Source organism: Carassius carassius, chromosome 32 (assembly GCF_963082965.1).
Source record: "Carassius carassius chromosome 32, fCarCar2.1, whole genome shotgun sequence".
Lineage (NCBI taxonomy): Eukaryota > Metazoa > Chordata > Actinopteri > Cypriniformes > Cyprinidae > Carassius > Carassius carassius.
In genome coordinates this window covers 21,275,058-21,419,236 of record NC_081786.1, presented here as the reverse complement: position 1 = coordinate 21,419,236, position 144,179 = coordinate 21,275,058, and the positions used below count along the sequence as shown (strand labels likewise).

Genomic DNA, 144,179 nt, shown 5'->3' with positions numbered 1-144,179 from the left:
ATGAACAAAGGCCTTCTAGGTTTGCAACGACATGAGGGTGAGTAATTAGTGAGGGAATTTTCATTTTTGAGTGAACTAACCCTTTAAAAGTGGTCTATGTGACTTATGCTGTATTGTATAATCACTTAAATTTCTGTTGCTTTCTTCAGAAAGTTAACATGATTTCAGATTTATTTATTTATTTGTAGTTTTTTAGAAGCATGAACGCTTATTTGCATGGTTTGGAACATCTCTGTTCAACTTGTTAATGATGTATACAATTATTCACAAACATGAGGAGTAAAAATGTTAAATGAAATTTACATTTGGCTTAAAACTGCAAAAAAATCACCACTGGATAGCTGACAAATGTATTAATTAAATTTATGTGAATGTCTAAGGGAAAATGTATGTTTTAAGTCATCTTTCTTAATTTCTTTCTTTTTTTGTTTTACTTTTTTAATATATTTTTGCTGTTCATTTCGATAATCTTGTGGTGTGTCGAATTAATTAAAAAGTACAAATATTCCATGTTGTCTTACAATTAGTATTATACTGCATAAATAGCAACTGCATAAATATTATATAAAAACTGCACATGCAATAACAAAACATACTTTTTATTTAAATAAAAACAGACATTTTTAATTGTGTAGATTGTCATATTGTCAGATGCTGTTTGAAATTTCATGCCAGCTCACTTATTATTATTTATGCTTTTTTCAGACCTGTTGTTTTAAGTATTCTGCTTTTATTTATTTTTTTCTACTTAGTTAACTGGGATACTGTGTGGCGAGCCAATACAACCTCAAAGTTCACTGTCAACACACAAATGAACCGTAATGTGGGTCTCCTGCGACTCTTCCCAGGGATCACTGCTGATACAGTAAGGCCATGTGATAACGTCTGCCTTTATTTGCCACATATTATCGACAAATCTCTTCATCCCATGTGTTCATTATCATATATACTCTCCCATCAGGTGAGGGCCTTCTTGCAGCCTCCTATGGACGGGATCGTACTGGAGACGTACGGCAGCGGTAACGCTCCTGACAACCGTGCTGACCTTCTGGATGAGATCCGTAAAGCCACACAGAGAGGAGTCATCATGATCAACTGCACCCAGTGCCTCAGGGGCTCGGTCACAACCTCATACGCCACTGGCCAGGTATGGGTGTTTGCTTGAGAAAGGCCTCATGTGGGCGTATTCCAGGAGTGTGTAATCCTTTAATATTCCCTCTCAGGCTCTGAGTGATGCCGGTTTGGTCGCTGGGTGTGATATGACCCCGGAAGCTGCTCTTTCAAAACTCTCTTATGTGCTGGCCAAACAAAACCTCAGTATAGAAGAGAAGAAAAAGGTATGCAAAAATGTCTATTAAAATCATACCGAAACCACATTTGACATATGAGAGGAAAAAACGTAAAATCGAATTCACACGTTTTTAAAGATATGTTTAAAAGTTGTCATGCAGTGTAACCAATTAAATGTAAACAAGTAAACACATTTAATTAATTAATTAATTAATGGGAGAGTCACACCAATTGACAGATTACAATCTGAACTAATTTGGCCTTGTCATAGAAAGGTCAATATTTTTAGATCCTGATATTTTATATTGTTGTTTTTGCATGTTGGTTATAGCACATGATCTTTTTTCAAATATTAATAAGCAGTAAGGCAGTTTTGTTGTTAATAATACTACTACTACTAATTAGATTCTCCCAACTTCTTAATAAGCTTTTCTTTTGAAGACCTGCAAGACAGCTGTACTTGTTTTAAATGAAAACTGTTATTTTTATTTATTTTTTTAATATAAGATGCTGAGCCGAAATCTGCGTGGTGAGATGATAGCTGACCTGGGCGGAGCAAAGCTTTCTCTCAGTGACAGTCGATTTATTCAGGTCATCGCCAAGTCCCTCAGCATTAGCTGTAAAGAGGTAATGTAACCTGCACTTTCCCATTTTCTAACAGTGCTTTGCATTTCAATCACTCAGGTGCAGGGGTGTGCGATATTGACAAAATCATACAATTTTTGGGGGGGGGGTTGTTAATAATAATTTGATGATGTTTTGCTGAGTGTGTTTTTGTGCTGGTAACTTGGCTGTTTCGGCCTGTCGTGGACATCTGATTCCTAAAAATATTTAGAAATATTCTTTATATTCTGTGCAGTTATAAGCAGTAGTGACATAAATTAACTTTTACATTTAAATTGATCTCCAGGGACATTTTTACTTTATAATGGGATTTATTTTCGTATCTAGATGTATGTATGGTCTTACATTCATTCTATGTCAAATTCTTTTATTTATTCAAGAAAGATGTGTAATTTTGATACACTGTAAATAAAGTGTAAACAGTAATGATGATTTGTGCATATTGTGCACTGTAACCACATTAGCATAATGTTAGTAATTAGGGTGGTGAAACTATGGTGAATGTTTGCAGATGATTCATGATTTATTCATAGTGAATTCCCATCCTAAGAGTTTGTATAGCTCTGCATGGTAGAATCATAATAAGAAGCAGAGGTTGTGATCACCTGTAATATTAATGTATAATATTGATGTTGACAGGAGCTTGAAGCCATACGAGATGCACTTACGCCCACTCTGGTGTGTGTTGCTTCTAAGATCGGAGACATTGAGGCTTTAGATGCCATTAGAGAAATGGTAAGACACTGATACCTGTTCAAATCATCCTCAGAACTTAGACATCATAGTTCATTTGCAGGTATTATTTAGAAAATATTGTTTTATTTTCAAAGTCTGAAACACCTAATATGCTGCTGCTGATACGTTAAACCATGCTTTTATAGGTTATGCAGGTTTAAGTCTGAATATATTAAAAGTGATCTAGAGCATTCACACAAGGTTTGCACTACCAAATGTAGTCCAGCGAAACACGATACAGACGATGACTAATGTCTTCTATATAGGGTACTGACTTGAGCATGGCAGATTATGATGGTCGCACTCCCCTCCACATCGCTGCGTGTGAGGGCCATCTGAAAGTGGTGGAGTATCTGCTGGGTAAAGGGGCCACCGTCTATGCCAGGGATCGCTTTGGAGATACACCTCTTCGCAATGCTGTGCGCTTCAGGTAAGACTGATTTTAGTGGCCAAATGCTTTTTGAGACCAGCAGAAGTAATTACCATAAGTCTTCAAGATGAACTAGACTGGTGGTTTATAAGTGACACAAAAATTCTGTTTTCGCAGGGTTGTAGACAGCAAAAAATAAATAAACTTTCTTAAATGCAACTTAGCATATCATTATTCATGTTTAGGATAGCATTTGCTTACCTTCCATTCCAGAACAGTATGAATTACTTTCTTCCTTCAAACACAATTGATGAACTCCAAGGTAAAGTCAGTTAAGATGTATGTGACTGTATATGAAACCTTTCTACGTCTGTAGGCATAAGGAGGTTGTGAAACTGCTCAGGAAGACTGGAGCTCATTTTTCCCGGGAGGAAATGGAAGATGCTGGAACAGAGTTGTGCAGGTCTCATTTACATTCATACATTTCTTCTCAGTCCTTCTTTTTCTTTTTCTTATTTCTGTTCTGGACTTGTGGGCACAGAAATTTGATTGCACAAGTGTTAATTATTATTATTATTATTATTATTATTATTATACACTTAGAGTGGTTTTCCAAATGATGAATTAATATATAGTTCAACAAAATCTTTATTATTATTATTATTTTTGTATATAATTTAAAAATGATGAACAGTTCTGTGTATTGAACACATACCAGAACTGTGTTGGTGATTACCCATTTAGAGCTTCTGCTGTGTGTCTTACAGTCTTGCGGCGAGTGGCGACTTAGAAGGATTGGAGATTTGGCAGTTAGCTGGGGTTGATATGACCATGTGCAGTTATGATGGACAGACGCCCATTGAAGTTGTGAGTTTGTAGGGATGTGAATGAAATAAATAATTTTACCAAACATTTAATGAATGAACTTGCAAGACATTTTGATGCAGTGTTCCATTGGCTACAAATATTTATGTTGTTCTCTTCAGGCAAGAGCCTCTGGATGTGAGGAGGCTGTTGAGTTTTTAAGACGGGCTACTCTGTACCAGACACAGGTAAGGAACATAAAGTAACTAACACACACACACACACACACACACAATACTTTCATTTATAAGGATGTTATATTATGATATTATCTTTTAATTGATGCTAAGACCACAAATTCAAAACCATTTGAATTTTTGGAATTGAATGGTTTATTTTAAAGGTGCTGTTTTGGACTCTACTAAAGCATAAAAATACAACAATCTGTTTGCAGACATTTCAGAAACATGCTAAGTTAACATATTTATTTATCTGAAAAACTATGCTACAGTCATTTATTCTCCTTTGAAAACCCTTTCCAATATTTTGCATTTGGGCTGCAATACCTAGTTCAACCACTCGGTGTCAATCCTACATACAGCACCTTTAGATGGTGCTGTGGTATGTCATGAATTTTTGAAAAATTGCATGTATTCCATCAAAGCTGCATGCATAAAGAATATGCTGTTTGAAATATTAATTTGTTTATAAAGCAAGTGCATTACTTAAGTTATGAACTGTAAAGCATTGTATATGCCTACCTTTCCACAGACTGATACATTTTAAGTATCAGATTAATAAATTATATTTATCAGGTAGACTAATAAATATTACATATTAAGTATTCTGAACATAAACATGAAGGGATTTTAGAATAACTAAGCTTTTTTTTATATAATTGATCTGTTTGCTGATAATCTTAACTTTTCAGCATCAGACAGATGAGGGTAATGAGGTAAAAACAGTTTAAGTCATTTCATTCATCAAAATAAAAAAATAAATACATCTGTCATTTCATTTCATGTGGAACAAATCTCTCTATGTATACACACACACACACACACACTCAGTATATACTGATTTAAAAATGTGCATGCTTCAGAGTGATGTAGAAGTGCTTGTCTCATTGGAAAGGTTGAGAGTCAATCTTTCACAGAAAAACAATACAGGTTTTGGCATACAGAAATGAATAGCTTGAAAAGCATCTTTCATTACCTTTAGTGAGTAAGTGGTCTTGTATTGTAAAACATTCATTGCTGTGATGAAGACTCGTAAGTGCATGTGCTCATGTTTAGTCTTTGTGGCATGATTGGTGTGTAAGTGACGTTGCCAAAGATCAACAGTCAAGTTAACAAAAAATCCCTGGTCTTTTTCTTGCAGCCAGTATTTGAGGAGGATGAGGTAAATTGTGTATTAAGCTGGATAGCATTCAGCACACAGGTGCAGTCGTAGTTTACACTGAGCTGTTCTGTGCTGTGATTGGACCATGTTAGACCATTTTTATGTTCATAAATTAGCAAAAACGTAACTTGATTGGGCATAAGCTGATGCATTAATATTTCACATGTGGAGACATTGGTCTGGACAGAACAGAGAATACTGTTGAGAACTGCTTTAATGTGTTCTTAAAAAGAAAGTTGTTAAACTGTTAAATACTGTGACTGCAATCTGCACTTTGCAAATTTATTTTATTTTTTCCACATTTAAAGTGTGAATGTGTGCTTATATTACATTAATCTCTGTCTGCTCTCTAGAATGGCGAGTGTTTCAAGTTTACCGCTTGTCCAAGATCCTGAGGAGGCCGTCCTGCTAGCTGTCACTTCCAGTTTTTACCTGACCTATTGCAGATTTTCCTTACTTGGACAAACATCTTCTTAAAACATAAAAAGCACAAGCCATACCTTTTAAGCCCGTCCCTCTAAAACAGTAAACAATCAGTTCTGAATGTATCGTGATGATGAACAATCATAACACAATCATGCACACTATTTATGTACAAGCACATTATTCAGTATTATTCATTATTCATGTACAAGCATGTATTACAGTACAAGGCACTGTAAATGCTGATGTCAAACAAATATGTCAAACAATATGATATGCTCTTATTTGAATATGATATATTTATTGTTTAGATTTAGAATGAATTTAGACATTTGAAGCTGTCAGGACTACTGGCTTTTGTCTTCATTCAGTGTTCTTAATGTGTTCACATGTATCAGATTCAATATCACCTAAATCAGAAAAATCAGTGAGGAGGAAGGATACATAATGTATTATACAGAGAAGCAAAACAAAACAAGTTTGATGGTTCAAAAATGATATATGTTAAACAAAAAAAAAACAGTTGCCCTCCTGAGTAACTGTCAAAAACAATGCGTTTATAATCCAAAATTTAGTGGATCATCAGTGTTTTCTTGTTTAATTTTGTTTGTCTGTATTTCAGTGTTTCGCATCCATACGTATTCATGGTTGAATTTGAGATCACCTCCAAAAAATTTTTTTAATTTTTTTTTTTTTTTTTTTATTGTTACGTTTTTAATTGTTGTAGCAATAAAAATATGAAAGCATATGTTTATGATGTTGAATCATGCAAATCAACAGATGCCTGTACTGTCTTCCTGGAGTGTCACTGTGACATTAAAAGGCAATAAATATGTTTTGTTGCAAAAATGTAAAGTACATTTCTTGACCCTTCTGTTTATCATAGAATCCAGGTAAACAAGCAAATAAATAAAAATATAAAATGTTTTCCACAAAATTATTTATCTATTTTCAATATTGATGAATAAATGTTTCGTGAGTACTAAATCAGCATTCAAATGATTTCTAATTATAATTATGCTTTTCAGATTTGCAATTACAGGAATAAATTACGTTTTCAAAATATGTTAAAATAGAAAACGGTTATATTAATTGTATTATTATTTTACAATTTTTCTGTTTTTACTGCATTCGAATTTAGCATGTAAGTAGTAGAAATTAACATTAAAGTAATACGAACAGTAATGAATTATTAATATACGGTATGTTTATAGACTGAAAATAAATTAATAATTGATGTAAAAATTTAACCTAATGCTTTACTAATTAACAATTGTAACAAGTTACGTTATATTAATGTAACAGAGTTTTGAAGAATGGCCACAGATGACTGTCTAAAGTGCTAAAGAAAGACCACTGATCAAATGACTAACAATCAAAGGTGATTTATTTTGTGAATGACGTGTCAAACAACACACTGTTAAGCAAAAACAACATAATTTGCTGTCTCTCTCTGCCTCATTCATACCCATAGCAACATTGTTTGGTAAATGATACTTTGTCATTTAAACACATTGTTTGTTTTCCTATGGCACCTTTACACTTAAATGATCACGAGAATATATTTGGGATCATCTGAGGGGATGCTGCTTTGAACAGTTGGGCCTTGTGTGTGTGTGTGTGTGTGTGTGTGTGTGTGTTGGGCTGCTTTGGCTCCTGCTGTTCTATTGATTCACTGAACAAGGCCCGGGCAGCACCCTCCTCAATGTCGTTATTCACTGGGAGGATGTCATGAGGCTTGGGAGGGATTTCTTTTTAAAAATGGCGAGATTAAAGCAATCTTTTCAACAAGCTATAAGCAGCCGCATGGCTCTATTAGCTCATCTGTTCACCTAACAATGGTGGCCCAATGTAACAGCACTTTGGGGCCACATGAATATTTATGCGCTTTTAGGATAAGCCACGCGTTTTTAATTAGGACATGGAGGTCGTGCAAATCTGGCCACTCTCTGTGTTTAAACAGGGAAAATCCCCCAGCGTGTCCCTCGATAACCCCCTCTAACATGGTGCACATCCAGTCTGAATTCTGCATCTTCACAACATTTGCTCATCCCACCTCCTGCTCTCTAAAAAGCGTAATCATCTGCACTTTGCCTTTCACTTGAGGGGACGTCCCGCTGCTCAGGCAGACGGCCCCTAAAATGGACTAAAATCCCCCTGACTCCCCTTCCTCTTTTAGAGAAAACCTTAGGTCCACCCATCTCTCAGTCTACAAACAATATGTCCATTTGAAAAGAGCTATATATATATATATTAACTAAATTCAACTAAAGATAATACTGGTTCTGTTTGAAGCTTTCATAAATATCAGATATGTGTTGCCTGCAAATTGCCTGACATTATCACTAAACTTGACAGAACATGTTCTTCACATGAAAATTTTTTAAGAGTATTTGTTCATATGACATACCTCACAAGAAAATGTTAGTGGAAATATAAGTGCAGACAGGATCAGATGCTTTAGTGATTCCATCCATCCATCCATCCATCCATCCAATCGATCTATCGATCTATTTACATTTTAATTGTAATATGTGAAAAGGAAACCTGGCTTTAACCAATGGAATCCAATACAGATTTCTGTTCTGGAAAGTATGCAAATTAGCCCCAAATCTGGTTGAAAATTGGTGCAATTGTCTAATTTCCACATTTATTTATTTTTTCACATTTAAACAAGATCAGAAACGTGCTGTGATTAATCAACTGGAGAAACTATTGTGTTATCTATTATATTAGTATTCTTCGATAATTTTTTCCCTTTTTTTTCTTTTTTTACTATCATATAATATAGTAGACCTGAGTTACATTTAATCTTCTACATATACTGTAAATAATTCTGGGTTCAAAAGATTTTAAATAGTAGCCATTAACATTGCGTTTTAATGTACTTTATGGCGTAAATATCAAAATAAAATGTGAGGTGAAGCCTGAAGACATGCTCTGGAGGGCGCTGTTGATCGCAGGAGGGCAGTTTGTCATCCTCGAGGGAGAGCCTTCCGGTCACATGAACGATTATGTGGCCTTTGTAAGTGCAGTGTGTGCATGATAGAATCATATATTTGTCATATTTTTTTATTTAAAAACACATAGAATATAACATTTTATCCAGCACTGTGTAAAAATACATATGTTTATTAACACAAAACTGCTGAACTACAATCTAATTCTGGCTTCCATATTTAACTGTTTAATTTGTCAAATCTGTTGTTCAGAATGACGTAAACACAGGCAGAACAAACACGTAACTTGCTTGTACATCACTCGTCAAACAAGTCAGTACACGTTCAGTCGGCCCATAAAAGGTGTTCCAATGAAGGGTGACACAACTGAAATGATTAGAACCTGAGGAAAAATACTATGAAGCACAATAAATGACATGTAAAATTATTGAAACAAGATGTGAATTGAGTAATGGACAAGAAAATATGCCTCAGGGTTGGTTGCCTCTGTTTTTATCTGTACAGAGGCAATCGTGTCACCAAAGTGGATTCTAAAAGCTTTAAAGCATTCGCCTCACCAAACCTGCCAATGCTGAAGTCGATGCAGAGAGTAGTCCCAGGATTTCTTCCTTATGCATTGTTGCTATCAGAAATCTATGACGTTACTGATGCTTGAAAAAAAAAATACAAATAATAAAATCATATATATATATATATATATATATATATATATAGAGAGAGAGAGAGAGAGAGAGAGAGAGAGAGAGTCCTGTAGTGTGAAACAATGTGAATTTATTCCATATAAACTCTCAACACACTGGATAAAGTATAAAGCCCATTTCTTTCACCGTAGAACAGAAAAAAACTTCATAAAGTCATAATCATGTTTTTAAAAAATCTAATTATTAGAAAAAGTATAAGAAATTAAGTAAAATTATAAGATGAAAATTCAAAAGTCATGGGATAAAAAGTCAAGATTTTGAGATACGAAGTCATGATTATGGCATAAAAATCACTTTTTGAGATACTAAGTCGTAATTATGGGATAAAAAGTCTAAATTGTTAGATACAAAGTCATAATTCTGGCATAGATTCTAATCTTATGAGAAACAAAGTCATAAATATGACATAAAAATCAAAAACATTTGAGATGCTTAGTCATAATTATGGCGTAAAATGACAAAATTATGGCTTAAAATGTAAAAATTATGAGATATTTAGTTATAGCTATGGGATAAAAAGTCACAATTTTGAGATATTAAGTCATGGCAGAGAAATTCAAAATGATGCGATACAAATTCATAATTATGGCATAAAAAGTTAAACCTACGAGAAACTAGGTCATAATTATGACAAAAAAAAATCACATTTTTTTAGATACTAAGTCATAATTATGGCTTAAAATGTAAAAATTATGAAAGCTAAGTTATAATTATAGCACAAAATGTCAAAATTAGGAGACATGTCATGTCATGGCATAAAAATTCAAAATGAGATGCAAAGTCATAAATATGGCATAAAAATCAAAAGCGTGATATAGGAAGTCATAATTAGGACATCAAATGTCCTAACACTTTTAACACATTATTAATTTCTTAACACTCATAATAATGGCATATAAAGTCACTCAAGACGATGAGATACTAAGGCATAATTATGGCATAAAAAGTCAAAAGCATGAGATAACTGTGAGTATACTTACTATAATAAAATAATGTGATATGGCATAAAATGTAAAAAAAACAATGACATACTAAGTATGACATTACAAGTCATATTTTTGAGATATTAAGTCAATTATAATGATAAGGAATTATAGAAAGTCATAGTTATGATATAAAATTTCAAAAAGAAAACTGTTGTCATAATCATGATTTTTCTAATAGATATAACTTAGTACAGAATCTCTTAATTTAGACTTTTTCCATAAAAAAGTTATTCTATACTATGATAACTCTACATGAATTAGTATGACATATCATTTTACAGGATTCTGTTCCCACTGTTTGTGATTCCTTCGATTCATAGCCAAAACCCTCAAAAGAGTTGTTGTCAACCAGATATCATTGTTTCTTCCACAGAACAACAAACTGGACGCTAACCAGTCAGGTTTCATTCAAGCCATTACACAGAGTGCAGTACAATCAGTCACTGAAACCCTGCGGATTGAAAAAGATGATTCCAAATCATCAGTTCTTATTCCACATTTTAAGTCTCTTTGGATAAAAGCGTCTGCAAAATGACTAAATGTATTTATATAGATATAAATTTAGATGAAAATGTATTTAATCTTTTTAAAAAAAATTTTTTTTTTTTTGTGATAAAATTAGCATTTCTTACTCTTTAGTTAACAGAGACACTGTGTGGGGAACCAACACAACTGCCATATTCACACAAATGAACCATGAACCACATGTCTTGAGTTTAATTCACATGCAGACATTAAGATTTTTGAGCATTTCACAAATTGTGGATTATTTGGTCAGATGCTGTTATTTGGTCTGTATGCATTGAGACAGAGTTATGAAGCATATCTAATTCTTTACAAAAACGCAAGGAGTTGGCATTAGGGTTTACGCCACCTCTATTAAGCTCAGCATGGGGGAAGGAGCAGGTACTTACTACCTCAATCTGGCTCTTGTGCCATGCGGTGCCTCATATTTTTTTATCTTCTTTAATGACCTCGGATTTTATTGCAGCTCCTTCACAAAAGCTTCCGTTTTATTTTATTTATTTATTATTATTTTTGATGCCTCTTTGCATTCATTCATAGTCTCAACCTTAATATTCAGAATCAGATTAAACTGCAGTGGAAATAAGGAGAAATCAATGGACATTTATTTGTATTATATACTCTTTATAGTTGTTGCAATAGTCTAAAATGAAAATTTTTAGTTGTTTACCAGTTAATAGACATTATTAGCAGCTGACCAAAGTTTCACTAATCATTCACAGCTGCCTATTATGTTATGTTATGTTATGTTATGTTATGTTATGTTATGTTATGTTATGTTATGTTATGTTATATATGCAGCTTCTGGAGTTTAGTAAACTATTATTGGTGTAATCTTGTTGGCTAGCTATCAAGTAGATATATCCTCGATTTGATCTTAAACCACACTGTCTTTGCCTACAATGTCTCTGAAATGTCCTTGAGCGTGCTGATGTTTGGTAGCAGCTCCAGATGTGCCGTAGCAGGCGTGTGGTCCACCAGGGCTTTAATTTAATCTTCAGCGTCGTTAATTCTTTTCTCTGTGGGACTATTGGGCCACACACACCCTCAAGTATAACAATGTGGCGACGCGATGGGCTGGTCATCCCAATGGGACACTTCACAAGAAAGTGTAAAATTAAAACATTAAAAAGCTTGTGGTGTCAGTTAATGAAAGGATCCCACAAAGCCAAGCTGTGCTTCTCCACAAATCAGCATGAAATCACAATAGACCCTCCTTGTTTTTGTGGGTCAATGACAAATGAGAGTGGCCATGAAAAAATGGAAAGCTTTTCTATGACATTTAAGAGATCTATTGAAATTGATTCACAGTGTTAAGGTTTTCCATGGATAATATTTTAAAAACACTGTTTAAAACTAAATCTTAGAAATGTAGAAGTGCATTTATTTAGGTTTCATAAGGATTTGAAACATGTAATGTGGTATAATCAATCAATAAAAAGTAATACCATTTTTCTTCGAATATATGAAAATCATCATATCATTATTCTTAATGAACAAATATTGTAACATTATATTTTTGGGTCGCACTATAAAATATGGTATTTTACCTAAACTAACTTGGTTTTTGCAGTAACAGAAATAAAGCACAACATGCCCGCCTATGCAATGACTGTGTACGCCTTTGTCAAAGATGCTTACACGCGAGATAATTCTTCAAACTTCCTTACAGCACAAACTGTCAGTCAGGTCGGAATCATCTGCCATTCAGCCACTTCCTCCAAACAAATATCCAAATACCTGTTTCAGACGAGTTTTAAGACCATTTCTGAGAATTTTCTTTTTTTAAGGACACATCACACATTCCTTAAAGCAAAGCCCTAAAGCTTGTTGGTAAAAAGGTGTATTTAAATAAGCATATATTCAGGACTGAGACTGAGAAAGAAGCCTATTATTCTCACCAAGACTGCATTTCATTAATAAAAATAGAGTTTTATATATATATATATATATATATATATATATATATATATATATATATATATATATATATATATATATATATATATATATATATATATATATATATATATATGTGTGTGTGTGTATGTGTGTGTGTGTGTGTCTTCTATTTTAATATGTTTTAAAATGTAATTTATCACTGCTGGCAAAGCTGAATTCTGAGCAGCCATTACTCCAGTCTTCAGAAATTATTCTAATATGCTGATTTGGTACTTAAAGTGATAGTACACTCAAAATCTAAGTCATTATTTACTCACCCTCAAGTTGTTCCAAACCTGTAGGAATTGTCTTTCTTCTTTTGAACAGAAAAAAAGATATTTTGAAGAATACAGGTAACCAAACAGTTTCCGCTCCCCACTGATTTCCATTTGAAAACCATTGGGGACCAACAACTGTATAGTGACTTGCATTCTCCAAAACATCTTTTTGTGTGTGTTTTGTGTTTTGTGTAGACAGGCCTATAAGGCTGGATGGTTTAGTGTGGCATTCGAATTCTTGTTTAAATGTATATGTAACTGAATGCATTGCTGTAACTGCCTGTTTTGTTGTTGTTTTTGCCTAGCTTCTGCGCGGGTGTGGAGCTGTGTGTGGGCATGTTGTATAACAGGTCTTTTATCATGTAACTCATTTCTTCCCTTTACTCAGACTGACATCACTAAGGTGCTTCAAGTCATCTAAAGTGTACGCCCTTTATGCAATTAACATTTTAGTTTTGTTCGCTAGAGCAGTTTATAGCATCCATGCCAATCTTTCCATGTAGAGCTTTATTTAAACATTGCCTATAGGTCCGTTACAGTCTAAAGTGAATCATTTTCGTCTTTTTTTAGTCTTGTCCTTTTCCTCAATTTATGGACATATTTGTGAAGGTGTAGTAATATGAGAAATCAAAGTCTCAACTCATTCAGTAAACAGCGTTTATCTCACTGCCGATCTCCCTGTAATTCTGAGAACCTGCTGAAGCCTTCGAGATTTTTATGCTCCATCTCAATTGATGATTGGCCGACCCACTATGAAAAAAAAATATTTATTTATTTTTTCCCCTAAGTGCTTGCCCTGGGCCTTAGGCAATTTGTGACATGAAGATATTAGCCTTTAAAATCACACCGCTGTTACAGGCTTTAAAACACTAATTCATCAACTTCACCGATACTTTTCAAGACAAAAAAAAAAAAAACCTTCTAATAATTCAGCATATAAAACTGCATTCTAAATGTGATTAATATCAACAATAACTTAAATACATATCTCCTACGATAAGCATGCTTTAATTAAAATTTCATTATGACATTTATTTAGGGAGCAAATTGTCCAATAGTCCAAAATGTCAGGGTGATACACCTATCCTGATAAAATACAATAAAAAGGTAACACTTTAGTATATGGACCAATTCTCACTATTTACTAGTTGTTCATTAGCATGCCTATTATAAACATATTGGCTGTTTATTAGTATTTATGAAGCACATATTCTGCATGACTGTATTCTACATGCCTAAACATAACAACCAATTTACTAACTATTAATAATCAGCAAATTAAGAGTTTATTGAGGGAAAAGATGAAGTAAATGGTTTGTTAATAGCGAAATTTGGACCTTAAAATAAAGTGTGATCAAATTAAAAAATAAAATCATTAAAATTATGGTAGTTTAGGTAGTTATTGGGCAGTTTGGCATTTGTATTACCATTATTATATTAGGAAAGAAATTCATACACTAAAATTTCTAATAAAATCCATATGAAACAAGCATATGAACATGACTTAAACCATATCAAACCAATGTGCAAAGATTACACATTCTAAACTGGATTTATTTTTTACTTTTATCATTTATTCAAAGCATTCCTGTTACAATGCACAATCCAAACTAGGATCATTTTGTGCAATAAAATCAAATAAATAAATAAATTGCTGAATACTTCACCCACTGAAGGGCTGTGTTAAGTGCAACTAGCCAGTATGTTAGCCAGATAACACAATACAAAATCTGGGCCTATATGGCAATTAACACACTAATAAAAATTTTAAAAATGTGAATCTTAATGATCTTTCTTAAAGAGCAAATTATGCCACAACACAGGAAACTAGGACATAATCTCCCCTTTTTACTCAGATCCTCTATGGACCATCAACAGTCTCTAAACGTCTTATTATTCTCTTTCTGTGGTGCAACACATGATCAGATCTACACGTGGTGTCATCCTCATTAAGAGAGTTTAAGGGGGTGTCTACAAATTAGCATAGTGTCGAGAAGACAGAATGATTAGAAAAGCTTAATTAGTTTAATCACTTGGAGACGTTGTTTAAATGCATATATGTTAGCCTGCATTTGCATTAAAATCCATTAAATATTTTATTTACAAGAAATAAAAAGTATTAAAAAATAAATAAATAAATAAATAAAATCTGGTTGTGGTCCAGTTCTCAAAATGTGCATTCTCCTGCTAGAGTTGTGTTTATGGAGTCGTCAATGAAACGCCGGAGTCCCACGTCTTTTCTGTTTGCGTTACAAGTCCAAACATGTTGCCCCCTTTTAAAAACAAAGACAGGTTCAACTGACCTGGGAGCAGCTTTCGGTCTCACTCTGAGTCATTAGAGCCTGATGGAAAACGCTTTCCTTTAAATATACAGTGACACAGGGTGACATTTCCTGGCGGGATTTCTGAACATACAAGATCCTGTTTGGATCTGTTATTACTTTTTTAAAATAAAGATGTCAAAATTATAGGACAAAAAAAAGGGGGGAACAAGAGAAAAGAAAGGTGTGTTCTCTAAACCAGCCCTACCTGATTCAAGTTTCATGTCTGGCAGATACTCTGACTAGTGAAGAGAAACAGAACAAACTGGAAGGGTGACTGCCACCAGATTTGTCAGAGGTCGGTTGGGTAGGGCCAAACTCAGGTCTGAAGTACCTGACATAGATAAGTGAACAACTACACCCAGATACTACATAAGACTGCTGCATTATATTAGTACAAGTCATACTACTAAGATTAATAAGACTCCTAAGAAGGTTTAATTTGTGGTCTTTGTAAATACATTTTCAAATTAGTTTTCTAAGCGAGAAGACTTTCATCTGGTGGACAATAAAACAAAATCCCTTAGACTTACATTGAAAGAGGGACCTAAAAACCTTGTTGCATTCTACTGAAAAAGCTATAAGGCTTTAATCAAGCCTGTACAACCAATGACAGCAAGTTTCCTAAAATTCAGACAAGACCTACAATATAATAAATTTAAAGTCCCGCTTCAATATTAATTGCCGGCTGCACCTCTGCTCCACACCCTTATCATGTTGCTTGAATTGAAATGACACTTAAATACAATTAAATCGAGTTTACAATGATTTTTTAGGTGTCTCTGCATGTCTAGACTTCTGCCGCTGATGTGCGATGGGCAGTGATTTATTAAACCTGAGCCGTGATCTGCTTTAGCAATGATTATTAGTGATAAAACTGATAAAGCAGAAGTTGGCTTCTTTAAGTATACAAAAAAAGAAGAAGTTATATATATATATATATATATATATATATATATATAAGTGTGTGTGTGTGTGTGTGTGTGTTTTTCTTTTTTTATTATATAAAATATACAATAAATCTAAAGAAAGAAAGAAAGAAAGAAAGAAAGAAAGAAAGCTGTTAATATCAAAAATAATTAAATAAATAAGTAATTTTAACTCATGTATCACCATCGGATATGAACCAGTCAAAATTAATGTCTTATTGCATGTATATTTTTATTTATTTTTTAGATGAGGGGAATGTAAAGAAATTAAAAACATAGGATGTGATCATCTTTATTTTGTGCTGCTTTCTGTCTCTACAAATTAATATTATTTATAAACTACATTAAACATTGACTAACAAAATGCTTAATTTTATCTTATTACAGCTAATTATATATATATAAGCTATAATAGCTAAGTATAACATAATATATAATAATAAGTAACATTTTGTATGAAGTATGGTATGGTATTTGTAATAAAGTGTTTTTGTCTTTGAGAAAAAAAATATGTTTGATTAATTTTAAAGGTTTGAGTCAAATCAAAAATACTAATGGTTTACTAATTAAATAGCAAATACTAAAACTAATACATTTGGCTGTAAAAAATTATAATTATTAAGTTGGTCCATTTTTTTTCTTCCAAATTGGATCAGGGTGATCCTATCCATTCTTGCCTTTAATAAGCCTTGCTTGGCTCTGGAGACTAGATTATTATGGTAACCCAAAAAGAGAAATTCGCCCTAAATTATACCCTATATATATATACCCTAAATTCACCCAGCATCAACTTTTGCATGAACAAACAGCACTCACAATCTCTGAACCATTTAAAAATCTAGCTAGTTTTACACAGATTCAATTAAACAGATGCCAGTGGACCACAGACGACTCATAAGAATTAATATAATTTATTTGTTTTTCTGTATGTCACTTTTCTTTGTGTACAGGTGTAATGATGTTGTGGAGGTGCTGAAGAAGACTGGGGCTCACCTCTTCCATGATGAGCTGCAGGACACTCTCACACACACAAACACACACACATTTAATCTCACCCCGCTTCATCGGCAGTGTTTACTCAGGTCTGACCAGTCATTCAGGGACTTTCATGAACTTTTAAAATGCTCTCAAACAACATTACATTGAGACAGCAAAGATATTCCTGGAATCTGGACCTAATCATGGCAAAAGGTGTCTTGTTGACTATCAAACCTTCAGTCAGTCAGCTGTGTGTCTCCAATCTGTAATGCAAAGCAAATGACGGCCAAGTGACAACTTAATAAAGAGCAAGAATTCTTAAATTCTTCCAAACAATTTGCTGTTTATAACTGACAGGTGACTTCAGCTGGTTCAACTGTCATTTCATTTATGAAGTGGCATGAGTAAAGTTACAGACATCAGACCATGTTTAATTCTAAATGTAAACGTGTCTTCTGTGTTGGCAAAGCAAATGCCAAATGTGTATGTTCAGATACAATATGTAAAAAATGTTGTCATCCAATCATTTTCATTTTTCTAGGCAAAAGGCTATAGACAATACGAGGTTGTGGACTTCCTGAAAGCTGCTTAGTATGTATTTATCTAAATTAGAAAATTTAAAAATCTGACTTTTGTTTTTATATAAAGCAAATTCTATACCTAAAGTTTAAACCTAAAAGAAAATGAATTGTCCTTTTATACACACACAACATCAAGCTATTATTATTATTTATATATTTATTTATTATTATTATTATCATCAAGCAGTTTTATTGACAGAGAGGCTGTGGCATTGAGAAGCAACGATCAGAAGGTGAGGAATATACAAAAGTAAAGATTTTAGCTCTCTTAGCAAATGGTAGGAGCGAAGGAGCCATGGAGAACGGGAGCGGTGGAGTGAAGGAGCATCTAAGGGTGCGTAAACACAGGTAAGCAGCAAGGTACAACATTAGACATAATTTGGTAATGCCTAGGTAGCTGGCTCGCTGCCTTATGAGGCAATGACTTTGCAGGCAGTGTTGACCACAAAATGCAACTTTCAGACGGCATCTTTAATTTTTGTTACTTTTTTTTTTTTATCTCAAATGTCATGGAATGGAATGCACAGGATTGTGGGATAAAGGCAATGAAGGATACATCTATGCTGCCTTCAAAATTCAATCAGAAGCAGGTACCTCCGGAGACAGGAAGTGAAGCAGAATTTTTATTAGGACGTGCCATGATGCCTTCCTGCCTTCGAATGCTGCTTCCAAAGGCAGCATTTTAGAGCTTTTGGAAGCAGCCCCTGACTGAGGAGACCGGGACTCCCTGCTAGTGCTGACAGTAAAGTCTTTCCTTACTATTGAAAAAGTTTGTTTCACAGTGGTTTAAATTGCTTTTTCCCCTTAAAATGTCAAATAAATTGGAAATAACTATCAAAAACGATGTGCCAATAAACCAAAAATGACATTAATTTAGTGAAATGTCATTGTTTTAAATATGCTTCATTGCTAGTATGTAAATTAAAACGGTCAAACACAAAATGATATAGAGAAATCCTGCTTCTAATTTCAACATTATTTGGATATATTAAAGTTAGATAATGCTTAGATAATGCACAAAGACCAAAATATTTAATGGCTAAATATTACACTATAGCATTATTATACTTATAGCATTTGCAGGCTTAAGTTTGATTTTGTGTTAAGCACAAAGACAAATATAAATATTCATAAGTAGTGACTTACAAACAGTTTGTCAATTGCCATTGTATAATCAAAATCCAATAATGAAGAAAAACTATAAATGATGACTCAGATCTCTAAATGACTCCATTTGGTTAAAATCTTCCATCCTTTGATCACAAGAATGTTTAAATATCAGCCTACAAAACACTGTGGAATGCTACTGATGATTCAAATGTAATCATGGAATTTAAGTTTTCTGCCACTTGGTTTGATATTTCATATTTAATACACTGAAATTCAAGTGTCCAAATAAGCTTTGGGTCCACTTTATGTTTACAAGACCATGCTGATGATAAAGACTGAGGATATATGGACTAAACTAACTTATAAGAGAACAACCAGGTAAATCGGACGTGTAAGACGCGGCGCTGATTACTCTTTCTGCCCAGGAACCCAGAAAAGCCTGTCGGACCTGAAGAGTTGTCATTCCAGTCTGAATGAAAAGCCCAGTGTGAATTTTACACGCACCTCAGGTATAAAAAGACTTACAGCACACACAACTTGTGTCTATCGACGAGCTGAGGCCGTTCCAGAAGAACTGTTTGCGCTTTAGAATCAGCCTTGTATCGTCTTGGAACGCTTATGTTGGATGGGTGACGTGAAGCAGGTGCTCCAAGAGATATTTGTTTATCGAAACATTGCTTTTTAAAGAGGAAATACCTTTCCGAAGTTATGGCGCAAGCGTTAAGATGTCGTTAAGCGTCGCGTTACCATGAAGAGCGTTTCTTTTTTAACGTTAAGCGTAGTTCAACTCCTAGAAACACATGTCAAGAGTTTCCGTTCCACTCCGTCATGATGTTTTTTGTTCGCAAGGAACGCGTCCTGTGTGGACAGCCCCACATCTGAAGAGGAGGTCCTGGACAGCTTCAGATGTGGATGCCGTCGGGTCTCTTCTGGTCTCTCTGGTGCAGTGGTTCTTAACAGTTCAACAGTATTATCTCAAAATTGTGAAATGTTTAGGACCACTAGATCAGGGAGACACTGGCATCGTCTTAGAGCAAAGATGACATGATAATGTGCTTTGAGACGATTCATTAGATCTGTAAATGTTTAACAACTTTTCAAATGTTTCAACAGGTGTGTAAACTTCAACACTGGAGATGGGATTATGCGACATTATGACGTCATTTACCCCAGTTTAAATTGTTATAAAGAGTAAAATATTTTCAAGTATTGGTTGTTTCTGACGCTGAAGACATGCTGTGTTTTAAAACCCGATCTCATGAAAGTGCGTATCAATAGCACGAGTTTTTGTATCGATTTGGCGTAGGCTACTATTTATACACAGAAATTGACTTTGGCGTGCATATGATAGGCAATGGGCAGGATAAGGTTTGTGGGGTAGATGCGGATCATATTCACACCACAAATTGCACGCCATATGCATCATATGCACGCCAAAGTTAGTTTCTGCGTATCAATGGCACGATTTTCTGTTTGTATTTGGCGTGCAATGTATACGCATTTTCATTTATAATTCAAAGTGTAGCGTATGCTTTTGACATCAGTCTCCTTAGCGTAAAGCTTGGACTTTCATTTTGAATATATAATTTGACGTGTTGACGGTTATTTGACGTGGCCACCAATGTGACAGTCTACTTCAGATTTTCACATTTTATTCAATATGTTAGCCTACTTGCTGTTTGTAACTTATAACTGTAACTGTTTGTAACTTAACTTATATGTATGTTAGTCCTAATTATAGTCTATTACAGCGTCTTTAAGTTTTTCAGCATTTTTATTAATTTATCTGTTTATTATTATTATTATTATTATTATTATATTATTATTATTGTTGTTATATATATATATATATATATATATATATATATATATATATATATATATATATATATAAAACATAATTTGTATGAGCCCCTCTGACACATTAAAGACATAAAAAAAACACTTTGATGTCTTTATCTCTTGTGCCCTCTTGTGTTCCCCTGTGTAAATTTTAATACTACCACTGATTTGTAATCAGCTGCTTAACATGTATTTTAATTTTGCCTGTTCATTGTCAACATATATCAGCTTTATGCTCCATCAAAACCGTCTCCTTATCTAAAGGGTAACAGGACACCCACACAGCAAACTGACCGGTAGCTGCAGTGGGTCGTCAGTGGTGTGCTGTCCGTGGTGCTGAAGCTCGTAAGTCTCATGGGGACCATTGACGGTCTTTGCTTGGACATGATTAAATTGCCCGAATCTTAAGATCTAACACTTTGTCTTAAGGTTTGACAACGGCACGACTAAGTAACGAGAGCGAACAAACGCAGATGAGCACAAACTGTCATGCAAATCAATAGTCACAATTATCGCGTCTAAACAGTTCCATCAGTTCATTAAGCAGGGAAACGACCGACCTGTGACCCTGCTTTTAATTAGAGTCCGATGACACCATATAGAGAGGCTCCAAGCTGTGCATCAAACACCCACTGTACACATATCAAACTGTTTGTGGACAAATCGATTGTGCATGTGTCTTGTAATCAAGAGGGGCAAAATAGAGGGGACTGGAGAAACATCTCATGAATTGCAAATTAAAGTGGATCCCATAAAGATTAACTCATGGCACATTCAGGGCAAATAAATGACATTTTATCAAAGAGCATCCGTGTTTACATAACCGAATTTAATATAGCTTACAGTACATTCGTTTTAATAATAAAAAGACTAAACTATTACATTTTATTTGATCATGATGCAGATTATAGAACTGCTGTTGTTGAGTCATTAAATACAAACAAACAAGGTATTTTGAGTCATGTCCCTGCTGAAAAAAAACAACAAAAACAAACAAACAAACAAAAAAAAAAAAAAAAAAACAACAACAACTGAAACCAGCCTAGGATCACTGTGTAAAGATTTTTAGCGTGGTTTTGACCACTTAGGACACTAGCTGACTAAAGCCATTGACCAGCTTAAACCAGCTATGCCCAATTTAAAACTGGCTAAGACCAGCCAACCAGCATAGGCTGGTTTTAGCATTTTTAGTTGTTTATTTTTTATTTTATTTTATTTTATTTATTTTCTCCCCCAGCAGGGTTTCTGTAATCTTAGTTTTATCTTCCTCTGGTGCCCCTAGCGTCCAGTTGAACATCATATATATATATATATATATATATATATATATATATATATATATATATATATATATATATATATATATATATATATATACATATATAATGTGTGTATACACCTATTTTTTCAGCATATATTAGGCTAATAGGACATAGAGTATTAATTATGTCATGCGGCTCGTACTGTAGGTTTGTACTTTTGTCGCGAATTTTTGTATCCTTTTAATGCCAGATGAAAGTACGCACTTTGACTAAAACTTGCAATTTTCTATATACACGTGCAGTTTTCTAGATTCCCCAACCTTTTTGTTTGTGCCTTAATGGCTCCCCCCACAATTCACTCCAAAAACTCGCTACAGTCGAACGCTTCAGTGCAACCATATTTTGCTGTCCCTTGTTATTGATAAATAATTCATGAGCGCTCAATCCAATCAGTTATTCTGTTTATCCGACTCCTCTCAGGCGCTAGTCGCTTTCTTTCTTCTTGATCTCAGAGGCGCGTCCTAAATAGCGGCAATATTCGCTAAACGCTCAATATTCGCACCCCACTGGCATAGCTCAGTATTTTGAGTCAGGGTGGAAGATATTTCAGCGGTCTTAACGAGGAGCCCGGAGCGATTCGCGTACATGCGCAAGGGCAGCAGATGTCGAGCAGCGCTCCCGTGAGACCCGATCTGCGGAATTTCATCATCGTGTCGGGATGACCCTGTGCTATCCTGGAGAGGAGAGCGAGAGAAAGGCTTGTGTACGTGGTAAATCACCTTTACAATGGATTGTAATCATGAGGCCCTGAAGGACTAATGCATGAGCGACCCCCTTCCCCATCCAAACTAATCTGAAACACTGCTGGCTATCAATACAACTTACGACTTTGTATATTGGGCCAAGCTGATGAGCCAGTATCACTTCCAATTCACAATCAGACTTGACAACAGTCAACTGCCTAATTCCCTTTAATCGCACCGACAAAACCCAGCTCCTTCAAAAGACAGTCCACAGGAACGAGTATATTATTGCAATAATGCGTGCCTGCTTATCTACAGCATGCTCCTCTGTATGCTCGAGATAAGAGTTTTTATTAAGAGGGCAGCAGTAATGTCCTGTGTTCGGCTTTCAAAGCCCAGCAAATAAGCGACTTTATCTTGCGTATTAAGCTTCGTATTTAAACTGCTCAATAACAGACCGGTTTTGCATTCAGCTTCTCAGAAAGCACGCACCAGGGAGCCCTTTCGGTGGATCCGCTTTGGTGTTGGAGGATCTGGCGTTCAAAAATAATGGCAAGTTTTGAAACTAGCCTTTCATCGCCACTCAGCACGCTATAAAAGACATTTTATGTCGGAAATATATAATAAATAAATAAATGTTACTGTTTCAAAAGTTTCTCGAAACGAAAAACAAATAGGGCCAAGCATTCTACTTTTTGACAGTTGTCACTTTGAAAGCCACATATCGTATCTTTCCAGTAAACAATGGTTTAAAACAATGAATAAAATAATTATATGAAATATCTTTGTTTATCTATTAAAATATGAGGAGATTATATTGTTTAATTCAAAGACCTTGTGTTCTATTAAAACACCCTTACACTAAAAAATGTTGGGTTAAATATGGACAAACCCAGCGATTGGATGCCCACCCACAGGGTTTGTCCATATTTTACCCAGTGCTAGCAATTTATCCAGCAATTTATTTATTTATTTATTATTATTATTATTATTTTGTTGTTGTTGTTGTTGTTGTTGTTTTTAGTGTAGATATCACATGTGGGTTCTCAAATAAGATAAGAATCAGATTTAAACGAACAAATCACTTAAAAAAAAAAAGATTGCTGAAGATAACTTCCTCAAAGCCATCATTAAACACTGGTTCCTTGGCTGTGAATGGGTGCCGATAAAATGAGAGTCCGATCAGATAAAAACATCACAATAATCCAATCTAATCTAATTCAATTCATCAAATGATATCTTGTGAAGCAAAAAACAAAAACAAAATGTGTTATAGTTTGGAATATTTTCTCTTGTAAATTGTGATTATCTCTCTGCGTATTTCTCCCTTGATTCAGACGAGACAACAATTTTATGGACAGAAAAGTCATATTTAGCTGAAACAATGGTTTTATGATAAAAACGTCTTGATGGATTTGTTTCTTACAAGCACCCAGCTTTTCACTTGATGGACTGGAGTCGTGCTGATAATCAGCTTTTTATACTCTCATTCTGACGGCACCCATTTACTGCAGAGGATACACTGATTGAACTACACTGCCATTGAACTACAGCTTTGAAAAGTAACTATGGCTTATAAAAAAATTAATTAATTAATTAATAAAAAATAATAAAAATAAGCAATGATAATTCAAGCACCCTTGTCTGCACTGAATCAAGTTCAAGTCAAATTGAGCGTTATTGTCTTTCCACTACATGTATAGACATACAGTGGGACGAAATATTGTGCCTCACAGGACCACGGTGCTACATAAATACATAAATACAACAATGAAGTGAAACAGTATAAACCTATACACAACTAACCTACTGGCAGATTTTGACTATAACTATACTATATATACGTAAATGTTTACCTATACATAAACTAAAAAATACAAACTATGTGAATGCTCCACATAAATACAATACCTATACTATCAGATTTTGACTATAAATATACTATATATATATATATATACACAACAGCTCATCAATAAACTAAACTTGCTGGGCCTAAATATCTCCCTCTGTAATTGGATCCTGGACCTCCCAACTGGAAGATCTCAGCCAGTGTCGGCCACAACACCTAGAGCACTACCACACTTAGCACAGGTGCTCCACAAGGCTGTGTGGTTAGCCCGCTGCTCTTCATGCTGCTGACCCACAACTGCACTGCCAAGTTCGGCTCCAACCACATCATCAAGTTTGCAGATGACACAACTGTGGTAGGACTCATCAGCAACAGCGAAGAAATGCACTACAGAGAGGAAGTGGCACAGCTGGCTGAATGGTGTGCCACTGACAACCTGTCCCTCATTGTGAGTAAGACAAAGTAGGACAAGATGGACTTCAGGAAAAACTCCACCCTCCACTGACCATCGACAGCTCGACTGTGGAGAAAGTCAGCAGCACTAAATTTCTGGGGGTGCACATCTCACCTGGACCACCATCACCATGTCACTCTCCAAAAATGCACAGCAGCGCCTACACTTTCTCCGCCGGCTGAAAAAAGTCTCCTTCCACCCATCCTCACTGCTTTCTACAGGGGCACTAGATCATGAGTGCCCCTCTCTCTTCCATCCTGTACATTTTCCTTACATGATGCTCCAGCAAACCCAACAGGATTGTGAAGGACCCCTCCCATCCCTCTGTGACTGTGGCTCTTCCAGCTCCAACCATCGGGAAGATGGTACCAGAGCCTCAGATCCTGCTTCGCTTCCCCCAGGCTGTGAGAGCCCTGAACTCAAATCATCCCTCCCCCCTCTGAAACCCCACACAAACCCCCACCTCCTGACATGGACCATCTTAACTCCCCCCCCCCCCCCCCACCAACACCCTCAACCTAACCACATCACAGAAAAACTGTCTGAACCTCTCTTAATTTGTTCAATTCGAATTGTAGCCTACTACAGTCTCCCTCTCCCGTGTAATGTTGCGCGTTGCAGCGAGCAGCGCGCACTGGATGAGCATCAAGCGTAAGAGGGACCACACTAGACACGAGGATGTCAGAGAGTGAGAGAGAGAGAGAGAGAGAGAGAGAGAGGGAGAGAGCGAGGGAGAGAGGGGAGAGAGAGAGAGGGAGAGAGAGCGGTTGAGTTGTTCGAGGTAGTCTCCTCAACAGGCTTGCGCGAGTTCACTCCTAGACCTGCAGTGTAGACAAGACAAGGTGTGGACAGCCTATCCCACAAGGATGTATACCATGAGCGTGTGGATCAATTATGGATTGTATGGGGTTCTTGCATGCTTTAACGAGTGCCAACATTTGGATGTATAATACTATACGTGGCAAGTAATTTGGAACAGAAACCGGACGATCTAAATGAGTCAACAGTTGGATGTACCTGAGAAGGAACCTCTGGATAAGACCATGACGATGTTTGGAATCAGAGAGAACCATCTGTAAAATGACTTGGAACTTCAGAGCGCTGCGATGACTTCTCCACGTTTTCTGTAAACTGGGCGAGGAAATATATCCACAGCTGCACAATGGATTTACAAAACTCTAACGGGTCATCTGGGTCGGACAAGCAGAAGCCAAGTTTGATAGACTTGGGAACGTTTTTCGTGGACGCTGACATCATTTTTGGATTTACTAGTCATCTGTTAAAGCGAAAAGCCAAGGTAAGCCTTTGAGAATGGACAAAAGACTCCACAAGTTGACTCATATAGAGCTCGGCAGACTCCACGTGGGTTCTGTCGCTTAAAAATATTGTGGTATTTAAAGGCTATGCTATTTTGGGGGGGTTCGCAAATGAATACTAAGTTTTCATTGGTTATGATGTGTAGCGGTTTGTTAATTTCAGCACCACGAACAGCTCTCATCCATCAATTGCGCTTTTAGCAACTTCCCTAAAAAACATACTTAATACATTACATCACAATACAGTAAGTATATCAGATAAAGCCCTTTATTTTGAACAATAATTTTTTTATCCCTAAGTGAATTTGTGCTTGATTAAAAGTTTCTCAGCGATCGTATGATTTTAGTAGTTTACCACAACGTTTTCCGTTTAAATCATGAAAATAAGAAAGACTTAAAGCCAAAAAATAACATCAGTCTGATGTTTTAAAACCACTAACAACCACTAATAAGGTCCTCAAAACAGACAATAATGTTCAACTGAAGGTTCTGAAACAGTCTTTTAAATATGAAGTTATAGGCTACAAATATTATAGATGGTCACAAAAGCTAAATTTCTGTCAGCAAATTTAGCAGTTTTCTTCGCCCACGTTAAACGGTCCGTTATTGATGGTTTATTGAACTAGTTGCCTGTCACAGACAAAGGACTGAAGGTTTTTTTTTTTGAGGCGGGAGATTGACAGTATTTGGATGGCAATTTAATGTCACGTGATCCCAGCATATACATCCTCAACATAAAATATTTAGATATGAGTAATGAAATATTCAAACATTCTCACAATTTATTGCAAACCAAGATGTTTCTAAGATGCAGTTGAGTTAAAAACCAGAGGGTGGCGCCAGAGTAATGACCAAAAGACTCCAACAGACCCGCAATCCCAAAGTCAACACAAGTGAACAGTAACATAAAAGATGACGTAATTTATATTTAAATTATATATATATACATATATCCCTAATTTGAAAATAAATTACGTATATATATATATATATATATATATATATATTTATTCAGACATACAAATTACAAATGGGAAGGATGAGTGCATAGGCTTTTACTTACAATAATACATTTTTTTTTCTTTTTTCTTTTTTATTATGAACTAGACATGAAGTAATGATTTTAAGCAATTTTGATTAGATCACATGAGTTACTCACACCTCTTTATTACAAACTCAAAATTGATCAAACTGTGAATTAGCTAATTCATTTTAATCAATATTATTTTCACTTTCTGTTTATACAAACGCAGTCTAAGCTCTCTGAAACAGTGTCTGACTAGCTACTGAGCGCTCAGCTCCACCCCTCCAACCAAGTTACCGAGCCGCGCACATTGACAGCAGTCAAACTTCTCTCCCGCGTACGTGCGTCGTCATGGAACTAAAGCAAAGCAAAACTTCACGGGAATTGAGTTGTGCTTTTTTCATTTACTCTCCCACTGACTATCCATGAACTGTGTTCCTAATCATTGAGTGTAGACAAACAGAGAAGCAATAAAGTGCACTAGATGTCCGCGTTTTGATCAGTTATACCGAGATGATGGATTTAACACAGGGGAACGCGCGAGGAGAGTTCCAGATCAGTCGGTCAACTGTAAGTCCTCTGCTAAACAACTGATGCTGAGAAGTCACAGTATTCTATTTGAACTCCAAAGTTTGCTGTTTGTGAATTGTTGTTGCGTAATTTGCAACATGTTTAGAAAGTTTATTCACACTATTATGTTATGTGTATTAAAACAATAGTAAAGCTACAAAATGTGTTATTAAAATATAATAAACAATTAGTAAAATGCAATTAACTTGTCTTTCATAAAGGTGGAAGGCTGTTCGAGCAGAGAGTCTTCACACTCACTTGAGTTGAGCCAGAGGAAGACACTGTCAGCAGAGGAGGAAAGGTGTGCCAGCAGACCCCCACCTGAAGGTGCAGGAGCCGTGAGCCTCCCTGAATCCGACAGGGAAGAGGCTAAGTCAGATCTGTGCAAGCAATGTCAGATGACTATAGCTGAACTGAGGAGACAAGCCCTCGCTCTGTCCGACCCTGCTTCCTTTAAGGTCAGTGAGTGAGAAGCATTATTTCAGTGCCTTTGCAAAGCAAACAAACACATCCAAAACAGGGAAGTTCAGTTGCTTTGCTATTTGCAGCAATTTTAGCACTAATAACGTTATCTTTCAATGAACCGTTTTGATTCATGCAACATTGCATGACTAAGAATCTTTTGTTAGTTTCATGAAGCACTTGACTTTCAACTTGAGCCTCAGAGCTCTGGAAGTTCTCCTTGTTTAATTCTTTCACTCAGCTTTTTTCAAAGCATTGTGAAAGCCTCACATAAATCAGATGCATTGAATGCCTTTTAAAGGCCATTTTGTGTAAAATCTCAGGATCTGATTAAAAGTTGACACAAATAGTTTGGCTTTGTAGTTTTATGACTCCCTTATCAGAAAACCGATATCCTATTCAGGCTCCTATTCAAAGAGTTCACCAAGTCATCAAAAGGTTAATCTTTTTACTATACGAGCACAGAGAACAAATATTTCAGTGACCCCTTTTTCAAACTAGGCCTATAGGCTTTGTTGCACGTTAGAAGGATCAGTAATGCATGGCAATCATATTCATTCCGAAAAACATATAGGCTTGGATAAAACTGAGATCAAAACAAAATGCTGTTTGAAATGCTCATTGTTGGATGTTATGTTTTCAATCAAAACAGTGATGAAACCTTATCAAGCCTTGAGTGGGATGGTTGGAGTGATATTTGAGAAGCTCAGCTGTGTGGCACAAAGTGTACCAATGCTTGCCAATGCAGAAAGTGGGTGGGCATGATGTACAGAGAGCAGTCTGGATGAGAAATTAGCTATTAAAATACCACTAAATTTACTGAAACAAAGTCTTATCCAAATTGGAAATTCATATGGAATTCTTATTAACTTTGAGGTTACATTTCTATTGTAGTTAATGCTGTTTAAGCAAGATCACATGAGCAAGAGTTGATGTTGATCTCACTCATAAACAGTCACTTAGTTAATTTCAATGCAATGACTCACTTATAAAAACACACATTTGAAAAGTGGATCATAAAAAACAAACAAAAAAACACAGCAATTTTTAGATAGCTAGCTAGATAGATAGATAGATAGATGGATAGTTTTCAAAACTTTTCTGCTTGAATCTCACAAAAAAGCTCACACAAAATTGAAACCGTCCAGATCACCAACCTTGCGTTTTGTTTTGATGAATGCTGGTAAACTGAAACTACAAAACCATTCGCCATTGTTTGTTTGGAGTGTTCACAACTTATCCGCTTATTCCTAAAGCCCAAAAATGTCAGTTTTTTCTTACAACCTTCCGTTTCTAGAGTTTTCAACAGCTTTTCTTACTTTCACACACTGTATTCACACAGTATGCACAAGTGCCAGTCTCTGAGAGTCTGTGGACAGGAGAGGGGGCTATTGGAAGTGGCCCATTGTTTTGGGAAACAATGCTTATCTCCCCCCTTGTCCGTCGACATTGGGGGGAGAAAACAGTCAAGCGAACTCGCTGCTCAGTCTGTGGAGGAAGTGCAGACCCAGTTGACCTTCATCATGCATTCAAAGTGTTCCTGTATACTCCTCACCAAATTCCCACCACAGTTAAATATAGGCTGTCGACTTTTTATTGTTGTCTGACTTGCTGCTTGGGTTAGCCTCAGGTTTTCCCCTCCCTTTGCTTTCTTTTGTGGTTGTGTTTCAAGAGAGATCTCAAGCTTAGGTAGGATTACAAGCCCTCCGGTTTGCTTTGACCCCCCCCCCTCCCCCCAAGTTCTCTTCTCTCCAGGTTACCTCAGGGAATAAAGAGAGGGTTTTCGTGTGGGTGTGCATCGATGTTGCAGGATGCGTATGACCTCGTCCCACCCTATGATGTGTTATTTGGTTAGTGCTTTCAGAGCTTGCTAATATACTCACTCGTTCTCATCAGCAGTGGTTATCTGAAATACTCACAAGTTTGGCTGCCCCTTTTCACTCTCTGGCTTTTTGCTCTGTGTGGTCCGCTCCAGGTGTGGGGGATAAAGCCATGGGGTCAAGCCGGAGAGGTTACACCTCGATCGGCCCCACTGCTGATGGCTTAATGGGACTCTGGAAGAATTGGCCATGGGAGTCCTGCTTTCCCTGCAGTTGGGGAAAGAAAGGATGCTTTGTCCAGCCGGAGATGTGTGGTGGATACCTGACCTGAACTTAGAGACTCAACTGATATGGTTATAGATGAGAAGCTACAGAGGGTTACTGTTTTATCGGCTTCCACCAAAGTGTGGGTGGCCTGTAGGCTTAAACTGGTTGAATTTTCATTATTCTTGGTTTTCAAATGTGATTCGCACCTGCTTCCCACTCACATGTTCATTATGAAAATTGCTCTCAGTTTGCTGGTAAAGGTCTGGGAACTGCAGCACTCAATAAGTTTCAGATATCAGGCTGCCCTAATGACCCAGCTGCACTTCACTGGTTCATACTAGAGCTCATTTATCCTCGGCCAGCTTGTGTTGGCAAGGAGCACTGGCCTCTTAGTCAATTATTTTTGTGTAATTGCCGAAATGTTTTTTTTTTTGCAGTTTACAGTTCAGTGGCAACATACAAGCAGGCTTGCAGAGCCAGACTTGTTCATCCATCCATCCATCCATCCATCCATCCATCCATCCATCCATCCATCCATCCATCCATCCATCCATCTATCTATCTATCTATCTATCTATCTATCTATCTATCTATCTATCTATCTATCTATCTATCTATCTATCTATCCTCACTCTTTCCCTTTTGCTACTGACACATTTATAATGTTGCATCATCTTAGAGGTTCTTCATCACAATGGGTGTTAATTTCACAAATACACCCACAGTTTGCCTTAACCTTTCACTTAAACTACATTTTATTTTATGTCAAGAGTGACATAATGAATCGTAACTTTAATTTTGAATAGTGGATAAATTGAAAATTGACTTAGAAACGAAATTCCCATTGAAATGTTCTAAAATCTTACAATTTGTTCAAAACTGGCTTCCTTCCAGGAAATGCGCGGTCAGCATCGCAGCCCGGTGTGTGACAGGCTATATCTTTGCAGTCTTCTGCCAAGCACACGCTCGCAGGCGGCAATTAGTCTTTCTTCACGCCCCACAGCTTTTAATGGCTTCACTCCTTTTCACCAGGTTTGCTTTCAGCCCGTGCCATCCTTTGTTTTATTATTTATTACCAATGATTCCCTCGGCTGATATCAGTGAGGAATAGTCTCTTCTCTTCAAACCATAAAGAAGCTCTCTCCTCAGTAGTTCATCCACTTCAATGTCAAGGCACTTAACACCTGAACAATGCCTGAGGATGGAATGCCTGGAAGCTTAACACGGGACAATGGACAAAGACTTCATTGCCTACAATGACTGGCACTTAACTAGTCACAAAGCTCCAGCACATAGTCACAATTTAAAAATGGCCAGCGTTAACCCAAAATCATATGTCCGGCTACGATATCCATTAACCAGTAACAATGAACGTCAGCTTCTTTCACTCCACTGGCTGTCCGCTTCGATTACAAGATCCTTCAACAAAATTTAAAGCCATTCGCACCTGGTTTAGAACAATCTAGCAGTTTGGAATGTAGCGTTCCCAATCCCATTATTGTGATGAAGGACTACATGGTATATAGTATCATGTTTAATAAGATGAATATGCACTTGGGGGCAGCCGTTATTTCATCTCCATTGTCCAAAGAGAGGCACTGAAATGGCTGTCATCAATTATAATAGACTCTACAGTTCTAAGGGTCTATAAGCTCTCTGTTGTGACATATAAGAAGTTTAAAGTCCGTTCACCAGGCAGGTCGAAAACACCTGCACCCCTCCGTCCTTCAAATGCTGGGTGAAACCTTAGACGACGGTTGTAATGAGAATACTTAGCTCACCTTTGCTGTCAGTCATCTCCCTGAACTTTCTTGTGACCAGACCTCCTAAAAAAACCCATGGGAGGATCATCTAAAGCAAAATTAGATGGATTTGCAGTTTGCCATTTTCATTTCAAGCACTTAACCCCTGCAGCTGGGTGTCTATATGTATGAGCAACATTGGGCCTATGACCGCCATGTGAAAGGTCAGTGCATTAGGCTGCTATGGGATAAGAATCATGACCAAGTATGAAAATGGGTGGATCTCGACTGATTAGACTACAGTACACTGTCATGGGCAATAAAGATGGAGAACTTTCAGAGCGGTGGCCGCTTGTTTTATTTAACTGGACATTGCATAAGCCACTCTTAAGTGTGAAGATCAAGATAAAGATCATTTGAATAATCTTAAGAAACTTTTTCCACTATAAAGAAACCTTTGTGCTGTGGAAAATTTCTGTGGATGTTAAAGGTTTTCCATGAAACCATAGAACATTCCAAGAACATTCATTTTTTAAGAAAGTATCTTCTCTTTTATAATCAAATGAATCTATAAGACTCATGTTGTTGTGAGCAGTTTGAAGAACATTTGAATAATCTGAGGAACATCCTTCAACTATAAAGAACCTTTTGTGGATTGAAAAGTTTCGGTAGGTGTTTTTGTAGAGCCATAGATCACAAGACTTGGTTTTTTTAAAATATATTCTCTCTTTATTGAGTGAAGTGCGTTAATAAGTCTCATGCTGTCATGCACAGTTCTTAAAATAAACATTTATCCTCAGATTGAAGAACATTTTAATAATCTAAAGAACCTTTTTCCATTATAAAGAAACTTTTGTGTATTGGAAAGAATGTTTGGAGATCCTTCATGGAACTATCAATGCCAAGAACGTTTATTTTAAAGAATGTATCCTCTCTTTATAGAGAGAAATGCGTCAATAAGACATACGCTGTTGTGAGCTCATCTGAATTTCCAGGTTACTTTAAATGTGACTGCATGCCCAACGGCACTGTTCAAATGTTTATTCTGAGGACAATTATTTCCTCACACCCCTACCAGAGAAAAGCTCACAGTTCTCACGAGAAGTGAGGCTGGTTGAAGCCGAGTCGAATGCCTACTTGAAGTCCTGGTTCGACTTGCTTACTCCATTTCTTCACTCTCAACCCTGCAGGGAAGGTTTGCATAGCACATGCCACAGCAAACATTGTAAATCACTCAAGATTTATTGCCTTTAATAGTTTCTCATTCAATTCTGCTCATGTGCCCTTTTCTTGTACTTTCGTATGCTTAAGTTTGCTTGAGTTTGCAAGAATTGCAAAGCTGTTGATCAGAACATAACAACAGGAGAATTGGGACGAAACTTGGGGGCTGGTGGCATCTGTTGAACATTTTCAAGCCAACTTGATTACTTGAATTTACTTTTTGATTACGTATCTCTAAGGTTATTTGAAAGAAAAGTGCTGTGACTATGTTTAATGGGTTAATGAAATTTAAATAAAATGAAAGATCCTTTTAACAATCTAGTTTCAAACACATGTGGCAAGTTCTTAGCAATATATATATAGTGTTGCTTTTATATGCAGGAATTTCAATAAAAGTAAAAAATTTTCCTTTATTCATTAACATACTTATTAACAATTCATTTATTTTACCTGTTAACATTTATAATGATTTAATAAAGCAAAAGTTGCACTGAAGTAACTAACGTTTATTTACACAGTATTTCTTACAAAAATTATGAATTCATAATTCACAAGTGGTGTGGTTTCCTGCATGCTTCTGCATGTTGCAAATGCAAATGAAAACACCTGTTAACGTGGCAGACTTATTTTCCCCAATATTAATAAGCAGTTTTGTCGAAATAAAGTATCACATTTAATAAGAATTTTATTCTTTTTAAGAAGTTTGTCTCAAATGTAATATTAGGACTGACAGACAATATCAGAACAAATTTTGATTCAGAAATGAAAAACATAGTATTGCTTGTATAAATGGTATTTGATGTCTTTTTGACAGTTTATTATATTCAACTCCCCTAGAAATATAAATAAATAAATAAATAAAAAAGTATTATAATAATATATTTTGCAAAATGTACGCCCCATTCACAAAGACCTTTACAGCATGAGTTTGTTAACTGTGTTTTTACTCCAGATGGTGTGTGTGAATAATATTTAACAGCATGCACCCAGAAGCTGCTGCCCCAGGTTCATTTACCTCACAGAGGTTCAGATCTCCAAATCTGTAGATGGACGTTTTATGCATGCTGCTCTTGTCTTCCTCTTAACCTTTTAACCCGACCCTGGCCATAGGGAAACCAGAATGTAAACCACAGGAAATGATGGGTTGAGAGAGCCAAGTACTGCATTGCATTATTGATGTTTACTCTGGTGATTCCTGCTATCTGATTCTCAGTCAGTGAGTGTTTAAACTCATTGTTTGCTTCTGGGCTGTTTCACTGTTAAGCTGTGTGCTCAGCTGATACGACTATGATAAGCTCTTCCTCAATTGTTTTATTCTCACTCTCGGGCTTTTGATGTTAAAACAAAGCACTTGTTTTGCATTTGTCTTTCTTAGGAAATATATTGATGCTTGTTGATATATATGTTGTATGAAATTCCTACAGAGTGCATTTGAATATTGAGACCCTTTTCTGTTTTATGTAGATAATTAAGGTATGTTGTTTGAAGCTGTCAGATATGGATCTTGAAGTTCCTCTCTTGTCCTCTAGAGGCACATGGGCTTTTCAGAATCAGAATCAGAAAGAGCTTTTCTTTTAAATGCACCCATCCACATTTGTTTAAAGGATTATTATAAATGTTTTTTTAATTGGTGTTAACTTTTTCCAATTTGTATCTACTGACATTTATTTTGGTATAGGAGGGGTTAAATTAAATTGATCTTGGATTTAGTACAAGATACAGTAATGAAATATATATATGTGTGTGTGTGCGTGTGGGTGTGTGTGCTTGTGCTATTTTAAGTAAATACCACTTGGTTTGCAAGCATACTGATATTGCATTTATATGTGTGTTTATTGTCAAAATAAGTTTGGGACCAAAATAAAAAGGAAATATAAGACAGATTTGTAAAGAAAGAAAAATGATTTCAAGAAGAGTGGTGCACTGCAGGGCAGTGTTTAAATTGTTAAAGCTCTTGAAAGTCTCTCCAGTCCGCCCTCAGTTTGAACAATGTTGCAGGATATGCAGTGAAAATGATGTCAGAGAGAGAGAGAGAGAGAGAGAGAGAGAGTTCACACTGGCCAGTTTATAGCCATTTCTTCTCGTTTTCTGTATTTTATCATAGGCTGCCAGCAGTGAGAGGAAACTTCTAAATGTTGTAGGGTGTGACACAGGAAACAGGCTGAAGAGGGCTTGAGCTGAAGTCTGTGTAGCTGTGTGTGTGTGTGTGTGTGTGTGTGTAAATGGTTGAGTACATTGGCATATGTTTGTTGTCAGAGTGTTTGGGAATCCAATCCACACATCTGACTCTTTGAGGAAAAAAAACATCCAGGAATGTTCCAACCAAACTAATTGCTATTCTCTGTCATTCGTCTCTCTGTCCAGTCCTGCCTGCTATTACACTAAATGTCAGGCCGACTGCAGGCTAGCAGATAAGACATAGGCGTGTGGCATATTGCGCTGGCTCTGAAGTTCTAGCTTTGAGCACATCTGGCCATCAGCTGATCAGCACAATATTTATTTTCCTTTGTACTCATGGACTGAGTAAACTTTCAGCACAGGAAATAGAACTTTGTTATTTAATTCAGTTATTTTTTACTGGTTTTGCTTTAGAATGCAGATTTAAAATTAGACAAAATGTGTTTTCATCCTCTCTAAAGCAAATAATTCACCAGACAAATTAAACAAAACAACATGTATGTGTTTTGTAATTTTCAGATGACACTGTGTATAGAAAATAATAGAATAACATAGAATTAAATTTTAAGTTGTCATCACACAACCGCTGAAATGATTTTCAAATACTTTCACACGATGTCATCATAGAACAGCACTGTGACCAAGGTCAATTGCCTTCTGTGTTGCCAAGTCTGTGGTTCAACTGTGGAATTGGGTTAAGTGTACTTTTTTTTTTGTCTTTGTCTGTGGGTTTAAGCAAATGCAACTTAGATGTTGGAGGACCCCTCCAGAACAAAAAAAAAAATAAAAAATAAAAAAAAATAAAATATGTAATGTAATAAATGTAATGAATAAATGCAATTGGAATAGATTTGGCCTAGTTCTTCTTAGCAATTGGACTGGCTTGGTTTCGCAGACCTGATAACCCCAACTGAGCAACCAGAGGTTAAGTGCCTTGCTCATAGCTCAGTCATGATGGCTCACTTCTCGTTGAAATCGAACTAGCAACTACACCTTCATGTTAATTTTAATAACCCCATGCAATTAAAATTAAAATAGCATTGTGTTGCTTTTAATCTTCTGAAGGAAAAGAGTGAAAAGCCCCTCCCCCAACAAACCAGCCTCTGGCTAGCAATAACAAATAGCTAAAATGCCAATGAGCCCAAACAAAGGTGATCTGATAAATCTCTAGCTCATCTATATGCTAGTGTATGACTGAAAGTTGACCTTTTTTAATCTTTTAGCACTAAGCACTTTTAGCAGATTGGCAGTTCGGCCTGCATCTCCTAACCTAACCTAACATTCCCCAAAATACTAAGAAGTCACTTCCTTCCTCTACTTTTTAATCACCTCCCTCTAATACACCAGCCTTTGACTAGCAATAGCAAATAGCTGAAATGCTAATAAACCAGGCGGCAAGGAAGTTGACCGGAAGTTGAAGTCGGCCGCGAGCTGCCATCTTGTAGCAGAACTTCACTTGCGTTAGCATCCCATTGACTTTGCATTCATTTTGGCGTCACTTTGACAGCGAATAACTTTACATCTGAGGCGTTTAAAGACTCCATTTGTCCATTATTTATTTCTAAAGATACACGACAATGTATAAAGGGCTCCATTACCTTAAATGTTACATTATGGCCCCGTAGAAACAGTTTTTTTTAAAAAAGGCTAACGATTGCGTCATAACCACTCGACTCTCTGTCGCACAGTAGAGAAATTACCATACAGACAGGAGGAGAAGCTCGCAGGCAATTAACTTAATATGGCGTACTGGCGTTACATTTTAAAATACTATACAAAATAATTCATCAGAATACATACTCCTGCTCACTCACGCCAAAGAACTTCCCGCTCAAGCTCGCCGTCTCTGCAAGATTAACGATGGCAGTTTGCACGCACAGCTACTAGAAGATTTATATCTGTCAGACCGGTTGCTGATGTCATCAAGCTTAGTTTGAGTCTGCGCGTCAGAAACGGAAGTGCTAAAAATCTCTAAAAATGGGCTTCACTTGTCTCAATTGAGTTCCAATGGGGTCGCTGTGTCCATTTCTTTTACTGTCTATGTAATAAACCCCTCCAAAAGTGATTGATTATGTAGAACATGGCTACTGCTTTTAGACCCTCCATGACTGGATACCATTTTACAAACCTGAACAACTGTAAACTCTTTTGAAAACTTCTGGCTTTTCTGGCCTTGACATCAGTGTCTGTCTGCTGGTCAGTGGGTCAGCTGTCAGCCCAACCTGTAATTGTATTGTTGGCATTCATCTGAGTTTGGGAGGATCCCCTGTGGTGTTTGGCTTGGCATGTGTAAATGTGATATGTATGTCTGTGTGTGCACGCGCGTGTGCGTGTGTGTCTTTTGTATGCCCTTATTTACATTTACATTTACATTTATTCACTTAGCTGACGCTTTTATCCAAAGCGACTTACAATTGCCACATATATCAGAGGTCGCACACCTCTGGAGCAACTAGGGGTTAAGTGTCTTGCTCAAGGACACATTGGTGTCTCACAGTGGATTCGAACCCGGGTCTCTCACACCAAAGACGTGTGTCTTATCCACTGCGCTAGCACCACCCCATATTATTCTCCATTCTGCAGAACTCATAGTCAGATGTGGGCCCCATAAATCTGTGTATGGAAATGCCAGTCAAAGTTCACACCTAAGTTCATTTCATGCTTCACCGTCTTCCACTGCGTGTGTGTGGTGCGGCATGCAAGTGTGAGTCTGTGTGTGAGATTTTGCATGAAAATATGCTGCTTTATCATGGAATGATTATCATTTATTCTTTTTGTGTTTGAGAGTATGTGCGTGTTCAGAATTGATTCAGGCTTTGCTATGAAAAGGTTCCTCTCAAAGATGGAAGAATTAATCAGCCATCACAGTACAAAATGATTTGTCTCACCTTTGCAGATGAGATTCACTGAGTTAAACAAAAGCCACTGCTTTCCGTTCTTTGTCTTTCTGGATAATAATGCAGAGGTTCTTAAACTTTTCAGGTAAAACAAAAATAGCTGGATAACCTACAATACCAGCTACTACTTTATTTTGATGTCTGAATCATAAGTCTGAACAGTAATGTTACTGAAATAAACCAATGTCACTGTTAATACATTGAGTTTATTTATTGTTATGAATTCATTAATCAGTGAGTAGTTCAGTGTATGTGGTTTAGGGAAATGATTCCATTATTTATTTGTAATAAGCCAATGAACTCACCAAACATTTGGAATCATTCATTTATTTTCCTCTCAAGTACACAAATTTTCTGATTCTTGCATGCATTTCAGCGATAGTTTTCAGTTTCTACCATATTACAGATTTGATCACCTAATTTAGCATTTATTACCATTATATGATAAATTGAGGCTTCCAGCAAGGATCTTCTAATCTCTGCTTTATGGGCTTGTAATTTCATGGCATCTGAATTCTTCTCACATTTTGCACGGACAGACTTTTATGACAAACAGCAGATAAGAATCACTTCTGTTTTCTTGTTGTGGTTACTATCTGTTCTTTTATCTATAGTGAGTTTCTTTTGTGTAAAACCTTGATCATTTATAAGATAATTTGTTACATGGTAGAAGTTTACACATTAGTATAATGACTTATTATGAATAATGGCCTAATGTTCTTTGAACTTTGATTAGAGCAGATGACGGTATGAGAAATTAATCACTTGCATGTCTTTGAGTGCTGACAGAGTGCCAGAACTTTGCCCTTATTTTGTTTTTCCCCTGGGAGGCAAGGGATGGTCACAGTTCATCTACTGACAAAGAGAGTAGTTCCTGTGATTTACACTTTGTTTTCTGACTATTCTGAAAAAACCCTGGAAGGTTATTTGCTCTAGACCTAAAGACTAAAAGTTAAACTGCAGTCAAGACATGGTTGTATTACTAGCAAACAGTAGCTAACTTTACATTTTTCATCAAAAAAACACTAAGAACCACAATTAGGGTATTATATATCTAAAATAGACACAAAATATAACTTTAACAACTAGCAGAGCACCGCAATTTATATAAATGAGTATAAAGCAGAGTGACAATTAGCATTTAACTATATATGCTTGAGCTGCAAGATTAATCGCCAAACGATTGCAATCTCGATTCAAACACACACATAATTATATTTCTAAATGACAACGATTCGTCTGTGTCTATTAAACCTTTGACAAAGTCATACTGGTATATTAAAAAACTGCTGCTGATCCAGAGAGAGCAGTTATGTCTAAACGTGGAAGTAAGCCTATGGGTGAGACTTCCAGATCATTAAAAGCTAGAGGGAAATAAGGACAAGAATAACAATGTGTAGTTAATGGTAAAACTGTCTGCACTACAAACCAGTGTGTTCATAATTTAGATAATGCATTAAAATAATATGGAAAAACACACCAATTTTCAATATCAATTAGCAACACAAACTGTTTTGTACAGTTAAAAATAGTTGGACACGGATGAGACCGGAAGCTAGACCCAAAGAATTTACAAATGGCCTCGCCCATTTTTACGGCAAGAAAAAAGTGGATAAAGCAACCACACAGTAGCGTATTATTTCTGTCCTGCATTCATTTATATTATCACGGAAGTACTGGTCAAAAATTGTATAGGTATATAAACAATAATATCTATGTTTGATATCAAATTGTAGCGAATCATCTTTCGATAGTAAACTTTGCTTCAAACTGGTGCTTCAAATATCATTTGTTGATTACATTGTTTCAAGGCAAGGCAAGGCAAGGCACGCTGAACGCTGCTGCCAGGATTCTGACTAGAACCAGAAAATCTGAGCATATCACACCAGTCCTCAGGTCCTTACACTGGCTTCCAGTTACATTTAGGATTGATTTTAAAGTACTTTTACTCGTATATAAGTCACTAAATGACCTAGGACCGAAGTATATTGCAGATATGCTCACTGAATATAAGCCTAACAGAGCACTCAGATCATTAGGATCGAGTCAGTTAGAAATACCAAGGGTTCACACAAAACAAGGGGAGTCCTCCTTTAGTTACTATGCTGCCCGCAGTTGGAATCAGCTTCCAGAAGAGATCAGATGTGCTAAAACACTGGTCACATTTAAATCTAGACTTAAAACTCATCTGTTCAGCTGTGCATTTATTGAATGAGCACTGTGCAATGTCCGAACTGATTGCAATATATATTTTCACTGTTTTTTTATTTAATTTTATGTAAAATCATTTTCTTACTGTTTTAAATTCATTTTAAATAAGTACAGTTTTAATAATTTTAAAAGTTTTAAAATTGCTTGTTTTATTCTTGTTATTATTTTTCTTCATTACTATTTTACTTTCTTTTATGTAAAGCACTTTGAATTAACATTGTGTACGAAATGTGCTATATAAATAAACTTGCCTTGCCTACATTGTTTCACCACAAAGAGGAGACAAGTGACTGTGAATTTTTTTTTGAATTGAATCATTCATTCAAGAGATTCATTTAAAATGCCGATTCATTCAGTAATGGAACAAGTAAATTAGTTATGGCCGTGTTTACACTAGTGCGTTTTATTAAAAAAAATTTTAAATAATAATTTGAAAATGACAACAATCTTCGTCAACACTGGTGTTTCCACTGCGTTTCAGAAACAGTCTCTGTCCATACTACGCAAATTAATCCGTTCATCATTCAAGGTTACACAGAATACATAATCTGGGCAGCCACGCCATCATTTTCAAAAGTGTCTGCTTCGGTCCTTTACACTGAAATGTTTTTTAAACTAAAAGAGGGTCTGCAGCATATTCGAAAGTCTAGAAAATGCAGAGTAGTGTAAACGACAGGTGTAGCCGTTGCAAAATGAATGCATTTAAAAAAAAACACACTAGTGTAAACGTAGCTTATGAGTGAGTCATTGAATCATTTATTCATTCATTTAAATAAATCATTAATATTTTGTCACAGCCTCTAGTAACTGTGCTACTGAGGCATAATTTAGAGAATCATAAAAAAAAAAAAACTTAATTACATGATCTGACTGAATGAACTGAATGTACCATTTTAGGAGAGCATGTTTGATTATTCAGCTAGCTTTAAAAACAGAGATGTAGCATTTTGCTACACTAAACAGTTTCTTAGAAAAACTAGCTTGTTACATGAAAACCTGGAAGAAATGTCATTTTTATGATGTCAGTGCCATATTACACCGCAGGCAGGCCTGTAATTGCCTCTCTAACTAGTGTTCTGTATAACCCAATCTGTTACCATGGACTTGCTAATGATGTTGCAACAAAAGCAGCTCTGTGTTAGCCCATCTGTTACCATAGTACCATTTATGATGTCAAAATGCTAGCGTCCTTCTCCTAGCCTGAAGTTACTACAGCCGACTTTTATGATGTAAGATTGCAACGTGGTCCTGGAGAGCTTGCGTTTTATCCTTGCAGCGTGTCAGCTATTTTACCTCACACCTCCCTTTATGAGCCCCACTGCAGTCTTTCCCACAGACATCAACCACTCGCCGGTCCTCTGTGTAAAAGATAGTCACTTTTGAACACTTAAACAGTGCAGCTGGGAGTTTCACACAGGGCTGTGAAGACACAGCCTTAAAGCAGTTACAGTTACAAGTTGCGTGTTATCCCAGTGGTCCTTCCATTAAAGGAGGAGTTTAATTATCAGTGACGCAGCTATTAATTTACGCTTGTTATACTAGTAAAGGGGCGATGGGTGGTGTGGAGCAATCCAGTGTTCTACTTTCTGAACCAGCAACTGTTGATAGAGTTGTTTGTCTTTCACTCTATCATGTTCTTTAGAAGTGCATGGAAGGGAAGGGTTTTTAGAATAAGAGTAGAGATGTATTGGCTGTATTCTTTTTTATGAAATGGTTTTTAGAATAATATGCACAATATACATAGCCCATATGTATCTTTAAAAGAGTGTGGAATCTCGGGTTGTGCAGGATTCAGAATTGAGCTGAACATGCCTTAAAATTAAATTGAGGCAACAAAAAGGAAGCAGAATTAAAGTAAACTGAAATTCATAACTTTTTTTTTTTCAATTAGAAATGCAATAGGCCTACTTTGAATATTGGGTTGACTTAAAACCTTGAAAGTTGTAATGTTTTGAGAAAATGCCTTTACAAAGACTTTAAGTTTGAAATATGGACAAAGAAGACTAATCACATCAAGCTAGATTTTGCATATTGTATATCTACATATAAAATGAGTATTTTTTTGAGAATCTCATCTAATATTTAAGGAATTTCCAACATGATATGAATGCAACATAGCTTATTATCCTCAAACATGATTTATGCTGTCATACCTGTTTATTTGAAACTGAATGCCTTTGAAAATACCTTGAGGTCCACATCCATCACAATCCAACATTTTTGAAACCATTTGAGGGTGAGTAAATGGTAGCAGAATTTATCTCGATAGTTATGGGATGAAGTGTCCCCATTTTATATTTATCTTAGTCATAAAGTCCCTTTCACACCTAAAACATTAACTAATGCATAATAATATTTTGTTTATTATAAGGGCACATTACAGTTTTGCAATCCTCTGCTTTGAATACTTGAGCTCTTTAAAGATGTGTGGATTCTAATTGGCTGTCACTCAGAAACATCCATATTGAAATCATTCAAAAAGTTCACCAACGATATTGGTCCTCTGTGTCTTTATCATTAAAGTTGAAGTGTGCAGTATTATCATAGAATTAGAAGGATGTTGTTTTTTTTTTTTAAATGGTCTGGTATTCACTCTAGCATCATGGCAGTCTGTTTTGAATGGGCATGACTTCAGAAATTGTAAAAATCTAGTTAAATTAAGCATCAGAAATGCAAATATGCCTGTGGGTAGAAACAGAGAAGTGAATGTTTTTTGTCTGTGTGTTTTTGCGGGGCGGGTGAGAAAGGGTATGTATGAACTGCCGTTCTGCGTGATTCTTAATTAACTCTTAAACAATGGACCAGTGAAGATCAGAGAGCCAAGTGAGGGGCTTGTTGTGTCTCCTCATGAGCAGCTTCCTGAACACATGAAAGGAACGCACACTGCCCCCCCCCCCAAAAAAGAAAAAAAAAAACGTGTGGAGAGAGGAGGAACTCCTGTCAACACCAAACTATGGCCTTCAAAGTGAATACCACCCCCCTGCTCCACCTCCCACCCGAACATGCAGACAGCAGAACACATTCATTAGGATGCTTTAGGCACACACTCGCACTGCATACGCATACATGTATGCATTGTTCTGTTCAGATTTTTCCTTCTTTCTCCTCTCTCTCTTTTGTTTTGGTGCTCTGTCTGTCTGTCTGGCTGGCTTCATTGTCGAGGGTGGGGTTGTCAGGAAAGCAACATTTCACTAGTCGATACCATTAACAGTGAAAATTCATTATTTTCTATATAAATGTCAGTTCCTAAGAAAAAATGTATATGAAAATTAACATATTCCTTTTATTAGAAAATGTTTTAATTAGATATAAAAATTAATAAAACAATAGCAATAACATATTTCTTTTATAAGTAATTATACATCCAAGACAAGCAAGCAGTAATAAATAAATAAATAAATAAATAAATAGACAATGGATTGATGGATGGATAGATAGATAGATAGATAGATAGATAGATAGATAGATAGATAGATAGATAGATAGATAGATAGATAGATAGATAGATAGATAGATAGCAAATATGATATATAAATAGTGAGAAATAAAGTCGCTTAGTCTTTTAAACTGAGGTGCAATTCAAGCATCCAAATTCAAATATATTTAGAAATTAAGATATCTGACGACTTGTTCTGAATTGAGTTGCTACTGATATTGGCAGGTGTTCTTTACATATTTTGGGTCATGAATATCCACAATCTTTGATTAACTTTCGAAAATAATTCCTGGTAAATGAATCGACCATGTTGAAGTGATACAAATAACACGTAGGGTGTCCTGCCATGGGTCGCACCCTTCATATCCCTGTTTTCTGAACTGTGAAAACAAGAGTAGGATTCCAGCCAATGCACATCAATACAGCAATTTCCTATTTGCTCATTTCCTGTTTTGACAGGAAGCAGAGGAAGATGGCTTGGTCGCGCAAACAGCAAGAGCAGTGGACTGTTGGGTAGCACGGCCAGCTGTCCTCAGGTAGTTGCACGCAGACGTTGACTGAGCGCTTACACCCTGTTAATGAGATTGGGCTGCCGCGTGTGTTTAGGAAAGGAAACTTTTGTGGTGAAAGCTGTTAATCATTTCTGAAGTGGTGCCTTTCTCTCCAGGACGCTCTTTTTGACCCGCATACAATGCAATGCTTTTGAAAGCACCGGTTTCTTTTGTTTTTCCATCACATTCCATCCATCACTGTAATCCATCTTTCTGTGGGCAGGGAAGTCGTCTCCTTTGTTCACACCTAGCTTCCCTCAGTAGGAGTTGAGTTGAGATGTTATAATGGACCTAAGAACCATATTTCAACTGACACTTAAGTTCAAATGTAAGTGCCTGGCTGCCCTGTGGAGATTCTGGACACCTGCTGATTCAGAAACAGAGGATCACATGACCAGTCGAGTGCTTGCTTTGTCCTGATAACTGTAATTATTGGGTACAGAGCCCCACACAAAAAGAAAAATGGGATAAAAGAATGGCTGCACATTAAGAATTTGTTTCTAGGACTTAATTAATTTAGAAAAATGCTTGCTTTTGCTTGTTGTACTCCTCAATTGTAAGTCATCTTTGATAAAAGCATCTGCAAAATGAATAAATGTAAATGTAAATCATGCCCATGTCACAGTAATTCATTCCCACATTGTAGTTAAATTGTGGCCATGAAGTAACTAAATGTAAAAAAAAACCGTTTGCCCACTATTTAACTAAATTGTGGCCACGAATCAAGTTATGGGAAAGATTCCTAATTTATAGCCACAGTATCTGTTTTTTCCCCACTGAATATCATTTGCGAGGCTTTAGAATTGAACACTTTTGCTTGTGGAATAAATTCTTTGTATTGGCACCTATGATTATAGTTTACTAAAACTAAATCACAATAGAAAAGCACACAGCTTTTATTTAGTCCAGGATAAAATTTAAAACTAAAACTGAAAGGAAAAGTTAGTAATATCTATATATAAAGTCATACAAAAAAATATAAAAATTTAAAGCAGAAAATATAAAACTAGCAACTAATTCAAAATATTGATTAAAAACTATAATAGTATCATTGGGATACTAAAACCTTTTTTTTTTGGCTGATATTTAAATGAACATGTTAATTTTCTCTATTTCATCTTTGCCTTGATTTAAGTTAATATTTAAAATAATTTAATAACACAAAATCTATACATTGCATCTAATCTCAAGCAAATCTCAAAATGAATATTAATTGTTTTAACAAAATGTTTATGTCCATTAATATTCTCAGTTCCACCCAACACTGGCAGACAATTATTTTTCCTTTTCTATTTCTGGACACTGTTTAGAAGTACTTGTGATTAAGCTATATCTTTAGACTAACCTCTTTCTCAGATTGCAACCTAGATACATTGACAGACAGCCAGATTGCCCTGGTGCTATTATGCATCGCCTCAAATAGCTAATTAAGAAATTCAGTGATTATTAACCTTGGCACCAGACAGCGATCTCCTCATTTCTTTCATTATAGCCTGGAGTTGGTTTACTCTAAATGCTACTTTTAGTTTTATTGTAGAGAGAAAGCAATTGCATGCTGTCAACTGCACACAAAAGCCCTCTGTTTTAGATTCTTGGAAAGTATTTTGCTTTGATATACTGTATACAGTACTACCTTTCTTACTTAGCAGTTTGACCTTGTGTTTACTTTGCCTTTTTTAAATAATTAATGCTGCATTATTTTAGGACTTCATTTAGCAGACAAATTATTATATCCAGGCCTGTTTTACTACAAGGACAATACACAAGGAGCAACCTGGAATTAAATGTCTTTCTCAAGAATTTTTATGTGACAAGAAGTTTGATCACTCACTATGCAAAAGACATTTGACCAATCAAAATCAAGTTTTTGAGTTTATGTGTATGCATACAGTATGAATGTGTGCATGCTTACTGTAAATTTTTGTTTTTAGATGTTTGTATTTGAATATGCGATTATGGGTGGATTGATATATGTATTGTAAATCACTTCAGTAACACTAACTCAGTGAGGATGTTCCATGCATTTGGTTATTTTGTTGGTGGTGAAGGTGAGGGGTCAAAGGTCAGTGCTCCTGAATGCTTAACTCTGTTGGAGCTGCACTGGGCTCCTTCCCTGACCTTCAGAAGCTGCACAATTAGCTGACCTTTGACATCTCATCAGCCAATGAACCCTTCGGCACAGAGAACATGCTTACACATCCTTTGACCTGCATTTTGTGTGTGTTTGTTTAGAACGAGGTAGAACATTTAATAAGGCTGCTTAGAGTAATGGAGATGATACTCTGTCACACATCTTGTAGTTTCTGACTCGCATGTAGTGAACTGAATTTTATTTTCTGCATCCAAACTATTACTGTTTGCCTTAATCGTGCTTATATATTTGATAAACTAGTATCTGGTACAAAGTAGCCAGTTTCTGTATTCTATGGTAAAAAAAAATGTTTTGCACCAAGTTAAAAAAAAAGAATAAATAAAATGTAATGTTGTGACTTTAAAGTTAAAATTATATTTAATATTTTGAAAGTGAAATCAAAATTATTAAAAAACATTAAACATTATGTTATTATCACAATGGAAAAGCATTTTATCTAAAAAAGCATATAAATTATTTTAATTAACCTTACATTTGTTAGTCAATAGTGTTATAACAAGCAAATGTTTGGTTAACTTTTATTGTAGGAATGTAACGATTCATGTAACGATGATTTTTTCACTTTTTTTTTTACAACATGAGATTTAAGACAAATTATAATTGAAAAGGTGTCCTTTTATTATTGCTGCATGTTGAAATTGAAATATGTCAAATATCAAAACTAAACTGAACTTTTAAATCAAACCTCAAATCAAATAAATAAATAACACAGATAAAATAAACCTCTTTCATATTAACAAACTAAGGGTTTGACTGAGCTCTTTGCTCAAAATTTGAAGCAAAACAGAATGGTCTTTAACTTTGTGAAACTATACTACATAAAACATACCTGCATGAAACAAAACCAGCAGATGGGCTGAATGAAAATGCAAATTCAGTCTCTGACAGCAGGGGGCGCTTGTGGAACAGCGACAATACTGTATAGAGTTTCTTGGTTACTCCCAACTCCAATTGTATCACGATTCAGTCAACCAATGTGAATCATCACATATTTGTTAGATTTTTTTTTAACCGGCTCAGGGTGCCTAATTACATCCCTCCTTTATTGTTGTTTAAGTAAAAAAAATTCTGTATGTTTGTTTAATTTTAATGTTTTAGATGAAAGTACGCTTTAAAGTGCCTTATCACACTATTGTCTTAATATTTTGACCTTTATTCTCATAATGCTATAATTTTTTTCTTTTAATTTTTTGTTAATATTACATATAAACTTACATTTATTCATTTAGCAGATGCTTTTATCCAAAACAACTTACAAATTAGGACAATAGAAGCAATCAAAATCAACAAAAGAGTAATGATATAAAGTGCTATATAACAAGTGTCAGTTAGCTTACTACTTTAATCTTATAACTTCACTCTATTCACTAGATTCTCATAAAATGCTTGTAATGACACTATTCTTAAAACATTACAGCTTTATAAAAAAAAAAAAACAAAAAAAAAAAAAGGTTTTCTTTTCAAATACTGCCATGATGGAGATATGATCTAAGTTGACAGGAAAGGGAGCTGGAAATTGTCTAAATAATAGTTTTTAATTTTTATTTAGAGAAATCAAGAAAAATTAGTTTTTCAGTGAACTTTGCATTTTGTGTCCTGAATCTGTATGATTCTAAATTCCGAACAGCAGAGCCAAACTGTAACAGAAAGTGCTCATCGAAACACCCTCGTCTGGATGAAGAGAGTACGCAATGCGCTCAGCCCTGCTTTAACCGAGTACATGACTGGATGTGTCAGGCCATTAAAAATAATGTAATGAACGCTCAATATAATGGGCTCTCATTCATATGCAAATCAGAGTGGATTCAGCCCTGGCCTTTCTTGCTCCCTCATTGCACACTGATGCTTGTGACATCACTGTGGATATATTCTCTGGACGCTTTCATGTTTTAATTGCCTTGATGGACAGAGGACCAACAGGCGGTAGGAATCCATCAACGTTTTCTGTAAGTGCAGGAGAGATGCATTTATGTAGGTGTAGTGCTTCTAGGCCATGGCAAATTGAACATATTTTAAATGGAGTTCAGGCAGAGAGCTTAAATCAGGATGGAGAGTTCGCTTTTTCTTTTCTGTTTGCCTTGTTTCCTTCAAAAGAGACATTTTAGCTATGATGAATGACAATTATAATATTGGTTCAGTACAAACAACCTAAAGCACCAAGGTAATCTCTCTTTTTCTCCCCGTCTCATCTTCACAATGGCCGCCCCTCCCCTTCAATAATTTTGTTATTTCAGTTCTTTCCATTATAAGTCACCTCACCATACTGCCATCAGTGGGTTGCAGATAGATTTTGGCTTTTCAGTGTTCACGTCAAGGCCATTTGTAGTTCTCCCCATTGTTACCATCATACAAGATTTATAAATGCCTATTGTTAATATTTTTGATAAGCAAAAAAAAAAAAAAAAGCGATAAGAATTCTTAGAGTCATTAAGGCGAATCATTTGTGTGCTCTTCCTTATATCTGCTCCAGACGGAGAAGGGTTTGGGAATCCTCGGTCTATCTCTGTCTTTATCTTTATTCGCTGTGTCTAGACATCTCTGTTCACCCAAAGAAAACATTCAAAGCTGCCAATCTCTGAGAGTTGTGGATGGTTGTCTTGATGCATGTCCAAATATCTGCAGCAAAAAGGCTTATTAATTTCTGATGTCTATTGGATTATATATGATTGTTGGATGGATTATTATTATTTATTTATTTATATTTTGTGACAAATTTAACATATTATTATTTCTTTTGCAAAACAGCCACACAAATAAAGATAAAAAACTGTCTATTTAGTTGTTAAATGTACAGATTTCATGGTAAAACTTTAGTATAGGGACTAATTCTCACTAGTTGTCTATTAGCATGCCTATTGTTAACATATCAGCAGTTTATAAGTACTTATAAAGCACATATTCTACATGACCATATTCTACATCCATAATCCTACTGAACTTAACAACTAATAAGCAGCAAATTAGGACTTTATTGAGGCAAAAGTCGTAATTAATGGTTTGTTAATAGTGAGAATTGAAACTTAAGATAAAGTGTGACCCATATCATTTTATTTGAATGTTTATATTAAGTATCAGTGTTGTCTATAATGTTTTTCCCAAAATTCCTTGTGAAAAAAAAAGTCGATAAATATGGCAGATACTGATAATTGCTATGAATAGCATTATACAGGTTTGATATTAGTAGAGTTGATGATAAATGTTTGAGCTCACTTTGTTGCAACTGAAACTCGTGAAACGGGAGATTTCCAAGTGTTTCCAAGCTTTCTAAGAAGGTGGATAATCGAACAGGTATTTTAATTTACTCTCCATTTAAATGATTTGCTGTCTAGGAGAAACAAATGAGAGTCATGATTAACAAGACCTCATGTTTTTTCTTTCCTTTGAGTTGGTCAAACCTGGCCTTACTCCAGTTATTTTGACAAATTGAGTTACATTTTATTATGCTGAAAGGTGATTGTTGTTACCAGTAAAAAATGGTTTAGGTCATGGGTTGCCATCTTTCATTGTTTTTGTAAACTATCTATATATATTTTCTGGATTTAAATTGGGTTTTAAATGACATTTTGACAGTAATTTCACCAGCCCGCAAGTTGCATCACATTTTTTTATGAAGACATAGAAACAGAGTTTTCATATTTTCACATATTTTGTCTAACAGATGTTTTCCTGTGAATTATGTAGTAGCCGTAGTCATCTAATCACAATTCCACTCCGAAGTTTACAGACTCCGATCGGTCTAAGACATCAGTCTCTTGTGTGAATTACTCTGCCTAATTATGCTGATGTGCTGCTTTAGATGTGACTTTGGAGATTGAGTTCCTGGGACGAGTGCTTTAGAGTGAGCAATCTCATCCGTTCCCGTGCTGCTGGTTGCAGACGAGTGGAGCTCATGCAAATTACTGACACGTGTGTTTGTGTGTTTACCTCTTCCTGTTTGCATTTATCACTAGGTAATTAACTTCTCTTCTTGCCCACACGAGCTGGTGTGTGTTAGAGCTGAGAGAGCAGGTCTCTGTTGAAAGCAGATGGCTCTGGGAGGGCTTACAGGAAGTTGAGAGAAGGCTTAGAGCTTATGGAAAAGTTCATGAAAGTTGGATAGAAGCTCTGTTCAGAGTGCAGTGTTTGTGGATTGAGGCATATAGAAGTTGAGAACTTGTGAGCAAAGAAAGTTTGAAAAGCAAATTTTACACACAGGAATCCAGATTACCTAAACTAATGAAGAATGTGAGTGCAGTAAGTAATTAGTAGTTATGTACAAAACTACCAGTGAGGTGGTTTATCAGGCATTTCGAAAAAGGAATAAATCGCAAAACTCAAATGTAAACAGTTTTTTTTTCGCATTTACATTTCACCTTGAGTACGTTAAAATCACATGGTCATTCTTTAATGCACAAAAACCTCAACGAAATGGCTCATCCTCTCAAGTATAAGGCTTTCCTTGCCATTAATGCTCGGATGGATAACCCTTTACACTCTAGTCAATGCTTGTGTTAATACCAGCTTCGCCGTGGCACGAAAGCATCCTAGAAGCAGCTCTCCATGCTGCTTTGCTAAAGATACATGCATACATCTCTTTGATAAAAAATAATGGCTAGTGTGGTGGTTGCGAAATATAAGTAAACCGACCAACATTCCTCATGAGAGAAAAAAATTGCGCTGTTGTCGGATAACATCGGTTAATGGAAAAGAGGCCATTTTTTTACTGACATTTATAAAATTTCACATTCGTTTTGCACAAATCCGTAATGGAAATGCTTCTGGTTTTCTAGTTGTTCGAAAGACTAATTGGCTGATGTTAAGAAAGCCATATAAGCCTTCACTGAAAAAAAATAAAAACAACGTCCTGTCTGCCAGGACATTTTTCATTGATTTCTGATAACACAATGTAATTCAGTGAAAAGTTCAAAATACAGGTAAAACACCTTTAAAGTTTAACATGAAAAATGTGATCATATTAATTCAATAGATTGTGCTTCATGTATTTTTTATGGAAAACAAAAAGCTCAAGTAACGCTTTGAATTAAACCTGAAAAAACAAAGTTTTGTTTTGTTGTCAAATGTTCTCCAATAATAACAGAGAAATCATTACAGTATGTACTTCAATTTTTGTGCCACATTTAAAACCACATGTGGAGGTGATTCAAACAGATTTTTTTTTTTGCATTTATAAACACAGACCAGTTGAAAGAAAAGAGGCATGTTTTTTAAAAGTTGAACTACTTTAAGCATGTTTTATGACGTTTGGACGTTTGACGTTTTTATAACATTTTATGAATGACATATTTTGCACATGAGAGACACAAAATGTGTGAGAGATGAGCGATGGCCCAAAACATGTCTACCACATTACACAGAAAACTAAATGCAGCTCAGTGGAGTGCAAAATCACTTTTGATGGTAAATAGTTGGTACACAAGGTGGTGACACTAACCCAACCTGTTTTTCCATTCTCGGAAAAGACACTACAATGACAGAACGACAACAAACTTCCAGGGACGCAACAACAATGGACTTCACACCTTGTCTAGTGCTTCTAAGGCCTCGTGTCCACTGCAGATCTAGATACCCAATTCTGATTTGTTGCCTACATCGTTTTTTTTGCTGTCTGTTTACACGTTCTTTCAATTGTGACCCATATCCGATTCGTGTGTTTATATTTGCCAAGCCATCGGAAACGTCGCGCATGCATTGTTGTCATTTACCGCCTCGACATGTGCTTCCTCCTGACCTGTGCTGTGCCTGACCTGTGCTGACAAAATGAATCAGAATGAGAAAAAAAGAAAGAAATTATATATATATATATATATATATTCTCCATTAAAAGACCTTCAAAATGATTTATGATTTGTTGGAATCGCACAAAAAATTACTGAGGCACACCCGTTTGAAGTCGATAGAGTCTTGACTTTGAAGTCCTCCGTCTTTTCTTATTATAAATTAATAATAACATTACAGCTATTTTAAATTGTATCTTTGCTATTAGGCCTATAAATAAGAATATTATCAGCAAAAATAAAAGAAAAACATAGAACAAATAGCTTAGAAACAATTAATGTATTACCTTTATAATTTTAAATCTAAACTAAAGCATTCATGTGTGAAAAACAAATAATCAAATGTAAAAATAACTGAAGTGTGTTCATTACAGAAGCACAGATGTAATGCACGGATCTAATATGATGTTACACATCAGATGTTTTCCTCCAACAGTTCCCCAAGCATTTACTTAAAGGGTTAGTTCACCCAAATAGCAAAATTATGTCATTAATAACTCACCCTCATGTCGTTCCAAACCCGTAAGACCTCCGTTAATCTTTGGAACACAGTTTAAGATATTTTAGATTTAGTCCGAGAGCTCTCAGTCCCTCCATTGAAGCTGTGTGTACGGTATACTGTCCATGTCCAGAAAGGTAAGAAAAACATCAACAAAGCAGTCCATGTGACATCAGAGGGTCGGTTAGAATTTTTTGAAGCATCGAAAATACATTTTGGTCCAAAAATAGCATCCGTGCCTTCCGTGTCTGTTGTGAGAGGGAGTTCAAAACAAAGCAGTTTGTGATATCCGGTTCGCGAACGAATCATTCGATGCAACCGGATCTTTTTGAACCAGTTCACCAAATCGAACTGAATCATTTTAAACGGTTCGCGTCTCCAATACGCATTAATCCACAAATGACTTAAGCTGTTAACTTTTTTAATGTGGCTGACACTCCCTCTGAGTTCAAACAAACCAATATCCCGGAATAATTCATTTACTCAAACAGTACACTGACTGAACTGATGTGAAGAGAGAACTGAAGATGAACACAGAGCCGTGTTGAAATGTGTTCCAAAGATAAACGGAGGTCTTATGGGTTTGGAACAACATGAAGGTAAGTTATTAATGACATCATTTTGTTATTTGGGTGAACTAACCCTTTAAGACAGAACAGATTATGTTTCTGTGAATACTGAAATACTTTACTTCTGAATATGTGTGTATTTACTGGGATAGCTTGCCGTCAGAAGCACTGTTATGCATGCACTTTAGATGATTGTCAGTGCTAGAAGCGAGCGTAGAAAAGGTAATCCTCTCAGAAAAGCATTCGTTTTTTTCCTGTTTACACTATAATAGAACAGATCCAATCTGTCACATTATGAGCAAAAACATTTAATTGGGTCACATTTAACTGGCAGTGTAAATGAGGCCTAATGGGGTTAGAGGCAACTGCAACACTATTTTAAAAGAATGGGAAGATATTTCTATCCTTTATACATAGTGCAGACATGTTATCAAATGAAGTATATATTTTTTATAAAAGGCTATACATTTTGCTGTAGGCATATGTTTTTTTTTTTTTTTTTCAAAACTGAAGTATCTTTCAATTTTTGGCTGTCATGCCTACTAGATGTGTTTCAAAGAGATTATGGAATTTTTAATCAGAATGGTTGACTAACATGTGCAGCCTGAAGTCAGTCATGTAGAAGCACTACTATCAACCAAAAGTACAGTGACTTGGCAGCCTGCAGTGGTTGAACTGCTGTCAGGTTGAACACACATTGACTCTTCACTCAGGTTCTGCTCTTTCCCCAAGTGCTCACTGGTGCCATCTACCTTAATTAGCTTATTAATTATCAAGAACACCCACAATCCCTTGCAGCAATTACCTTTCCTTCTCTGTTCTTCACCTTTCTGCAGGCAGCTGTACTTTTAAACAAAGTGAAGAGTTGATTTATTACTTTTATTTCCATAAACTCTTGCTAAATAGATAAATAAATCATCAAGAGCAGTCTGGAGAGTTTCCAGACAGTCTCAGCAAATCAACTATTTTAATTAGTTGCGGGAAATAAGCCAGTGAGCATGTATAAATATGCATGCGCAGAAGTCTCCAGTGCAACATAAGACGGCATTGTTTGTTTAACTAAGTTTAACTACTGTATTAGCCCTGGGTCCTGTAAAACTTTAGCTGAATCACATGCAACCACTTTCAGGTCACAAAGTTAAGTTCTCCTCCAAAACCTAGTGATCTTCCTATTTTGTGCTTCCAAGCACTTTAACGCATTTTCTTCGGCTAATGTTGCGTACATTACTGTATTTTATTTATTTTTGCTAACCAACATGCTAATACCAGAATCTCTTGTGAGTTCCCTCTCTTATGTGTATCTCACAAGTTGCTGCCAATGAAGTGCATGACAAGTAAGTCACTTTTGAGGAAGCACATTTCCACCACAGAATATAGACAACGTGAAGAGGTAATTGTAACTTTTTATCTCACAATTCATGCTTTTTTCTCAGAAATGAAAATTTACGTCTTGCAGGTCTGATGTTTATGGATAGACATCTCAAGTTTTTTTATTCCTTTTTTTCTCTTTTGATGGGCACCTAATGTGGACAAAAGGGTCTGTCTGGATCACAAAATGCATGCTGTTAACAAAAATATTCCTTTAGCAAATGTTATAAATTATTTTGTGCATTAATATGAAACATACATTACATCTACATAAACAATTGTGAGGTATAAGCTTTGTGAAAAAATAAGTGTGAGATAAAAAAAAGTCACAATTATCTTTTTTTATATATATATACTCTGTGGCAGAAACAGGCTTTCAAAGGTTTTGGAACAGAGCTTAAGTGAAAAATGCAGACAAGTGTTTATAGTTTGTCTTGCAGCAATAAACCACAATTTAAACTTAATTAAGCTTTGGAAATAGTGGCCTGTGGTTACTGTGGTCTCAGTACTGTCTGTCTGCCTATGCAAGGTCTGACGAGCCACTGACAGCTGGAGTGATCCATGAGGAGAGAGAATGGGAGGGTGATGGACAGGAAGGAGTATTGTGTGTTATCCAAACAGTTCAGGCGAAAACTGGTTTCTTTTTCAAGCCCCAGTAAGCAGGAAAAGCCATTTATGTGTCTAAGAGTGCTCTGTGATGGATAGTGATTGGGACATACCTGCATTCTTTTTGCATGGACCCTGGAGTTTGGAGAGGTGCATGTCTTTATAAAACAGCAAAAATTAAGGAAATCGATCATAAAGTATATCTACAAGGGAAAGTTTATGTTACTCAGAATATATGTTTAAAAGCACTGCTTCTCGATTAAATTGATTTAAGATCGTTTTTGAGTGAGTGACGTGACATACAGCCAAGTATGGTGACCCATACTCAGAATTCATGCTCTGCATTTAACCCATCCTAAGTGCACACACACAGCAGTGAACACACACACACAAACCGTGAACACACACCTGGAGCAGTGGGCAGCCATTTACGCTGCGGCGCATGCGAAGCAGTTGGGGGTTCGGTGCCTTGCTCAAGGGCACCTCAGTCGTGGTATTTGCTGATCAGATTACTATAAACTTCAGCATAGTAATCGTATGTTTTGTTCTCTGTAGATTTAGTACTGATTCTGTGAAAGCAGGCCAGATTTTAAGACGGGTCTTAATTTTTTGCTTCAAAAAAAATATTAATGCATGTCAGATTTAATTTATGAAAACTTTTTTATAGACACTTTAACTGATGAATTGATATTTGCATCATGTGAATTCATTTTGTTATATGAATATTATAACCATAAAACCATAACTGAATGTGAAGTTCCTGAGTCTTTGAAGTTTACTTTTAATTTTACAGCAAGCAAACAAATAAATGACATTATTTAATTGTACCAAAAATACTGATGTTCAGAATTATAAGTGGATTATGACACTATGTCTGTATAAGAAACCAGGCAATTATAGTTAAGCGTTCACTACACAAAAATATATGACAGCGAAGTGCTGTGATTGGCCAATTACATTAAAGTAATCGAGAGAGTCATGTAATAATTTGTTGCATCATGGCACGTGCATAATATGAGAAATAATGCCACTGACAGAGGATATAATCAATCAGACAGTAATGAGAGAGCACCAACTGTGGCCTGTCAAGACAGTCATTTAGCAGACAGACAAACATCTGTGTTTCTAATGACCCTCTCTCTCATTCTGCCGTGGTGTGAGTGTGCGTGATCATCTTACTGCAGTAAACGTGTTACTAGGAGCTGATTTCACTGGTTTTGCTTTGGTGTATTTTTACAGAGATGTACAACTCATTGATATGGCATAGATATGTGCTTTACACTAACAGAGAGCCAACATAGTAGTAATATGCATGCTAATAAGCCACTAGTTGATTGTGTTCCCTAATCTAAAGTGTAACAAGTTTTTTTCTTATTTACTGGCAGCTAAGGAAAGTCAAGACTCAATTTTTTTTATTCCAACACACAGGTGTGCAAGCTATATGCTCCTGTTCCTGTAATTACACCCACAGAGGCCCAGAGGATCTCAGAGCTCCTGCTCTATAGCTTATATTATGGCCCTGCTTAGGAATCCCTCCTGGGCTGTAGTGGTGTTGGGTAGATTGACCATGGCATATGTGTGTGTGTGTGTGTTTGTGTAGAGGTCCATGGGGATTAATGCTGGATGTGGTTTTTAGCTTTTTAGAGTATAGTAAATGCAATCTGCATTAATGGCCTGCTGTGAGAAGACCCAGCGCTCACCTTTTCACTACAGGGTGTGTAGCAACAGCTGTTCCTGGGACTTTCTTGTAACCCGCTCTCCACCCTCAATTCCTGCAGCAAAAGTGCCGCGTCATCTTTACCAGTTGCTTGAACCTCAGTCAGTGTATTCAGTGCAGTGTATTCATTTATGAATGAATACATGTGTCATTTTGGTGTTTCAAACTTGTAAGCTGTTCTAATACAATATACTCCTTTAGTTTGATTACAAAGTTGTAAAAGATAACATGTTGTTCCAAACTTGCTTGAATTTCTGTCTTCTGTGGAATACAAAAGAAGATATTTTAAAGAATGCTTCAACTGTTCTTTTCCATTCAGTGAAAGGTAAGGCAAGACTGAAAAGCAAGGTTGGTGGTGGGTTCATAAAGAAATGTAAATGGGGTCCAGTTTTATTCTGGACACCACTGATCTTTTTTTTTATTCACCAACCATTTTTTTAAAGACATTTTCAGTATATATATATATATATATTTGTTTGTGTTTTGTAGAAGGTCTACCAATGCTATCTGACAACCAATTCATAAGTATTTTACAAGGTGGCTACGTACGACCTCACTTGTACGATTTTATACGATTTGTCTTGACCCCAGTGACGGGTAGGTTTAGGGTGTAGGGTTAGGCGTAGATCATTCATACAAATTAATACGAATTGTGCAAGTCATGAAATACGTAAGATTTAGTACAAATCAAATGAATATGTACAAATGAGGTTGTACAAATTAATACGAATTAGCCTCCTCATAAAATATGTACGGATTGCCATGAGATCAGGCTGGTTATACAGGTTTAGAATGGCATGAGAATGAGTAAACTTTTTAACAGAATTTTCATTACTTAAATTAAATAAAAATTAATTATTTAATAAATAATATGTCTTCTTTTAAATATTTTCCATCAACACCTTTTATTTTTATTGAATAAGTTAGAACATAGCTTTTTTGAATGTTTTGTAAGTTCTGCTTTTTCAGCAGAAATGCTTGAAGAAATATTATTTTTTTTGCATAATTCTCATAATTCTCAAAATCATTTTTTGTCCACTGGAAGTTCATAGAAAGAATGTTTTCTTAGCTTTGACATATTGAATGGACTGTAGGCTACTTCTGTTCCTCGCAGCCTTGTTTTGGTCTTGTTGAATTAAATGTGCTATTTAACCAATCATTTTCATTCGTAGTAAAAATGATCTAATATCATGGATAAAGTTTATATTTATTAATTCTTTTTTCACTTTCTCATTGTCAGTTGTATCTTCTGCATCTCATTTTCTTTCTCTCTTTTTTTCTATCTCTGTAAGTCCTCCCCCACCCTCGTACTCCCTGTCCTTTCCCCACACTCATATCTCATCATCATTAGTTTTAGAGACAGTCAGACTAGCGGGCTGAGGGCACACATGTAGTCATTTATCCTTCTGTTCCCTTTCTGTTCTTTAGTGCATCACTAATCAGCAGATAGGCTCCTGCATTCATCCCCAGAGCTTCATAAAAACCAAGAGCTGACTGCCAATAAAGTCACACAATGGCCAACTACAAGCCCCAAGGCCAGGGGTCTAACCCTCATCTTACCTTACTCATTCTCTCACTTTTTTTTTCTTTCTTTTTTTTTCTTTTTTATAATTCTCTTTCTGGCATTGGTGGCTGGATGGTAACTTCCTAATGGTGGTGCATTTTGCTGTATCACAGCAAGTACATGCATGTCTTTAAGTCAATGTTAAATCAGAATACAGCCTATTTACAACCTTAACACAAGTGTCTTGTCTTGTTGTCCATGATTCTTTGCACATTAGTTAAAATATGTAAAAAAATATATATTATTTTTTACATTTTAATAAAAAAAATTACTCACAAAGACTACGTTTATTTGATCAAACAAAGTGTAAAACATACTTTTACAACATATTTTACTCTAGTAAAATATATCAAATAAATACGTTATATAAAATAAAATAATATATATATAAATAAATATATAAATAAATAATATAAAATAATAAAAGTTGAATTTTCCACATAATTACTCCTGAGCATCAATGTACTACACAGTGTACATCATACCAACTTTCATGAAAACATTTGCAGAATCTTGCTGTACCATCTGACAGGGAACATTTTCTGACATTTTCCATTTGAAAACACGCATGAATCATCTAAGCATGGCTAACTTATCTGGTTCCTACTCAGTATCTTTGAATATATTGCTAGCTTTCTGTTCCCAGCCTGCACTATTCAACTATTTATCTAAGTGATCATCTTTAAATATTCATGCCCTTTTGAATAGTCCCACACAGAATATTTATAATAATTGGACTCCAGTGCACCTGAGTTGAGAAGTTTAAAGTCAGGGCACAAATCACAAACATATCCGTCTGCATTCCTAATAATCATCTGTCATTGGAGACCCCATATTTTATTAAACAAAGGAGCTGTGGGATGATTTTTGCTTACATGTTGAAGCCTGGCTTAATTGAGACACTTGAAGAGACCTAAGAGGGTTTTGTGTAGTAATTATGGCGTTAATTCCACTAAATATCCTTATTTTACGTCTCATAGTGGATGATTTATGTGCTGAGGTTGTGCCTTTGGGCTCTCACTCATACAGGTTACTACCGTGGCTCTGAGTAAATCAGGCACCATAAACATTAATGCTGCCCTGGACTCCAGTCAGGGTCTAACCTCACTAATACTGATCTAGAATGTGAGATATGTCTCTCAAGCCCCTTTCACACTGCCATTCCGGCAAATACACGGGTAAAGTGTTCCAGCAATTGTTCCCGGGTTGCTAGATTTTGCACTTTCACACGGCCATTGATTACCCGGGATATGTGCGTGCTTTCACACACAACCCGTAAAGATCCCATAACGACACGTGACATCAGGGCGTGACGTGTAATGTACGAGTCGAAAATGTTAGGCACGTTATACTTTCACTGAAGCAAACGAACGATCTCGGGATCAGCGCGGAAAGTGAGGAACTAACTGATCTCTGCTTCATTACAGTTTGCACATATTTTTTTGTTGCGAACGTTGATCTTCCTTCAAAACAGCCGGTAAAAAAGTCGCGCGATAACGCGCGTCATCACTTCGACACGGCATTAGATCTGGCTTTTGTTCACACAGCGCTTGTCCAGGGTTGAACCCGGCAAATGTTACTAGGTCCCCAACCCGGGTTCAATGCCGGAATCAATCCCGGGACGTGTTTGCTTTCACACAGAAGGCGACCCGGCAATGTTCCAGCAATATGCCCGGTCCGACGTGCAGTGTGAAAGGGGCTTCAGAAGACCAGAAGAGTGTGTGAATGTGAGAGAGAAATTACAGCATTATAAGTGACTGGTTTGCTTTAAAATGAGCATTCTGTCTTCAAACACTCATGGAATTCTAAACCTGGAAACCTTTATTTCCATGGAAGAAATAAAGAAATGAAATTAAAACAGTGACTAAATAATGACACAGTTTTATTTTTTTCAGTGAATAATTCCTTTTAAAAACAGCTTTCAGTGTAATTTAATTCCTATCAATTCCTTGTTTACCTTTTGTGTAAGTATTTTTCTAATGGTGGCTGCGTAATCCTTTATGTTCGGTAGTATTATCATGATATGTGATCCTGTATTGTAGCAACAGTTACCTGCTCTAAGCTCTTCATTGTGTGTGAGTGTGAGTACACAGAGATAAGCCCCTGTCCATCAGGTAGACTGCCGTCATGCCCTTGGCATTGAATGGGAGATGATTATTTTCATGCTGGGTCTCTTGTCATATCTCTCCCTGCTGGGAGTCTTATCAAATGTAAATACACGCTACAATGTGCTTCATGCCCAGACTCAGCTGTTGTTTTCTTTACACCCTATCACCCGCCACCCCTAGTCTCCCCACCGCTCAATCCTTCCACAAAACTCTCACTTTTCAGCTTTGTTTAGTATGAATTATTATAATTAAGATGTGGCTTCTGGAAAAACAAGGAAGATTTCGTCTAAATGTCTGAAGGCAATGGCTTTGCTGGTTTAGATCAGTAAAACATATGCAAATGTGGATTTTCTGCATATTTGTAAATGGCCTGCTAATAAAAAGCTGGTTATTGTGATAAAAACAATGTGCATTTATTTATTTATTTATTGGATCACTTTAAAGATTTTTTTGTTGTTGTTGTTGTCTGCAAGCATAGCTAAATATGAAAATATAAAAGAAAATGTGTACTTTAATATCATTTTATTCTATATCTAACTCTAATAAAACAAAAGAAGTTATAAAAATTGTATTACTGTTATTGTTTAATAATAATAATAATAATAATAATAATAATAATAATAATAATAAAAACAATAATATAGTGAAAAATGTTTCAATCTTTCTATTTTATTATATGTAAAAATAATAATAATAATTTGTGCCTGTGTGTGTATCTTGTTGTTGATATTAATATTATTATTATCAATAATAATAATAATAATAATAACAACAACACATTTATAGCTGTTGCTACACAATTTAAAAATAATTATATATATATACTATTTTATACTTTAGAAACCAAACCAGAATTCATGTGGAAAACAAAAATCAAAACAAGCGTAATTTTTTTAGCTGTAACTGTATGTTGTTGTCTCTTGCTCTCTGTAGGACCCTGGATTTGCTTCCTTTATCATTGACCAGCTGCAAGTGCCCGATTGGTCGCTGAAAGGCGGACATGAAGGAACAAGGTGTCAGGTGTGTTGCACTCCTGCACAGCAGTTAAAACAGCAGGCACTGAAGACTCTCCAAGAACTGTACCCTGCTTCTGACATGCCATCCCTGCCTCCCAACACCTTCCCTGGGCATCCAACCAGGCTGACAGCACACAGCGTGGTCACTCTTTCCTCCAGACCTTCCAGATCAAGAATACCTCACCCAGCGCACAGTGTCCTGCCTGTGGGGGAGCGGCAACGTGAGCTGGGCTGGTCTCAGAACCCGTCTTCCAGCGCTGCAGCAATGAAACCCAGCGTGCAGGTGTCCATGGGAGGAAGACCTCTGACGGGGACCATCAACTCAGTCACCATTCAAGCCCAGCAGTACTTGGAAGGCATGTGGAGCATCTCACGCGTCAATAACTTCCTTCCTCAGCCAAACCCGGTATACAAAAATTCATTTCTCTCCAACTATGAGCTCTTTTGTTTATGCATTAAATGTATTTAATGGTAATCATTTGATTTCATTTACTACTAAAACATTAATTCAGTGACCATGTTAATTCCCTGCAAAGTCTTCATCTTTCTCAATGGGAGCTATTTAAGCGTGTAGGGTTTGAAAATAACAGTTGTTTGGATGTATTTTTTTTTACATCTTTTCAAGTCAAAAGAGCTGCTGCCATGCAGTGATTGAGAAGTATGGAAAAGTTCAGTTTGAAGGGCTCTTTGAAGCAGTTGAAGCAGTTGACGATTGGTCTGGTTATTTGAGCCTACAGCTGTCTGAATGAATCGCAGTTGAAAACGCTTGCATAATTGAATCAAATGCACCCAGTTATACATAGAGAGCATGTTTGAGACATAATGCACTGAGACAGTGTGTTAACAGTTTATGCTGTCTCATTTACAGATTTGTGCACTTGAAGTGCAGTTACACATTGTTAGTGCACCTGCTGATTTATGAGTCAGTGATTTGGAAATGTGTATCACATTGTCAATGAATGTAGCATTTCAGTTACACTTTACAGTGATGTTTACAATGAGAGTATACTGTATACACTACCATTCAAAAGTATGAAATGAGTAAGATTTTTTATTTTATTTTATTGTTAGATATTCTTGTATTATTTTATTTTTATTGTTTTCTTTTCTTTTCTTTAATTTAACTTGAATTGATACTTTTATTTAGCAAGGATGCATTAAACTGCATGCATTAAGACTTTTACAGTGTTATGAATATACAAATACATATATATATATATATATATATATATATATATATATATATATATATATATATATATAAATGCAGAATGATGGTGTATGTATGCAGCAATTAAAATAATTAAACAGGGAAGGTTAATGACTGTTAACATTATTTTCATAATTTTCATCTGACTGATATATTGGTCTCAGCTATAAATCCGATCGATCACCGTAATGCAGGTTGGCAGACTGACAGCTTGAGGAGTTCATTTTATTACTCCTTCGTTTCATTGACTAGCTGGTTTACGGCACTGTTACATTCCACAGTGGACTGCTCATGTGTACTAAGTGTACAGCTTCACCGTCTTAAACAGCTGAACTATTCCTGACTGTCTCTGTTGCATCAGAGCTGTTTCTAATTTGAATACATATAACCTCTTTCTGTAGTATTAATGTTGCTTTTACAATCTTTTGCAGTTGCCGCTGATAGACCCTTTTTATTCCTGCTAACTGTCACCGCTATTGATGACAGGATATTAACGATAGCCTGTACATTTCCTATTTGAGTTAATGTCAACAAGTGCTTTTATATCTGTGCGCGAGCCACCAATGAAGCTTTTAGCAACCAACATGTGTTTGTGAACAAAGCACAAAGCAAAAAGTATTGAGTATAAAAAGCTGACCAATTGCTGGCCCATTACGTCTTGAAAAATCGGCAGAAGCTATCTGCTTTACGCAAACACTTCGCACATCTAGGCTTGCACAGGAATAGCTCTGAGCCCTATGCTTTTCCCTTGTTCAAAGACGTGCCTTGTATAATTTGGAAAGGCTCCTTCCTTTCGTTAGATTTGGAGGGATGACAATAATGCATGCAGTGCGCTGGGACTTCAGCGGAGCCTTGAGCAAAGAGCTTTAACTCATCTGATTTCTGTGGGGAGAAATGACGAGCAGCAGGAGAAAAGAGGAGGAGACAAAGCAATTGAGATGACTGAGTCTGACAGGAAGTCTTTGGAGGGGTCTTGTGTTCTGTGAAGAAGATTTTTTATGTCTGTGCTGCTTGGTAAAGGCACATCACTACTTTTGAAGCAGGTGAGAGTTCCTGGAAAGCAAGCAGTGAAACATCAAATGGCAAGAAACACTTTGATGCAAAGTTCAGGAGATTCACCATCAACACAAAATGAAGAAGTTGACAGCTATCAAGTTTAGATCCAAACTAATTCTTGAAATGCTTAGACCACATGTGGTTTTTTAGAACATGTACTATGGTAATACCGTTCTATTCCTTTTAAAGGGGTGGTTGATTGTGATGCTTCATAAAAGCATGAAATGATCGGCGTGTTTATAGGAGAAGGTGTGGAATAAATGTAAATTATTTGAAAAATAAGTTTCAAGCCTAGAAAAAAACAGTCAACCACCCCTTTAAGTCTTTTGGATTGCCCATGGTAATAATTTATTACAATATTCAAGCACCATAAAATTACCGTCTGATACTATCAATGTGCTGCCATCATAATACTTGTTCATAAAGTGGAATAAGAACATATTCATACACACACTCAAGAAAGAGACTGTAATTTTGAAATTCAAATGATGATTTTTAGTTCTGTTCCAAAATGCCACATTTTTTGACATCATAGCCACACTTCTGACTTCAGGCTGTAACAAAACTTAAAAGACAACTTGCCAAATTATTAGATGATATAGAATTTGTCATCGGCACTTCCATAATGAAGAGAGAGTCCATGCGCATGGTGCCAGATTGCAAACAAATAAGCAGAAAATGTATCCTTTTAAGAGAGAAGTCTGATTTGGGAATTTCCACTGTTGATAACTGGCAACCGCAGACATGCAAATTTGTGTAATAGAGGCATGTACAATAGTCTGCAGTAATGTTTTGTCTGCTTTTTTAACGAAAATAAAAATTTTTGGTAAAAATTTTATCTTTTAAAATACATTTTGGTCACATCTTTTATCGTCAACGATTATGCATGTTGTTATAGTCAGAGTTATCGTTCATTGACCTTATTGTCATCTTGTCATCATCACATTTTAGTCATAGGAAAAAAAAATTTGTCAACCCAAATTTTTTCATCCTATTTTTAATTAACAAAACAAAAAAAAAACAAAAAAAAAAACACAGTAGTTGTTCTTACAGTATTTGGTCAAACATTTTTTACTATAATCTGATGAGTAGCACCTTTAAAACGAAAATATAATCCATCTTGAGAGCATGCTACTGTCAGGTTTATTGCTATTTACTCAAGCTGGAAGATTTAGAGCATAGCGGGATGGGATTTTTCATGTGGGTTTCATATGGGCTAGGATGACCTACTGGCCTACTGGGAGCCCAAAACCAAGAATCCTTAAGCAGCGTGAACAGACTGTGATCTGCCTCCCTCTGAGCAGGAGAAAGAGAGAGAAATTATGCTGCTCCTTCACGGAAAAGAAAAGGAAAGACAGACATTCGGAAGGAGATGTGAACTGGACTCTAGTGTAGAGACGAAGAGAGAGGGTGTAGCATAAAGAGAATACCTGATTTTATCGAATGCTGGGAGCTCTCTGCAGCGGTACTTTAATGACCCGACCTGGGGATACAGCGTGTGCACCTCGTGCTCTGTGTCTGACACTCATGAAAACAGCTTGACTGGAGGGCTTAAGTCCTCAAAAACCCATAGTGGGTTTTTTGACAGCTGCTTCAGTGTGTGTGTGCTTGAATGTGTATCTAATGTCTATATTCGCGCGTCCCAATTTGAGTCTCGCTTCGACTGTGTAGCCCCTTTAAACATCCTGTTGATGTGAAATGTGACACCCGTTCCTTTATCTGTACGTGGAGATTACCGTTCTGTCCAGATAGACACCATTCACTGTCAGTATGATGCTGTTTTGACTTATCACGGCTCATCTGAAACCGGAATGTCATGCGCTGCGATATGACTCTGTCATGTCACGGATCCAGCTTGACGTTTTTTTGTTGATGAATGCATGGGTGCTAAGTTCATCGGAGCCCAAAACCTGGACACCAGAATTGTTTTTGATCCCACCTAAGCTGTGAAAAAGCTCACATGAAATGCCACAGGAACTGCTAGTGTGTATGTATAGTCAATCCCCCAAAAAACTAATTGAAGTTTAAGTCATGTCCACATACATACTTTGTCATTTCGAACAATGGAATTGCCATTTCTGCGACAGAACTGACAGACATAACAATTATTGATTTCAACCGTACACAGAAAGCAATTATAGACATAAACACAATCCTGGAGCATTTGAATAAACAGACGTAAAAAAAAAAAACTCTTTGCCTTTGTTCAAAATCCTTCAACCCTTAAATCAGTTGAAGCTTATGTAATAGTAACTATTCAGCCAAATGTCACAGTTCAACAAAGTGTAGACTAGAAACAGAATGGATGCTGCTTGTCGTTCTCCGTCTCATGTGAGTAATCCTTCCATGTGTCTGAAGGTTTGTGATATATGGAGCTCATATGTCATCCAAGATATATAAATAGTTCTCCTGTCAGAGTTCTGTTGACGCATCACGCACTGGATCTCTTCATGAAAAGATTGTTAATGATGTTATTTTAGTTGCCAGACATGAATCCAGAGCAAACACGAATCCAGCCATTATGTACAACCACCGCAAAATAGACGACCCACTAAAGCCATGGTTGTCTATTGCTCAGTGTGCTGTCAGTGACTAACTCATGATGTTCTCTGGGAAATTGTCCAACCTTACCTGAAGCCTTTTAGCACACTCAAAACAAGCACTTGACAGATCATATAGATTGTGGGTTTAAGCTACTTAGTTACTCGCAGGCCTGAGTGTCTCTGGTAAAATAATGAATACATCAGTGAATGAATGTGCTCCAGTGCAAGAATATTTAACAACTACAAGCCAATATGTTCTAGATGTTTTATTTTATTATCTGCGAAAAAGCTATTTCTCACAGACTTCATGCAATAATTATGTAACAGCATTTCAAATATCACAGTGTAGAGTCAATTTGTAGAATCATGCATATCTCAAGCACCCAGATTTTGAGCTTTTGTGGGAGTACCATTGGAGACACCAATAGAAGATTCGTTTCTTGACCTGTCCACTTTCTGTATTGCCTCAAGTCATAGGAGAACCTGGTGGACCCCTGTCTTGATTGACAACCTCTGAATCCTACTGTGATTCTGGCTAAGGAATTCACATTTCTTGTGAATCAGTCTAATCTCTACCAGTTGAAACCCAATTCATACCTTTAGTACAGGGATGAATGTTCCTCCATGGTGGTAAATTATGTACTTTATGATAAATGGATGTGAGTAAGTGTTACCTCCTTTTTATATGTGACCTTTGAAACCTAATCCGTAAGGGAACTGCCTCTTGCTCCTTGTAAAAACTTGCTCTATTCCTTCAAGAAGGTCTGATCCTCTGTGACCTAGGCGTGTGATTCATGGAACTATGTATGAAGGTAATTTAATGTCATATTATTGGGATCCAAAGGTTGAATTTCCTCTCCTGCTTCTTCCCACCCCAGACACAAGGCCTCGTAGGACAAGCAGAGCAGAGTGAATGCCATTCAGATACCACCATCTCCAGAGTGTCCCTGACTCCCTCCAGACAGAGAAGTCCGGTTCATTTTGGCCAGGCTGTGTCTACTTCCTCTGACCATCCTTCTTCAGCTGCAGCATCCTTTTTCATCAGGTAAGAATTTAACATAGATCACTTAATGGACCCTCAAATATCTGTATGTAGCAAAGCATGGTAGCAAACTACATGCCTCTGAATATTTACCTTAACTTAATGTCAAGGTTACAGAATTTCGACTTTGTGTGATGTGGTATATTATTACAGGATGGTGCGGCATAATATGTATTTGCTGGCAACCAAATGGGTTCCTTCTTGAGCATGGCACCTAACCCTATGTTTCTCCAGTAGGATTATCCCTGTAGAGTTGCACGTCTACTAGATCACTGCTTCAATGTATTAGTTTCTCAATTCCACTAGTATTTGCAAAAGGGTGGTGACAGGAATGCTTCTGGAATGGTCCTGGAAAACACATTTGACAAATTTCTCAAGCCAAGTGACAACATGAGACATTAAAGAGTGATCAGGGGCCTCTCCCTTTGTGGAGAATGAAGGCAGTTAAGTTGTTAGATCCGGTTGGGATGCTGCCACCTGCCCAAGCACTTCCGGGTCATTCTGAGACAACAGGCAGATGTGACCCCATGTAGGACAAGGTTAATTTTTGCCGTCTGGTGTATAATTGCACGTCTGTTTTCTTTGGAGTTGATCTCAAAAGAAGAGGATAAGCAGGGAGGCAGCTATGTCACAGAAACAGAATGACGAGGAAGAGAGAGAAAATAGATTTGTTTTTCCCTCTTAATTTAAACTCCTGGGTGGATGAACAGAAGAAGTAGGAAGTTATGTTGGGTACCACCTATTTTTTTCAGAGACTGCATACACCAGGGCCAATCCACTCAAACATGTAATAGAAATTCTCAGTATGGGGACTGTTGTGTGATTTTCCTTAAAAAGACTTTGACTAGCTGCTTTCTAGACATTCATATGCATTATTTTTAGTCTGTGCACAAGTGACACATGATGGATTAACAGTAAACTGCTTGATTAAGGTGTGAAACTGATATAAAATATTCATTGCTGTTTAATTAAAATCAAGACTCTAATAACTTGTCTTGCTCCACCTAGCAGTTCACTAAGACCTCCAGATACCTTTCCCATAACAGATGTTTGACTTGATCAGATTATGCAGAATAAGAAAAGTCAGTGCAACACCTTGCATTCAGGTGTGCCAAAAAATTTATTAAGAGCATCTTATAAAGGAGTCATTATCAAACTTCTACTTTTAAATCAAGAGTTGGTAGTGCATTTGGCCTATAACCTGCTTGTAAAACAAGCTGGAGGCTGGATCCTCTCTTGTAAGTAAAATAGAGTTGGAGGAGAAAGTGAAAAGGGGAAAAGGTCAATCTGTTTCCAGTCAACACTTTATGTGTCATTATGATCTTTGATTTCAAATAACATTTTGTGAAAAAAAAAAAAAAAATTCAGAACAGCAGTGATGTGATTGGAATCCATCCCTGACCACCTCAGAATGAGGTTGCAGAGATTGAATCACAATGTGTCTTGGGTGCAATTATTGTAAACTTGGCTTGTATTAAATGTTTTGTTATTGTAATTCCATAATGTTAATGCAAGGTCTTACCTTACAATTGCTTTACAATATATATATATACATATATATATATATATATATATATATATATATATATATATATATATATATATATATATAATTGTATTATCTTAGAATTGGACACCCAATTCTGTACCCACATAAAGTACTGTTTAAGTATCTTAGTCTATGAACAAGGCACCTCTAGTAAGAAAACAGAGAAGCAGATGATGGCTAGATGCATGGCTGAGAAGTTGACTTTTCTCAGCATATGCTCCAGAGTGACGGAGCATATGATTAGTGTATTGACATTCTAGCTGGCTCCTATAATGAATACAGACAGAGGGCCAAAAGAGCTTCCCAGAGCTTCAGGATGCACTCAACAGTCTGCTGTGCTTTGCTATTCCACCTCAGTGCTCCACGTGATGAAATAGTTTAAAACAAACCTGAACTGAGCATTGTGTGCAGGGTCACGTGAGTGAATAATCTGAGCCTTTGCTAGGTGGGAGTTGGGGTAGAACTGATTAAAAGGATATGACTGTTTTAGATAGCCACATGCTCTATTGACTCCAAATGGGATGAGAGAAAGAGAAAGAAAATGAGGTTGAGAGATTTGTCTGTCTAGAGATCAGAGCGGCTGTCCATTTGGGTAAAAGATTTACTATGAATGGTAAATGTTTTGTTGTGTGTGTATGGTTTATATGTGGGTGTCAAAAGTTTTAAATGGGAAAATGCCAAATACAATCCATTCACTGGATATTAGCGCAAGCAAACTAATGTGTGGGTTTTTTAGCACCTAATTAGTCTTCTATATATTTTAATTATTTGCTGCTGCAGTATGTTGTTGACAAATCAGGAGTGAACAAATACATGGTAAAATTAAGCCTAAAATATACTTAAATTTTTTGTATGTGTATGCTAGCATGTGTAAATTCCAACATGTAGCTTTACAAAGTATACTCCATTTGATAGGCGGTTGACACATAAGCTTCATCTTAGTCCAGTGTCTGTGCTATTTCTCTCCAGAAGTTATGACCAACACTATATAATGACCATGTCGTACATATTTTACGAGATTGCTAATTAGTATGAATTCATATGATCTCATTCGTATGTTTTTGTACGATTTGTCTAGACCCTAATTTAGGGGCAGGGTTAGGAGTAGTTCACTCGTATAAATTCCTATGAATTGGGGAACTTGTAAAATAATTATGATTTAGCAAAAAACTTACAAATTCTTACAAATGAGGTCGTATGAATTAGCCATCTCATAAAATATGTACAAATTGACCAATAAAAAATATATTATATCTAAGTACTCTAAGTACTCTTTTAAACTAAAGTTGCTGCTATTTCATAACCCCTCACACAGGTGCTTGTTGTTGTTGCCGTCTCTGCTATTTGTTGCTGTTTTTATTTTGTCTATTTAGTTTTATTTTGTCTATTTAGTTTTGTTTAAACTGTGAAATAATGGCCTGTGCCAGTGTTTCCATCTTGTGGAGCAACTGATTAGTACAAAAGAAATTAAATGAGCATATGCAACCTGGTGACCCTTGCGTACATGTAAAAAACAAAATGTACTTTGGCCTTAAACTCTTCAGCAAAACCTTCAGCAGAAGTTATTTTTTTTTTTTTTTTTTTTTTTTTACAAAGGACAAATTCGGTTCCTCCTTACGGTGGCCCAGTAATGCACAACACAACGACATTAAAAAAGCAAACATAAGCTCACAACACAACGGCATTAAGCCACAACACAAATACATTAAGCCACAACACAAAGACATTAACCCAGTGTTCGAATTGAGTCAAAGCTCTTGGGGGGTCCCCCAACCCCCCCCCCCCCCCCCCCCCACACACACACAAAAAAAATAATAATAATATACATATTTGTATTTATTTATTTCATATAATAATATAATTTACTTTACTTTACTTGTGAATCTAATTTACTTTGTGTGTTTCATAACATGTTTTTGCAGCTGAGCATTTACTATGTAAAATTAAATAAAAATCTATGAAATAACAAGATGGCTCTTCTCTTCTTTCCCTTGTCCATATCTGAGAAAATAATGTAAGATGTAAGTTGTAATATTATATTTGTTGTCGTTACTGTGAATATATTTAAGAAAGCACTCCATGTTATTCATGCTACTTATTAAGGTTATTAATGGTGATATACTTTGAACAGTGCACATGTTGGCATTTTATTTCATTAAAAAAACTAATTTATCTTGAATGTAGTTACATAACCCTTTCATATTTTCAAGCAGAAGTTGTCATAGTTGGGTAAACTTCTATAGTGGTGAATGAGAGTATATGTTTAAATATATGTTTTGTCACAATAGTGTTTCTACAAGAGGGAAAAATAGAAATAATTTGATACGATTACGATGCTGATGACCATTAATCAATTTTGATCTCTTGATTCACTATCAATTCACATGAATAGGCCTACTGTACTTACTTTTCTTGGGTTAAACTCAGTATTTTCTTGCATTAATTAATATTCACTTGTGTGTGCTTATACGAGTATCTTTTTAAAATGTATAATCTAGTGTTTGATCATGTCTAAATATTTATTTAAATGCAAAACCTAAAAATAAGTAAGCAGTTATGACCTGCAATACTCTTTTGAGCAACTAGAGTATGTATATTTATTAGAGTGGGTAAACAATGGCATTGCAAATGGAAATTATTATTTTTCTGGCCACAAAATGACTTTAATTTGCCTCTTTGCATTGAATTTAAAATCCTTTTCTCCACTTAACCTTAAATACTACACTAATTGTATTAGGCTATACATAATAATGGAAAATAGGATACAATTCATAACAAAAACGGTTGATCTGCATGTTTGTCTTCGGCGTAATAATCAATGCATGTGTGTCTCACGCACAATTCGTGAGAGTTAGCAACCCTGCTTTATCATCGTTGACACAAAAAAAGCCTTCACCTGATGAACATTTTCATCAGTAATAATGTCCTTAATTAAATTAACACTGTTTTTGAGCAGTTAAGGTTACTAGATTTAAAATGATTTGTTTAATTCAGAATGGGTGCAATGCCAGCTCCAAACAAGATTCTATTTTTCTCAGAATTACGTTAGATGGCTAATTACAACTAACAAGCCGATAGTGAGCTAGCATCATAAGATAAAAAAAAACAACTATTGACAGACCAAGATTATAAGTGACTCTCTGATTCTAAGATAAACACTTATTCAGTAGCAATAAATTAGGTGTACCAAACAATCATAAAACAAAGAAATATTATCTTACCGTTATCGTGAGGTAAAATAATGACGAAGGATCACTCTGTCAGCCAATCACACAGCGACGTCGCGCCCGCAGTCTGTAAATTCCTTCAGAAAACAGCGTGTGGCGCACTTGAGCGTATTTTCAGATGCACATCTAATTTGAAGTAGCTTTTTATGGGAGCGGCATTTTTTACAGTCTATGGAGCGGCAGCGCAATACTTTGGTAAAAAATAGATAGATAGGGCTATGTCAAATATTGTTTCTATTTTAGTTTTAATGAAAAACCAGGGGACCCCCCAAGGTCATTTTTTTGGGCCTTATGGGGGGTCCCTTGATGCTTATGGGGGGTCCCGGACCCCCCCAGCCCCCCCTCAATTCGAACACTGCATTAACCCACAACACAACGAAATTTTCACAACACAACGAAATTAAGCCACAACACAACGAAATTCTCACAACACAACGAAATTCTCACAACACAACGAAATTGACTGTAAAGTATCTCTCTTAACCATTTCTGATCTTTTTTGCTTTTTACTGAATAGCTTTATCATGCTTCTGTTGGGGATCCCTGGAAAACTGTTATATAAATGTGAACAATTAATTCAAGCTTCAGGTTACAGATAATATAATTTGAAAATATAACAATAACTGTCAGACTAAAGCCCCGTTCACACAATGAATGATAACTATTAAGATAACGATAGAGTCCACAGCAGCGAACGATATAATCTGTTTATTCTAAGCGTGCACACGCTCGTCCGCTGCTTTAGATTCTCGAGCTCGTTATAGCAGGATTCTGATTGGCTGTCAATGTTTTTAATCGTTCATCAGCTGGAAAAAAATAGTTCTTAAAGTGATTCCAATGATATTGTTTCTCTGTCTTTATCATTATAGCTGTGGTGTGGACTCTTTTTTTAAATAGTGAGAACGATTTTAAAACTAAATATCTTTATCGTTTTCTTTATAGTTTGGTGTGAACGGTCCTTTAAGATTTATTACGATACATGGCAATCTAAAAATGGCAACAGTATTTAAAAGAAGTTTATATCACAGCAAACACCTATCAGAACCACCGATGCAAATCAACGTGGATTACCGGAGTCTTACCGGGAGTTCTACTATCTCTTACGAGTTATAAAAAGATGAGGTGCATGGAGTTTAAAGCTAAACTCTAACTTAGCCCTGCTATTTTTGAGCTGATCAAGTCAGTGCAGCAGCGTTATCCAGCCTTATTAGCTAGATTTGCTAGAAGACTATAGAACAATACTCACCCTAAAGTAGTTGATGTAACGTTTAATGCCCTTCTCCGTGCGATGAAATTCATTTACAGTCATCAGGAGAAGTTCTTGTAAGATGAAAAATCTTCTCCTCTTGTCAATTTGAAAGCTCTACGGAAAGAGCAATGGTTTCCCCTTAAAAAGTGTTTAACTTTCAACACTGCCCCCTAGTGGTCGGGAGCACTTCCATTGTGTTGTGGGTTAATTTCGTTGTGTTGTGGCTTAATGTATTTGTGTTGTGGCTTAATGTATTTGTGTTGTGGCTTAATTTCGTTGTGTTGTGAGAATTTCGTTGTGTTGTGGCTTAATGTCGTTGTGTTGTGAGAATTTCGTTGTGTTGTGGCTTAATGTATTTATGTTGTGGCTTAATGTATTTGTGTTGTGGCTTAATTTCGTTGTGTTGTGAGAATTTCGTTGTGTTGTGGCTTAATGTATTTGTGTTGTGGCTTAATGTCATTGTGTTGTGAGCTTATGTTTGCTTTTTTAATGTCATTGTGTTGTGCATTACTGGGCCACCGTACCTCCTGGAATGTAAAGGATTGATGTTTATGGAAAAAAAAAATATATATATATATAGCTAGCTTGTTTTTCAGTGCCATTCATGTGTATGGATGACAAGATTGCATACAGTGTAAAATCCCTTTCACTTTAAGAGATGTATACTTGTAGGTGAATTTGTGACCAAAGAGCTCATCACTGAGAGGGTGACTTGTAGTGTCTTCACTAGAAGTGAGTGGTGACGTGACAAGGCTTCTCCAATAAAAGGTTTGGTGTTTTTACTGTCTACATGTGATGCCCGTTCACATGTGGTGTAGACATTGTGTGAAGTTCGAACTTTATTTCTGCCTCAATTCATTAGTTGACTGCACATTCCAAGGTTTCAAGGTGTGTAAATGGAGGGTGTATACTTGTATGCGCATGCATGCAGGTCAGCGTTGAGAAGCACAGCTGTTTGGCGGTATGCAGACTTGCAGTGGCATTGAGCACAACACACGGTAAAAGGTTTTTTATGGCCTAGCCCTAATTTTCAGTTGCCTGTCCAGGTGAGCTTGAACAATAATGACTATGATTGGAGTAAGCATTCCACTGTAATTACACATAGAACAATCCGGACTGCCACCAGACGAGTTGAGCAGCCAAAGTGCTTAGTTGCACTGGTCTTGGGGAGTAACCATAGAAACAAAGAGAAGTTAATTCATGGCATGTATGTTCTGGGCCTTGAATAAACATAATTGCCAACTCAAGATAAAAGTGAAAAAATGGAGGCATTAGTTCACATGAACTGCGAAAATTACATTCATCCTTGTACCATATCTGAACTGCTTTCCTAGTGCTGGTGCAATTGTTCCAACTAGAATAGATGGTACATTTTTTCACAGAAAGCCTGAAGCAGGACATCATGTTTTGTTATCAACTAATACTCATACCTCCTGTTATAGGGACATTATCTAGCTAGTTTTAGCATTAGCATCACTTTTCTTCCTGCTCTTTAAAGCAATCAGTCACCCAAAAATGAACATTTACTGTTAATTTTGTCATTCTTAGGTCTGACAAAGTGTGGGTAATTTTTTTTGTGGTTCATAAAATGCAGTTCCCAGATACTATGACTCTGAGAGTCAGAAAAGCATACACATACAATACAAAATTATTACTATGACTCCTGATGATATACTGTATATTGAGGTCTTATGAAGTGAAATGACTGGTCTATGCAAGAAACTGAAAATTCATAGCCTAAGGCAAATGGCCCTGAACTCGTTCACGAGAATCTAGATTGCATGCTTGCTTTCTTCCTGACATGTGCATTGGTGTAAACTCACATATGAGTTGGCACTGTGCTCATTTACAATTGAGAGGATACCTGTGTTGTATTGTTAATCAAAATGGTACTTGTATTTATCTTGGAAGTTTCAACCTATATAAAAATATTGTCTCAACAGGAAGCTATATAAAGTAGGGATGGATGATAAATATCGGCTGATATTTAATGTGCATTGTGTCAGTAAAGCCGGTTCTGTAATCAGCGGTAAATCTCTAGACGTACGTGATTTCATATGTAGTAACATTTACTACACTGAGCCATTGTTCACTGACAAGCTGCACAAAACATGTGCAAAATATGATCATGGTTTGGAGTAGCTTGTCAGTGAACAATGGTTCTGTGTAGAAAATGCTGGTCCACATGAAATCACGCATGTGTAGAGATTTACCTACATCCCTAACATAAAGCTTGCACTTAGACGCTAGTGAACGTGTTCTGTTTTTGTCTTTCTGTCTTCTGACTTTAAGTCTTTTCAGATTTTTCGGCTATACGGGTACTAATTTCCCATTGTTTATTTTGGGAAAAAAAAAATTATATTTTGACTGTTCATATCACCAAACAACATGCTACTTGAGTATCTACAGTGTACACATTTCAGATAACGCAATTTTTTTCGTACTGTGTAAACTTTTAAAATTGGCACCAAACTACTGAATGCTTGAACTACATTTAAAGAGCCCCTATTTAACCTGTATTTTGATTTGTTTTGCATGTGTATACATACCAAAGACTGCAAAGCTTTGAAGTAATCTTTCATGAGTGGCTAACGGCACATGAGTTAGTAGATATTTAACAATTCTTCCTCTTGTAATGAAAAGTCAGTTGATGCATTTGGATGGATACCCCTTTATGAATAGCATTGCCCCCAATTCTTGAGTTCTCACTCTGTGCTCCATTTTAAAGTCAATTAGATACATAAATGCATCAGTTTAATCTCATTGTTTGGATGATTTGTTTCCTTCTACTGCTGTAGTGGGGCAATAATGATAAAGCATCCCAAGAGTTGTAAGCAGTGGGATGCCATTCACCTTTCCACCCACATGCTGTGCCAATGCTAATGTGGACAGTGGTCTTCTGATGGGTGGGACAAGGGGGCGGGACTCTACTGGAGCCGATGGGATGGTGACATGGGGGATGGTTGACTGCGGAGTGGAGAGGTGAGTGAATGAGAAGAGAAGGGGCTGTTGAGAGTTCTTGCACACAGTCACAACAGCACTCAGCTAAGCTGATAACGTCAGCTCCGTAGGCCACCCATCACAGCGAGGATTACAGCAAGAAAGATATCCAGAAACAGAAAGGAGGGGCAGAGAGATGGAGAGATAGAGAAAGTACACGGAGGAACAGAGCAGAGGAGAAAGAAACAGGCAAATGATCCATGTGGATGGCTGCTTTTTGAGTGACAGCACTAATCCCTGACAAGGACAAATTGTGAAAACAGATTAATGCTGAGTGGTCTGGGCCCTGGAGCGGAGCCGGGCCCTGCTGCGCAGCTGTGTGACGAGAACTGGGAAACGGGAGCGCTTCGGTCAAGACTGATAGTGGCAAACACACCAATGTGCAGTTATTTTGAAAACACTGATGCAGTGTGCTGGTAAGCAGTGAGGTGAATCCACACACATGGTGGGCCGACTCGGACTAATGCCCCACACCGACACTTGCAGCTGGAGGGAGAGACAATCATGGAGTGTTGAGGAAAATAAGTGGAGCGGCACCATGAAACTGAAGTAAGTCACCATGTTAGAGAAACTTGTTTCCTGAGATTCAAAGCTTGACTTCAGATTACTTACTGAAATTGCTGGTTTAAATTGAGAAATTGTGGTTCTTTGGGGCCTTCTGGACATCTGTTTTTTGTGATTCTTTTTAATCATTAAGTTGGACTGCTTTGCAAACCATGACTCAGGTGTATGGCAGACAGTTTTAAACAATCTATGTAATATATTTGAAAAGTGATAAAAAAGAAGTGTTTAAATAAGTGCTTCTGTCAATACCTTTGAGTGATGAATCAAATGACCCATTCATTTTTTATGGTTTATTGAAACAGTGTGAAAGAATCAATTTAGTTTGCTGTTTCTCAAATGAATCTGGCTTTGCAAATACTTCTGCATGAGTTTTCCCCTTGTCATTGCTCAGGTTAATCAGTGAATCAGTTTATCAAATAAATCTTGCTTTGCAAATGCTTCTTCACAATTTCTTTTTTTAAGTATTGTATTCTATGTATTTTGTGAACATTCAAGTTTCATTCTCAGACATTTGATCCTTATTTATCTTCTTGATCGTTTTCTTTAGCTGCAGTAGAATCTGTTTTGTTGACAGATCTGTGTTGAGATGTGCCTTGTTGTTTTACTGTATATTTACTCTGGCTGGACCTCCAGCTGGTGGTCTCCACTCCGAATTACCAGGTTAAGCTAGAGTTTGTCTGTAAGTGTGTGTGTAATGGTCACAGAGCAGTGAGGCTGGTGCTGGAGAAATAAAGGCTGGGAAGTAGGGGGGCACTCAGGGCAGAATGTCCAGGTGTGAAGAGCCTGCGGGGGGCCGTGAGATGTTCTGCTGTGTGATTTTGGGTGGTGAGGGTGGATGATGGAGGTGTTGATGGATCTATCACTCTAGGCCAGTGGCCCCAGGGATCTGCTCAGGCCAAGCCCACTTCCTGTTCTCAGGGGGTTTGCACTGAAGTAGTTGATGTGTCCAAATGGACAAATCCAGAAAAAAATAAAAAAAACTATTAATATGTTACATTTTCAAAGCATTAACAACATCAATTAATAAATACTTTCTGAAGGATAATGTGATACTAAAGTCTGGAGTAATGATGCTGAAAATTCATCTTTGCATCACAGGAATAAATTACATTTGAAAAGATATTTAAATAGAAAATAGTTATTTTAAATTCTAATAATATTTTACAATATTACTGTTTTTACTGTATTTGTGATTAAATAAATGCATTCCTGGTGAGCATAAGAGACTTCATTAAAACATTTTAAAATCATAATTCTTTACACACGGAAATGCATTGAAATATAATAGTACAATAAAAACGAAATAGTGGTTGTGTGTTGATGTCAAGTCGTGTTCCTGCTTCTTCTGTCTTGTCTTCTGTCCCCCAACACCTTTACAATATGTCACCACTTAAAATCATTCCTCTGTAACCTGTGACCACCTCCACTCAATGTCTCCCACCCACTCTCCATTATTCCACACATCTTCCTGCTTTCAACACACCCCCAGGTTGTGTGAATAACCCCCATTTTGTGAGTCTCTCAGCCCAAATAGTTCTCACTGGGGTGATTATCACCTTTGAGAAAACATGACAAACTCTAAAGCTTCTTTGTTTTGTCTAAAAGGAGGCAGACTAACCTTTGAAGCACTTGTGAAACAAAAGTACTGTCAGCGTTTTAGCATCACAGTGGATCCTCTCTCATGTGCCCCAACCTTGAAGCTTTCTGCATTTGTTCTACACAAACTTGTTTCTGTTAACTGCATGTCCCCACTCTGTTTAGAAGTGTAGTGACAGCAATTCATTTACAGAAAATAGACTACCAGATAACTAAACATGTGAAGAGTGTGTTTCCTCATCAAAACATCAACAGATTTTTGCACATTTGTGTTTTTCACAGTGAAATGTTCTCACGTGATACAACAGCATTTAAACCTCAGATGACTGGACATCTGGACCCCATTTACACTTGATATGGACATCTGTCTCAGAAGATCAGATCACAAGTGGTCAGCCGAGAAAGAGATATACACTATGGTCAAAAGATTGGTGTCCGTACGATTCTTTAAAAAAATAAATAAATACCTTTATTATGCAAGGATGCATAAAACTGATCAAAAATATCAGTATCAAGTCAGTTATAGTGTGACAAAATATATCCTCTTGCTGCTTTTCTTCAAACTTTATTCATCAAAGAACCCTGAAAAATATGTAGCATGGGTTCCCCAAAAATATTAAGCAGAACAAGATTGATTTTAAACATTTATAAGAAGAAAAAAAATGTTACGTGCTCACCAAAATTGGTATATTAGAATGATTTCTGAAGGATCATGTGACACTAAAGAGTGGACTAGCAGAAAAATTAGCTTTGTATCACACCAATAAATGACATTTGAAAACATATTGAAACAGAAAACATATGTTTTAAATTGTAATGATATTTTACAATTTGATTGTTTTTACTGTAATTTTGGTAAAAAATTGCAGCCTTAGTCCGCATAAGAGACTTCTTCCATTAAAACATCATAATTATTCAAAACTTTTGACCAATAGTGTCCATCATTTTGAAGTCCTTGTGCAAGTAGGTGACCCTTCAGTGTTGTCCAGGACACACTTATGCATAATTTAGCATTTATTTTATAAATTTAGCAGGGTTTCAGCGTTTCACATTGCGGTATGCAGTCTTCGACAGATTAAAAGGTGGTTTGAAGGTAGCGATACACTTCCTTTCACTTTACTGAAACACTCTGGAAGTGTAAAAGGGCTCAAATTAAATTTGAAGTATGGAACAGGGCAGAACAGATACAAAACATGGCATTTTGGGGGACAATTATGCAAATTGGGCATAATATAGCACCCACATAAACCTTTTTCCTGAATAAACAAGTACGTATACAGCAAACAGTTGGTGTTTTTCATGCTTACAGTTGGGGGTCTGTGACAGCTCAGGGAAAAGCATGAAAACTGCTGTGTCAGGAAGACTATCCAGCCCACTTGCATACGGTCACCACAGGAAGAGCAGCAGGCATCAGCGAGTCCCCTAGATGGCATGGATCTGCTGATTCATGTGAATGGACTCTGTAGACGTGGGGCTGTGAAAGAGCTGATGTTTGCTGCAACACTATAGAGGAAATAAATTCTGTCAAATCAGTTAAATTTCAACTGCCTTATTACCTAGGGGGTCTCCATATGTCAGTCAGGGAAAAGTGATGCTGTTGCAGGCCTTTAGGTTATTAAAAGTAGTTTTTGAACTGAGATTATACTGTAGTTATTCTCTTGTATAGTGTGGGAAAATACATTCTTGGTGGTTGGAAATCTATGCTAGTACTCATAATAGAGGCTGTAGCTGCTCTCAAGCTTTCCACAGTTTGGTAGCGTAACAAGGATTGATTCTTAATTGCTTCAGCTCTGTACTTCACACAGTAAGCAATGCATGACAGACAAGTTACCGTCACCACCTTATTAGTCGTCTCAAAGCTTCCACTTTTCGAGAATGCTGATTAAAACAAACCCTAAATAACAATTGAAACCCATTTCACTAGGGAAAACAGTAAATAAGGAAGAAGAGGGAACCGGCGGCTCTTCTAAAGAGGTCGCCGGTTTGCCCGGATTTGTGGAATACAGATCAGATCAACCGAGGTTATTAATTGTGTTACCAGACCGAGTTGAATATACATTTAAAGGTTTATTACCTATTGTCTTTTCAGACCACAGATGTGGTTGAAGTTAAAAATTCCCATGAGGTCATCCAGCCTGAATATCCTCTGTTGTGGCTGGAGAGAACAAAAGCAGCAGTTCACAATCCCATTACGATCCACCCGGTTAAGCTTTGAGTCTGAGCAGGAAAAAAATAAAATAAATAACAATTCTGAAAACAGTGTTATAATTAGTGTTCAACCTTCCTCTGATTTCCCAGCCCAATACCACCCAAGTGCACAGTTCATACTTATTCATGTAGCATGTTTTACCGCAAGTCAAGCTAAATTCCAGACTACTTAATGAGATCCCAGATGCTTGTCATTACGTACACACTCTACTGATTATACACATACCTCTGATTAAATTAAGTTTTATTGTCAAAGGAGCAATTTCTATAACCTCTACTGTTTCTTAAGGATACCTTTAGTACTTGTAGAGTATGTTAGCATTCATATGAATCTCTATAGCAGTTGCCCAGGTGGTGCAGGAAATTGAAATCTGACATATTTACTCATGGGTGCTCAGTTTTGCTGCCAGGTTGTTTGCTAATGCTTTTTGCTGCCCTGTAATTGTCAGCGCTTTAGGAACCACTGGGTTTGCTTGTGGAAGCAAATTGAATCTTATGTTTCTTTTTTTAAGCAAACCATTCAGTGTTAGCTTATAGCATGCTAGCTTAGCTTATACTTGATTCAACGGATGGACTAAATGTTCAGAAAGCTGGTCTATAAAATTATCTCATCTTGCTTCATTGAATATTAATGTTTGTTTTAAAGGATACAAAATTGTTTTGTCACTAGACTGTCTGCTAATGCTTTTTGTGGCCTATGACAGTAGCATTTCAGTGAAAATTTGATCTGTCTGTTGAACATAGTTGAAAATATTTAGCAAGCTAACTTTTAGGTGTAAGCTCAAAGTATGGTAGTTTAGACTGGATTCAGCAGGCAGACCAAATTGTTCATTACAATGGCATCTAGCAATGGGGCTAACAAAACCAACCTAACTATCCTTATGGAAATTAAGCATGGATTTATTGTAGTAAAGGTGTAACCGTGTTTTTTTTTTTGGTGAATTGATAACATTTGTAACACAATTTTTCTACAAACGCCATGGTTAAACTATGGTTAGTGTAGCAAAATAGCATAGTAACTTTTTTTGGTTTTATTTGTAGAAAAGTCATTGTTCATTTTCCTAAAGGAAATTGACTGCGTACTGTATGTAGCCCATAGAATTGTTCAGGTAAGTGGCCTGTAAAATTAATTTCACCAGTTTGAAGTTTCTCAATTTTAGTTCATATAATATTAATGATTATTTTATAGGATATAAAATAGTTTTCACAGCACATTGAGGCAGTGAAGGTTTGTGGTAAAGAGTGGGGTGGGGTGGAAATGAGAAACCGAGAGAGAGTTTATCTTCTGTTTTTATTTCTTGAAAGCTACTCTGCATGCAGATTGTCTGAAATGGAGTGGATTACAGTCTGTGATCAGTTCATGGCCCAGCATGTGAGAGAGCCTGTTGCAGAGAGCTGAGAATCCCATTAGCACTATCCCACTCTCTCTATTTCAGTATTAAGTTGCTAGAACGCAAACCCTGAATTCCTGCAGTAGCACCAGAGGGCGCTCGTAAAAGCTTATACGTAGGGCTGTTATTAATGCACATACTTTGGGTTATTGCTATAACCTATGGGTTTCTTAATGGCAAGGTTCTTGGTTTTTGTCCGTAGCAAGACTATAAGCTGTAAGAATGCATCACATTGAATGGACTGATAGCATTCCTGCCGTGTAAGAGCACATCTATGCACATTGCAGTGGTAATGATTATATTGCAGGGTGAAGGTCACCACTGAATGTAATAATTTTCTCATACACTAGTGGCTATATGAAGTCATTTGAATGATGTCATTAGTCTTATGAACCCGGTAAGTGTAATCTGTCTCATCGTGTATGGTAAGGGGAACATCCATCTTTCTGTGTATGACAATGTGATCATTAGTCAAAAAGACTATTGACATATTTATAGCATTTTTGGATAGGAGGTAAATAGCACAGATGGATGTTGATTTCCCTTGGTGCCTTGTGTGTTTGCCTACATAATTTTGACTATGTTGTCAAAGTCAAGTCAATTTGTATGTGTGTGTATTATTGCTTTCAAATGATTAATCGCGATTAATCACATCCAAAATAAATGTTTTTGTTTACATGTGTATTGTGCTTAATTATTTTGTATATATAAATACACACACACACATACAGTATATATTTTACAAATATTATGTATATACATCGTATATTTATATTATATTTTATATTATATATAAATGTATTTATTTTTCATATATATATATATATATATATATATATATATATATATATATATATATATATATATATATATATATATATATATATATATATATACAGTATATATATATATTATTTGACTGTCAACCCTAATTTTTTATTTAAACATATTTTATACTCCCTCTTGCTGCAATAATGAGCTTATGAAAACCAAAAGGCAACCTTCATCTCCCAACCTTCTTTCCAGCACATCTGTTTTTCCTCTTTCCTCTAACCTTTCCCTGGTCACTTTCTTTTTCTCCTTCCCCTCTTCATTGCCTACCCTGTTGTTCCAGGCCATCTCTGATTAATCATGCACAAATATTCCCAGCAGCCACTGGGGGTTGTTTTTTGCTATAGCCTCCGAGTGAAAGAGTGCAAATAAATAAGCGTTAGGTGTCCTCCCTGCCAGACAGTGAATAATGAATGAGTGCCGAGGCGAGGTGGAGTGGTAGGATGCTCTTGTTGTCCCCTTTCCCTATCTGCTTGGTCACCTTAAGTTGAAAAGCTTCTGTTTGTACCTAATGGGCAAAGTGACCATAATTTGTAACAGTCAGTTATACCCAGTTAGTTTTGTGTCTGAAAAGGCTGAAACTTCATAATCATGTAAGCATAGTTCAAGGTCCTGGTCAAGAGCATGTCAGGCGTCTGAATGAACCTTGCGGCGTCAGCTAGTTTCACCGATACCTTCCTTACTTTGGTTGCACTTTTTGTAGCATGTGGAGACAGGATTATCCCATTCCACGCACTTGTCCTGTAATTAAATTCCTTTTACAACACCCTTTATCAACACCGTTTTAGTGAAACCCGATGCTGCGGGTTGCCTACCTGGAGAATAAATCCCAGTGGTGCAGAGGGAGATAGAGAGATGTATCATGGATGAGATGGAAGTAGATGGTAATCTTTGTAAACAGGGAGAGGGAGTGTGCGAGAGAGACGTGAGTTTTGGTTATGTGTCAGTTTTCTGCTGAAATAGAATTGATCTTCCTTAAACGTTAGCTTGCTGTGCTTTTAAACAAACTCTGGGAGAGAAACCTACACTTCACATGAATAACAAGAGAGCATCTTCAAAAAAATTGACAACCCCATTACTATCTTCATTTTGTGGCTTTCCAGAGCTTTACCCCAGGGGCTTGGTTTTGAACGCTGCAACTCATTAAATAACAAAAAAAAAAAACCTGGCCATGTTTATGGCTTCTGTTCTGCCTCCCCACCGTGGCTAAGCCACAACAAGCTAAGCCTGGATTAGCTGCACATCCTGTCTCTTCATAGATGCCATTGAGGGGGTAATTTAGGAACAGCAAAAAGACAACAATGCTTTTCTCATTTACTCACTCAACACCTCTTGAAAATGCTTTTGCAGCCTTTTTTCATGCACTGTAAACAGAATCATGCTGTCTTTTCTTTGCTGTTGGTATTATTGGAGGTGGTAGGCTTGACATTGTGGACATGTTTGGTGGTACTTTGATTTTTATTTTACTGTTTTATTAGATAGCACAGGAAGCAGGAACGGAAGCATTAGCACCTAGCTGCTAGCCAAGCATGCTAGTCAATGCACAATAGGCCGCAAACCCACAACAAACACTTAAAACAAAGACAATGTTTGCTAAATAGACACTCCTGTAGAGTACAATTTAAAAACTTGCACACACTTAACTGACTTTCTTGTGATCGCAAACTTTTTGACCAAAAGGCTAATGTTGAAATCAAGGCACTTTTTAACTATAGTCCTGAAGGGCCAGTGTTCTGCAGAGTGTAGCTCCAACCAATTCCAACTTTCCAAGTTTTGCAACAAGTCTGAAGATCTTGAATTAGTTTGTTAATGTGTTTTTTTAATTGGGGTTGGAGCTAAACTCTGCGGGACAGTGGTCTTCCAGGAACATGTTTGGACACCCCTGCTCTAAAGGCTCTGGTTGTACTTCACTCTCATGCACAGTTAAATCTGAAAGTCTTCTTTTTTGGCTGTGAGAGTAGAAGGATGCATTTGGAACTAGAGAATCTTGTAGACTTTTGTTGCTCAAATCACTCACAGATGTGCTGCTTTTGCAAACATGATCAGACTGTACTAATGCTGAAAATTACGTCATACAAACTGTCCATGAGACGGAGGGAAATGCAGACAAGAGAAGTATATTTTCGACCTAACCCTAAACCATGAGGCCCTGCTTCTGGAGGACAACTGTCCCACAGAGGTTAGGTCCAATCCAAATTAAACACCCCTTAGTCAGTTAATTAAAGTCTTCATGATCATTAGGCATGTGTGGAGGAGCTAAATTCTGCTGGAAAGTGGCCCTTCAAGAGCAGTATTGGACACCTGCCTGAACAAACACATTGAACAAGCTAATCAAGGTGTTCAAAATAACTTGCAAATTAGAAACAGGTGGGTTAACTTGGGATAGCTACTAAAATCTGCATGACACTGGCTCTTCAGGACTGGAGCTGAAGAGCGCTGACCTAGGCCCTGTCCACACGGAGACACGTTTCTGTGAATATCGGATAGGCATTTCGTCCACACATATCCGGTGTTTTCAGAAGGTGAAACCAGGTCCTAGAGTGGATAAATCTGAAAATGTCGGCTTTGCGTTTTCGTGTAGATGGGGCCACCTGTATATTTTCTGAAACGATGATGTCATCACCCCACGTGTCGACCCTAGTCGGATACCGCTATGTCACGTAAGAGCAACAACAACAATGGTTTGTATACAATGCCCAAGGTTTATGCGCATGCTCCAAGTCTTTTTCATTTTTAGTGTATCTCTGTGGCAAAATTACAGCGCCACATACTGATCTGGCATGAATACTACATTGTTTTCAGTCGGTTTCACTGGTTTTGTGTGGATGCAGATATCTCTTGATATGACGCCGTGTGGACGGGATTTTTTTTAGAACGAGGGAAAAAAAGGATTGGATTGGGGTAAGCTCCGGCTTCGTGTGGACATAGCCTTAAATGTTGAAATACATTTTTTGATTTTAGTTTTGTATTATATGTGTGAACTAATTTACTCCATCTGGTGTTGGTTAGCTGGGCTTAGCTAATCAAGCTGATGTTTATCCGTGTGACAAACTGGTCTCATTGTCTGACCTGCTGAAAAGTGCCCAAAACCCATCTGGAACCAGTCAACAGTGCAGCCTGACCAGACTGGGAGACCAACGGAGATGAGCAAACCAGATTAGGTTTTGTTTAGAAAAAGTGGTTTACAATGCCAGCATGCATGGGAACTCCTTCAATACAGTTTGAAAAAACCTCCAATGATGCAATTCAGGAAGTTAATTTGAGTGTGCAGATCTTTCGAACCATTTGCAACAGATTTGAATGCTATTTGGTGTAGAAATTTGCACTTTTAAATTCATGCATTGTAAAAGTTCATGCAATTACTTTGCATTAAATATATAAATGGATTAACATGCAAATATAAACATAGTCTAAAGAATCACAGCATTTCGTAGTACAGTAATCCATGGGGATTTTCTTCTCCGTTTTTTTTCTTTTTAATTGGAACATTTTCTATTTAGTTTCAGACTGCTTCATTTATTTGGGTCTGGCTTGGGATTTCCACCCTGGGCTCGCTGAGGGAACGAGACAATCCCTAGCTGAGCCTGGCCCGACTCGAGCGATCATTTTTCAATGTGCTACTCTCAGGCTCAAAATGATTTACCTCCATTCAGACAGCCGCTGCCTGGCTCCCAGCCAAAATACAAAGACCAGACTGATCACTTGAGCACTCTGACTGTCTACCTTTGAGACGACACTCTTTCTCTCTGACTTTCTGGATGTGTTCTGTCTCTCTTCACTCGCAGGAGGTCCTCACCCTCTTTCTTTTTTAATTTCCATCTCATTTTCTGATTTCTGACTCTGGTTTTTCACCTCTGTGTCTCATACTCAACCTCCCCCTCCTTCCTCTCTCCTTCTGTCTCTACATATATTTCTGTCCCTCACTCTCCACACATTTGATTCAATTTTATGCTTTTTATTCCCTTTCCACTTTGTGTGTTTTTTTGTTTTGTTTTTTTATGCCTCTTTGAATGTTTTTGGATTGTGTGGATTATTATCATGATTATTTTTTATTTTCTGTACATGTGTTGGAAATATATGAAACCTGTTATTTATTTATTTAAATTAATATCTATGGACAACATTTAAGCATGCTGTCAGTTACCACAGATAATATATATATATATATATATATATATATATATATATATTTATATATATATTTAAAGTTTCTAATAATAATAATTATTAATTCTAAATATATTTAATAACTGTGACCTGGCCAGTTTTTATAACATATATTCTACTAAGGAACTCTACAGCACATCTGATCTCATCTACAGAATTATAATTTGCAATATGCAGTAGCCCATCACTTTACACATCTCAATGACTTCTGTTTATTATGAGCTACACTACATTATGATTAGGCTATATTTTACAGTAGTATCTCAATGAACAGCCAAAGCTGCCCTGTGGTGATTTCCATATTGACATAATGCTGCAATTTTACAGATATCACACAGCGTGCTCTCATGTAGACTTAGTGAGGGATAATGTTACCGGGTGACTGACGCCTCAGGTCAGAAGTGCTCGAAGGAAGTGTTTAGTAATGGATGTTAAGATTGGCCCGCCTTTTCCCGCTGCTTACAACAAAAGAATATCTGGACTGTCCATCTGATTATTCCAGTGAATGAGGTTTAGATTATTTTCTTAGTTTTGTAATTAGTACCTCCTGAAGATTGAGATTTTTGCTTTGCACTTGTGATCAAACCCTTTAGCACTAAAGTACTCTGTGAGAAAGTATGCTGCAGAAGGTATGAAGAATGATATTCAAGTGATTGATTATTTCAGTCAGTGTGCAGCTGTGGACCAAAATCTCTTTCTCACATACTCTTTCTGGATTTCATTCTGTCACAACACCGTTTCTTTCTTCTGTGGGAAAGAAACTTAAAAGTCTTGGTTACTGTAAAGCCAACTCCATATATATTTGGAGCTCTGCTGCACGTCACTAAAACACGCCCTTTACACGCCTCTCAGAACAACGTCACTCACGAAACCTCATCATTTCAGCAACAAAGAGAAGTTATCAGAAAACTAAGAAATAAATCACTGGAACATGCGCGATCACAAAAGGAACATGATAAAAGAGCCGTTTGTTTTGCATGCTTTGGTAATTATTCAAATTCAAAAGCATCGATGTTTTACTATAGAATACATTGATCATAATGAATTAATTTATCAGGACTCAAAAAAAATATTTCTATTTTATTTATTTATTTTTAACGGTTATGAAAATAGCCTGCTTATTCAGTCGAGTCTGTTTCTGTGTATTTGTAGCTACAGCCTATACGTCACATTAAGAATGAATGATAATATCTCTATTTTTATAAAAGCTCCCGAACATAAAACATTATTTTATTTTTATGATAGGCTACATGGAGCTAAACTCTCGAGACGAGACTTATGACAGACAATATAAGTTACTAAATAAATACATGATTGTGATAGAGAATAAGAAGCTGACGTCTGATTTCTCAAGTGGTCACCATGTTTACTATGGTAACGTTAATGTTTAGCGTGCACAGTCTTTTGCATCGTTTATAAATATTACTGCCTTGAATGGTGATTATAATCCAGATCGGATCAAGTTATTGCAAACACTCCTGCTGACTGAAAGTGAGTTTTGAGCTCAATTTATTTAAAAAAGTGTTTAATGCTGGTGTTAAAGCTGATATCTTTCTGAAATAATCCGCAGCGCAGACTCTCTATTTTTAGAAAAGCTCCCGAACAAAAATCATTATTATATTTGATGATAGGCTATGCTACATGGAGCTAAACTCTCGAGACAAGACGACAGATAAAATATGTTACTAAATAAATACACAATTGTGATAGAGAATAAGAAGCTGACATCTGATTTTTCCTGGTTGCATTTACCATGTTTACTATTCTAATGTTAATGTTTAGCATGCACAGTCTTTTACATTTTGCACCCGAGGAAGCCCCGATGAGGCACGATCAAGCCCCGGAAGTGACAGTGGAAACGCGACTGGCCCTGGCATGCACTAGCATGCCCGGTTTAAGCTCGATGGTGGAAACATGGCTACTGAGTATTAGGTAAATGTTAAAGAAACTATGAGAGAAATATATGTTGATGTAAGAGAGTAGGCCACTATAGGCTACTTTTAATGGGACAGTACACCTAAAAATTTACATTCCTTTGTCTTGTCTAACACTGCTTTTCTTGCATGTAATGCAGTGTATATGTTGAATGTCCTTGCTTCTTTTTTACCTTGTAATGGAAGTAGATGGGAGCCTGAGACAACCGTGTTCACCATTCACTCTCATTGTATGGAAAAAAGCAGCTTGAACTTTCTGCTAAACATCTTCCTTTTGCATTAAAGTCATAATTAGTTTGGAATGAACTGTGGGTGCACTAACATATATAATTTTCTGTCTACTTGACTACTTGAAAACTCAACTTACAAAAGCAAACCCTCTTGCTGTACAGCAAACTGTTGCAATAGCTTCAATCTTGTTGGATGCTGAAAACTCTCTCTTAGCCTTTTGAGCTGACTACTAAATCTTGTTTCAGGCCAGTGGATGTGGGTGAAAGACTATGACATCATCTTTTGATGCCCATGATGTCGTAATGCCTTAATCACAGGAAGAAGTTCAGCCTTGACTGGCACATTCATTAATTTAGTATGTAATTAAGGACTTAATGTACCTTCATTGGTATAAGAGACTTACAGTTCTACTGGATATTGTTTTTTTTTTCAATAGAAATCAACATACTTGATATGTTTTGGCTCTAATTTCATAATGTAGATCATCCTAAACTGGAAAATTGATAGCTGTAGCTGATGTTGTTTCTCACTGAATGTTCTGATAATCGGGGTTATTCATGGCAATCCATAAACATAATTTTTTAGTATTTCTTCACATTGATAGTTATTAAAAACATCATTATTTATTCCAGGGCATTTTATGCCATACTTTTAGATTTGTTTGTAGTTTGATAACTTGTTGCATCCATAAAAGGATAAAAAAAGAAACATTTATTTGTTGTAAACAACCTGCTGATCTTACAGTGATGGATGATAGTTGGAGATACGGGTATGGAAACGTTAATAATGTAGTCTGATATCACTCACAGTGATCCATAGTGTCCGTAGCTTTGTTATCCTTTGTCAAGAGAAATAAATAAGACCTTGTTACTATAAAAGAAATGTCAAGGATGGTAAATAGGGCCAACATGGCAATTAGCTACAAAGGCTATCTGGACGAAGAGAAAGACAGGCAGAAATCCTTACAACAAGCTAATGGCTTTACAGGCTAATGACTCGGTCGGCTTGAGGAATTCCTCTTTCTAATTTGACAAAAGCTGAAAGGCAGAGAAGGCTGCCTGCAAAGATTATTGACAACAAGCCAAATGGTTTGGCTCTCACAACAGTAGATAAGCAAGCCAGGCATGATACGTGCATTGGTTCACACATCCACACACACTTAAAATCCCCTTCCTCAGCCCCCAGCCCTATGCACACACACACTCAAATCCATTCGGATTTCAACAAAAGCTCACAGCACCTTTTATATCGCTTGACAACCATGTATGCCATTTATTTTAGCCATTTGTACATGTTTTCCGTGCTGTTTGTTGAGGAGAGCTGGAGAAAATTATTGATCTTGTCTTTCACTGATTCTTGAATATTGGGCCTATAACCTAATGTTATTTCATGTCAGATAAAAACAAATAAATAAATAAAAATAAAAAGCATACTGTCACCGCTTACAAATATTGGATCATTCAAATTTTCTAAGTTTAACCAGTGAATTTTTATTGTTTTTTATTTATATTTTATTATATTGCTCAGTTGTTGTAAGCAATTCAATTACATATTTGAAGAGTTCATTTGAAAAAACAAATAATAAATATTTTATATATATATATATATTTTATATAAAGCTTTTTTTTTTGTGCATTCCAAGTTATATCAATCAAACAGCAGTTGGGTTGTTTTGATTAAGTGATAATAACTTAAACATTTGCAGGTAATTTAAAAAATGTAAGTTCATTAAAAGAATGTTAATTTTATATATTATATATACAATTTTTCAAATAAATAAAATTTTAAAATACAATGTGGTTAATGTGTTATGTATTATGTACATGGACAAATATATAATAAAATATATTTATTTAATGTACAACTTCATTCTATTTTAATTTAGAGCAAAATAAGGTGTTCAGAACATTGAAATGGTCATTTATGATTAATTTGAGTGGGAACATTTCTTTTTTCTGAGCATTTCAAATGTAGTATTGTCTTTCATCTTACAAATCAGTCCTTTTGTAAGCCTCTCTCAGCAGGTTTTCTTTTTGTTTTGTTTTTTACACCGAAGAACATCTTTCCAGCAAGACGGATTTTCCTTTTAAAGCGTTATCAGAGTACGTAATTTTAGTCATCTAGTCTGTGCACCCAGGGAGCTTTGATTGTGCCCATCTCTTGGCTAGCGGTGATCGGTGGGCGGTAGTGGGAGTCTGAGCTCTGTGTTGATATGTAGGGCAGTGTGTTATAGGGGTGCTGCAGACCGACAGAAAAAGAGTCTCTCGCAAACATTCTCTCACCTTTTCTCTCTTTCTCTGCCTCACTCCTGCTCCTCAGCTCAAATTAGCAGTTTAGGGAATATCTCTCTCTCACATAAAGAGCTTAGACTTGTTCCAGCTGCTGCTTTCCCCCCATCTTGCCCTTACCCACAGGCCAAGGGCATCTCTAAGCACTGTATGTGTCTGGAATATGATTTTAAAGTGGTGGTCGCTCAGAGGTGTTTGATTTTCTCTACACCTGAACACACACTTTGCTTCACCACACCTAGCATACGCTGTGTGCTTTTTTTACGTCTGCGATAATTAATAGCTTTATCCCACCCGTCAGAGCAATTATGTTTGTCACAATGCAAACACTTAATGAGATTTTCAGCACACACAGAGACACAGGTGCAGGACGTCGACAAACACCCTTCCTCACGCCCTGTATTTTTCCTTTGTTAGCAATGCTTGCTGAGGCTAATTTGAACAAACTCCTAATGCTCTATATTAACCTCCAAAGTGTAACTCCACCCATATTGTTTATGGTATAGACGTGAATGATACCTCAAATTGTGCAGCTTGTTGAAGAAAAGTGTGCTTTTATTGTTCTAACCAATCAAACATGTCACTCGCAAATGCATAGCAACACCCTAGCACCCCCCATACTTTTATTGATTTATTTTTTAAGTAATAAAACAAACATATTATGCATGGTCAAAAAAAATGTTTTCCAGTTAAAGTATCAGACTATCCTTAAAGCAAGGTATTTATTTATTTGTTTATTTATTAGAATTTATTAGAATTAGTTGAATTTGTTCATTATATATGTATCAATCCAATAAAAGCCTTTTAAAACTTATGATATGCTTATTATTGTTTTTCAGTATACCATAGAAACATGTGGAAAAATAATCTACCAAAACTTGAATGAATGAATCAATAAGTAAATCAACCAACCAATCAATCAGTCAGTCAGTCAGTCAGTCAGTCAGTCAGTCAGTCAGTCAATGTCCCCAAAGCAAGGGTTATATATATATATATATATATATATACAAAGTAATCACATAAGACAACACACACTTCCCTCCACACACACAAAACACACTTAAAGCACACACACATTATGCACTGTAAACATACATACTGACAGATATACATATATACATACCTAATTCCAATTATAATAAGCAAGAAATATTTATTTATTTATTTATTTACCAGAAAAATATATTTTTTAAACACACATAACGCAACACACACAGAAGAGAAGACTCCACAGACATACAAAACACCTAAAGCAGATAAATACACACACATAGACAAACAGACAGGCATGCAGCACATACTAAGCAAATCTGTTTGAAGTCTGGGGTAGAATAAAAAAGAGACCTTTCACACATGAAGAATTCATGCAGTAAGGGGCATGTGTGTGTGAGGGTGAGTGAGAGAGTGAGAGAGAGAGTGAGCAACTGAGTGTTCACAAAGCTCTGATTCCTTTTTGGCCGTGGGGAGTGAAAAGGGGCTGGACCGTGTAAAGAAAGAGAGAGGGAGGAATCGTGCGCGTGTGTTTGAGTGCAGGGCAGCTGCCAGCAGTCCTCCGGCAGCGAGAGGCGAATCCCGACTGCTGGATTCCAGCCCCTCTCCTCTGCGAAACGGATGAAAAGAGGGACAGATGACAAAAAGGACAATGCCTGACACAAGAAATTGACTAACTGACACAGACTGGTCCAGGGAGAGAGAGCATTAAAGGAAGAGAAGTGGTGCTCACTGGATGGCGCAAAGAGGAATTAAACGTAAATGTGAAGAAGAAAAGTTCTGGATATAATGACCTTAAACTTCCATCATCTGCAGATGTTTGTGCACTGAGAATGTGCAGTGATTACTGGAGAAGCACTTGCAGTGACTTTTTAACTAGTTTATTTTTAAATCACTCTTTTTTGATGGCAAAATGTGGGTACGGACACACAGACAGTACCGTTTTTTGGCGTCCCGCCTGCGTGGTTCTGGCTATGAGTTGTGAATACGTTAGATGATGGATTGGAAAGAAGTGTGAGTAATTTTAAAGCTTTTTCTCTATGTGTGTGTATGTGTGGGTGCAGTGGGTTTTGACCCATAGATGTCAGTTGCAACACACCCGTCTTAACGCCAGGAATTCTTTCTTCATCCTCTGAGCTCACCTGCCAAACTCTACAAAGGCTGCTGTCTGATTGTTTATACATACTTGGGATATGGATTGCTCCTTGACTGTGGAACATGTCAAAGCATGTTTGTTTAGCGTAGTGTGTGTGTGCTGCAATGAGTTTGAGCAGGTGGACAAGTAGAAAGTGCAAGCACATGGACATGTGCTTTATAGCCGCTCTTCAGTCATGAACTGAGCCATTTTTTTTTCGAGGAGATGGAGAGAATTAAAGAGAAAGGGAGTGAGAGAGCATGTGTGCCTCAACAAGCAATTAATTTCAGCATTAGTGTACAGGTGTGCGTGCTGAGAATGCTTGAACTGTGGTTGTGGATTCATGAATTGCTTTATTACTGTACAAGCATTTAATCTCAAACCTCCCCAATTTATCAGTTGCATTTTTGATTGAATACAGAATATAATATTAAGTCTGTTCATGCTTAATAAAAAATATTATATTAAGATATAAAGTACATTTATTTATTTAAAAATAAATAAAAAATAAATAAGTGATTAATCATATTTATTTGTTATCATTTTGAAACAAATTACTAGATTAATTTAAAGAAAGCAGCATTTTTTCTTTTCTTTTCTTTTATAGCTATTATTTCATAATATCGTCATAATATACTACTTCATATTTCTGGTCAAACTGATTATAAATGTCATCTTGTAGTATTCTACATTTAAAAAAACAATTTTGTCATAAGAGATTCATCTTAAAGATCATTTTACAAGAGAAATATATGTATAGGTCATCACACACAAAAACTTGATTTGTTTGATTCTCTCTCTCTCTTTCTCTCTTTCTATTGCTTTCTGTTTTTTCTTGTCTTTCACTCATAATGCTTTCTGAATGCATCGCTCACACATGTCTTCAACCCTCTTCGTCTGTTTGTACACACACACACACACACACACACACACACACACACACACACACACACACACACTCTTGCATCCTCTTGTGGGCCGACGGTTCCCCGGGGAGGGGCCGCTGCTGTATTCTTCCTGGATTCATCAGCCAGTGGTGTGTTCTCTGAATGTGCTCTTGGGCTGATGCAGAAGGCCGAACGGAGCTAGAGAAAAGAGGGGTGGGGCAGAGAAATTGGAGGGAGAGAAAAGAGGAAGGGAGGGGTTGCCACTTCTAGAGGTATGGAGTGATGCAGAGAGGGGTAGAGAAAAAAAAGGTGTAGAATTGCCAGACATACTGGGGAACACACACATGAATGGCCAAAAGGGCTGGTGCCTACACTTATGATCACTGCTTGTGTGTTTCAGAAAAAAAGAAAAAGAAAAAAAAAAGACAAGACAGACATTTATTGTCACAACTACACTCCATAATGCCCAGCTTTTACTGACTCCCACTTGTTCTTTTCTGCTTTCCCATCTCCTGGCTTTCATTTGATTTGATCTTATCACAGGTTATACAGACATTATTAGCACACAATTATTCCATACTTTCTGAAATTCTAAATCCATCACTTTTGCATTGTAGGAATAATTGACAGCATCATTTAATGGGCAATATCTAAACAATGGTTTAACCACATAGTATATTAATGTAATTAATAGTTGTAGTATGTATTAGTAAAAAAAAAAGGTATTTATTTATTTACAAATGCAGTACAACATGCATAATGCAGAAACATTGTAGGGAAAAAAAAACAGGCCTGTGTCAAGGTCAGTACGTCTTTTAAAAATAGAAAATTATTTGACATTAATTAAGGTTATTTCAGGTTGTAAAATGTCATACATACCAAAACATACTTATCTTTATAAATTAATAATTAAATATGTTTTTTTTTAAACAAGTGCTTTTGTACCTTTTTTATTTAATAGCTTTAAAAAAAAATGTGTACCCTCACATGTATTAAAAATAAGGATCTTAATTTAAGGATTGATAGTTACACCACATGACTTTTTAGAAAGGCAATAAATGGAAACCTTTTCTAAAAAGAGTGTAGTTCACCTAAAGGGAACATCATGTAGTCACATATTACCTGAAAATGCTCTTCAAAATGTGTGTAAAGGATATATATAAAAAAAGGAAGACTGGCATGGCAATTACATTAGAGTTCCAATGTGCTAATGTAATGTGTGCTCTTAATATTTAAGTATTGTTCAGAGTGTGATTTTCAGTGCACTTCACTTTTGATTATTGCTGCATTTAGTGTGATTAGTCGGTCATGGTATAAGACTGCTGTGGACAGCTTTCTTTTAGTTAGTTCTCTACTGTTACACTTCAGCTCAAGAGAAAAGCCTTAATGCATCTCTTAATGTGAGCTAAGCCCCAAAACGTCACTTGATAGCCTTTAGTTTTTCTCCCTCTCACTTCCAATCTTTCAGTTTCCCTCACTTACACTCATTTGTTCCTCTCATGCTGTGATTTTACTCAAAACAATATAAAGTTCAGTCTTATGATGTAGCTTGTTGGGAAGATAGCTATTACTTGAGTAAAGGTCTTGAACCTGCCATTATTACCACTTCATCTACTGTTTCTGGAGTCCAGTAGTGACATCTCATATAGATTTTTTTTTTAATTAATAAGACTATAACTGGGTCACTGTAAAGCCAGACTTAGCAAATTGCTAATTAAGGCTGACTACAGGCTGACCCCATTTAGACCCAACTTTTTAGAGGATATTTTTCAAGGGTTTCTAAGCACAGTGTGCCTATTTTAGTGAAATAAAGAGGGAGAAGGCAGTCTGTGGAGAAAGAGCGAGTTGGTCTGTGTTTACTTTGGCAATGCGATAGGGGGCTTTTGACCTTTCAGGTCTGATTTTATAGCATTGAGTTTTAAATGTCAAGCTCTACCATTAAATCAATCAGGAAAATACCAAAAATTTATTTCAGACATACACCCTTCTGTCTGAGTGAAAAAGAATATTCTTAAAACATGTATAGTTCCTTGGAAAATCACTTTCTGCTGTGGTGACAAAGGGATTTGGCTTGATTTGAATTGAACCCCCTTTGACAGAGCAACTGGAATTGAGAGATTTCAGACTGCTTTGATGAACCTTTGTTTTTAATGCTTAAAATATCTATTTCCACAGCTTTGTAGCATATTATAACTGAATTTTTATAACTGAAGTCTCCAAAGAACACCAAAATGCTATTTTTCATGGGTGTTTTCCACTCTTTGCTGCAACTGTTGTTGCCACTGTATCTTTAAAACTTATATATGTAAATGACCTCTGTTATGTTTGGATAACCTGAGTCATGGGTTCATCTAGGTGTGGATGATATACCAGTAGACACGATTAACTGGTAGAAATGTATCAATCGGTAGAGGTCTGTATCATGGTTACACACTCATGTGATGTTGCTGTGCTATGTGGTCAAGAAAACGTATTGTTTGCATGCAAGTGATTTTAAGTAATTGAAACACAATCATCATAGAAAAAGAACTCAATCCACTATATGCACACGCACTGTCTAAGAGACAGAAGACTGTGTTTTTGAGCGCTATCAGAGAAGCACGCACATGTGAAGATGGTGCTCATAGAATGCAGGAGTATTGAACATAGCAAACAGCTGAGAAAGAAAACGTGTAGCAGTATATTGGATCTGAGCAGCTCTTAAAGTGACAGCAGTCTAATATTCCTGCTGTCTGTCATTCATGTTAAAGCAACACTATGTATGTTTTTATGTGGTCAAAATGTGCAAAATGTATATAATGAGCGAGTACATCATAAATTAATCTACCAAACTGCCTTTTTGTCTTATCCCAAATCACTATGGTACATTTATAATAATTGATCATTTTTGGACTATTGTAGCCAGGTCGCCACCGCTGTGGAGTAACACATACCTGCATGAATCGCTATAGACATAAACTTGGAGAAGTAGCTCCGGTTAGAATGTTCTTCTGCGGGATCATGCAGCTCTGTTTATTAACTGCTAGAGAACCACAATTTACATTGTGTTGCTTTAAACAACAAAAGAGTGAAAATATCTCACCGCTCTTGACTAAATAACTTTTAAGATTAAATTGTGTGTGTGTGTGTGTGTGTGTGTATGTATATATATATATAACCTTGATAGCGCAATGCTCTACCAGTTGAGCTAAAGGAACACTATATAGAAATATAGTGTATATATATATATATATATATATATATATATATATATATATGTACACTATATATATATATATATATATATATATATATATATATATATATATATATATATATATATATATATATATACACACACAGTGTAGAATATATTTTATATTTTTCATTTAGGAAAGTTTTAGTTTTCTATGATATTGACACTGGTGACAAGAATTAAGTACTTAAATTTCTATGGTACCAAAAATTGTGATATCATAAAGACCTTATTTACAGCAAAATATTTTTATTATGATATACATCATTACCTTGATATAAAATTACTCGTATCGTGATATAGGATTTTGGTTATTTCAACCATCACTAAGTTTATCAGGACTGGATTTGTTCCTGAATAGGTCTTCTTCTTTTTTTGTAAACACAGGTTATCGTGAGTATGGTTCTGGTGTGACTTGTATGACGAAAAAAAAAATGAACGAAAGTAAAAAAATAAAATAAAATAAAAAATATATATATTAATAGTAATAATAATCTTGCATTCATTTGACTCATTATCATAAACTTTTAATTTGTGTTATATTTTTGTCTGTTGTCTCAGGGCTGCTCAGAAGCTGAATCTGTCATCCAAACGGAAGAAGCAGCAGCCGCCACTGGTATACCCCCAGGAACCCTCCATCTACCCCACTAACTTTAGTGCTGTCCTTCAGTTTTCACCTCCACCTGCTCCACCATGTCTGCTCAGGGCGGGGTCAAAGGCCAAGGAGAACCCTGGCATGGGCAAGGTCAGGCACCCACCGCACCACAACAGTGTACTATGACAAACACTTTCTTCTTTTAACTTAACCATTAAGGCTGTTGATTTGGAATTCTCACCATTAGTTTTTTGCAGTCTAATTATTCAATCGAACCCAAATTGAAGGTGATGGTTATTTTGCTGATTATGAACAGACTGTGTATTTGGGATCTCGGATTGGGATCGTGGCCAAGAGTAGCAAGTTGTTCAGCATCTACACACCACTCCTCCTCATTGTCCAGAGGGTTTATCTTTAGCACTTGTATTACAGTATATATATAGTGATGGAGAGGATTTGTTCCAGATTAGATGCCACCTGCTCTAAGAGATGATTGTAGAACATCATGCCAGAAGCTGAAGCCCGCTGAAATGATTGATAAGTACCCACTGAGAATGGACTCATTACATCCCAGCCTCACTAATGAGCTTCCTCTTCCTACAACTGCAAACACGCATCTGATGCTGCCTGAATGGGCACCAGTTGTTGGCAGCTTTTGGGAAAACTATAAAAAGCAATGGGCATTAGAATAATGGCCCAGCCGTCTGTAACTATTTTGTTTGCACAATGACCAAATTGTCCAGAAGGACACAAGACATGTGCTGTAATTCCAGCGGCTGTCACGCTCCAAAAAAATGACAAAAACAACATCAAAGGGGATCTTATGACTCTTGCACTCTATTCCGAGTCTTCAGAAACCATGCGTTAGATTTGTATGAGGAACAAGTTGAAAATAGCTCCAGGGGAGCTCTGAAATACCATTCACATGTCATTACGGATGTCAATTTGGTGCCATTGGTTCTCACGTGTCTCATTACCAGTTGTGACATGCAAGTTTGAATGGATGCAAATGTGATTGAGTGAATGATGAGGAAGTGTTTTTCAAAAATGTTTTTTTTTTTTTTTGTGAAAAATGACTAAGGCCCCAAAAGCAAAATTTGTGCATTAATACACCGCAAAGACTATAGCCAACTGGCGTATACATGCTGCACCTGCGTGAGAGGATAAAACTCTCCACACCAGCAGGTGGCAGTAGTCTGTATTAAAAAAAATGGAAACTGGAAGATCTATCACTGTAAATATACTAACCATATAAAAACAAAACTTTGCTTTATAAATTTTACACCAATCTTGCTCATCAAAGACAGATTTGATGAAATTCATCACACAAGATGCAGATAAAAAAAAAGAGACTTCATTGTGAGCCCTTTTTTGTTTCTTTTCTTGTTCCCTTATTCACTAAGTTAAACAGCCAATTAGAGTGATCTCCCTCACTAACAGGCACCAACAATGATTTAACATGCTTAATTGGTCCCAAAGCCGCTGATGGCAGTCTGACTAACACGAAACACACCTAGTCTGACTTACAATGAATGCTCATTCTTACTTTTTTTTTAGATTTTATATTTTTCTCTGTTCCTCATACAAAGCTATTGTAGATGCCTCAAAACTTAAAGAGCACAAGTTGTCAGTAGATTTTGACACATCAAGATAATTACTGTCCAGATTGCCTCAGAAACTTGTGGGATATAATTTCTAGACCCGAATTTAGGTGGTGTAAAGCCAGCAGCAACTCTAGGGGGATCAAAGTCTCCTTATGTATCAAATTGCCAACAAATGTAAAACTCAACGGTTCAACCCAAACCCACATTTCTTTGGTGTCTGGTCCCATTCGGGGGCCAGTCATATATGGAAGCCTATTTCCAATGTCACGGCCGGCGTAATTCGTTCACCACGTGCACATGTCCATCAGTCTAATCGGCCCCTGTGGAGCGGTGAGGGGGAGTTCACGCCAGGCCTCCGCAGTGACGCAGGCATGCCGCTTGGCCCCGGGTGCCGTGGAATAGGATCAGCAGTGCAGACATTGTTTCGTAGCACTGGAGCACGAATGTTGTAATTATATCTCTGCTACAAATCACCCGTGGAATACTGTGGCTTTGTACAGCTCTGAATGCTGTATTAAGGGCATGAGGTTCTCTTACAGTATGTTTCTTTTGCTTTACTGTATTTGCTGCAAATGGTCTTAGCAGTGCTCTGTGAAAAAACCGTGACCATGTGTGGTATTACAGGCAGTCTATTTGTTAATGGCTGGTTTTGTTAGTTTACTCTGTGTGTGGTCAACAGTGATGATACGTTCTGTCTTTTTCCTTGACAGAACGTTCCCTTCCTATTTCAGCTGTTTGACTCATAACATCAGTTATTGTTGAAACAGTAACAGCTACTCCAATCATAAGGAAATTTTTAGTTTTATTTTTTAAATATACAGGATTAATGATTAAACAACTTTCTTTCTTTCTTTCTTTCTTTCTTTCTTTCTTTCTTTCTTATACATATATATATATATATATATATATATATTATTATTATTTTTTTTTTTTAACACTTAAAAAATACAAGTCATATGGACAATGGCTTAAATACACCTCTGCTATGATTAGCACGTTTTACATTTCTGAATTACATTTCATTCTATAACTTTTTTTGGGGAAATAACAGATTAATAAAACTTGCCATATACCATATTGAATGGGGGAAAAAACTATAAAAAGTGTATCTTAAAAATAAATCTTTAGAATTTTGGTATAATTGTATTACTTTATTATATGTTTTGGGGAAAAAAGTTCATATTTTAATACTTTTCCTTAAATCAAAGTCATGTGGTGAAACCAACATTTGTGGGGAAAAACATAAAATGTATAAATATTTTGACCTTTTTATAACAAGGTTATTGATAGTTTAGGTTGTCAAATGTCATGTGGTATTACTTACCAAAAATAATGTTTTTTTATCAATTATTAATGCATTGTTCGCTTACATGGTTACATAAGGTATAAGGAAAATATTTAATTATTTTTTACTTCATGGTTACACCAAATGACATTTTACATTACAATCACATGTACTGTATAAATTTGGCAGATGCTTTTATAAAAATAATTTTGAAAGTTGACACTTTTTGTTGTCATAGACTTATCAATAACTTTATGTCACCTACAATGTTATATTAGAGTGTAAATGGAATTATCTGCTTCAATAGCATTTTTTTTTGTTGTTCCAGGTTAAAGTGATGATGCGGATCTGTCCATCACTGGGGATTGTGGATTCATCCGAGTCCCTGTCCTTCCTGAAGGTGGACACTCGAAAGAAACAACTGACCCTCTACGATCCCTCACTCAATACACAGCCCACCTCAGTGCATAGACGAGCAGTTCTGCCCGCCCCAAAGATGTTTGCCTTTGACGCTGTTTTTTCCCAAGATGCCTCTCAAGTAAGAGCCGCTGTGAAGATGTTATCATTTTGTTGGCATTTGCTTTTGAGGTTTGAAGTGAAAATATTTTGTTAGTGTCAAAAAGATATTTGAGAAGCACACGCACACATTCTTTGCAGGGCAGGGGCTTAATGTAAAAAGGCCTGTTTTGGGACACCACCATTCTTCATGAGCCCAACAGCTGTTTCTTTAAGTTTAGAAAATAGTTTGAATTCCATACTCGCATATTTAGCAGCTCATTCACAGTTCATTATCTGTCCTCCAAAGCTGCAGCGCCATCAATCTTAAGATAAGTGGTTAACAAATGGACAAAAATAGGGAAGAGGAACTTTAGGAGACTGAGAAACTGGAAGATGATTACGCGTGAACAATTCAGATATGCCACTTCAAGACTAATAAGGTTGTCACTTGAAGTACTCGTGTAAAGGACCATAAGAAAGTCAGATATTATAAGTTTCTGCTTCAAAATATGATACCTAAGATACCATAGGTCTTATATAAATAATTTTGGCCAAATTTTAAAATCCCAAAGTATACATCCTAATTCATAACCAATCAAATATACTTCATTTGACATTATGTCAGTAGAACACGTCAATAAAACGTTTCAGCCTAGTCCAAGTTATGACTGATACAATGTCTCTGTACTCAAGTTGCAAGTATCTCTTATTTCCCCACACACAACCCTTCTGAATATTAACCATGGTTTGAATACAAATAAAACCAAAGAACCATGGTTAAACCATGATAAACACAAATAAACCATGGTAAACACAAATTATTACATGGTGTTTTTAGTAAAACTGTGGTTATACGAATGGTCAATACGTAAAAAAACATGGTTACTACACTTTTACTACAGTAAAACAATGGTTAAATTTTTGTAAAGGGAAATGTTTGTCAACACAGACATCTTTGTTGTTATTGGAAACAAATTAAACTCTTTTGGTCTCTTGAATTTAGTGTACGTGGGAAAGCAAAGTATGCATTGTGGTTAAGGTATGCTCTGTGACAAGTATAGAAAAGAAAATTGTGGTTCAAATGTGAAAAGTTATGTTGATTGTCAGTACTTCAGTATTTCATTCTGTACCAAAAAAACATTGATATAAATAGTTCAATATAATTAAACAATTGCTATTTTACACAATAGCCTATTTGTGTTAGCTATATGCTTAATGAAGTATCATGTTGTTAGCTTAGCTTAACATGCTAACAACAAACACTGCTATAGAAACTATTAGAGTTGCTGCCTATAATGTTCCAAATCATTTACTTTTGAGGCTGCATTTTCAGCTGCATGCAGCTCCATATGTGGACAGAGGACAGCAAAGCCATTTACTTTGCTTAGGAACCGAACTGTAATAGAATTTTCAGTTGAAGAACTCGCATGCACAAGAAAAGATCTATGGAGCTTATCGATTAGGAGTTCCTTTACTCATGGCCAGCAGAAGGCTTTTAGGTCTCAGTGCTCAGTGCCATTGAAGTGATGTAACTGTAAATCCTCCAAATCTAATGTGTGTGTGGTTTAGTGGGACTGCTGGGACATATTTCTTAGCAAAGCACTGAGCTGTTGTCCTGTTTTTGTAAGAATGTGTGTGTGTTATGATGTATGGGAGAAAATTGCTGCAGTTCCAAATTGTCTCCAGGGACTGGGGCTAGTTGAACAGATTGTAGCATTATGGCCGCACAGTGCAGCCGGTGTAAAACCCCCATGTCTGATGAATCTGTGATGAGGATCTGCCTTGTTGGTGCTTTCTGTGGTTTTCTTTTGCTAGTGAATAAATTAATGATCACCAGATCAAAGAAAAGATTAGGTACTGTCTACTCATTTCACAGCTCAACTGAATGTTACGAAACCATCAGAACATTTCTTATTAAGACTCTGGTGTGCACCGTTATTTAGACTTTAAAATAAACATTTTCCTCAGTACATAATAGTGCTCTTTAAAAAAAGTAAAAATACTTAATTTTACATACTGTATTGGGAACTGCAACATAGCACATTTTAAAATGATCTTCGATGTCTACATGCTTTTTGCTTTTATAGCTTATATGTTTATATATAAATATATGTATGTATAAGTATTTTGTACCCCATTGACTTAATATATTTAATATAGCAGACTTGCTATGATGCTTGTGTTAACTTACTATAATACCAGACAAGTTATGAGTATTTTACTGTTTTCCGCAGGCTGAAGTTTGCTCAGGGACAGTGGCTGAAGTTATTCAATCAGTGGTTAATGGAGCCGATGGGTGTATTTTCTGCTTTGGTCATGTCAAAGTTGGTAAGTTATTCTTAATACTTTGCAGTTAACTGAATATGACAGCTACTGATCTTGTTCCACAGTTTGCAATGACACTTTATTCTCTAATATCAAAACCCAAGGTCAAAAAAAGTGCTTTTGTCTTTCAGAATGGGCACGAGTGGAGAATTTAATTGTGTGTGTGTGTGTGTGTGTGTGTGTGTGTCTGTATGAGAGACCAGAGGCTAGAGAGTGTAATTAAAAGCTGAATTATTGACCCCCACAGTAGACTGCATCAGTGTTCTGCACTATTGCCAATTAAGCTAGTTAGATGTTGCGATGGTTTCCTGCATCATTTACTACATGCGGTCTAAGCGTTTAAGCATTATTTATGACTCTTTTAAAGTATTCAGTACAGTATTCATCACTATTTTTTTATTTGTATAATGGATGTTCTAAACTACAGCATTTATTTAACATCGCTAATGTGACATATAAAACTGAATATTTAAAGGTAAATAAAGCAGGGATTTTCCTTTATCGTTCTCCCATTGCCAGCTCTGTTTTACCATGTCCCCTTGCCAAAGCATCTATAAGGGTACAGTGAAAACTGAAAAAAAAAATCAGAAAATAATTAATTAAATAAATAATCGGAATTCAGACTTAAGGTCCGAAATTCATGTCTGAAATTTGAGCACGTAAAAAAATAAATATGCCCTCATGTTGTGTTAATCATGTTTACACAGTTTCGATAGGAAAGGAGTGTGAATAAAAAGACTTGGTTGTGCAACGACCTTGAATCAGCAGTTTAAAACTGTCATCAGATGCTATTCAAGTACTAATAATGTGTTATGATTGGTGATTAATTATCCAAGGGGGATATCTCATTAAATCAATGATAGAAATATCAGTGCTTAAAACACTTACTCATTGAGTGCTCATCATCTTCATCACCTTGCCAGAATCAGCAGCTTTTCTATCTGTCTGTCTCTCACCAGGCAAGACATACACCATGATTGGCATGGACAGCTCCATGCAGAGCCTTGGCATTGCGCCATGTGCCATCTCCTGGCTGTTCAAGCTCATCAATGAGCGCAAGGAGAAGACTGGCACCCGGTTCTCTGTACGGGTGTCAGCCGTGGAAATCTACGGCAAGGACGAGAGTCTGCAGGACCTGCTTTCTGATGTGCCTACAGGAAGTCTGCAGGACGGCCAGTCGCCTGGTGTTTACCTACGTGAGGACCCCATCTGCGGCACACAGGTCAGAAACACCACATCTAGTTGTCAAAATTAGCTTCTTTCTCCTGATAAAGCCCTCCCAGACTTGTTTGTCATGTAGTTACCAAGTGTGCCGCACATGTCCTGAAAGTTTTAACCAAAATATTTGTATCACTTCCTTGGAGTATAGGTCAGAAACCTTCTCCATGTAAACGAATGGGACATGAGCCAACCAAAAAGAATAGTAAAAAATAAGTTTGGATTCAGTTAATAATTTGATGTTTGATAAAAATGGGGATTCATGTTACGAAGGCGCACCGTCCATCTTATTTTACAGTTCATGGTCGTAACATACACTTTAAAAAATTAAATTATTGAAATGATAAGTTAGTGAAAATTAACAGTTATTGCTAAGTTAAGGCTTTTCAGTGATTGATGTTACATTATTGTACTTGTAGTTTTTTCAAGTATGTTTTATATTGCAAAATGTAGTTTGTAGAATCTCTAGTTTAGACTGGTAAGTATTATACATCCTTGATGAAATCCTTGATTAAATTATTAATTCCTGTCAATCAATCAATCAATCAATCAATCAATCAATTTATATATATATATATATATATATATATATAAACACAAATATATTCAATATTCTAGTGTGGGGTCATATTAAGTAAGGATACAATAAATTAATATTTAATATATTTCTATTGTAAGACAGTAGAGAGTCAGTCAGTCAAGGGGGAATGGGATCAAAACTCACTATCCAGAAATGCCCATTACACGTCTCTGTTGATCATTGTATCATGTTTGTTCTATCAGTTAAGTAGTTTTAATAGATTTTAGTTACCCCTCACTTTTAGCTGAGCTTAATCACTGAATCTCAAATTAAAGGCCTGATGTTGTGGTGTTTTTTTTTACTCAGTGCACCATCAGGATCCATCTGGGTGAGCTGCTGTGCTGTTTCACCCTCCCCCTTACCTTCTAATGGAAGGGGGTAAATATCAGAAGGGGGTAGGTAGAGTTTGGGGGTAGGTAGAGGGTAGCGCTGCCAGGTGTTGGCATCAGATGTTGTTTTTTGGGGGGTCCATATGAAGCAGCACATCAAAGACTGCCTAGAGGCCTGTGAAGTTCAAATCTTCACAGAGTGGGTGTGAACAGCATTCTCTCCTCACTTTAGTTTTAGAGTGGCTCGTTGGCCACAGGCAGGTTAGCGAACACTGCAGCCACTATTGTTCTAAAGGAATATGCTTTTGATGGCTGGTAAAAAAAAAAAAAAGAAAAAAGAAAAAAACTGATTGTGTCAGTAAGCATATCGGCAATATCATGGAAAAACATGCAGGAAACTAAGATCCATTCCATTCAGCCTAATTGCTTGTTTCCTTGAAGAAGACCATAAATATGACCAGTGCGGATGTTTCATTCCCTTTTTTCCATCAGGCTTTTTGCGGGACAAGAGATGCTGCCCTCTTGCCCTCTTTATCCACCACTCACTTTCATCATTAATCCCTCTCCCTCTATGGACGTATTTGTTTCTCTGATTGCCCCAGAGACTCAATTTAATTGTCTAGAACTGTGTAAAGAGGCTCAGTAATCTTGATTTCCTTCACTGTCAACTAAGCCATATGACAATACGGTATAAAAAAAGTACAGTTTAGAGTTGACACTTGAAGATTCTATTTCTAGCAGGTCTGACCTTTAAAAAAATTACAGTTGTTGGTTTATGTAGTCATAATGAAATCATGTTAAATAATATTTTTGACTTGAATAACGTCTGTTTGTTTATACTGTAATATTTAATTTAAAATTACATGATAATTAAATTTAATTAAACTGAATTGAGAGTATTTTACAGAAAAATCCACAAGATTATCAGAATTGCCAAAAATACAATTTTGTCACCACAACTTAAAAACATATATAACCATATATACCTTGAATCTAATAATCCTCTCCTTGTTGTAGCTCCAGAACCAGAGTGAATTAAGGGCTCCCACTGCAGAGAAGGCCGCTCTGTTTCTTGATGCCGCCATCGCAGCACGTAGCACCAACCGGCCAGACGCAGATGAGGAAGACCGCCGCAATTCTCACATGCTGTTCACCTTACACATCTACCAGTACCGCATGGAGAAGAGCGGCAAGGGTGGAAGTAAGTCTTGTGTTTGCACTGTGTGAAATGATACTGCCACGTTGTTGAAGGCTCTGCGTGTGCTAAATCGATTATACTCCGTCTAGTCTAATTCCTTCTCCTCCTCCTCATTTTCCCAGTGAAAGGGAAAATACATCTCAAGCTTATTAATGTAATAGCTGTAATATTACAGGCCAAATCAGAGAGCTACCAAAATCCCTTCAATTTGCCTCCCGCTCCATCATTGTAGGAGGGAAATCAATCATGTTTGCTTTGACCACTTCATTAAACTGTAATGGGAATTTTAACAGATAGTAATAATTCATGAGCAGCTAACAGCTCTAATCATAGTATAGAGGTACCTGTCACAGTGCCATCATGCTGCAAATATGCATAGGTAAATACAGTGTTGGTCACCATCCCATAACAGTGAAATTGCCATGGAAGCTTCTTTAAATGGCTTCATCAAGCCTGCTGATTTTAAACCACTTTTACAAAAACAACAACAACAAAAAAGAAAGAAAAACAACAACAACAACGAATGGCAGACATTTTTGCAGGGCAGAGATGAGTAGATCATAGTGTTTTACTTGTCTATATATTTAGAGCTTAGAATGAGCATAAGTGTTTATCTAGGCCAGCTTGTTCTGTCTTTGAATCAAAACGGGCTGGGTAACTTACTCATGAATAAATCCCACACAGTCTTGTCAGCCGAAGGTCTCCTCTGGGGATGTTTATTAATATATATGTTATTTGCCACTCCTCACTCTGCCCCGACATTACCTCAGTGTGGGAGTGTCGTCAGCATGGTATAACTGCACTGGCAGCGTCTCAAACTTTCAGTGATATCGGTAATGAGTGGGGTTGACACTGTATTTGTATCTTCCATTACAAGGATGGTTAAGCTGGAATTATCCTTGCAGAATGAGATATTGCCCTCTCAAGTAATCATCTGTACTGTGCTCATTTATTGTGTTCGGTCAAGTTTGCTTTGTCTACAACCATAATACTTTGGAATTAAACTTCATAATGTAAGTAGTTTTATTTGCAATGAGCTTTGTGAATGAACTAATTGTCATTTACTCTTCTATTTGTTTTTGCTTATTGGCTTTTATCTCTCTAAATATTCACAAACGCTATTGTTTTTCCTTGATTATGCTATAATTAACTTATACAATGAATGTTAATGAAGGTTAATTGCTAGATCAAATCAGAGCTGATATAATTTTTTATTTGGGGAAGGATAGTATGTTTGCACAGGTTGTAGTGTGGGACACCAGGAATCACCTCTCATTTTCTCTCCCCCCCCACCAGTGTCTGGTGGTAGGAGCAGATTGCATCTGATTGACTTGGGAAGCTGTGAGAAGGTGCTTTGTAAGAGCAGGGATGCAGGAGGAGGTCTGTGTCTGTCTCTGACTGCGTTAGGAAATGTGATACTGGCTTTGGCCAATGGAGCTAAACATGTTCCATACAGGTAAGATAATGTACATTTTTGCCACAAAATAATAAGAAATCAATATAGGTCATGTTGCTTCAAATGTGTAGGTGTGGTTCTAGCATCTTTTTATATAAAGATTTCTAATTAAATAATATTACTCGCATAAATATAATTACATGATAATTCCGAAAATAGAGAACAGTTAACGGCCAGGCTTCCTCAGTACTTAAGTAAACAGCTGACTTTCTGATGACAATTTATCAACCTGTGTTTATGCTGACAATGAAAATGTATTTTTCCAGGGATAGCAAGCTCACCATGTTACTGCGAGATTCCTTGGGGAACATCAACTGTAGGACAACCATGATTGCCCACATCTCTGACTCCCCTGCCAATTATGCAGAATCTCTTACCACCATTCAGCTGGCCTCCCGAATCCATCGTATGAGGAAAAAGAAATCAAAGGTAAACTTTTAACTGAGTAGAATTTAGGAATTCTTATAATAATTGTATATTGTATTTGGAGGATCAGTGCTGATTTTAAAAATCCAAGTAAAAATCCAGTTTTAGACTACATTAAATCAAAACTGTCTATGAATAACCACATAGAAATATGCTTAGTGCATATTAACATCAACAATTATAATGAGATTGTAGTTTAGTATCATAAGTTTTATGATACAAAATAGTAAACTTTAAAAAAATAAATAAACAAAAGTCACTTGATGTATTGTCCTTGTGTTCATTTTTTAGTGACATGGTTATAAATATTTCAAACTAGCTCCAGAGTTTTATTTAATGATACTTTGTCTTGGTCAAGTATGCATCCAGTTCCTCTGGAGGAGAGAGTTCCTGTGATGAAGGAAGGATCCGTCGACCACCACATCTGCGGCCCTTCCATCCTCGCACTGTGGCCCTTGACCCAGATCTACCATCATTCCTCAGTGATCCTGACTATTCTTCAAGTAGTGAGCAATCATGTGACACTGTAATTTATGTTGGCCCTGGTGGTGCTGCCATCTCTGATCGAGAGCTCAGTGACAACGAAGGACCCCCAGCCTTTGTTCCAATCATCCCCTCTCTTAACCGCAAGCAACGAGGGAAAGAAGGGCCAGTTGACCGTGATCACTTCAAATGTAACACATTTGCTGAGCTTCAGGAGCGATTAGAATGTATCGATGGTAGTGAGGAACCTACAGACTTTGTTGGAGAATCTGGAGGAAATTCTGCAAGCCCTAAAATGGACCGTGATGCAACCAAGTTGAAAGAAGGTTCTGGCAGCATTTCAGTTTCTCCCAAGACTCCTACCAAAGCGCTCTTATCAGCACAGGACAGCATATCCAAAAAGTCGATTTCTGTAGCCAGTAAACTGCCTGGCAGTCCAAAACACAAATCAAAATTAGAACATTCCAAGTTGCAAAGTGCCACATCGGACAAAGATCTCAGAGACATCTCTGAGAATAGGACAAGTGCAGATGGTGAAAAGGTGCAAATGTCAGATAATGGAACGCTCCTACGCACTCCAGAAACAGTATCCCAAAACTCAGAGCCTGTGGTTAGGGAAAAGGTTTTTTTCAGTAAAAAGTTACCCAAGCCTGCTCCCCCACCACCACAACAGAAAGACTATGTCAGGGTTAGTAGTGAAAGTGAAGAAAAGCCTGCCACAAGGATACCACCAATTGGGATGAGTCATCAAAAAAGAGGTGATTCAAATGAGAACTCACCAGTAAAGTTCCATCACCTTAATCCCAGGACTTCAGGGGAATTGAGGTCCAATCTTAGGGAAAGGTGCATGGAGAAGGACATATTAAGGACAACTGTAACCCTTAAACAGCCAGTGGAGCTAAATGGTGAGGATGAGCTTGTATTCACTCTTGTGGAAGAGTTATCAATTGGCAACATTGTGGACAATGGAAGGCCCTCCAGTATTGTGAGTTTCAATAGTGATTGCTCACTACAGGCCCTTGCCTCGGGATCACGACCAGTAAGCATCATTAGCAGTATCAATGATGAATTTGATGCCTATACATGTAATGCTGGTACCTCAGAGGCAAACATTAAACTGGTGGCACCATTACAGGAGAAAGCATGTACTTCACTTGGCAGCCATGGTTCTTCTATTACTTCATGGCTTAGTGAAGTAAGTGTCTGTACTCTGGAGAGTGAAGGTGCCCAAACAGTTAATGTCTTTATCCCTCAAGGTACTCATACCAGCCCAGACAGCAGTTTCTATCTTGATTCTCTTAGGATGTTTCAAAGCAGCCCTCAAAAGGAACCTAAAAACTCTTTGAATGATAGTGGCTGTAGCTTCTCAGATTTAGACAGTGACAGTGCTATATCAGGAAAAATCTCTCTTAACAAGTGCCCATCCTCTCCAGAGGCCCCACAACAGTCTGCCAAAAGTTTACCAAAACTGGCAAAGGCAAATACCATTAATTTATCAGATCCCAAGTCTCTTCAAGGTTCTCAAGTTGTCCAGTGTAGTATTTCCAGGAAGTTAAAACCTACCTCATCCACAGCCCAGAGTAGCAGTATCAGTGGAAGCAGCTGCAGTAGCAACTGGAGACGTGAGCCACCAAGCGAAGACTGCATACCAGATCCATGGCGGCAAGTAGATAGCTCATTGGAGTCTTCTATAACCTTTAATTCAGGTTCATCCAGACTGGTTAAAAATGGAATAAGTGGAATTCCTGCAAGAAAAGCAGGCACAAGCAGCAACAGTGTACCTCGATTGCCCAGAACACTAGGGTCAAACCCATCCCAAAGAGTAGTGGATGGATGTGAAAAATCCAATAACAATAGGAAGATGGAGTCCCCAAGCAAAATGCCACAGCTCAGACGAGGTGCAACAACACTCGGGACAGTTCCAGTCATACATTCATCCATTGAAGTCAAGCTTGCTCAAGATATTGGTTCCTCCGGAGGAAGTTTAAAGTTCTCCTCTTTAGGAAAAAGTGGAAAGGCAAGCAAGCAAGATGATAGTATGTCTAAACCTGGTAATGTATCACCACCTCCTCCTCCAGTTCGCAAATCTAGTTTGGATCAAAAGAATCAAATCCTGTTTCCCCCAAGTGCCTTAAAGTCTGTGTATGAGGCAGGAAAGTCTTTAGCACCTAGGGCTACAGGTTTAGAGGATGATATTGATCTTAGCTCTAGAGGAAATTCAAATAGTTTAAGAACATCTAACTTAAAGTCAGAGCATAGTTTGATAAAAGCAACCTCTAGTCTCAAAGCTAGAGGAGCTAGAGGTGATACAGGACAGCTTTATGGGAGCCAGATATCTCTAGACAGATGTGATAGTTTGTCATCTTTGGGGTCGAAACCTGCTCTTAGTCGAGAAAACAGTGGTGCTAGTCTCAACAGCAAGTCAAGCAAGTCTGTCGGTAGGTTTGGTTCACCTGTTGCCAACTCTTCCCCAATTGCTACCTCTCCATCTTCTTTTATAAACCCAGTAACCACTGTAAAAAGTGGGATTGTCAAAGGCAGCCTTAATGCAAGACAAATACCTATTAATGCAAATAAAGCTCGTACATTATCTGCAAGCAACTCCAAATCTCTGAGCTCATCGACTAAGTCTCTTGTGGCACCTGCAACAAGGAATGCCAACCTTCCACCTTCAGGAAAGACTGCATTACCTCGAGCAACAGTAGGAGCCAATGGTAAATCCACAAGAGGAACAATAATGGGTACCAAGCAAGCAATGCGGGCAGCAAACAGTCGCGTTAGTGAGTTGGCCTTGGCCAGTCCTTCTGGTAAACATGCAAAGGGCTCAGGTGATTCTGACAGTGGCAACGACAGCGGAGTGAACCTTAATGATGACAAGCATACCCCAATCCCCATTCTCCCATCCCCATATAGTAAGATCACAGCCCCAAGAAGACCTCAACGCTATAGCAGTGGCCATGGAAGTGATAACAGTAGTGTTTTAAGTGGAGAGTTGCCTCCTGCCATGGGACGAACTGCACTCTTCTACCACAGTGGAGGGAGCAGTGGATATGAGAGCATGATTCGTGATAGTGAAGCTACTGGTAGTGCTTCTTCAGCCCATGACTCCATGAGTGAGAGTGGGATGTCCTCCTCTGGTCGCACAAGAAGCTCCAAAGCACCCAAGAAGAGGTCAAATTGTGAGTAGCATCTCTTGTTGTCTATGAAGGCCTGAAGTTTTTGAGAGTCATATTCCTTTCTTAGTTTTTTTTTTTAATGGCCCTCAAGCATGAACCAAGCTAACACTGAACCCAACATAAAACGACTATGAAACAGGTGAAATTGTATTAGTTTTATTGTATAAATAATATACGCCTACTGAAAACAGCACAGGTAATGCTTATACAGTGCATCTGCACATCACATGCAATGAAGTCAGTAGGTTGTGATATGAATCTCCATCTAGGCTACATCCTCATACACATAAAAATAACTAGCACAGCTTAGAATTTTCTTATTCCTCAATATATTTTTTACTTGCTTGCTATTTCTTTACCCATCCATGTATTGTTTCTGTGCCCTAATTACTTTTCTATCTAACATATTTCCTTTGTCTCTCCATGGAGCAGGCCTCCAGAGGAGGCGTCTCATCCCAGCTCCCTTACCGGACACCTCCTCCCTGGGGAAGCCTGGGACCACGGGTCAGTGGGTGGACCTTCCCCCTATGTCCGGACCACTGAAAGAGCCTTTTGAGATCAAAGTGTATGAAATTGATGATGTGGAGAGGCTTCAGCGGCGAAGACAAGAAAAGACAGATGAGGTTAGAATGGGTTGTCTGGGTGTTTTTTTGGAAACTAAGATCCGGTTCAGTGCACTCATATTTAACCTTTGTCCATTTTCATGGCGATGTAAAACATATCATATATGCTTGCTTATGCATCATACAATGGAAAGTTGCAATATGTCATGAATAATACATAGATGAATAACTATCTGTAACTTTGTTTGCACAGTGCATAGTTGCGATGTCATAGACCAATTTTGTCCACAACTACATTCCCAAAGATTTGTTTTGATCTAGGTTGAGATAGATTTTCATATATAAAGAACAATATTATTAGCTCAGCAATATGCTTCATGTATTATATTCAAACTATAGACACTGAGTTAAGCTTTTGGCCCTTTGCTTCTTATTAAAAGTATTGAGATAATGTACAGTGTAGGGCATTAACCTGCCAGTAATAGGGAGTGAGATAAACGGTTGTTTTTTTGTTTGTTTGTTTTTTTTACTAAAAATGATTACATTTGAAATACTAGAGTGATACAATTAACTATCTGGAATTAATTGGTTTGGGCAGGAGAAAGCAACCATAGCAGTAAGAAAGAAATGGTGTAAAACTGTTGAAGTAAAATTATGTAGTTAAAAGAATGTTATCTTTTCTCTCATTAAATCAGCAGGGTGATGTTCTCGTATGAATCCAAGAAGATAATCCTCAGTTTGTCTGTCAGTGTTTTTTAAGAACAATTGGTGCATTGCATTGGACGAGATTAACCTCAAAGCATGTGTCTTCTATAGCATTATGCTATAGCATTATAGCATAGACAGGAGTATTTATCCAGGCATAGGGGTATTATAGTATTATTGACTTCTTAGTATAGACATTCTTTTCCTCTTTATTTCAACAGTCAGTTCAGGATGTTAAGAAGGTATTTTGATTAACTGGCATGGATGTAGCTTGATTGTATAAATGAACCAGACTGTAACGCAAGGAAGCTTTTATTCTTCCATACAATGCCTGGAAAATGTCATAGTGTTATTATAGTCCTGTAACACATTCTTCCTTTGTGCAGAAAATGTAACAGTCAGTAAGGAATTTTAGGGACAAGCATTGTACCACATTTTTCTTCTAGTCAATCCAGATAAGCCAGATAATCGTTATTTTATGAAACTGTCACTTTAACCATTATGCCAATCTTCTGCCCACAGGGCCTGATGTATTTTAACACTAACTTAAAAGTTCTTGAGAAACGGCAGCAGCAAATCAGAGATCTCAGAGCCAAGCATGAGACTCTGAAAGAAGAGCTGGAGGACACAAAGTCTAGATTAATGATGGATCCCAGCAAGTGGATTGGAGAGTGTAAGTATTATATATTTAGTGCTTTGTAGTGCTTCTTGTTGAAGTTCATGCTAAATGCTTTCAATCCCTTACTTTGTTTTAACTCTGTTCTGTTTTGTTTTGCAGTTGAGGTGGATGAGGATTTGGATCAGGAGTCACAAGAGTACTTGGAGGCATTGGAGCAGGCTACGGCTGAACTGGAATATTGCGTAAACCTATGCAAGTCCCGCGTCATGATGGTGACCTGCTTCGACATCCGAGTAGCATCTGAAGTGCAAGAAGGACCACGAGAAGTAGAGGTTTAAGAACAGAATGTGGTGATATTATGGACAGTGACAAAGAAATGGAGGAAGGCAGGACACTGGATGTCTGAAAGGAAAGATAATTAAATGTAGCAGCCGGTCCGGCAGTTCCGAGGATACACAAATGGATCAAAGAATGATCTTTCTAATAGGATGGCACACTGAATTCTGCATGAAGTAGGAACTTATCTTCTGGAGAAGAGAAAACTGTTCTGGTTATATGCAGTGCCTCATAACAAACATGGAATAGACTTACTCAAATGGATAGCCAACCAGCTTTGATGTGTTTGACGCATTTCCTTACACAAGGAAAGAAAATAATCATTCTCACTTACCGAAGAGTTATTCAGCCACACCACGAAGTGCCTTTTTCATATGACTGTTTTGTACATTTGTTGTCAATCATTATTTTTTCTACTGGTGCTAGTGCTATGACCAGCATACCCAAGCCGAACCATATTTTTTTCTGTTTTATTGCATTGTATAGTGTATTTATATGATCATACAGTGTGTGAAATATCATTTTGGGTGCGAAAGGAGAGCAATAAGATGACTTTCCGTGCTTTGCCTTTGCCTCCTGAACTATCACCTCTGTCAGCATATTGATATTAAACCTTTTGAGCCTTATGTTGTATTTGCAGTTTTCTGTCTGAGTGTTTTTTCTACTTTTCAAATCATGTCTGTTTAAGGAACATGGTATCACAGCTATGGACAGTCATATGTGATGCAAGCCAGTTTTAATAAACGTGTTTGGTTTGGTTGCCTTGACTCTTCCAGTCAGACTAAAGATTGATACATATCTGACTTAAACATGTTTATTTCACAGAAAATCATATAGGTGATTTGAACTGGTACTACGTTTGCTTAGTCATGTTGAATGTACGTTAAAACATTTGAATTAATAACACAAAAAAATCTCCAAGAATGTAAAATCTCAAGCATTGCTATTTGTACTTATCGCATAAATTCATGCAAGTCAGTGTCATTGTTATGCTTGTGATGGATGCGTGTTGCTAGAGTGGCGTTATCTATTAAAATGCAGATTGGCCTCTTGTTCTTGTTTACTTTGAATAGACACTTTGGCAAAGGGCATTCATCAGTGTAACCTGACTTGTCTAGCTCAGCCTTTCTCTGTGGACACAGAGTGTGTTGCATTTAAAGAGCTGTGGGTGTGATTAAAGAGGGGTGAGGTGACATTTGTGCGGTACAGGAAGGACTCTTTTCCATACCCATTCTGACAATAGCATCTTAAAGGTAACCATAAAAAACATCTTATGAGATTTTAAACACTGTGGCTTGCTCAATGGCATATTTAATACTATTAATACACACTTTTTGTAGATAAAGGAGGAACATTGATTATGATATTAAAATCTTGACAGTCCATATACCACTAACTTTTATTACGGTCCAGTCCATGACAGTCTCCACTGTGGATGTCAATCCAAGCCTTAGTACTATGCATCCATGCAATCATGGTCTTAAACAGACAACCTCAGAAAATGACCGTCTCATAGGCTAGCCTTTACAGGACATACTGTATAAACAGTGTTTTTCAGCACTCAATGTGCTGTTTAATAACTGCTGTAAAAGACCACCTGCTTTTCTCTAATGGCATCATGGAATTTACTGGTGAAAGTGATTCAGTGTTTTAACGTAGCTGCCAGAATTACTTTCCTGTTATTTGTCTGTCAAAAGGCTGTGAATGAGCTTTAGATCTCATTCGACACTGAGGTTAAGGATCTCAAAACCTTTTCTTGGATTTATTTACCTTTATAAACATACTCTCAGGCCCTGTTTCAAGATGCTGCATGAGATTTATATTTTTTTCTAAACTTTTTTTCTTCTGAACTGTATTCTTTTTTTCTTTGAATTTTGTAATGATTATGCTGGCATTCACTATACTTTAAGTACATGGAATTAACTGACACTAAACGGAAACTTTTTTGAACGAAAGCTGACCGTGTATGTTGCGTCATGTTTCATATCAAATCATATTTTCTAACCTTTTTGATTTTGTAAAGAATTTTCTGACCCTCTGTATAAATGTATTATATGGCAGCTTGGGATAACACTGTTTTCTTGTGAATAAAAATGTCCTTCTTATATGTCTTGGTCTGTCCAATTTTTCCTACAGATATTTTATGAATATTTATTTCATTATTTAGATTTGTGTGTTCATAAAAAAGAGGGGGTTGGTAACAGGCTAATTTGTGTTTTCTGAAGAAAATTCCAAGAAACTCTTCAGAACATGCACATTCTAGGGTGTTGCGGGTTAGAATTAGCATTAATATTTGTAAAATCTGCAAACATCAGTAACATTAATATGAAAATTATATTTGTATATGATATATTCATTTGCAGTACTATTACATGTACATAAATATATGATTGCAGTCTTTTTAGTGAGGTCTATTGCTTTGCTATCAGGTTTGTATTTTCATCACTGATTGGACAATATTTTGGGACACATCGCAAAACAGCGTGACTGTCAAACCTTCTAAAACAACCAGTGCAGATTTTGGTGTCTGAATATATTTAGTAAAATTGTCATGTCAGCAAAGCATCCACTATTTTGTTTGTAAATAAAGAACACTTGTGTTATTGAAAATGCCTTTAAAAAATGTCAAGGACAAACATATGGCTAAAAAAGTGATCATAAACTAGTTTAGTTTCTAATATATGTGCCAGAACTGTAGTTCCATTTTTATCTATCGTGCCTTATGAAATCGTAAATATTTTGTCTGTCCAGTATTAATAAACACAAAGTTGAAATTTCATCCAATACCAAGCTGCTATTATAAACACAGTGGAATTCTAGTTTATAAATCAATCATTCTAGTTAAGTTTATCCATCTTGGTAAACACAGCAAGTACTATATAAAGAATGAAGAATATGTCAGCAATCCACAGGTGTTGGAGAGAAATATAGAAGGCGATGAGCTGTGTCGGCAAACCAGCACAGCGCAGATTCACAAAAAAACACATGCACATGCATTCAACACGGTCCTGTCACCTCGTCATCCTGTTGCGTTGCCATCTGCTCTGATTTTCACACACGAGCAGTCTATTTGATTGGGCGTACACACAAACGCACACACAATTAAGCACACATGCACAAACACACATTTACCTGTCCATTGGGGTGATTACTGATAAATACACAGCTCACGTCTTGCAATTTATCAACCTAACAATCTAAGATAACACTTTGGCTTTCTTCTACAAAGAGGTTGTGTATGGTTCAGGTTTTTTCAGTACACACAGCACATCCAAAATACACAAGGCCATTATTTAAAATAAAACGCAGGTCTTTAACCAAGCTGCACAGCATGCTAATGCTAGCTAGTTATGTTGTACATATGTTGACATCTCCCTGGCCCTATAATTCCCCTAGCCTTTCCGTCTTCATTTCACTGAAAGCCGCAGTAATGATTTGGCTATTGTGTTGCAGCAGCTGGTCACTGTATCACTAATCAAATCTGTAGCCTTAAGCCTAGCTGGCCCTGAGTGCTTTTTGACAGTAGGAAAGAGTGCCAAATCCATCCAATGACAATGATTAAAATGTACACACAATCTATTCTGGGATACCATTTCCTATTTTTGTGTCATTTATTACTGGCATAATCACCATAACTGGGAGTGACAATAGGACTACATACATAGGTTCTGGGCATTTTACCAGAGGATTGCTTATGTGTTTAATATTATATTTCTGTTATGTTTCTGTATATTATTATTATTCATTTCTTCACCCTGAAATCTTTCCAAACCTGAATACTTACTTATAGAAATTATATACTTCAATACTTAAAGTTATCATATGGTTTTAGATTTGGAATATGGTGTACTAGTCATATGGACTTGTTTTTAAAGGTGTGCTTTTAAGAGCCTCTGAAACCTTCCACCTCCCCGAGTTTCACCTATCTAGATCCTATCCTGTCTGACAGATTTATGTTTGTGTATTTATGCAGTGGCAACATATCTGATATGCTCACTGCAGTCTATCTATGTATCTATTGACAGTAGCATGTCTATACTTGATTTGCTGCAGCAGCAGTGTGTAACAGATGTAGTCTGCCAAGATCAAACACATTAATACTGTCATATTCATTTACATGCTAAAACTGTTCTGAGAGTTGTCATTAATCTATTTGAAGTCTGTGTGAACTAGAAATGGTTTTCATCTTATTAATGTAGCACATAATACAGAATAGTATCTATACAAATGTGATCATAGAGTTTGCAGTAATGTGATTATGAAAAAAGATATTCTAGATAGTAAAACTTAAATTACATTCATATTCATGCATTAGTATGTTGCTGGAAATGTGGGGATCTGATGCAAGTTTAAAAGGGACAGCCACAAAATATATACTGTATATGCTGAGAAACTGTGCCTACAAACCTCAACAGCACACACATAGACACACACACACACACACACACACAAACACACACACAGCCATAGATGTGTGCATAAATATACCCTAGTTTGTATGTGAACAAAAGATATATATATATCAATTTTGGCAGGGTACTAGATGACAGCACCCTGAAGATAGCAGAAATCACATTTGTCACATTCATGCCACATTCATATTTCCTGTTGAGTTTATACCTATTCATGCTCATGCATTATTAACTTATGAAGCCAACTTCTCTGGTTTGTGTGTGTGTGTTAGCATTTCAAACCCTCAAACCCTTCCAGCTCTCTCGAAGAGATCTCAGCTTTTAGAAAGGGCCACAGCTCCTGCACTCTTCCTATCAGAAGTGGACCCGTTACCACGGAGACATTCTGGAGCTGCTGTAGGGAGACACTGCTGAGTGTATGGTTTCAAAAGGCCATTTGAACCTCTGGATGCTCCTGCAGGTGATAGAACATGACAGCAATGTGATGAGAGAGTTCGGGAGAAATCACAGCAGTACAGAAGCATTCCAATATATATTATTGTGCCTTTGAAGCCTGGAAAAAATCAGGAATATAATGACTACTAAATATTTCTCAAAAACAACAATTTCTTGATAAATCTTACCAGAATATATATCTTGCTCTTTCATAAAACTCCAGAAAGATTGCTTTAAAGATTGCTGAAACCCTCCACATACCCCAGCTCCACCTGTCTAGATTTGCTATTTTACTGCTTACTATATTACCCCATACTTTTTAATTAGATAATCATTTACTTACCTTTCATCTAGCATAGATCCTTGTCTCTTGTAACTAAATGCAATTATTTGAACGTTATTACAGAGGAGAATATTATAATTCAATAATTACATAAGTATGGGTTGGTTTCTAACACAAAGCTTTTTTGCATAACTTTAGACTTAGTATACAGTACGCATTTTGATTGAAGCACTGTTATCTTGTATTTTAATGTAATTAAAAAAAATATATATATTACTTTATTTTAAGAGTGTTTATGTAAGTTATGAAGGGTCGTCTCCAAGCGGGAAACATTATTGGTGCTCCCAGCAATACTGAGTGCACAGACCAAGAGTAAGTGATTGTTAGATTTATTTCCTCTTGTCATTTCTAATGAGTAGAACCTTCAGCACCTTAATGACACAGGGTCTCTCAGTCGGTCACTCCCATAAAAACGCACAGTTGATTTGTGAGGGTACTGAACCAATCCCTATATTGCTTAGGTAGATCGAGGAAAACATTATCATGCCCTCTATAATTTATTTTGGTTTACACCTGACAGGACAGGTTCATAGATTAATTTAGCCAGAGCAGTATTTACACTTCAATCCTAAAAGTTATCTTCCACACCTTGACTTTTAATGCTTTTTGACTTTTATGTTTATTGGGTCAAGTAGATTGAAACGATTTGTCAGAATAGATGATCCAAAAGTTATAAAATTAAGTTACATTTCAACGTTCTACAACTACAATATAAAGTTGTATTTTAACACTTTTTAAAGTGTCTTTGTTACACGGTACTTACTATAATATGTTTACTATACTCACTATAGTAATAACAGTAAATTATGGATAAATATAAGCAACTAAATGAAAGAAAATTAATCTATAGTAACCACATGTTATCAATCACTATTACTTATTACTGTAGCAAGGACACATATAAAATGTAACAATATTTTTGTTTGTATATTTTTAAGTATCACGAAATAAAATAAAATGTGTTCATTTACATTATAGTATAGGCTATGATTCCTTGTCCGTACTTTCCTCTTCTACATGGAAGCTTAGACAGTTTTTTTCGGCCTTTGATACCGTGGGATTGTTTGTGCCACCCATTGTCTCTGCAAGTTGGAAAAATAAAAGCAAATTTATGAGTGCCCTCCAGTCAAGGGGTACAGCAGCCGGCCCGGGCTTTGTTAGAGGAGCAGCAAGAGTAGGGATTTACAGCTTTGCAATCAGGCAGAGTTCGTGTTCTAAAGCAGGGGCCTGCTCTTTTAAGAAGAGCAATAAACTCAGCCAAATGCTGCCACTTACTCTAAGTAATTAAAACAAGCTGGTTCAGAAAGAGACCTTAAACTACACGAGTGTGTGGGTTAGATTTAGTGCTCGCACATGCCTCACCCTGCCTAGGGTTGCTTCAGGGGTGCTGTAACTATTGACAGACACTAACTAATACACATATCATTGTCCAGTGGGTCAGTCCTGCCCACTGCTTTAAGCTGAGCCTTCTCATGGGACTATGAATGTGGTGCTCTCATGTATGGTGCTGTCTTATGATGGAAATCATGGTTACACTGGAGACTTTCCAAAGCATTCAAATGAAAAAATATATCACATGGGCAAACATGATTTTGGAATGTATGTTAATTAAATCAAAGTAGTATCATCATCTGTCATCATCTAAACACTGTCATGTCATTTTTAAATACACACTTCATATTATTCCAAATATGTTGTGTTTATATGAGAACTTCGGTGTTTGCATACAGTCACATCACAGTTTGCTCAACACCACAAAAGAAGACAAACGAAGAGTGCTTATTTTGTATATCTTTAACTATTTTAAGGCTTTAGAGGGATAAATGACATATAAAAGTGCCCATGTTAAAATAAAATGGAAAAAATCTATTTAAAATCTATTTCCAAGTTCTTAGCAATGTACTCTTTGAATTCATAATGGTGCCAAGTGGTTTGGAATAAGTTAACATTTGAATGTCTTAACAAAATGTTCTTTACATCTTGAATGCATGTGTACATACTTATTGTTTTCAAAAAAGCCTTTTGAATAGATATTTTAAGGAGAAAGTTTTTATTTATTAACTTACTTGCTTGCTTACTTACATACTTAATTAACAAAGCTCATGAATTGTTAATTCCTAAACATGATATATGTTTTTGTGGAGTCACACCATGACATTTCACAACCTGAACTGACCTTGTCTTGTCATAAAATGGTCAAGTATTGATATTTTAAGAGAAATAGCTTATATTTTAAGAGACTTATTAACCTAGAAACCTTTCTTTGAAATCATTTCCAGTATTTATTCATGTTTGCATGCATGTATGTATGTTTTTATTTAGTGTTTGGTAGGTTGGCTGCACCACATGAATTTGAGTTGGTGGAAGATTTTTATTTATTTTATTTTTTATTTTATTATTATTTTTTTTTATTTTTTTTTTTTATATATATAAGCAGTGAAAGAGTTTTATTAAAATAATTGTTTGTTTGCTTGTTTGATTTAAAATGAAAATAAATAAAAAATAAACAATTATGCTAAACTGTTCTCTTTTCAAGAATTTATTATTTGAATCAGCTTTATAATATTATAGATTTTATCACCCTGATATTTTTGACTCAACAAAATTATCAAAACAAATTTAAATTCAATCAAATGATCATCAAAGAAGAGGTGTATTCAAATCACTGGATGTATGATTTGCATTTTAAATGTATTTTTGAACAAATACTAGATCTCAAAAAGAGCATCATGTAATTGACCCAACAGACATTGCACAAACCGACTTCAGAAGACATATGACACTCTGTACTAGTTGTAGTTTTGAGCAATGTGAAGTTGATTTAACTTTTTTAATATTGGAGAAAACAATCCCTTAAGTTAACTATTAATGCACTGTTAGCTTAAATGTGTCTGTCGAGTGTGGCATGGGCTTTGTGTGGATGGATGTGGACCTGTCAGCTCAGTTGGCAAGCTAACGTTATTCCAGCTGCTACTCAGAATCTCAGCATAATAGAGATGTGTGGCAGACACAGGTCTGATCCAGACTGACAGCAACCTGGCAGCATTCGGCCAGGCTGGTATATCCTCTTCATTATCCTTTCTCTGTTCTCACCCCCCAACCGAGCTACTGCATACAGTCAGACAGTCTCGCTGCTGGAGGAGATTTCAGAGAGAGGTGACCCTTAGATCGACCACCGAGAGAGAGGATTGTGCTAATTAGGCTCACCCAATGCCTTATAACCCATCAAACCTGAAGCCAACATCCTCATAGCTTTATTATGCTCCTCTATTGTTTAGCAAAGAACCTCATAATTAGTTTTCGGCCATAATATTAAGGCAAAAAACCGATTTGGGCACATTTTATTTTATGGTCCAATTCTAGATATTAACAAACCATTAACTATGAATTTTGCCTCAATAAACTCCCAATTTGCTGCCTAATAATAGTTAGTATGGTAGTTGTTAAGTTTAGGAATTGGGAAGGATAAGGCATGTAGAATATGGTCATGCAGAATATGAACTTTATAAGTAGGCTACTAATAAACAGCCAATATGTTAATACGCATGCTAATAATTAGATTATAGTGAGAATTGGTCCCTATACTAAAGGGATTCTACAGATTTTAGTAATTTGGTATATTAACATATAATAAGTTATTGAAACACACAGATCATTGTCCAAGTCCCCAGATAGATTTTGGAGAAAAGCACCCTGAAATTTAAGAAAATTTTACAGTTTTAACAGATACAATGCATCTGATTCTAAGGGATTATCTTGCTTCTGACCCTCCTTTTGTTGAATGCCAACAGCCATAAAAACTACAATAAGAAATTATGGCGTCCAATGTACGCCATTCAGTGTTTCACACTCCAGGCATGTAGATAGCAGAAATGCATGTTTTATGTTGGTGTGTAGAAGAAGCAGAAGAAGAAGCAGCAGCAGCAACAGCAGCAGCAGCAAGTAAACATGTTTTTCTCAAAGACAAGCTTGAAAAATGCTTAGCATGTGCCATTTCCTTTTAATAAAATACTGTCATGGGTTTGGAATGGCATAAGGGTGAGTAAATGAAGACAGATTTTTTTATTTTTTGTGAATTTATGCTTTATGAACAGGCTGTTTATATTTTGAATTTCAGAACATCAACCATAACAGACATTATGATGATTTAGGCTCCTGGATTTGGATTTGTGTGTTTATGTTGTCATATACACCCATGAATCCCATATGCTGTGAAACATGCTAACCTTCACACTGCAGTTGCTGAACAACAGCTAGAGCTTTCCTCTGCAGCATCTTCCTCCTTCAGACCACACACATGACCGCACTATAATCAGTGTTTGGAATGCAGTCGATCGCAGCACTTGAGATTAGAATCAGACAACTGCACTTGGTTTGTTATGCAGAATGCAGTGTTTGTAGGTCTGGCCATTTGGGAAATGTCAATTTCAAAGCTGGAGTGTCTTGTGGTGAAAGAATTTTTTTTTTTTATTAAATTGTTTGCATAAAAGGAAAGTAGTTGGCCGAAACAGCCAACTGTGATGGCAGAATTTACTGTGTATATGTCTTGCATTTTAATGACTCTGGCATGCTGTTTAAGGCACGTCCTCAGTGCTCTCTGTCTTTTTTCATAGTATTATGAAACATATGCATTAAAATTCTGTTTGGAAATTTCAGTTTTAATCTGTCGTATGAGTCAAAGTCAGGGACTATTCAAAGAAGAATTCCTTCTGATTTTTACAGTGTAATCATGTTTAAGGTGAACAAGACAGATTAACTTTGCTGTCACTTTTGATCAATTTAATGCGTTCTTGCTGAATAAAAATATGTATATGTAAATCACTAATCCCAACCAAAATAATCAACCATCTAATACAGGGATTTAATTGTAGCTAGTGTGAATTTCCTTACAAGAAGCTTAGACCCACTGGGCTTGCGCTACAAACAGATGGACTTCTATAATGAAAAAGACCCTTTTAATTAGCCTGTCCATGGATGTTTATTCACCTCGTATGGCCATCTCCCCAATAAAGTTTCATTGAGCGGACTGGCCTTGCCATCTGGTGGGCTGGGGGCTCTATGATCTCAAAGTGGCACCCTTGTTTCTTCCCACTTCAGTGAGCCGGAAAGGTGCCGAGGGAATCGAGCGAGGAGCTGGATCTGGTGAGGTGGTGTGTGTGGGTGTGTGTGTGGTTGGGGGGGAAACACCTTTCACCATTTTTGTTGGGTGTTTATTCTTCAAGCATGTTAAACTGCTTTAATGTAATGGTGACAACAGGAAAATCAACAGGGAGTCAAGGTCGTGTAGTCCCCCCCCCCCCCCCCCCTCCCATAGCCAAGCAGAACTGATTAATGCTGTTGTTGCTGATGACATGGCCTTTACTTGCTGGGATAACCAGCTTTGCGTCCTGGGACCATTGTTAAAAAGATGTACTTTGGGATAAACCATAGTACACAAGCTTTAATCCATCTGTCAGTCTTCCGCTATGAATTAGTCTCTTCACAGACCAATTTTCAAGTTGGAGGGCAAAACTAACAAACAATTACATTTTAGTAATTATGAGTGAATTATAACATTCATTGCTTTGATGTTTGACTAGAAGTAGAGGGAAAATTCTTTAAATGGAATCTCAGCTACAGGGTAACTGTATTTTCTTCCTCACAGTCTGCTCTCCATTATAGAAACATGATAAGGTGAATTGAATTCATGAGTTTGGCTTGTTCTTGGATGGAATGAGCAAATTTAGTCTTTTTTTGTGTGTGCTCTTTGTGCCCTTCTTCTCACTGGAAGGCGTCTATTCCTGATTATGTTTCATTCGCAGGTGGACATTTGATTTGTCTGCGGCTTGATTGCTTCCTCTACCAGAGAATGCACAGAAGGTCATAGCGTAACCTTCTTTGGCAAACAAATTGGCTGCCTGCACATAAAAAGCAAAAGAGAAAAGGGAAAGAATGTGCTTTGAACATCTTTAGATGCAGCAGAGTCAACTTTGTGAGAGAAATGTTTGCTTCTAAGAAGAGATTGAACATAAAAGTATTCAGCTACAAATGAAACAGGCCACACTTACTCGTCTCTCTCTCAAAATACCAACATGTGTTTTTCAAAGTTCCTCTAGACTTCTACTATGAAATAAACTTCAGGAGCTATTGTTTTTTTATTCATTAGCATAAAAAATACACACGTCTTAGTTGATGTCCACTCTGAATACAAATAATAATACTAATCAAAAGGACTAATGGACTTCACTGAACCATTTTAGGGAGAATGGATAAAATATGGTATGAATGTCTAAACATATGATGCAACTGTGCAGAGCAAAAGTAATTCACACTACATTGACATGTGCTGAGTGTCTTCCAGTTTATTTTCATTTCATCAGCATTATAAAATCCTTTTCATTTTGTTATCAGGATGGAAATAATAAAAGCTATCTGTCTGTCTGCCTCTCTGTGTGTGAGTATCTATCTATCTATCTATCTATCTATCTATCTATCTATCTATCCAGTAGGTGCTATATATAGGCCAATTATATGGTTCCATGTTTGATCTTTCCAGAACATCTTATTCTGCTACATGAAGCAGTGAGTGAAACACTCCATTTGACCTTTTATAATACAGCAAGAGTTTCACCGGGGTCTTCAGCCATTCTCATGCCTTCAGTCATCAAAAGGTCTGAAGAAACTCATAACTTATTGGATAGCTAATTATTTTACTTTTACAGCACGGTTGCTTGATGAGAAGAAACGCAGGAAATCCCTAAGGCCGCTGAAAATCATAACGCTGGATTTAATAGATGCTCTTTCATGATGCTGACTTCAGCACTGCTGCATGATGTGAAATTCTGTTTTACTGTAAGCGCAAAAGCTAATCGGGATGAATAGTTGTGAATGTCCTCACCCAGTAGCACAGATCACACACCGAAGTGCTGAAATCTGTAGAAATCAAACTGACAGCTAGAGATGTAGGGTAGCCAGCACATGTCATGAAATGTAGGCAGTGGATTATAATTTAGATTTGGATGTTGCTCAGAATGGTAGTTAGCAAATTTGTATCTATGGTTGCAAAATACTTTAAACTCCCAGTGTTATATTTTTATAAATAATATGCGCTACAATTAATAATTTTTGGTCCCCCATTTTTTTTTTTAGATCTATCTATCTATCTATCTATCTATCTATCTATCCTGTGTGTGTGTGTTTGTGTATATGTCTGTCAGGATGGGTGGTGGAGGGATGAACTCAAATGCAGACAGTAGTCACAGCAACACAGTTTATTATACAAAAAACAGGAAAAAAAAACCCACGAGGGGGCAAAACAAGGGCTAGACAGACGAAGGAAGACAAAACTAGACTAACACTGCACTTAACTAGACTATGACTAAAACACGATCAAACAATTACTTAGACAAGACTTGACAAAATCACAACTGGTAGCAACAGTAGACAATCTTAAACAACGTGACAATATTTAAACAATGAACCGACAAAGGGACAGAGAAACACACGAGGTTATAAAGGGAGGCTACTAATGAACACAACAGGTGGAACAGGTAAATCAATGAAGACAAAACTAGGGTAACAAGGGGGGCGGGGCAAGGGAACGAGACAACGCAAGCACATGGCCCAAACAAATGGCCATGTGCTTGCACATAAAACATGGGCCTGTCATGATCCTGCCACAAGACTAGAGAAAAATCAGAGACAAGAAGGCAGAATCATGACAATGTCAGGTCAGTAACTTACTTAAACTCACCAAGGTTTTAACAAATTAAAATAGAAACAGCATATATATATATATATATATATATATATATATATATATATATATATATATATATATATATACACACACACACAAACTACAGTTCAAAAGTTTAGGATCGGTAACTCCCACCAAGTTTGCAGTTATTTGATCAGAAATAAAGTTAAAAAAATGTCAGTGTCTATTATACAGTAGTTTATTTCTGTGATGGCAAATCTGAAAAAAAAATTTCAGCAGCTCTCCTGTCTGTAGTGTTACAGGATCCATGATGAAATTATTCTAAAATAAATAATGATAAAAAAATTTAATTAAATAAAAAAAGCACAAATGTTAGAGTGCTAGTGTCACAAAATGATTATAACAGTTTATAAATGCACATTGTCATTGTATATTGTTTTAGATGCAGCTTCAGTGCCACTTTTGCAGTGCAAAGACAGCTTAACTGGCAATATGATTTATGGTCCTAACCTGGGGTCTGCTAATTGGTGATCTCTGTTCAAAGCTACGAACCTTCAAAATTTTTACAAATACAGGTGAATTTGTGAAAAAAAAAAAGATTCCCATCCAGAAACTTGTTGTACACTAAACCTGTTAGATTGTTTTCCCGATAGCTTTATAAAAAGACGTAACTCAGCCACTCTCTAAAGATGTGCCTGTTATGTTTGATTATTTTTTTTTGTGTTCATTGTTCCTCCATTGCCTGAGATGAAATTGTTCTATTGATTTGTCTGGTGGAGCAAATTAGACTCTGGCTCTGGAGACAAGCTAACCATTCATTTTGAACTGTCTAGTTTACCTCCCACCTTGCCGGGCTCTGGACAGACATATCTTCCAAGCTTTAATTACCGCTGGTTACCTGACTGCTGTTACAGCCGAACACACACACATACTGCCCCTTTAATTAGGTGTCAGCTGTTTTAAGACTACAGCTCATTGATCAGGACATGATGGTTAATAAGAGGTGAAGTCCTGGTGCTTCTTTTATTGAAATAGATGATACTGAACTGGGTCAGGAAGTGACAATGCGTCGTGTGGTACAGAGGGTTGCTTAATAGTTTGTGCTTACAAAGCCAATTGGGATTAAATTGATTTAACTTTATTAATTTTACATTTTCATTAATTTTACTGTATAACCTGTATAAAGAAATACTACTGTACTGTAATAATTAGTGAAAAAAAATAAAATTTATTTTATAATGTTTTTATTTTTCTTTATTTTTTTATTTAAAAAAAATGCATCTTTGGCAAGCATAAGAAATTGCAGAAAATAATTTTTGTTTGGATTGTAAAGACTGTTGTGTACATCTTTCCCTATGGTCTCATTTTCATTGGCATAAATATGCTGTCTACCCTAACTAAGACCAATAGTTACAATGTTTTATTATGCGTTATTTACTGAAAAGTAAGATAAATGGCTGTAGTTGAGACAACATCATGCTGGTAATATTTCTAAAGTGTTGCCTTCATTCTATAGATCTATTAGTATGTCTTTTGTGTCTTCATGAGTCTGACTCAAGCACTTGGACCATCGTCCATTTGGGCACCTGGTCGTGGGCTGGTAAACTGGCATTGTTGCTCTCCAGGATTGTGCCTGCAAGATTTTTGGCAGAATCTCCATTCCCCTCCCCCTTGCTCTGTTCAGCCTCTCCTCACAGTTGTTCATGAATATGAATGAAGGGTGAGTCTTGCTAGAATCATTAATGTGCCACAAGTCCACATAAATCACCAATATAAAACTCCAAATGCTTTGCTAGTAAAGGTTGATGATAACAGGACAGGGATGGAGTGAGACTAACATGATAACTTGACTACAGAAGATTCTCTTGTAAGTGTAATGTTCAGCAAGCCTTTATACTCTTAAAAAACATCTCATGAGACTTAATTTTTTTGGACAAAATACAATAATTTCATAAGGAACCCAGGCAAATGGTGTGTGAGAGCTAAAGATTTCACCAAGATTCAAGATTTTGCAACAGGTTGAAGTTGAGCATGTTGACCAACCGAAAATGACTTATTTTTAAAGTAGCTTCATAGATTGCAATGATATCGACAACAGACAGCATCATACTTTGCAAAATTTAGGAGTGATAATGTTCATTGCCAGGGGTGTCGGACTGGGGGTAAAACCAGTTCTGATTACCAGGGCCTCAAAGGAAGAGAGGGCCCTTGAAAAGTCTGGAATATATATTTTCGGGGGAGGGGGGGGGCTATGCAAAGGGCCCGGGATCTTGTGCAGCGCCCCTGTTCATTGCGTTTATTCAACAGTTAATTGGCGTAACTGTGTTATTAAATAAGAAACAACCACAAACTGTCTTTAAAAAAAACATTTTGTATGCGGAACTACTTCCTTTCACCATGGATTCAAATTCGAAGTTGAGGTTTCAAGGTAAGCTAATTCCAAGACTCCATTATTTATTCGAAAACATCACTTTAGAACTAGTAACACGGGAACGTTGAGTTGCTTCATTGAAAGCTTATTATTGCATTAAAACCTCACTGTATTATGCACAGAAGAGCATTATAAAGGTTCTTTCACACATGGTTTGCTTGCCTAGTCCGAACTCGAGTACAATTGCTCTCCCCTCCCCCTGCCCCCGCTGGACTGCATTCATATTATTTTATATGGGTCCAAACCACAGTACACTTGCATCAAGCCAGCAGCTGTTTACCCTGATTAGTAATGACAGTCCAGGAGAAGGCGGCAAATGCATAACATTGGTCTCTGAACTTTTATATATTTATATATTTAAGTTTTTGAACCATTCGTTTTGTTTACAAAGCATCAGTACATAACAGCACTTACGTCTGTCTTCCGAATGTATTGCAAATGCTCTAAAGAATGCTGAAGGTGAACAGAAATAAGATATACAGCTCTCTGTTTGCAGCGTGTCAGTCACACTTGTCAGGAAAGTGAGTGAAACACACACACAAACACATTTTTATCAAATAATAATAGCGGTCATTAATAGCGGTTCACTTCCAAGATTTGGTACAATTGCATTCAGATCAGCAGCGAACCATAGCGGAGTTCACATGAACTGTACTCCAGACCACCCTTTTAAGCAGACTCGTGTACGGTTCAGGGGTGCGCACCCGAATTTGGAAGACAGCATTCACATCATCCAAACAAGCTGAACTTTGATGTCAATCTAACCCAGGTGCGCACCAAAAGTGTTAGTGTGAAAGCACCCTAAGAGAGAGATGGACTGAGCGAGTTTGACTACCTGCATCTAACACAGTATTCATTCTGCACCTCAATCTCACATTCACAATAAAACATTAGTTTGAATGTTGGCTGAAGAAAGTGATATCTTTGTCCAAAAAACTCTTAAAACTACATTATGTGACACAGAAACAGTATTATTTACAGAATTATAGTGGATTTGGTTGTCTACCATGACACTCACTGTGAAAAATATTACAAGCGGAGTAATACAAACGGTTAAACAGAGTGCTCTAGAATATCACACACCTGTAAAAGGCTCTCAAGAACCAGAAAGAACTGTTGTATAAATATAAATATAAGGGTTTCATTCACTTATGCCGAGTTCACACTGCACGATTTTCAAACTCATTGGATCACCGTTGTTTTCACACTGTGTGACTATCTGGGATAGCATTCATTTGCTGCTGTGTTCACACTGCACAACGTGTTGGCGAGTCCCTCAGATTGTGTCTTTAATAATCCACACTGTATGATTGGCACCGATTTGACTCCAATTTCCGGCATTTGTCTGCAATTTCGCAAAACCTGTCGGTGAGTGAAAAATCGGGCTATAATTGTGCAGAGTGAACTCTGCATAACAGTTCAGAAATCATGATTTATCAATACATACAATATTATAAGAAATGTTTTATGAACTTTAGATAAAATTGAGACCCAACTGAACCCATACATATAGAATACAGTTCCACACTCCTGACCCTGAATGCCTTAGAAACAAATAATTTATTAGGCTTTATATACATGTGTATATATATATATATATATATATAAAATGAAATATTTAAGTATATATATATATATATATTCTTTATTCTGATGGTTATGACTTACAGCTTTGGATTTTTTTTTAAATTCACTCATCTCAAAAAATTACAATATTTTCTAAATCAAAAAAATATTTACAAAACAGAAATGTTAAAGGTTTCCAAAGTAGGTTTAATTATGTACTCAATACTTGGTTGGGGCTCCTTTTGCACAAATTACTGCTTCAATACGGCATGGCATGGAGGCGATCAGCCTGTGGCACTGCTGAGGCATTACTGAAGTCCAGGCTTCTTTGATAGTGGCCTTCAGCTCCTCTGTATTGTTTGTCAGATGTTACTTATCTTCCTCTTCACAATACCCCACAGATTCTCTGTGAGGTTCAGGTCAGGTGAGTTGGCTGGCCAATCAAGCACAGTAGTATCATGGTCATCAAACCACTTGGAAGTGGTTTTGGCACTTTGGATTCTGTGCCTCTCCAGTCTTCCTCCAGACTCCAGACATTGATTTCCAAATGAAATGCAAAATTACTTTCATCTGAAAAGAGGACTGTGGACCACTGAACAACAGTCCAGTACTTTTTCTCCTTACCCCAGGTGAAATGCTTCTGACGTTTTTTTTCTGGTTCAGGAGTGGCTTGGTTCTAGGAATGTGACAGCTGTAGCCCTTTTCCTGAAGACGTCTGAGTTTGGTGACTCTGCGCTGACTCCGGCTTCAGTCCACTCCTTGTGAAGCTCTCCCAAGTTCTTGAATCTGCATCTCCTGAAAATCTTCTCAAGGCTGTGGTCATCCTTGTTGCTTGTGCACCTTTTCCTACCACACATCTTCCTTCCTGTCAACTTTCTATGAATATATTTTGATACAGCACTCTGTGAACAGTCAGCCCTCTCAAGAATGACCTTCTGTGGCTTACCGTCCTTGTGGAGGGTGTTGATGATTGTCTTCTGGACAACTGTCAAGTCAGTAGTCTTTCCCATAATTGTGGTTGCATGTTCTAGATTAACCCAAGAGATACCCAGTATTTATACTCAAAACTAATCAAACTAATCAAGCCCAAAATGGAATATAATTTTTTTTTGAGATACTGAAATTTAAATTTTCCTAAGCTGTAAATTGTAACTCTCAGAATTAAAACAAAAAAAACTTTTGAAATATTTCAGTTTGTGTGCAATTAATCTAGAATATAAGAAAGTTAGCTTTTTTAATAAAAGTACAAAAATAAAGACATTTTCCATGATATTCCAATTTTTTTTTTTTTACGTATCAGCTTGGACAGCTGTGGCCAAATGGTCAGAAAGTTTGACCTGTAACTCAAAGGTCACAGGTTTGCGTCTTGGTGCTGGCAGGAAGTTGTAGGTGGGGAAGAGTGAATGAACAGTGCTCTCTTCCACCCTCAATACCCACGGCTGAAGTGCCTTTGAGTGCTCCAGGGGTTTGTGTGCACTTGGATGGGTTAAATGCAGAGCACCAATTCTGAGTATGAGTTACCATACATGGCAAATGTCATGACTTTCACGGTTTATATTTTACTATTACTTGGAATGGAACATACATCTTCCATGGTTAGTAGTTATCCATCAGTCAACATTTCTTTCCTTAAGCACACTTTAGCACTTTTGGAAAAGTTGTGGCTTATTGGTTAGAGAGTTTGACTCCTAACCCTAAGGTTGTGGGTTCGAGTCTCGGACCGGCAATACCACAACTGAGGTGCCCTTGAGCAAGGCACCGAACCCCCAACTGCTCCCCGGGCACCGCAGCATAAATGGCTGCCCACTGCTCCGGGTGTGTGTTCATGGTTTGTGTGTGTTCACTGCTGTGTGTTTGCACTTTGGATGGGTTAAATGCAGAGCATGAATTCTGAGTACGGGTCACCATACTTGGCTGTGTCACGTCACGTCACTTCACTCACTCACTTTTTTAGAGTTCATCTGATTTGAAAACCACAGCATGATGACTGTAATTTTGTGTATATATATATATATATATATATATATATATATATATATATATATAGAATATAAATGTCCTCGTATGAAGACGTGTTGGTCATGAAACAACATTCTGTCAAATACAGTAACCCAAAATCTGGCCTTTGAATAAGAATCTTGTTCCAGAATCAAGATGGTTATTGATCAGTAACACATGCTTGTCAATATCATGACAGTTTTACCCTAGTTTCATTAGCGTGAGGAGCTGTGTTTTTTCCTACCTCAGCTTGAGTAGTGGCTGACACATTAAAAATAGATGCTTCCCAGGGCACCTCAGTGTTCTGGGTTAATTACGTCATGCATTGTTTCTTCAAAGCATCACGTCAAGACAGAAATCTTTTAAAGAAAATTTCTCAGATTTAGGGCAGTTGTTTTGGGTTGCTCACAAGACATTTTCTATAAATATGGATGTATGTTGAGCTCAAGTTTAGTATGGTTGCTTAGACTTTGAGAATAGAGAAGTCGCTATCGGGGGTCTTGACTAGGGTCCTCAAAGCTTTAGCCTTTCAAAGCACACCACATCCAAAAAAATAAATAAGTAAAATAAAATGGCCAGAAGGGGTAAACAACAGGGAAGAGGGGTGATGATGGAAATGGAGAGCATTCTGAGAGGTTTTGTCTGGGATGCCTCACATTGTTTTTGTTGTTTGGCAGAGAATTATGTTTGTAATGATTCTCTTGTGATGGATGGTTTAGCCTCGTCCACTAATCTCTTCACATTCAAATAATTCATTTTCATCCACAGTGTAATTTAATACTGTTGAACAACTACATGTTGTCTAGAGGCATCATTTGGTAATGGATGAGATGTTAATTCAAGTTTGTCTTTTGCAGCTTGAAATTGGAAATATATAATCAGTTTTCTGGATGGCCCATTTCAATATAACTGACAACACAATACTGACATGAAAATGAGGTTTATTGTGTTGGTGATAAATTCATTTTTAGTAAGATCTTTATAAAGTCCAAATGTGAAATGACATTTTATTCAGTCTCATGTTGAATTATTTATCCTTTTAATTTAGCATTTCTTAGACAATTGGGAATAGATGGAATAGATGGTGGTGTGCTGTTTCTGAAATGAAATCATTTGTTGTGATAATTGACAAATTGAAATGGTTCTAATTTGTGTATTTTGATTGGTCTAGATATTCCTCAGGAAAGTGACCCACTTACAACTGAAGCACAGGTGTGTACAAATACTTCTAATAGATGTTGGATATTTATAGTTTACTCAAGTATGAATATTTTTTGTTGAAAGTTACTTCTATATTTAAAAAAAATAAACAGCTTTCTTGTCTTTCTAAGAACTTATTTCTATTATTTATGGAATTTACTTGTTCTTTTGAAAGTAGTTTAAATATCAGTCCCTTTAATGGTTATAAAGTATTTATAATCAGAAAATTTCAATTAAAGTGTGATGACTGGAAACATTATACATCATTGAAAGTAAATGGAGCCAATCTGTAAATATTAAAATATTCACTTTTTTAATAGTAAAGCTAAAAAATAAGGAATATGCGTGATGATGTGACATCAGTGTAAAAATAAATAAATAAATAAATAAAAACAGACACCGAACAAAAAAACTTCTGTATGAAGTTAAATCCAGTTATACAACTGTATTGCTATAACGACTTAAACCCTAAATGACTAAAAAATATTAGTTTTAACATAATAATAAATATAGGTGCTTTTTATATTTCTTTCTTTTCTTTCTTTTTTTTCTCTTTTTTTTACCTTTAGTTGAAATTAATGATTCAGCCATACCCTCACCAAATCTATTTATAGTTTATATATATATATATATATATATATATATATATATATATTTCGTATGCATGTATGAAGAGACCTATGTGAAATACACTTATGTGATCGAGGTTCTTTCTGATAGATGTACTGTTTTGATGGATGAATGATGTTTTTGATTCTCTCATCATGTTCGATTTGTTTTTGATTTCCTTGGGGATGCAGCAGGCTGGCACATCACTCACTGAACTCTGTTGAAATCCCACTGAATTGCTGAAAATGATAGTGACTGACCCAATAAACCAGCTTTAACAGCTTGGCTCTCCCACTTTAAGCAGAATGAGATTATCAAAGGCTGAACGCCGGTATTAACCTAGTGATGTAATTACCTCTGCAGGTTGAGTGGTAATACTGTTATCAAGAATGCTGAATATCCTCTAACGTGATTAGGATCTGACCCCTCCCTTTGCACTGGATTCTGCTGTAAAGTGAACGTCCAGCTCCGTCCGTTTGTCTTTTAGTTGACTTTGACAGGGAGACGATCTGCATCTGACCCTGACCTGGAGCAGTCACATCCGTTTACAGTCAGTTGCTGTTATAATGTGTATAATGGGCTTGAGTTGTGCAGACTGACATTTACAAATGAGAGACAAACAGAGGATGTTAGATATATTTGTAAACATTTGATAGGATTTACATAAAAAAGGCTCAGCTTAATCATATTCATTTTGTCGTGTTTTTTCTTTCTTTTTTTTGTCTAGAAATAATAATAATAACAATAAAATGAATCATTAAATCATTAAAATGCTGGAATTGTTAGGAACAAAATAGCAGTTTATTATTATCTATTGTTGTTGTTATTGTTTCTTACAGTATTTTTAAATATAAATATTTGAAGACTAATTCTTATGTTTTGACAAATTAAGTATTTAAGTATAACTAAAATGTATGGGAATTATTTTATTACCTTATACCTTTAATGTATTTATACATACATACATACATACATACACATATACATAACATATTTTAATGAAACCAATATGAATACAAAGGTTACATTCAAGATTGTAAATAACCTGATAAATGCGTTTTTAAATTATATTCGTAAAAGATTTATGCTTTTCTTGATCTCAAAAATCTTTAACTTTCATGTTCTCTGTATTTTAAATATAAAATGTTTCATGGGCCTGAACCCAGAATTAGTTTTGCTTTTAGAGAAAGGTAGATGAAACATAACCTAAAGGAATGTGTAACATGATCCTCTTAATCTGAAGGCATGTAAAACAGGCTCTAGTGGAGTGAAACTCATGACAACCCATTAAAAAAATAAAATAAATTATAATCTAATTTCCAATAAACCTCCATCCCGCCCTAGGGGTTTTCCACAAGTAGGAGAGAGAGGGATTTACGAAGAAAGTGTGTGTGTGAGAGAGAGAGAGAGAGAGAGAGAGAGAGAGAGAGAGAGAGAGAGAGAGAGAGAGAGAGAGAGAGAGAGAGAGAGAGAGAAGTGAGGGAATATTATTATAATTTTTTTTTTTTTTGCAGGATTCCGGGCCAGAAATGTTCCATAGATAGGCTATAATTGTAACTCAAGGTCATGAATTTAAAAACAGGGCAGTGACAAAAGGCAGATGATGTCCTCACCAGGCCAGATCGGTTTAACACAGCACAAAGATTGCTGTGTATGAGCGCTGATAAAACCATAATTGAAGAGGGAGTCTGGATACATATCATAATTGTGACCCTGCACCACAAAACCAGTCTTAAGTCTCTGGTGTATAATTTTAGCAAAAGCAAAAAAAAAAAAAAAAAAACATTGCATGGGTCAAAATGATCAATTTTACTTTTATGCCAAAAATCATTAGGATATAATGATCATGTTCCATGAAGATATTTTGTAAATTTCCTGGCATAAATATATCAAAACCTAATTTTTGATTAGCAATATGCACTGCTAATAATTCTAAGAATAAGAAATAAGGTGATTTTCTCAGTATATTGATTTTTTTTTTTGTACCCTCAGATTCCAGATTTTCAAATAGTTGTATCTCGGCCAAATATTGTCCAATCCTAATAAATAAATAAATAGCTTATTTATCAGTGGTTCAACTGTAATGTTATGAAGAGACGAGAATACTTTTGTATGCGAAGAAAACAAAAATAACGACTTTATTTAACAATTCCTCTCCTCTGTGTCTCTCCGCATCACCGTAGCACAATTTTGGTGATGCGGAGAGACACAGAGGAGAGGAATTGTTAAATAAAGTCATTATTTTTGTTTTCTTCGCATACAAAACAAATTCTCGTCGTTTCATAAATTTCAGATTGAATCACTGATGGCAGATGGAGTATTCTGATGATGTCTTTCATACTTTTATGGACCTTGACAGTGTAATTTACTTGGCAGTCAATGGGACAGTCACAAGCCTCCTGGTTTTCATCCTAAATATCTTAAATTGTCTTACGAAGACGAACAAAGCTTTTACGGGTTAGGAATGACATGGGCGTAAGTGATTAATGCAACATTTTCACTTTGGGGTGGAGTATACCTTTAAAGTACTTTATACCATTGAATACGAAATAAGGCCTGTTTCTTTTCTTTTCTTTCTTTTTTTTTCTGCTTATGGACAATGCATAAAAATCACTTACAGTAAATAGTCTGTATCACAGGGGTGAAGCAGTTGCACTCACTGTCAAGCAGTGTTTGTTTCCATCTCCTCCTCTTTTCTGGAGGCCCTGGGTTGTTTTGTCTGGTACAGAGCCTCACTTCCTGCAGAGCTGTGAGCTGAGCTTCTGGCTCAGTTACAAAAGTGACCTACTCCAGCTGTGATGGAATCAAACCAGTGACTAATTGTTTTTTTCTCATATGTGTAACCCCCTTTTGATCACACCTGCCTTGAGATCAGATTGATTGTGTGATTAGTAATCAGAGTTAAAATATGAGTGTCAACTTTTTTTTTTCTGCACTTTGAAAATATTGAATTAAAAAAACTTTGAACCATTTTCACTTCTTGTAGCTGTATTGTCTATTGGCACTATGTGTTCTTATTGGATATATAAGGGTTGCATTAAGCTAAACTGAGACATTGTTTTTACACTTTCATTCTTGAAATGTTTTGTGAATTCACTCTAGAACAACCTCAATCACAAGACCACCCAGAATTTGGTAATCTTAACACGCATGCACACACACACACACACACACACACACACACACACACACACACACACACACACACAGTGTAAGGAACTATTTAAATATAGAGCCTTTCTTTCAGTATAAAGATCCTTTGGTGCATTGAAAATGCCCCATGAAAGCTAAAGAATTTTCATGGAATATATAAATGCCAATAAACAACCTGGGGTTTATATATATATATATATATATATATATATATATATATATATATATATATATATATATATACGCGCACACACACGTTTAAATATCTTATAATAACCCTTTTATATTGAGACCCATTTTGCTGTCTTTGTCTTTGGGATCCCAAAGGCACCGATTATGTACGTGTTCAGAAAATGGTCAAGCTTCAAACACTCAGCTGTTCTGTGATGGTAGTGCATCAATAAAGTACAATCAGACCCTGCCAGATCAATAAAATCAAAGCTCATCCCAGTCAGACATTAATTATCTAATAAATGGCATTTGGTGGCTCTCATGTGAGTCAATCAGTTTGAAGTGACAGTGTGTCCTCTAGATTTAGGCTGAGATTGGGATTGTACTACAGGGTTAACTTGCACAAGGCTTTTCATGCAGAATTAGCCTTCAAAAGATTTTGTATTGTTAGATCAATAGGATAAAGTGAAAGATCACAGAAATATAAGCTCTGTTCCAAAAGCTAATATCTTACTGTTCATGTTCTACATAGGCATCTGTCTTTTTGATGGGCAACACAATGCATTCTATGATTGCCTTGATTGATCTGTGAAAGATACATGCTGCCTTAGAAATAAATGATAATAAAAATAAATAATAATAATAATAATAAATATTTTGTAAGGTTTAATTATACTTAATTTTTATTAAATCTCTCTTTAGATAGACAGCTTACAAGGTTACTGAGCAAGTTTACAGTATATTTTTGAAATGTCTTCAACTTGTTGGCGAAAAAGAAGAAAGAGAAGATCTGAGCTCATTATAAGGCATCTGTTTAGATTAAATGATGATTTGGAAACAAAGCCCTGGGCTCAATGAGGCAATCTCTGCGCTACACATTTGTGGAAATGAACCCAAACATTTTGTCTGCAGATTCGGGAGTAAAAAGGGGAGTGCCAAACCCTGCCAAAGCCTTATTTACACTCTGATGTGTCAGCACTTCCTCACGCCTGATCCAATGTTGTCCCTCTGACTTAATTACTCATGCTGCCAGTCAATAGTCTTTGCATGATAGACATAGACGTAACGTCTGACTGTCACATCTGATTTACTGTGTAAACGGCTACGCTTATAGCTGAGTCTTGTGTTCTTTTGTGCTGAAGCTTTTTAACTCAAACATTTCTTACATACTGGCACACTGTTTATGCATGGGGAAGGATTCACTCCTCAGCTTCTTCCACTGCCTTTCAGTTTTCTGATTGATGGACTAAACTATTAATCACAACCATCTAAATTATGTTTAAAAGGTACTTATGTCATGTAAGTATTGACAGTTGAAATCAGTCAGTCAAATGCAGGGAAATTTGTTGTGACTCGTATGGTTTATAAGGAGATTTGAAAATGACAGGAAGAATCTACAGTCATGGCCAAATGTTTTGGCTGTGACATATATTTTGAGTTTTGCTAAATTTGCTGATTCCGTATTTGTAGTTTATTTTTCCACATGTATCTATGGTATACTGAAAAAAATAAATAAGTTTAATTAAATTAATAAAGGATTTTATTGACAAAAAATATAACGAGTCAATATTTACAGTGTTGACCCTTGTTCTTCATAACCTTTGCAATTCGCTCTGGCATGTTGGATGTTAGATTCTGAGCCAAATCCTGACTGATGACGATCCATTCTTGCCTTATTAGTTCTCGGATTTGATCACAAATTGTGAGCTTCTGCTTGTCAACTTGCCTTTTGAGGACTGACCACATGTTCTCCATGGGATTGAGATCCGGGGAGTTGCCTGACCACGGATCCAAAATTTCAATGCAATGATCTTCGAGCCACTTCTTTATCACTCTTGCTTTGTGGCATGGTCCTTAATCATGCTGGAAAATGCATGGATCATTACCAAATTTCTCATGGATCATTGGAAGAAGTTGCTCTTGCAACTTTATTCATGGCACTGTTTTTTTTGGCAGAATTATGAGAGAGCTCACTCCCTTGACTGAAAAACCCCACACATGGCTGGTCTCAGGATGCTTCACTGTTGGCACAACACAGAACTCATGGTAGCATTCACCTTTTCTTCTCCGAAATCTTATTTACATGTAATGCAGGGATTTCCAAACCTTGTTGTCAGCTGAATCTCTTACACCTAATATATTTACTTAAAGGCAGGGTAGGTAATACATGTATAAACAACTTTCTTCCAAATTTGTTTAAACTTTCTATATATATCAATGCATAATTAAAATGTAAGTACTCTGATAAAAAGAGTATAAAAATCGAGTGACTCTAGACCGTTTAATCTGTATTAAACACAGCTCATTATTTCCATTTCGGGACGAAACATAGGATTGGCTTAGGCAACTGTCACTCTCTCGCAACCATGGCAACCACCCTTTTGCCACACATGACCTGCCCACTTGCGCGTGCACGTTTGATTTGAGGAATTCAACAGGCACGGATCCTAGGAATACCAAAACAATGGCAGAGAAACAGCAAGCAAATTTCACAGTACCAGCCTATGCAGTTAGTGAAGGCAAACCAGGCCAAAAAAGGAAGACGGTAACAGTACAAGAAAAGGCAATGAACAAAAAGTCTTTGGATAAACAAAGAAATAAAACGCGAGTTTATATCGGCGTGGCTTTCCAGCGATGGCGAGAACTGAGGGAACTCAAGGGGCTGAAAAGTGACTCCTTGATGGCTTTATTTCTGCTGGACAGGTAAATCTTTCTTTTTGTATTTTGATCATACATATTTTTTTCATGAAGCATGTGTCATTAGCACACGTAGCTGCGTAATATAGCTAACATAACATTACTTAGCGAGCCATAGTAGAGGCTTTGGAAGGAGCCCAGAAGGGAGGGGGTGGAGTGAATGTAGACCTCTCACGACTGTTTTAAAGACAGCTCATTATTTCCAGTCACTCGATTTTTATACTTTCTTTTTCAGAGTACTTACATTTTAATTATGTATTGATATATAAATAAAGTTTAAACAAATTTAGAAAAAAAGTTTTTTATACATTGTTTTACCTACCCTGCCATTAAAGTACCTCCTGAGATTTTAAGGTAATCATTTAATAATTAAGTGACACATTTGCATGTTCACAGCTCCCTGGTACCACAGTAAATGCAGGTAAACAAAATATTTAATTTGTTTAGTAAATTTTTCTTTTTATTATTGTTATTTTAAAACATTTATTTTAATATGTATTTTAATGATTTATTTAATTATTAGCGTTTCACCCCTGCTGTTCCTTTTTAGGAAACCCTGGTGTAATGTAATATTTAATGCACTTCATAATGCATTTAATTATCTTTTTGCAACTGAATATATTTTCTTCCTCTTTTTATTTTGTATCAATATGGTAGAATATTACTCTATTTAAATCAATATGATAAATGGGTTAGCTCAAAATAATCAAAAAGTAGTCTGATTATATTACCCAAAATGTGTAATCCAATGGATTATGTTACTAACTAACTAAAATTTTTGTAATGTAATTTTAGGAATCAGTAGTGGACTACAATTTGTAAATAATCTACCCAGCACTGAGAATATATTTCTTCATAATGATTAGGAAATTAACCTCTTCAATTTGGAAATCTTATGTTGGTAATTTTCAGTTTCAGACCAAATCGAAACACTTCCTGCAGAAATCTCCATGGAACAATTCATACTGTGACCAAGGCAAAAAATGGCACGCTTTGTTTGACCTTTCTAGAGGAGACTGTTGGCTGAGGAAGTGTGCGGAAAACTAAACAGACTTTATGATAATTACTATGACCAGACTCAATGAATAATTTAGTGTTTTTTATTTAGCGGGAGTGGAGGTGGGGGGCTTAACCAAGGGCTTCCACCCAAAATATTTGCACACATGTAGTGACAGCCCAACACCTGCTCACCTCCACCACCATTTCATTACCTTAAACAAGACAATTTTATGTCCTTATCTACAAAAATACACTAGAGCCTCTAATTCCTCTGATATTTTGCTTACTACTTGAAATCTTATGCATGCAGAGCGCAGCTCATGCCCTATAGAGCAACACTGTTCTACACTCAACATCACATGGTGTTGCAATAGGGCAACATCTCCAAGGACCAGCTAATCACCAACACAAATATTCTTTATTTTTCTCTCTGTGTTATGTGTGTGTGTTTTTACAACCCATGTCTTGCTGTAGTTCCATGTAATGTATGAATTAATTCTGAGTGCTTACAGAATGCAGTAATTACTAGGGAGTGGCTGCTGATGTGTTGTGCATTATA

At 36.5% G+C, this 144,179-nt stretch overlaps 2 protein-coding genes and 1 long non-coding RNA gene across 9 annotated transcripts in view; all 3 read left to right on the top strand.

The window, feature by feature from the left end:
* aspg (asparaginase homolog (S. cerevisiae)) overlaps positions 1-6,496 on the top strand; it is a 15,213-nt gene extending 8,717 nt beyond the window's left edge. For 2 of the 4 annotated variants that reach the window (XM_059520736.1, XM_059520733.1), the window contains 10 exons: positions 753-865; positions 962-1,147; positions 1,224-1,337; positions 1,798-1,917; positions 2,554-2,649; positions 2,916-3,079; positions 3,396-3,482; positions 3,787-3,886; positions 4,006-4,071; positions 5,578-6,496. In XM_059520736.1, the coding sequence (XP_059376719.1) occupies positions 753-865; positions 962-1,147; positions 1,224-1,337; positions 1,798-1,917; positions 2,554-2,649; positions 2,916-3,079; positions 3,396-3,482; positions 3,787-3,886; positions 4,006-4,071; positions 5,578-5,619 (1,088 nt within the window). In that variant the 3' untranslated portion in view covers positions 5,620-6,496. Of the gene's footprint in view, positions 1-752; positions 866-961; positions 1,148-1,223; positions 1,338-1,797; positions 1,918-2,553; positions 2,650-2,915; positions 3,080-3,395; positions 3,483-3,786; positions 3,887-4,005; positions 4,072-4,754; positions 4,779-5,203; positions 5,225-5,577 lie in introns of all 4 variants that reach the window. The other 2 variants (XM_059520732.1, XM_059520731.1) reach the window with 2 other exon arrangements.
* Positions 6,497-25,946: 19,450 nt separating this feature from the next.
* On the top strand, positions 25,947-118,014 carry kif26ab (kinesin family member 26Ab). Of its 4 annotated transcripts, none has more exons than XM_059520727.1 (15): positions 25,947-26,407; positions 28,242-28,478; positions 62,096-62,584; positions 67,866-68,032; positions 99,073-99,256; positions 102,324-102,533; positions 104,728-104,821; positions 105,778-106,040; positions 107,963-108,146; positions 109,440-109,599; positions 109,866-110,028; positions 110,384-113,687; positions 114,117-114,307; positions 115,475-115,625; positions 115,731-118,014. In XM_059520727.1, the coding sequence occupies exons 1-15, from the start codon at positions 26,273-26,275 to the stop codon at positions 115,907-115,909; spliced, it is 6,111 nt and encodes a 2,036-aa protein (XP_059376710.1). In that variant the 5' UTR covers positions 25,947-26,272; the 3' UTR covers positions 115,910-118,014. The 4 variants fall into 4 exon arrangements, with proteins under 4 accessions (XP_059376710.1, XP_059376711.1, XP_059376712.1 ...); XM_059520728.1 differs by lacking the exon at positions 25,947-26,407 and adding an exon at positions 27,780-28,020; XM_059520729.1 differs by lacking the exons at positions 25,947-26,407; positions 28,242-28,478; positions 62,096-62,584; positions 67,866-68,032 and adding an exon at positions 77,049-77,603.
* A 7,047-nt stretch (positions 118,015-125,061) lies between these two features.
* On the top strand, positions 125,062-125,554 carry LOC132113276 (uncharacterized). Its single transcript, XR_009425131.1, has 2 exons — positions 125,062-125,135; positions 125,215-125,554. It is a non-coding gene; the product is annotated as an uncharacterized LOC132113276 (long non-coding RNA).
* Positions 125,555-144,179: the final 18,625 nt, after the last annotated feature.

What these genes read in the sequence shown, in the direction of transcription:
- kif26ab (XM_059520727.1), top strand. Translation starts at nt 26,273, where the DNA reads ATGGATTTACAAAACTCTAACGGGTCATCTGGGTCGGACAAGCAGAAG. An exon ending in TGTTAAAGCGAAAAGCCAAG is followed by an intron (nt 26,408 to 28,241) that starts GTAAGCCTTTGA and finishes TCTTTCATAAAG; the next exon opens with GTGGAAGGCTGTTCGAGCAG. An exon ending in GACAAGAAAAGACAGATGAG is followed by an intron (nt 114,308 to 115,474) that starts GTTAGAATGGGT and finishes TTCTGCCCACAG; the next exon opens with GGCCTGATGTATTTTAACAC.